Source organism: Plecotus auritus (genome assembly GCF_963455305.1).
Source record: "Plecotus auritus genome assembly, chromosome: X".
Taxonomy (NCBI): domain Eukaryota; kingdom Metazoa; phylum Chordata; class Mammalia; order Chiroptera; family Vespertilionidae; genus Plecotus; species Plecotus auritus.
The window spans coordinates 72,992,693-73,136,871 of NC_137784.1; the positions used below are offsets into that span (position 1 = coordinate 72,992,693).

Sequence of the window (144,179 nt, forward strand, 5' to 3'; positions counted from 1 at the left end):
CCTGATATCAGGCTGGGCTTGGCCTACAAAGCGGCATTTACCATGGTCTGAATTTCCAGGGCCTCAGGGTTAAAGGGAGTGTAGATTCGGTATGCCTCACATAGTCTCTCATAGAAAGCTGCTGGACTTTAATCAGGCTTCTGGAAAACTTCAGAGATTTTAGCCATATTGGTAGGCTTCTTGGCTCCAACCCTGACCCCCTGGAGGAAGGCCAGCCGATATCTCTCTAGCCTGGCCCTTCCATCTTCTGAGTTCGGGTTCCAATCAGGTTCCTCATCTGGGAAGGCCTTCCTAGCCCATCTGTCTGTGTCTAATGTCCCTGCCGGGGCCTGGGTCTGGAACCACTTCCGAACCTCTGATACTACTCTCATGCACTCCTCAGTGTTAAAGAATGTGAAAAGGAGCTGCTTGCAGTCCACCCAGGTGGGCTTCTGGGTCTGGAGAATCGTTTCTAGGAGGTCTACCATGGCCTGAGGTTTTTCAGAATAAGCTGGGGTGTGATGTTTCCAATTCAGGATGTCACTTGTGGTAAAGGGCTGATAATAATAGACTGGCCTTCCCTCCTGCAAGGTCCCATCTTCGCCAAGCACTTGGGCCCCCAAATCTTCCTGAGAGGCATCTGACGTGCCAGTTGTGGCTTGGGCCCTTGATAGGCTGAATGCAAGCACCGCCCAACTGGCTCTGGAGAGCCCGGTTGAGGAGAGAAGGAGGGGGGCGGTGTTTCTAGACTTTCCAGACCAGCCGGGGGAGCACTTGGTGCTGCCTGTGGCACATATGGAGGTGGTAAAACTGGCGGGACTTCCTCAAGGGGTCCTGGCAGAACAGGGGGTTGGGTTCCCTTCTGAGGGACCTGTTTCTTTTCTCCTGCCTGTTTCTCTTCTGCTTTCTCCTCTCCTGCCTGCTTTTCCTTAGCCTGCACCGGCCCCGCCTGCCTCTCCTTAGCATGCACCTGCCCTGCCTGCCTCTTCACTCCTGCTATTAAAACTTTACTCTGTCCCTTGTTACACATGCAGAACCGGACCCAAGGCGGCAAGGTTTGAGCAATTTCTAACCAGCTGTCTATGTAGGGATACTGATCTGAGTGTCCAGGATCTTTCGTGACTACATTCCAGACCGCCCCGACCAGTCCCTTATCTAAGAAGCCTTCTGAGGGCCAGCCGACCCCGAAGGTTGGCCATTCTAATTCACAGAATTTCCTCAGTGTTTTGGGGTTCATTTTAATACCATAGTCTCCATTGAAACCCTTTTCAAAAATTTTCAACATGCAATTGAGAACAGTGGGTTTGCTTTGTCCCGACCCCATGATGATGGTGGCGAGAGACAGACAAGGTAGGGGGTGACCTGTTTTCACAGATCCTCACTCAGATGCCCGCGTGGCTGTGTCCCTTGGGAGCTTAGATTTGTCTTAGCTAAGGTGCTCCCGTATAAACCCCGGGCCTGGTCACCTCCACGTGGGGGTGAGTCACCGTTATGCCATATGACAAATCGTGGAACCGCAGGTTGGGGCCCACTCGGACTCCATAACCAAGGTCGTGGAGCCACACAAAGGACAAGAGAGGGCAGGCCCTCTCCCTCCACACTCACACACTTTCACCAGACATTCACTCAGAGTTTAAAAACACAATCCACCCGATTCCTGATTCCTGACCAATTTAACTGATGAAGTCCTATGACTTCTGGGGAGGTGATCAAGCTGCCCCTTCCACTCACTGGAGTGGGCCTGACTGACTGGGGCCCCTACGTTGCCGATTCTGTCGACAGGTCCAGAAGTGTCTGTCCACTTTCTCCAGATGCCGGCCGGGTCCTAGGCTGAGTTCCGGAAGCGCCAGGAGTGCCCCGGTTCAATTCTGCTAAAATCAGCAGGGCGCGCCTTCCGGAGGCCTATCCCACACCCCTGGGCCCCAAGCCCTGTCCCCTCACTGGAGGCCAAAAAAGCCAAGTGCGGTTGGTTTCCCGGTATCAGGGAACCAGCTGTTGCAGAAGACCAAAGAAAACCAAGGATGCTTCTGAGAAAAAAGAAGGGACACTGTTTAATACACCAGCAGACTCAGGGAACAGCCTTCCAAATCTGAGTGAAGGAAAACACATGGGGCTTTCCTTTATATCTCCCTCCTGTGATCTTTGTCCCACAAACATGGATTATGCTTCCGGTCCTTTTCGTGGGCCTTGCAAGAAGGCCCCCAGGTGTTGGGGGTCTCCAGGCCATATCTGATGGTCTGGCCTGGCATCAGCGTTAATAATCCTCCCTCTGGGCAGTGCACTGTCCACAGCCCAATGGCCTCTGTAACTGGTTCTGCAAGACCAGAATCTGGGAAAGAGGTAGTGACTTAATTATAGGTTATCAGGAATGTACAGTGAGCTTGCTGGCTTGGATTCAGATCACTAGCCTCCAAATATCAGAGGGTTACATTGGAATTAGTCCTTTTAGCCTTCTCATTGCCAGCACAGAAGCGAAAAAAATAAATGCTCCTTCTCTTCTCAGAGTCAAAGCATTCCTCATAGTCAACAAGCCTTTGTTTGCATTTCAAGATGGGCAGGGGGGAGGGGAGCAGATTCATGATCCCAGTGATGACTACCGAAAAAATTATTTTAACAATTACCAAAACACAATCACAGCATCTTTTAAAATTTGTCCTCAATGCTCAATTTCACACTGACTTGGCTCCACTTCTTAAGATCCATTTGCTTTGTATATGAAGTTCAGGGAGCAGCAGTAGAGTTTTTCTTGGGGACTGTTTCCCCCAGCTGTTATAATGGAAATTCTCTCCTAGTCGCACACACTGACCCTCCTCCAACATTCACACACACTCCAGGAATTGGAAAGGGAAGCTTTTTTGTGTGTGAGGAAGGTGTCATTCACTGACAACCTTCTCTAACTTCATAGAAACAGCCACTCCTAAGCAGCCCCTTGCAAGATCTGAGTGACCTGGAGGGCTGGTTATTGGTTGCCCACATAATGATTCAAAGTTCTGCTAATTCTCAAAGGAATATGTGCAGAGAATTGCCCAAAGCTGTCAAAACTCCACTAAATACATTATTGATGGCAACTAAACATCATGCTTATAGGAATGCCCCCAAAATATCAGTCACCTAGAAATTCACCCATGATTGAACCTTATCCAAATGTCCTAGCCTATACGCGTCATGCTGGGCATAAGCTAAGCACTCTAGTCTTCCTGAGGAAATATTCTTTTTTCCCCCATGCACAGGCATATGTAAGAACCAGGTTTTACTTCCATTGCAGGGGGTAAGAGGGACTAGACATCTATTTACTCCTTAGTTGAAAAGGACAAGGAATTGTGTTGTTTTTTTTAGTTCCAAAATATTTAGCTGGATGACAATGAGAAGGCTAAAAAGGGCTAATTCCTATGTAACCCTGATATCTGGGGCTAGTGATCTGAATCCAAGCCAGCAAGCTCAGTGTACATTCTTGATAACCTATAATTAAGTCCCTCTCTCCTTCCCAGATTCTGGTCTTGCAGAACCTGTTACTGTGAACAGTGCACTGCCCCAGAGGGAGGGTTATTAATGCTGGCGCCAGGCCAGACCCTCAGATATGGCCTGGAGCTCCCCAACACCTGGGGGCCTTCTTGCAAGGCCTGCGAAAAGGACCAGAAGCATAATCCATATTTGCGGGACAAAGACCACAGGGAGATATAAAGGAAAGCCCCATGCATGTTTCTTCACTCAGATTTGGAAGGTTGTTCCCTGAGTCAACTGGTGTTTTAAACAGTGTCCCTCCTCTTCTTTGAAGCGTCCTTGGTTTTCTTTGGTCTTCTGCAACAACACCTTAGTTAATAACATCATTGTTAATTCATGCCATTTTAATAAGTCTTAAGCTGAATAGCCTTCTGATATGAACTTTCACAGGTTGGCTGCCATTTAAAATAGATGAAGATGGGTAAAAATCAACCTTAATATTATTTCTTCAAAAGTATGGATAAAACTAAATGTTTGGGGGGCATTTTTTACAAGCAATTTAGTGGATCTCATAGCATTATTATCATAGAAAGCTCTTTGTGTCTGCTTTCTCAATCAAATGTGTGCTGCCCTCCACCACAGGCCCTGAAAAATCGGCTCCATTTTATGGAACAGGAAAATATTGAAACAGTAGCAATAAATTCTTTTTCTATTTGGGTTGAGATAGGTCCTCCCTTCCCCCAACTGGTGGACGGAGTATGACATAACCTGCACCTGCGGCCTGGACATTCCTGAGCACCTAACCAGGCACCTTACATGGACTATACATTGAACCACCAATCAGCACCTGCCAAATACCCTAAGCCCTTGATTCCTAAGTACCTAAGTGCCTAATCATGTGCCTTATATGAAGCCACCATCAGCGCGTGCCGAGTACCCTAAGCCCCATCCCTTCCCATTCCTCCCCTCAAAAGGTGTGTTCCCCTCTGCACGTGTTGCTGTTCTCCCCTTGCGAGACAGCCCGGCAGGGTCCTCCTCTAAGAAAGCCTGTAGTCCTGGTTTTTCGGCCTCTCTCTCTCATTCTTTCAGGTTGCATTTCTGTGTCTCTCATCTGTAATAAGGATTTACCCACTAATATCTATTTTCATTGCCTATAGATTTCTTTCTTCAGCTACTCACCCACAGTAGTCAATCAAATGATATTTACAGTTCAACAATGCTAGAGTTCAAAAACAGTATTGTAATTTAGTGATTGGATGTGAAAAGAAAATCCACCCACCAGTTTTAAAAAGGTTTCAGTTAATGCTTTTAAGACACCTGAGTAATTTAATTTATATAGCTCTTACCCAGATACTCAATGTCTAATCATCCTAAGAAAATAATCATTGTTGTATACAAAATATATCCAAAAAGCGCTCATCTCAGTGCTATTTCTAATTTCATAATACTAAAAACAAGCTAAATGCCTCACAACAAGGCATTGGGATTAAAGAAATAAATGTGCAAAGCCATGATAGAATACTATTATGTGCATAAACACAAACACACAACTTATATAAATTCATGAATTGGGTCCCTCTGCATGCAAGAATTTTGAGTGACTTCTGTTTTGCTTTATATTTCCCCCCAAGCAACAGCCATTTATTTAGCTCAAAAATATGCAGGCCAACAATTTGGGTTGTTTTCAGAGGAGTGTTTCTTCAGATCTGGGTCAGGCTCAGCTAACTGATCTTTGCTGTGGCGCATGCGTTGTTTCTGTGATTGGGTGCTGGGTTGGCTGGTGACTGGTTAGTTGTCTGCTGGCTGGATGACTTCTGAGATGTAGTCTTGCATCTTCCAGTAGACCAGCCCAGACTCATTCACACATTGGTAATGTTCCAGGCTCAGCCAAGTATGTAAGCACCAACACTCAAGTGCGTTTCAAGCATTATTTTTCTTCCTCCTCCTTTCTTTTAAAAACATTTTTAATTGTGGTTAAAAAACACATAACATTTACCATCTTAACCATTTTTAAGTGTACAGTTCAGTAGCATCAACTGTATTTACATGGTTGTGCACAGATGTCTAGAACATTTTCATCTTGCAAAATAAACCTCCATTCTCATTGAACAACTCCCCCTCTCCCCACCTCCCAGCTCCTGGTAACCACAATTTTATTTTCTGTTTCTATGAATTTGACTACTTTAGATGTTTTGTGTAAGCGAAATCATACAATAGTTGTCTTTTTGTTACTGGATTATTTCACTTAAAATAACACCCTCAAGCTTCATCCATGTTGCAGCACATAGCATTCGAATCATATTCCATTATATGTATATACCACATTTTCTTTATTCATTCAAACACTGATAAATATGTGGGTTGCTTCCACCTCTTGGGTATTATGAATAAAGCTACAATCAACATGGGTGTGCAAATATCTCTTTGAGATCCTGCTTTCAATTCTTTTGCATATATACCCAGAAATGGGATTGCTGGATCATACGGTAATTCCATTTTTAATTTTTTGAGAAACTTTCATAATATTTTCCACAGCACTGCACCATTTTACATTCCTACTAATAGTGCACAAGGGTTCCAATTTCTCCACATTCTCACCACCATTTATTTCCTTTTTAAAAAATAGTGGCCATTCTAATGGGCATGAAGGGATATCTCACTATAGTTTTTGTCTATATTTCCCTGATGATCGGTGATATTGCACATCTTTTCACATGCTTGTTGGCCATTAGTGTATCTTCTATGGAGAAATGTCTATTCAGGTCCTTGCCTCTGCTTTTCTTTTTGTGGTTTTCCGTGTGTTTAATTTTCTGCAGTGAGTATTTGTTAACTTTGATATTGAAGAAGTTATTGGGAATAGTAATAAACAACATATCAAGCAAGTTGATGCAATAAACAGATGGGTCAATGTTGAGTGCCTAGTTGGGGTAGAATTAAACACTTAAAGAAGCAACTTTATTCCAAACTAAGGCCCCTCCATATTTTGTGAATCAAGTAGCTCGGGTAACATAAAGCAGGGCAGGCAGAGGATTAAATCAGTGAAGCTGAGCTGGCAATGTAGCCATGAAGCTGTCAGTAACAGCCTGTGCCCCAAACCCAGGAGGGTACTTGGCGATCTTGCACACAAAATCTTGGTCTGGATACTGCAAATGATTGTTCTCTTAGGGATTTTGATATTTAGAAGGAAACTTTATTATGTAATTAAGGTTTATGGCTTTTATCTAACCAATTCAGAAGCAGTAACTAGATAAATCATCAATAATTTTGAAATCTGGATTTAAGGAATGCTTGTTAAGCATTTTCAGGTCCAACTTGGTATAAAATAAAGATAAGCAAAGAAAAGCTTATAACAAGGTTTTAAATTTGAAATTCTAGTCAAAAATTTAAAGCGTGAGTTAAAAGATTGATGGCAATGAAGTGGATTTCCCAAAGGTCTGGACTGGTGACAAACTTGCTGGATGGAATTACTGCCCTGGAAGGAAATAATGGCCAATGATGGCATTTGAACCTCTTAATTAGGTATGTGAGCTGTGATGGTTATTTTCTTAGAGGACAGGCTAATATGAGAGCAGAGTGTTCTGAGCAGGTGTAAACATTCATTTTTCAGAAGCAAATGCAAACTGGACATCCAAGGCAATTATGGGAGATACTGGGGTTCAATGAGCCCACCATACATCTGAATAGTTGTATGCCTGCTTCTGAACTTTTTCTTTACTGAAAGCCTAAATAGCATGCATGTCTAAGACCCATACTCAGTCTTATTATACTACAAATCTCTTTCTGTAATGTCCCAACCCCTCACCCTCACTCAGTCCCATCTAAATTTCATGTTATTGTACCATTTCTATTTTCTTTCATATTCTAATACCTGACTGAAACTGCATTTTGGACCACATTATGTTGTCTCACCCACCTCCTCAACATTTCACTGTGTTCTTTCTTTTCAACCTGATAAGCAGTTTATGACTAGCTTATTATCTTCCATCTGTAAAATTTCTATCTCATTTTCAATTGTTCCCTGCTATTTTGACTACATCATGTTTGCTCCTATGTTTTGGATCAGCAACTTCGGTTTGGTATTATACTGTCCATCTGCTCACAACATTAATATTACCTGCCTCGTCCTCCTCCTGACTTATTTCCTCTGGGACAAGTCCATCTAATTATCCAGTCTTGTCTTTTGCTTTCTGTTCCACAATGCTCTTCTGCCTCCTAAGATCAGTGTACTATTTTCTTTCTTGAAAGATTAGGTTATGTGTTTTTTTCTAGCCACATAGCCTAGCTCTCCATTATTACGTGGTTCACCCTTGTCCTCACTCAGCCTCCCACCTCTAGTCACTGGTTATGGATCATAGTATTCTATTAGCTTCTGATGATTTTTTAACCTTATTCTCTGCTTTCTTCAGCTTATGTAAGGCAATATACACCTTAAGGATATTTTCTTTTTTAATAATCCATTTCTATAACTGTTCCTCACCTCGCCCCACCCCCGCCCCCATTCAGGTCTCTCTTCTCCTCTGATGAGTTCAATCTGCCATATGTTTATTTAGCACATTTTGACATCCAAAGCATTTAAGAAGCTAATTAATTCTTGGAGTACTCTTCTGGGACAAGCACCCAGACTATAGAGGTAGTTGACATTAAGGCTGGGAGCAAAGCCCAAGAATTTCTGTTTTCCAAATCACTGTTCAGACTGTTTTTCTTTCACTCTGTCTCTCCACAATTGAAATAGATACCATCAGGAATAAATTACTTGGATTTCACTTACAAGAAAGCTGCCAGAAATTGTGTGACCTTCCCAACACCCCTGATTTCTCTAATCAAACCCATGTTAGTTCTCTGTGAGCTGCTCAGGAACAGCTGGGAGTCAAACCACAGAATGAGACTAAAGCCTGCTGTCTGTTTTCCTTTCTGTTTCATCCAGAAAGACAGAATTATTCGCCCAATTTGTCATTACAACAAGTCACTTTCAAGAATACAGTGAGGATATCAAGTATGGGGGTAGATGTATTCTGGAAAGATGGAGGAAGACAAGAGGAAGAGGACTAAATCGCCTCATAGATTTGTGTTGCTGAGATTGACCAGGCTATTAGAAAGACACAGTGAGAGAAGAGAAAGAGCTCCCTTATCTCAACTCTTGCCAAAATCCCTTTTCTTTGTTCTTAAAAAAAAATGTTGAAAATATAGTCCTTTCAACCCTATGCTCATAAGCAATATGAGGCCATTTGGGATTTATAGTTTGGCTTTTAAGGAGCAAAAGGAGTTATTGTGTGCCAAATCCGAGTTTTATCTGGCTGTTATTATTATGTCACCAAGAATTAAGGAAGGGCTTTTGTAAAATGAGAAAAAATTACTAGCAATTAAATGACTTTCTTCTTTTTTCAGTTCAAATGCAAAAGGTAATTGTCTGATCATTGCATCTAAATTGTGGAGGCCATTGATGATCATCTATAATAATAAAAGCGTAATATGCTAATTAAACCGGAAGTCCTTCCGTCCTTCTGGACAAAGCCAGGGCTGCGAGGGAAGCCTGGGTCCCAGGTGCCAGAGGGAAGCCAGTGCCGGCAGCCAGGAGGGAAGGAAGGCCTACTCTTGCACGAATTTCATGCATCGGGCCTCTAATTAATAAATAAAACTGGAAGTGTAACTGCTCATTAAAGAAGCTAGCTCAGTCAACACTATCTTGATCAAGAAAAAAATACATCAAACAATCTTAAATGTATTGGACTCTTCTTAATTCCTGTTGCCTTGCATGTGATGGACATTGCTGTTCAATCTTAGCTGAAATACAGTAATGGTTGAAAGAAAAGCTAGGCTAATTGAAACTTTTCCTGTGCACAAATACCATTCATAGATGATTAGACTATTTCCCTTTGTGAGGTGAAGGACATACGGTGGTCCTTATAGAAAGATGCAGGGCCTGGCCAGTATGGCTCAGTGGTTGAGTGTTGACCCATGAACCAGGTGGTTGCCGGTTTGATTCCCAGTCAGGGCACATGCTCGGGTTGCAGGCTTGATCCCCAGTGGGGGTGTGTGCAGGAGGCAGCTGATTAGTGATGTTTCTCTCTCATTGATGTTTCCACCTCTCAATCACTCTCCCTTCTCTCTCTAAAAACTCAATAATTTATATGTATCCTACATAATAAAAGCCTAATATGCAAATTGTCCCCTCAACCAGGAGTTTGACCTGGAGTTTGACCGGGAGTTCGACCTGGGGCGGGGCTGGCAGTGGCAGGCAGCTGGGGGAAGAGAGGTGCTCTGGCCAGCTGCTGCTAAGGACCCTACCTGTGCACGAATTTCATGCACCGGGCCATATATATATATATATATGTGTGTGTGTGTGTGTGTGTGTGTGTGTGTGTGTGTGTGTATGCAAATGCAAATGAAAATTATTTTAAAAAAAGAAAGATGCAGGGATTAAGTGACTTGACAAAAATTACCTAGAAAAAGGTGAAGCTGGAAAGTAACATCAGAGAGCTTGTTCCTGACTACTTTCTTAGTCGGTTCAGGCTTCTCCAACAAAATACTACAGACTCAAGTGGCTTATAAACATCAGAAATTTATTTCTCACAGTTTTAGAAGCTGGAAAGTCCAAGATCAAGCTGCTGGCAGATTTGGTGCCTAGTGAGGGCATGCTCTCTGGTTCACAGATGGCACTTTCTGTGTTCTCACATGGTGAAAGGGGCAAAGGAGTTCCCTCAGGTCTCTTTTATAAGGACACTAACCACCTCTTAAAGGCCCCACCTCTTAATATAATCAGCTTGGGGGTCAGGATTTTAACCTATGAATTTTGAGACACAGACATTCAGACCATAGCAAATACTATATTATATCATCTCATTCTAGGTTCAGGCATGTGACAAGCCCCAGAGTTTTGTTTTAAAATTTTACTTCCTAATAAAACTTCCTTTGAAGCATACAATTTAATGGTTTTCTTTCTAGGACACACAAAAATGTTCCTAAGTAAAACAAACACACAGAACAACAACAACAACAAAATACAATATCATTTCAAATTTCCACGAATCCTTATGTATTCATCTCTTTCTCAAGGTTTAGATCTTCACATCTACTTGGTAATGATTATTGGAAAACAAGTGCAGTTTAAGAAATGCTACTCAATGTCCCTGGCTGGTTTTGGCCCAGTGGATAGAGCATCAGCTGCAGACTGAAGAGTCCCAGGTTCGATTCCAGTCAAGGGCATGTACCTTGGTTTCAGGCTCCTCCCCAGCCTGGGCCTTGGTCAGGGCTTGTGCATGAGGCAACCAATTTCTCTCATATCAATGTTTCTCTCTTTCCCTTTTTCTTCCACTCTCTCTAAAAATCAATGGAAAAATATCCTCCGGTGAGGATTAACAACAACAACAAAATGCTACTCAATGAAAGTATTACCTTGTTAGAAGACTGCTATTTGCAAATTCAGTAAGATAGTAATGATTCACTTATGGTTCACTATCTACCTAGATTGAATGAGTGTGTTCTATTTCCTATCCCCCTGGGGTGAGCTATAGAAGTCCCACTTTCTCCAACAATAACAATGCAAAAACAAAACAAAACAAATCAGCTTATTACAGTGATTAAGAAAGTAATGGCAGCTTCCACTGAATTCTGCATACCTGGAGCACAGCTTCCAAGGTGATGCTCTCATCTCCTCAGCCCTTTGCATTTCCATAACACTAGCATTCACTCATTTGGTCAACAATGCCATTTGTGTGTGTGTGTGTGTGTGTGTGTGTGTGTGTGTGTGTGTGTGTGTGTGTTTAATCACAAGTGAATTGTCATGGAAGTAAGAAATATGCAGAAAAGATAAAACAAAACAAAACAAACAAACAAACAAAAAACAGGAACCCAGAGATGTAAGCTTGCTTTTGTTTGGAGGATATTAACAAAACTGAATATGAGCTTTCAGTTTTTTATGACCTTGTAGGGTGTGTGTGTGGGTGGGGGGGGGGCAGGTTTGGAGGAAGGGAGATAAAAACTAGAGCTGATGAGGTAGGAAATCTATAATATCCCTATTCTCATATAAAACTATGATTCCAAACAGCTATGTCCCCAGTACAAAGGTGAACTGGAAATAGACTCATCCACTAAGGGAGTCTAAAGACTGCCTAGCTCAAAACTTGGTATTGACTGGTGGGGCAAAGATCTCCTCTGAAAATTATGTTTAAACTGGTCTTTTGTTGTTAGTGACTCCATGCAGGTTTTAGTGAGTCAGCTGCTTATCTGTATGGGAAAAGTACATTTTAATCCAATGGTCAATTGAAAATGGTCTCAAATTCTTTGAAACTTGTCATTCAGAGGTGGGTCTATTTCTCCCTCTATTGAAATTGGGTGGGCTGTGTGGCTTTTCTGAACAATAGAATATGATTGAATAATAGCATATGTGCCAGTTTCTGGGCTTGGGACTTAAAAAACTGGCAGTCTCCACTTCCTGTTTGGTGGAACACTTGCCCTGGAAGAAGCTAGACGACATGTAAGAAGTTTTGATTCCCTGAGACTGTCCTTCTATGAAGAAGCCAAGCCAGCCACCTGGAGAGACCATGTGAAGAGAGGATGTGAGATCAGCTCAGGCATCAGATGCATGAACAAGGAAGCCTTGGTTTACTCTAGAATAACTTCCATCTGACAGTAATTGTAAGAGGAACCCCAAGTGAGAACAACCCAAATGAACCTCAATCCCCAGAACCATGGGAGATAACAAGTTATTGTTTTATATTGTTTTAATCCCTTAAGTTTTGGGGTGATTTGTTACATAGCAATAGATAAAAACAGATACATATGTTATTCCATATACACAAAATCCTTTTCAGGTAGACTAAAGACTTAAATGTAAAAGATTAAAAAAACTATTTTTAAAGGCACTTTTAGGAGAATATTTTTATTCCTGCAGGGTAGGAAAGGAATGCTTAAAAAATACATGGAACCTGGCTGGCATGGCTCAGTGGTTGAGTGTCAACCTATGAACCAGGAGGTCAAGTTTCAATTCCTGGTCAGGGCACATGCCAGGGTTGCGGCTCAATCTCCAATGTGGGGCATGCAGAAGGCAGCTGATCAATGATTCTCTCTCATCATTGATGTTTCTATCTCCCTCTCCCTCTCCCTTCCTCTCTGAAAGCAATAAAAATATAAGTAGTATCTTATATTTCAATATTAAATGTATATATATTTTAAAGATGTGGGAGTAACATTATTAATATGGGCAAATCCAACCCAAAATGTGTTGGCCAAAATGTTTTGAAATGTAATTTATAATGCTGATATATTCCTTCATTTAAGAGTGCCTTCTTATCCTGCAACACAACCATCCAGTCATAATATTCAAGCATGAGGAACACAGCATCCCTTCTCATTGGATGTTCTACCCATTAGAAACAGTAGAAAGCTGAATTTGTGATTACTGCAAAGGTACCAGAGGCTTAGGCATGTATAGAGGGAACACTATGTGGATATTCTCAAAAGTAGAACAAATATTAAATTGGGGCTTATTTAGACCTAGACGTTTCCATTATAGGCTTACTAATTGCATTTCCACACTGAACTCAGTGTCCATTCTTTCACCTCTTGCACTCTAACCTCCAGCTCAACCTCAAGCACACACGTTTCATCAGAGTACCCCTTTATTTACCATTTCCAACAGATTGCTGAGAAGCAAATACAAAACCAACAAGTAGGCACCAATCTCAACAGTCAATGATAGATTGAGCAGAAAGACATAGAGAACCGGAAGAACTATTTCTGAATTGCGCATTTGTCATGAGAGCTGGAGAAAAAAAATGACTGGCTTCCTCTGATATATTTGTGTTGCCAGTAATGATAAATGAAGCATAGCTTCCATTATTCATTGTTTTAAGTGAAATTTGTTTACTACTACTACTTGACACTTATTTAACCCCTTTAAAAAGTGCTAATTTAATAGCCCTCAAAACCCATCAATAAAAACAGATGTCAATGTTATTGAACCCATCTCATAAGTGGAGAAACTTAGACTCCTACAGGCAGGCATTATTATATGGTGATAATATGATGGGGGGGGGGGGGCGGTTGGTGGAGATGTCACTCTAAATTTCTGTGTTTGAGCTGCTCCATTTACCTAAAATGACATTATAATTTTTGTCCAAAACTTTCCTTACCTCAACATGATGTAAGTTGTCAGGCAAATGTGAATTCAACACCACATCTTGTTGTGGGTCCATAAACATTCCGAAAACACATAGCTCTACACAGAAAAGAGACATAAAAATGAATGGAATTTGGAATTTTTATATTCTGATTAATAATAAACAAACCCTAAGAATCAAGTTCACTATTGGGTTTCTAGACCTGAAGGGGTTGGGGGTGACTAAGAGAGGGAGGGGGAGAAAACCTAATGAAATGAAGAGCTCTTAGCAAGACAAAGCCTAGTGGCAGCAGGTACCTTAGAGTGCACACAAAGCAAGGGTTAGCCATCTTTCTTTCCCTATTGCAACATATAAGATAGAGGATGCTGATGTCTAGTCACCTACTTTTGAATATGTCCAGAGTGGCATTTTCTGGGTGTGACCCTGCCCCTTTAGCTGCCACTCAAGAAAGCATTAATGGAATGTAGGTACTAAATGAAAATGATGTGATTAGAAAGATCACTTTGATTTCACTCTCTTTAACATAAAGGAAATCATACCCAACTATCAGAACTTTATCATTTTCATCAAATCACTTGAAACTTGCTTAACTCCTCATAGGATCCACACCAGTTCCACTCTTTCTCATCTGACAAATTCAACCACTTAATTTGTATGGCAGAAGTTTGAGGAAGGACTGGTCTCATTCTTTCAATCCCTCACATGCACCTGAGTCTGGTCCTGAAGGCAATCCTATCTAATAAAGAGGGAATATGCTAATTGACCATCACTCTGTCACAAAGATGGCTGCACCCACAGCTGAGGCCAAGTTCCCAAAAGGAGCCTTAACAAGCAATCAGGAGGGACCTGAGGCTACGCCCTCCCCACTCCCCCCCCCCCCCGTGGGGGCTTGACAGGGGACCTCAGGCCGCGCCCCCCGTCCTGGCATCAGGCTGGGGGACCTCAGGCCACACCTCCTGTCCTGGCACTGGGCCAGGGGACCTGAGGCTACTCCCCTTGCCCAGCAGGGCTTGACAAGGGTGGGACTGGCAGGGTCTGGATCTAGCCCAATGGAGGGGGGGGGCCCGGCAGGGTCTGGGTCTCACATAATTTTGAGGTGCATGTGGGTGGGCGGGGACTTGACTCTGGGTCCCGTGGTGAGCCCCAGACTCTGACAGGAGGAAGGTTTTCATATACGTTTTACTAAATTTCTGTCATCTAGGACACTTCTATTATAGAGAAAGGGCAAATAGCAATATTAAATTATTTCCTCTAATTAATCCCCTTTTAATGTGCATGAATTTTGTGCACTGGGTCACTAGTGTAATAATAAGTACTTCTGAAGGCACAGAGATGGGCGACCAGTTTATACAGGGTTGTTAGATTAAGATGCTGAGAAGGAATAAACACTGCTTTTTGACAGGTTCTTCATTCAGTAAAAGACCACAAAGAATGTGCTTTAATGACTGACTCTAGACAGACTTTCACTCATTGTACTGTTTTGTTCTATTCAACTGATGCTGTGCGTAGCTTTTCTGTTAGGCAACTGTGATCTATGAGTATGTATGTCATCAAAATCATTGAAAATGCAGTGAGCCTGGGAATTTCTTACATGTATACAATATGTCGTGGCATATGGAGAGTCTAGGTGGCCAGCAATTTGGATAGTGGCCACACTCACTAATCAGAGGATAGACTTCACATGTGCTTAGTTTGGAAGGTACTATTGATCCCGAAGTGACTTTTTCAATTAAACTCACATACACTTCACAATGGGTTTTCAAGTACTGTCAATGCATTAAAAGGTTAACTGAGGCTTAAACACTGTGCAATGGCTGAAAGCCAATGACTGAAACCTCATTGGCCAAGCCTGTTGCAACTAACAACCAATGGAACCATCTGTCCCCTTTAAAGTTGTTCAGTTCTGTAACGTTACTACATAAATTCAGCAAATATTATCACTTATATGAATGACAGCTATAATAATGATATTTCCCAGGCACTGTGCTAAGTCCTGAGGTAGGGCTATATTCCCCGTTTTACAAGTGAGGAGACTGACTAACAAGGATTAAAGTAAAAGCAGAAAAAACAGGGACTGAACTATGTTGTCTTGTGCTCTTAACTAAAATGAAATACTGCTTCCCCAGTGAACCTATTTGCTAAGCCAAGGGACTAAAAGTCTTGAGATTTTAATAATAAGTCAAATATTATCACTGGATAATATTAGCTGGATAACATGATCTGCTTTACCAAAAAGCCACTGGTATATTATAAAGTATTATAAATGATAGTTTGTTATTTCTAATTGTTTTAAACATCCTAGTTATGTGATTTGTGACTGGGCTGATCAGATCGAATAAAATGAAAAAAACAACAACAAACTTTTCAGTGCCGTACTAATACTTTCAAGATCACTGGCTGTGAGCTGCTGTAATTGGACTAGAATCAACGCCTAAACGTTTGACCAGTGCCTTCACTGAGCTTGTTCAGAGTTGGTAAATATTTCACATAGTTGTAAATGATCCTGAATGGTTTTTCTCATGTAGGCAGGACTCCTTGGTCCATTTGCAGAAATAGTCACTAATTTATAAATGGGTTAGTTTCAGCCTATGGCTAGCTAACTCATCTCCATACATAGAGGGAAACCGCTGATACAGGCCAAATACAGGGAAGGTGCATCCAATTTATAAATGGTCTAAGTTATATATTTCTAAAAAATTAGATGTCTTTTTACTATTTGCCATAATATATAGTAACAAGCTAACTGGTAACAAAATGTTTCCAAATGAATTCCTGAGTTTTGATGGCTATGTAGGGCTTATTTGTAATGAGCAGCAGTCATTTGCATGCAAATAATGTGTCAAAGCCCTTAAAACCAGTTCGATCCCTCCTAGGTGCAACATGCCCCTTCGCAATCTTGTTTACAGTATTACTTTGCTTAGCTAACCATTCATTCAGAGATAGTGCAATGGTAATTTGAACAGGAACTGGGCAGAAATTTAATCACAAATTCTGAATTACTGGGGCCCAAAATAATGAGGTCTTACTGTATAGTCATTTCTTGATTATCCACATCAATGAATGAGACACTGATAATTTTTAAATCATTTCTATTTTACCTCGTATATTATTTGGGGGAAAGTTACCTTCTCAATTAGATTTTGCTCAGGCTCCTGTTAAACTTAAATTTGCATTCCCTCAGCACTCATAAATGGGCAAAGAGAGAGTCAAGAAGCATATAATAGAGAGTTGTGAGGGATGAATCACTGAGCATGGCTAATCCACAGGTTGAGAATCAGCCTTATTAGAGATTTCTTCATTTCAGAAGATGTGTTCAGTAAACCTTCCCAAACAAATAGAAAATCTCAGTTCCTAATAATGAATTCTTAAGAAGAAGACTATATGGAGAGTCTGTAGTCAATCCCAGGGGAACTCAGTGAACCTGAACTGGGTCTGGAACCCAAGGTACACCTTGAGGCTTCAAGTTTCCATGAGATTTCTCAATGACAACTGAAACATCTGGAATGGTAGCTACAATAGGCAGATGGTAGAAAGATGCCTTCTAGCATATCCCAAATTATAGGTAAGTTATTTTTATTTAAAAACACTTACAGTTTAACTGGTGTACTTTAATGAGAGTTGGAATTGCACTGTAAAAGCATCATATTCTTCCCTTACCGGAGTAAAAATGAGACAGCCGATGGCCAGACTATGGCATATAAAGTGAGCAAGTGAAAGGAAATGCTTTGAAATCATTTGAGGGAGAAATGTTGATGTTACATACACCCTTTCCCCTTGTCTTGGATCTTTCTGGATGCTTTTCCATTTTGTCTAGGTTGCTATAAACTTTTTAAATTGGTTGAGATAAGGGGAAATGGAGAGTTGTTGATACATGATGGCAGGAGAAAAAGAAAAAAGCTTGATTCATGTGGGAAGCCGCCTATTGTCTTCACTAGCAGAGAGATGTGGACAAGGAGCCGGGAATGCTGGTGACCCTTGAGCCCTGGCAAAGGTCAGGGCTATGCACCCACTGTTTAGTCGAGACAATGGTAGCTGAAGCAACTTCCCCACCAGACAGTCATGTAAATCCTTACTGATAAGATAGTCTGCCTGTTACTGAAAATGGCCCGCCTAAGGGCTATAGGTGTGTCCCAAATTGAATAAAAGGATGGCAAGGCCTGAGCCCAGGTGGAGTCCTTCCTCTTGAGCTGGGCTCCCGCCTGGTCCCCCAATATTTCCAAATTATCATTTCTTGTCTCGTCTCTTTCATTTGTGTGCGGCCCCTCTTCCAGAGCCCGAACTCTGAACCACGTGGGACGTGGGTCATCACAGACACAGTTATTCTCTCTGTACCTCCAACACACATAGCACCGGGGACAGAAATAGTTGACCTCCAATATCTTTTCTCTCCATTTGTAAGAGAATTTTGAGTTTTAGCAGAACACATGCTTAATATTATATTTCCCAACCTCCCTTGTGCCTCAGTATGGCCACTAAGTTTTGGCCATTGGTGTATAAGTGGAAGTTTCCTATGTGACTTCTAAAAAGTGTCCTTATGGGAAAACAGTGCACTGTCCTTTGCCCTATTTTTTCTTTCTACTGTCTGGAAAGGTGACATGATAGCCAGAGTTTAAGCAATCACCTTTGGTCATAAGCGTGAGAGAAGCACCCTAGAGATAGATGATGGATCTAAAAGCTGGAAGGAGCCTATGTCCTGGTAAATTCACAGGACTGCCAACCCTGACCTGGATTGTCAAGCCTTAGATTGCTCACATGAGAGGATTAAATCTTGTGTGTTTAAGTCACTGTTAATTTGGATTTCCTGTCACTCACAGCTGTTCTTAATCCTAACTGATACAGCATTTAATCAAGTTCTTTCCTTATAGAGGGAATCTATTGCATGGGCAAAGGGCAGAGAAAGCCCTTAGGGGAGGAATTATTTGTTGGTGATTTAGTCGCCACCATGTCAAAGCAGCCCTATGCCTATGAACCAGCCCCTCGGCTGTGGAAATCACTGTGCCCTTAGCCTTGGTGTGACAGTAGCTTCATGCTGGCAACATTTTGCCTTTGTGTTTATCTTTTGTTGGTTTGCAACAACAGATGCCACTATTAATCCTCCCCACCTGTATACTAACTGCCTGAATGGTAGCTTAATAGAAATCTGTTCATTCTCTCATGATTGAGGTCAAGATGCGATGGAAGGAAGGCGGAGTAGATTCTCAGCAAGGCGATCTATGACTATGCCAGTGAGCCCAGGATGGCCCATTTCAGTAGCGCACGCAGGAAATAGCTTGTAATGGACATAGTTAAATTCCCCTTCTAACATCACCATTCTGGAAATGTTGAATTCTAAATTCAGGCTGTACACTATGGGTTAATGGGGTTGACAATTGACTGTGCTTAATGGTATTAAGGTAATGCATTTAAACATCAAAAGTTTACAACCCAAAATTGATCACCTTGGCCAATTTACACAAGAAGGATCAATATAATCAGCTCCCCCTCTTTAAATGTTAACAAATGCTTTAACACAACATGCCTGACCATGGGATGCAGATTAAAATTAGATACAGAATTAAGCTCCTTCCACACAGTAGAAGAGTCAATTTGAAAATCCTGATAATCAGCCAGAGCTGCCCACAAGGCTCGGCTTTACAGCATTTAAGAAGAAAGGAAGCTCGCTCCCCACAACCCTAATGATTTTTTAAAAAGTCAACAGTAGGAAACACAGGGGCAATAATAGGGTTTGGGATTTTTCAATAATGGTTGCCATTTAGTCCAGAGAAGGAAGAGCTTTGAGCTGTGCATGGTGGATCCCTGTGTCCACCCACAGGGAAATGCCTATAAAGGAGAAGAGAAAGATTTTCAATCCCCCTCCCAGCTCACATAACCAAGAGCAAGCTTGACCGCCCCTACCAAGAAAGCCCCCCTTTTACACACACACAGAGCAAATCACAACCATCCTCAGTACCACGCCTGCCTGTCAGATAGGCAGAACCCAAACTCAAGTGCAACTTCTGATGAAACGACACTGCCTACGCAAGAACTTTAACACAGGCCTGTCCTTCCAGTTGGCCCTCTGTATCTGCAGGTTCTGCATCTGCAGACTTAATCAACCTTGGATCAAAAATATTAGGAAAAATGTTATTTCATTGATAACATGTACTATGTAGCGAGGCCTGCGGTGGTTGCATATGTACAGAACATGTACACCCTTTTTTCTTGTCATTATTCCCAAAATAATATAGTATAAACTATTTACATAGCATCTACATTGTATAGTCATACGTTGCATTTCAGTCAATGAGGGACCACATATATGACAGTGGTCCCATAAGGTTATAATGGAGCTGAAAAATTCCTATTTCCCACTGAGGTCATAGCCATTATAACATTGTAGCACAATGTATTACTCAGATGTTTGTGGTGATGCTGGTGTAAACAAACCTGCTGCTCTGCCAGTCAGATAGAAGTGCAGCACACACAATTACAGTCGGAGGTCACACCATCTAGGTTTGTGTAAGAACACTCCATGTTAGTATCATGACAAAATTGCCTAATGGTGCATTTCTCAGAACATATCTTCACTGTTAAATATGCATGACGATATTAGGTATTGTAAGTAGTCTAGAGATGATTTAACTAACATATATGGGAGGATAAGCATCGGTCATATGCAAATATTACACCAATTTATATTAAGGGACTTAATTTTGCTATCCGAGGGGGTTTTCTGGAGCCACAGAAAAGGAAACATGACTATATTTCAAGGCAGCAGAGACTTGTGGCAAATTGCACAGTAGTGCCCTCTTCCCCTTCTTAAGCCTCTACCAGGAGCCAGTGCCTTACTGATCCTTCCTTCTCTCCTCATCCCACTCATGCTTTCTGTGAGTTGTGATGTTGTATACTGCATACAAATGAACTTACCCTCATTATATTCACATCTGAATATAGTACATTTTCTAGAAGCATTTACATTTTAAAGAGGGCCAAAGGCTAAAACCAAAGAATTTTTAATGGTGGCATTTCAAGTCACTGATTCTCAAGCTCAGCCAGCTTAACAATTGCCAGGGAGGTTTGCTCTAATTGCAGATTCCTGGGCCTCATCAACAGAGAATCTGACTCAATGGATCTGGGTTGGGGGAACCCAGAAATCTACTTTTTTCCCCCCCACAGGAGAACATCAACGTTTAATACCTGCGCATGGGGAATTCACTTAGGCATGAAAACTCCCCCCAAATAGACACTATTTGTTGTGTATGTCGGACATTTGGACAAAGAAGAATGGGGCATTAGATTTCAGGAGAGGATGGAGGGTTTCCACAAGTTGAGGAAGAGCTGCACACACGTGGCAGGAAAATCCCCGCTAGGCGACTCAGAAACAGTGGGACCTGGGGTATCTGGCTAACAGGCACCCACCTAAAGCCCTGTTCTACTTCCACACTTAATTCAGGTTAGGCGAAGGTGACATCCTCAGATCTCCCTGAAGCAGGTCTTTCTGAATCTCTTGGGCAGGAAAGGGGGGAAGAGTCAAAAGTTCTGAGTCTTTTGTTCCTTAATAAGCAGCTTAAATCAATATCCCAAAAGCAGCTTCACGGTGGCAAAACTTTGGTTCCTGTTAGTTGCATTCCAGTGTTAGAACTTACCACGTGAGAATGAAACAGTCCCAATTCTTGCTTCATCAGGGTCCCCCAATGGCAATTTAATAAATCCATGTAGGTAGCCCAAACCGCCGCCAGCTGTCTCCTGCAGGACTGTCCAAAGGTCCCGTAGTCCATGTTGACCCCAAGGCAGAAGCACCCCACTTCTCTTAAAATCCATTTTCCTCTCTCTGGGTAGCTTTTCTCTTCCCAGAATCTGGTCACCGATCCCTATGACTGTGGGATCATAGGGAAATCCTTCTTAGGCACGAATAGTACGTTTCTGAATTGTTTCACACGAGGCTGACATTTTCCTCCTCCTCATTTCTGTTGAAGAGCTGCACAAAATGAAAGGCTTTCATAGACAGAGGGGTGAGAAAGGAAGCTTACAGCGGAGAGTTAGGGGAGCAGGGGTCTCTAGGATGGACCTCCCCTTGTGCTAACGAGGAGATTCCAGGCTGACTGGCTACCTTTGCATTTCCGGGAGGGGCCGAAGCTGCAGTTAGTTTAGGTCTTATGTATTAGGTCTTGGTTTGGTGACGTGGGCTTAGCACAGGCGACTCCGTTGTGGGCCTACTTTCTCTGTTTTCACACTGCCCACAGGTGCAGTTCTGTTCTTTGGAACCACTAAGTCCTTGAATGAGTGATTTTGTTTTTCTGGAATAAGTTTCGTTCCATCCTACCAATTTAATATACTTCTCTGACTCCAGAAGTAAAGTGGGAGGGCCTGTTGTCACAATACAGGACAAGGATACGTCCCTGCCAAGTTCACAACCATATCAGTGAGAGCCTTACATTTTAAAGAGAAATTACACATCAGTCCTCCTCACTAAACCCTGTAAAAGGTAAGGAGTTAACTCCTTTGGAACAGTATATATAATAAAGAACACCAAATCTGTAAAATTCATATATAAATTTCCAATAAAACACATCCTTTCCTTTTTCTTTTGACACAACTCCCTTCCTCCAGTTTTAAATACCATCTCTTTTGCTCAAAAAATGGCAAGCAGGAAGATGAGATTTCCACAGCGATTTATTGTTCATTATTTTAACAACGTTTTCATGAAGACTGTTTATATATTGAGACATCCTCAAACACTGTCACCAAAATGCTTGTTGCTTTTCTTTTTTAAAAAAATAACACTGATGAACCAGTGGAAACAATTTCCATTCTTGGTGAAGCCTGTGGGTGTCAGTGGCACCTCCAATAAAAGTCCCATTGACAAATATTCTTGGCACAGTTCTCTCGCCAGTCATCTTGTAAAGTGCGTCCTGAAACTGGCTTCCATATCCAAGCATGTCCAGTTCCACTGCTTTGTAGTTCACGTTCATGTTGTGAAAAAGCTTCTTTGCCATGTTACAGTAGGAACAAGATGTCTTTGAGTAAATCACCACACAGTTAACAGAAACTAGTGACCCTGCACACGAATCCATGCGCGAGTAGCTCCCTGCCACTTGCCTCAGCTGGCTGCCCCACCCACTACTGCTTGTAGCTCTCCACCACACCTAGCTCGCTGCCATGCCCTCCTGTAGCTCTCCACCACACCTAGCTCGCTGCCACGCCCTCCTGTAGCTCTCTGCCACTTGTAGCTCACTGCCCTGCCCTCCTGATTGGTCGTTACATGACAACATCCCAACCAATTTGCATATTACCCTATTATAAGTATAGATGGATTCCTGGATCTGATTCATGGGAGCAGCTGCCTCAAAGTCGATGATGTGCTGTTCCCCATCCCTGAGGCCACCCCACTGAGCAGGCCCACCAAACCGCTCCTGCTTCAGGCAAGCCACATCCCCTGCAAAGATTGCGCGGCACCAGATCATGGTCTGAGAGCAGGGCTGCAGCAAACGGAGGGGACACAGGAAATTCAACCCCCAGAAATCTACTTTCTAAATGCACCCTTCCTTTAGGGGATTCCAAATAGCTGGCCCACAGACCATGCTGTTCTAGACGGTTGCCCATGCCTTTGGGCCATTCTGCAAAATATTAATACTTTAAAGAAAATTCTTAAAATGAATACTGTTTTTAGGTTTTGTCAAAATGAGCTTTCTTAATTTAGAACCAGGCCTAGTCCATCTGTTTAGCATTTGTTTCTGGATATAGTGACAAGGTTGGCTATCATCACCAGGCTTGTTCTGTTGAGCAGGTAGAAATCATTGTGGAGATATCTGGAGCTCTCAACATAACTATCACCCATGGTCACAGTCAGAGAGTCACTGAGTGGGGTTACTGAACCAGCTTCCTCTCCATCTCCCTGTGCCTTCCTGCTGGGGTAGGTGAGAAAGAGCAAAACCTTCTAAATGAGTCACAAAGATGGAAGGCAGATGGTTGCTGGGGATACTGGCAGTAATGAATGACAATTACCTTCTGGATTACAAAAGTCAAGGATACAAGGAATTCTAGACTACTGCAGTCCTTGCACCAATACCTGCATATATTTGCTCTCCTTCACAAGCCTTCTTCTGACTATAGCCTATATTTCCTTTCAGTTTCTCTTTTCAACAAACCACCACCATTTATTGCACATAAACATCAGGCCAGGAACTCTAATGTGCTTTACATCTATATGTACATATGTACATATTCCATTTCATCATCTCATGAACCTTGATAAAGTTAATTTGCATATCAGGACCCACAAATGGAGGCCACCTCAGTGGCCTGGTCCATGTCACAAATCTAAACCTAAGGCAGCCAGCACTTAAAGCAAACCCTTCACTGTCAAGGAAACCATCACCAATGACAATCCCCCAACTCAGCTTTAGAGGGCTTAGTTTACCAGAGGAAATAGGACCTGCTGGCCAAGCCTCCCCTGTTTTTGTGTTGCCTCTTCTGATGCTCTATAACACTCACTCTTATTCTCCCCATCAATGGGTTGCTTTCCCTCAAATAAAGGACATCAAACTTATCACAAAATTGTTTTCATTTTGTCACTTGACAACTCAAATGAGATGGGTACTATTTCATCTCCTTTTTCCAAATAGGAACGATGAGAAAAGAAAGGCAAGACAAGTTAGCCAAATACAAACCACGCTAAAATAGGAACTCTACGAGGGCAGAGGTTTTTTGTTTGTTTGTTTTTTCACAACTGTTACTAAGTAGTTTGAGCATCCAGAGCAACATTTGCAATGTAATAGTCAGCCAGTAAATGTTATATATACCAATAAGAAGTACCTATCTGTATTTTTGTCTGGGGTCAATTATTTACAGAAAACATAAATCTACTCAGGCTAGGTTAGGCAAAAGGGATTTGGGTTAAGAAATAGAGAAAAATCTCCCAGGCCCCATATGACAGGAAATACAGGCAGACCACGTGGGCACTAAAAAAAGTAGAGAAAGAGAGTCTGTTTCTGTTTCTTTGGGGCCTTGAGGTTTTTCAAATGAGCTACCTGTCTGCTCTCAGTTTCCTTTCTGCAGATAGAAGCTTCACCTCAAATTTTACAACTCCTCTTCCTTTGTCACATAAGTTTGCACATTAATTCGGTTTGCCATAATAGTAGCTCGGACTTCAACTTTACAGATGCCAGGTAAAACAGTTTCTCTTGCCAATTTTCATGGGCAATTGGACCAGGTTTCCATCTGGGGTCTTATTAGCTGTGATCAGAAGGTGGAGTCACATGAGCTACCCCTTCCATCTAGTGGCTATATTTCCTAAAGAAGTTACGCAGGCAAGGAGGGTCTGAGTGACATCTCTAGGCTAGGCAGGGAGCCAGAGACCCCGAGCGGTATTGGAAGAGCTCGGCTCTGTGCCAGGGGCAGCCAGGATAGAGGTCAGCGTGCTGTTTCTGTAAAGGGCCAGATGGTAAATATTTTAGTCTTTGAGGGCCAGACAATCTGTATGGGCAACTACTTAACTTTGTGATTGTAGGAAAAAAGCAGCCCTAGAGAGTAAATAAAAGAACGAGGGTGGCAATGTTCCAATACAATATAAAATACAAAAGGCAGCAGGCTGCCTTTGGCCTGAATGGTGTATTTTGAAGACCCCTCTCCTAGGACAAAGGCCCCACCAGGAAATATGACACCTGTTCGTATTCCCATCAAGCCAGCTTCCGGGTTGCTGGACTAATGCTATCTTGTTTTAGCTGATTTCTTCTCTTTTTTAGTGATGATGTGCCTACTTATTAAGATGCAGAACATCATGTTTAACAGGGATGCAAGTGCTTTGCTCAACTACCTTAAGGACCAAGTCATACTTGTCGGAACAGCTAAGTGGGAGGGAGTGATCGTGCCAGGGTGGTGCAATTAGCGAAGCTCAAAGGGCCATTTTCGTAGTAACCATTTGTGTGCTCCTCCTCCGCCCCCTCCCCCAACCCAGACCAGCGTCTTAACTGGGAAAGATTCCCGTGGGTGCTGCGTTCTCTCCCTCTACACAAGGTACCTTTTCCAAAGCCTCTTAATACAGCATGAAAAATAAAATAAGGGTCCAAAACAGGATGGGAATTGGAACCAATGTGTGTCATCATCGACTGCATGGATTATTTGTCAAGTTAGAAAGGCAGAGAGTTTTAAATGTAGTTTTATTTTAAAGAGTCCGTGTTTGTCGATGCAGCCCATGTGGCCAGGGCTAAGCTTGTAATAGCTTCGCAAGAGCTGTGAAGAAGCCCCAATTTCTCTCTGAAAGTGGTTTTGTCATACTGTAATATAAAAGGATAAGGGAGTAATCTGCCTGTGTGTGGCTGGGTGGATGCTGTTGCCTGCAGTTTATTATATTTAGGTAATGCTTAACTGCACACTTGATAGACATTACTTTTATGTTGTGGCTCCTGGACTGTTTTATGCTCCTTGGTCATTATGCTAAGAAATGAGACTCTCTTACTTTTCAAAGTTAGAGTCCCCTGCTCTTAGCCCATGTCCTAATAAAAGATTCTGACACTGTAACTATAAAGCTAAGCTCCCTCTTTCTCAGCTAAAAAGAGGATGAGTCTACAATGAACAGGCCTGGGGGCCTGAAAATGCATAGATTTGCCAGTAAGATAGCAAGGTACCCACTGAGCCAACACATTAATTAAGTGCTGTTAAACAGAGTTGTCCTCCAAGCTTGTGGCAATTGTGCAGCTGGGGGGAAGGCAGGGAGGAGGAGGCGATTCCTACAGCTGTGGTAAGCACTAGCAGACTAGCTCCTACTCATCTCTTCAAAGCCAAGGTTGGAGGGCTGTGCCACCCTCCTGCACCTGGCTTCTTCCTTAGGCAGTGAGAGTCTTGCTTGCTGGACTTCTCCCATCACCCCCACTCCCTTGACAATGAGCTGTGCTATGGGTAACTTAGCCCAAGAAAAGAAAGATTAGGGTAAGTGATAGAACCGGTCTTTCCAAGTCATAGCCAAAGCAATCACTGCAATCGGATTCTCACAAGTTATATGGGGCAGAATGACATTTTATGCACTAGAAGAACAGCTCCCTTAGTAAATTGACTTAAGGTTGCTTGCTCTTTGTTGTTTATTTTTTAATATATTTTATTGATTTTTTACAGAGAAGAAAGGAGAGGGAGAGTTAGAAACATTGATGAGAGAGAAACATCAATCAGCTGCCTCCCACACACTCCCTACTGGGTACGTGCCCGCAACCAAGGTACATGCCCTTGACCGGAATCGAACCTGGGACCCTTGAGTCCGCAGGCCAACGCTCTATCCACTGAGCCAAACTGGTTAGGGCTGCTCTTTGTTTTTAATAACCTCAAACTTACAGAAAAGCTGTGCTTACATTACAAATAACATTTTTTGCACTGAACCATTTAAGAGTAAGTTGATGCTCCACACACCCCATAATACTAGTGCAGTGCCTATTTCCTACAAATAAGCACATTCTCCTACATAACCACAATATTACCACCACCCAAATCAAGACATTCATTACTACCATCACTTCCTAATAGTCCATTCAGGTGTTGCCAGTTGTCCCAATAATGTCTCCTAGAGCAAGAGGATCCAGTTCAACATACAGTGTTTCATTTGCTTGTCATGACTCTTAACCCTTTTGAGTGGGCCAGTTCCTTAGTTTGACTTTGACTGTCTTGACCTTGCCACTTTCCTAGATTACAGGTTAGTTATTTTGTAGTCTCTCCCTCAATTTGGGTTGCTGATGTTTTGTCCTAATGCAGATTGTGTTTGAACCTTTAGCAGAAACATCACAAAAGTGATGCTGCATTCTTCCCATGCATCCTATCATGTGCCACGTGATTTCTATTTGTTCCATTATTGCTGTTGTTCATTTTGAGCATTTGATTAAATTAATGTCTTCCATGTATCTCTGTTGTAAATTTAATCTTTCTCCCCTTAGCACATTGTGAAATTTAAAAAAAATAATAATTTTAGCCCTAGCTGGTTTGGCTCAGTGGATAGAGCATCAGTTGTGGACCAAAGGGTCCCAGGTTTGATTCCCGTCAAGGGGACGTACCTTGGTTGCAGGCTCCTCCCCAGCCCAGATCCTGGTTGGGGTTCGTGCAGGAGGCAACCAATCAATGTGTTTGTTTCTCTCTATCTTTTCCTCTCTCTCTTCCACTCTCCCTAAAAAATCAATGGAAAAATATCCTTGGGTGAGGATAAAAATAAAATAAGTTTAGATTTACAGCAAATATATAGTATTGCAAGTCTCAGATATTCACCATTGACTTTCCCCTAATGTAAGCATCTTCGATGACTATATTAATATTTATGAGAAGGCACACTGAAGCCATGTAGAAATCCATTCCTTATCAAACTTTCAATGTATTCATTTTTAAAAATTATATCACAAGGGGCTCAGGACTTCCTTTTTTATTCAATGGATAATAATCCATTACTATTGCCCTGGCTGGTTTGGCTCAGTGTATAGAGCATCGGCCTGCGGACTGAAGGATCCCAGGTTCAATTCTGGTCAGGGACACACACCCAGGTTGCGGACTCAATCCCCAGTAGGGGGTGTGCAGGAGGCAGCCAATCAACGACTCTCTGTCATCATTGATGTTTCTATCTCTCTCTCCCTCTCCCTTCCTCTCTGAAATCAATAAAAATATATTTAAAAAAATAATAATCTATTACTATCAATACTACTTTTTTGTTGACTTTTATTGAAGTGAAATTCACATAACATAAATTTGACTATGTCAAAGTGAGCAATTCAGTGGCATTTGTACATTCACAATGTTGTGCAACCACCACCTCTCTCTAGTTCCAAAACATGTCCATGATCCCCAAATAAAGTCCTGTGTTATTTTTCATAGTGGCTGAACCATTTTACACCTTCAGCAGTAATATATGTGGGTTTTAATTTATCCGCATCCTCACCAACACTGGTTATTTTCTGTTGTTTTGATTCTAGCCATCCTAGTGGGTGTAAAGTGATATCTCATTAAGGTTTTGATTTGAATTTCCCTAATGACTGATGATATTGAGCACCTTCATGAGCGTGTTGACTATTTGAATATCTTCTATACAGAAATGTCTGTTAAAGACCTTTGCCCATTTTTACATCGAATTGCTTGTCTTTTTGGAGGTTGAGTTCTTTATATATTCTGTAAGAGAACTCTATGGGAGTTCTTTATATATTCTAGATAATAGACCCTTAGCAGAGATATGTTTTGTAAACATTTTCACCCTTTCTGTAGGTTGTATTTTGATTTTGATAATGTTCTTTGATACAAAAATATTTTAATTTTGATGTATTCCAACTTATCTGTGTTTTTTTTTCATGCTTTTGATTTTATATTTAAGAATCCATTATCAAAAACAATGTCATGGAGACCTTTGTGTTTATTTCTATGAGTTTTATATATTTAGTTCTTTATTTAGGTTGTTGATCCATTTGGGGTTCATTTTTTTATGTGTAGGTAGGGGTCCAACTTCATTCTTTTGCACATGGATATCCAATTGTCCCAGAATCATTTACTAAAAAGACTATCCCTTTCCCCATCAAATGGTCTTGGCACCTTTGTTGAAAATTAATAGGCCATAAAGATATGGTTTTACTGCTGGACTTCCAATTCTATTCAGTTAGTCTTTATACCTATTATAATGCCAGCACCACAGTATTTTGGTTACTGTACATTTGTAAATAATTTTTGAAATTGGGAAGTGTGAGTGCTACCACTTTGTGATCCTTTGGGGATTTGATAGGAAACATTCACTCCATAGATTACTTTGAGGAGTATAACCGTCTTAATAATATTAAGTTTTCCAATTCATGGACACGAGATGTATTTCCATTTATTTATGTCCTCTTTATTATCTTTCAACAATATTGTATTATTTTTAGTGTACAAGTCTTGCTTCCTATTGGTTAAATTTACTTATAGGTAGTTTATTCTTTTGGATATTATTGTAAATGTAAATGTTTTTATTAAATTCCTTTGGATTATTTATTACTCTTTTATTTTAAAAAACTGTTTTTAGTGAGTTGATCTGGTATACTGTGACATTGTTCAATTCTTTTATTAGCACTAGTTTGTTTGTGGGTTCATTGGTATTATCTACATAAAGGCTCATGTCATCTATAAATTCAATATTTATTTTGATGTTTAAATTGTCCCAGATTTGCCCAGTGGGAGACTCATTCAAACAGTAGACCTATCCTTTAGACACATCCTCATCATTCTTTGAACACCTCCTTACTTCCAGCTCAAGATATTCTATGATCACTTTGTATTTTCCCTACCTTAGCCCCCAAACCAGCTATTTCTCCCGAGTCATTGTTCCTTTTAGTGGAGAAGGGTATTGATGAATCAAGATCTGAATGGTAGATGTGGTCATTGTCACTGTTCCCAGGCCCTCTCCATAAATAGAACTAGGGAACATATGTATACTATATATACACATATACACACAGATGAATGTTTGTATTTCATTTTACTTATGTATATTGATAGTCATGACTTCACACCAAAACTAATTGCAATTCACCACCACAGGTTTCATTCTAGTTTTTTTCCTTTTCCATATCTTAACTTTTCTCAGAGAGTGAAAAATCTTGCTCCCATTATTCTTAACGTATTTACTTATTTGATAAATCCTTCAGCATGTACTAATTTCCCATTGTTGGTGTTCCGTCCTCCTCTGAGCCAATATTCTTAGCCCACTTGGGCTCTAAACTCCATGCTACACTGCTGTCACTGTCCCCAATGTGGATCCCTTCTACTTCTGCTTATGCTCTGGCAGAACTTACTAGACTGTCTCCCATGCAGGCTCAGGTTCTGACACTCCTCTCCAAGCTACTTCTTACTAAGCTGTCCCTCCACAGGGCAACCTCTCCACTCTGTTTTGCTCTGGTACTCCTTATTTGGTCACCCATATATGTGGATGTTCCCCTCATCTTGCTTTGCCTCCAACACCCTTCTCTAGACCCATCCCTCACCATATGGATGCCTACCTTGCTTGAACCCTTCTAATGAATTCAGGACCAAATAGTTCAAGAAGGAAAGGGAAAGAAAGTGGAAGAGGAAGTTTGTTTGTTTTGCTGAGGTAAAGAAGACTATCAGTTTAGATGCTCTTATTTTTTTTATTTAATAAATCTTTATTGTTCAGATTATTACAATTGTTCCTCTTTTTTCCCCCATAGCTCCCCTCCACCCGGTTCTCACCCCACCCTCTGCCCTTACCCACCCCCCCCGCCACTGTCCTCATCCATAGGTATATGATTTTGGTCCAATATCTCCCCCCACCCCCACACCCCCTTCCCCCCGAGAATTGTCAGTCCACTCCCTTTCTATGCCCCTGATTCTAATATATTCACCAGTTTATTCTGTTCATCAGATTTTTTATTCACTTGATTTTTAGATTCACTTGTTGATAGATATGTACTTGTTGTTCATAATTTTTATCTTTACATTTTTCTTCTTTTTCCTCTTCTTAAAGAATACCTTTCAGCATTTCATATGATACTGGTTTGGCAGTGATGAACTCCTTTAGCTTTTTCTTATCTATGAAGCTCTTTATCTGCCCTTCAATTCTGAATGATAGCTTTGCTGGGTAGAGTAATCTTGGTTGTAGGTTCTTGCTATTCATCACTGTTTTTTTTGTGTGTTTTTTTTTTTTTAATAAATCCTTATTCAGATTATTACAATTGTTTCTCCTTTTTCCCCCCATAGCTCCCCTCCACCAGGTTCCCACCCCACCTTCTGCCCTTACCCCCCCCACAGTCCTCATCCATGGGTGTATGATTTTTGTCCAGTCACTTCCTGAACACCCCCATACCCCTTTCCCCCTGAGAATTATCAGTCCACTCCCTTTCTATGCCCCTGATTCTATTATATTCACCAGATTATTCTGTTCCTCGGGTTTTTAATTCACTTGATTTTTAGGTTCACTTGTTGATAGATATGTATTTGTTGTTCATAATTGTTATCTTTACTTTTTTCTTCTTCCTCTTCTTTAAGAATACCTTTCAGCATTTCATATAAAACTGGTTTGGTGGTGATGAACTCCTTTAGCTTTTTCTTATCTGTGAAGCTCTCTATCTGCCCTTCAATTCTGAATGATAGCTTTGCTGGGTAGAGTAATCTTGGTTGTAGGTTCTTGCTATTCATCACATTGAAAATTTCTTGCCACTCCCATCTGGCCTGCATAGTTTCTGTTGAGAAATCAGCTGACAATCGTATGGGTGCTCCCTTGTAGGTAATTAACTGTTTTTCTCTTGCTGCTTTTAATATTCTCTCTTTGTCTTTTGCTCTTAGCATTTTAATTATGATGTGTCTTGGTGTGGTCCTCTTTGGATTCCTTTTGTTTGGGGTTCTGTGGGCTTCCTGGACTTGTAAGTCTATTTCTTTCACCAGGTGGGGGAAGTTTTTGGTCATTATTTCTTCAAATAGGTTTTCAGTATCTTGCTCTCTCTCTTCTTCTGGCACCCCCATAATTCTGATGTTGGTACGCTTGAAGTTGTCACAGAGTCTTCTTACACTATCTTCAACTTTTTGGATTTTTTTTTCTTTTTGCTTTTTCAGTTGACTGTTTTTGGCTTCTTTGTATTTCAATTCTTTGACTTGATTCTTGTGTTCCTCTAGTCTGTTGTTGGGTCTCTGTATAATATTTTTTATTTCAGTCAGTGTATGTTTAATTTCTAGTTGGTCCTTTTTCATATCTTCGAGGGTCTCGTTATATTTATCGGCCTTTTCTAGGATATTCTTGAAAAGCCTTATAACCGTGGTTTTGAATTCTATATCCAGTCATTTGTTTTCCTCCATTTCTTTCGTTTGTGATCTCTTTCTTTGATGCCGCATTTTCACTGCTTCCCTGAGTTGGTAGGGTAGATTTGTGTGCTAGGTTTCCTATATGGCCCAGTGGGTCTGCCTCCCCAGTTAACCTGAGGTGGACACTCTTGGTGCACCCCTTTGTGGACTGTGTGTACAGCCTTGTTGTAGTTAAGTCTTGATTGTTGGTATCACTGGGAGGAATTGACCTCCAGGCCAGGTGGCTGTAAGGATCAGCTGTGTCTATGCTGGGAGAAGTTCGGTGCTGGAGACAGCCATATAGGATTAGACTTGCCAAATTGCAATAGCCTCTGTGCTCAGCTTGGATGGGGTGGAGTCTCAGGGCGGAGCAGACAGTCTTGGCTTCCAGTCAGCCTTGCCCTTGCGCGCACATGCGCACCTTCAGACCTCTGCCTTCCCCGGCTGCCGAGTCTCCGCCCAAGAGTCTAGATTCCCCCCATAAGAGCGTGGGTCCCCAGGGGCTCGCCTGGAACTGGGGTTCAGTGCAGTCAGAACTGGGGCTCAGTGCAGTCAGGAGCTTCTGACTCCCTTCCACTAGGGAAAGCCTGTGGCAACCTCCGCAGCCTTTGTGCGCACTGGCATGCGCACGCCTGCAGACCTCTGCCTTCCCCGGCTCCCGAGTCTCTGCCCGAGAGTCCAGATTCCCCCCATAAGAGCACGGGTCCCCAGGGGCTCGCCTGGAACTGGGGTTCAGTGCAGTCAGGAGCTTCGGACTCCCTTCTTCTAGGGAAAGCCTGTGGCAACCTCTGCAGCCTTTGTGCACACTGGCACGCGCGCCTCCAGAACCCTGCCTGCCAGGGCTCCCCCGTGTCTCCCCCAGTTCTCCGAGTCTCCGGGTGCCTTTCTCTCTACCGGACAGTCCAGACTCCCCCTGTATGAGCCTGGGTCCACGGGGTTTCGCTCGGGACTGGGGTTCAGTGTAGTCAGAACTGGGGTTCAGTGCAGTCGGGGGCTTCCTTCCCCCTTCCGCCAGAGAAAGTCAGCCTGGCTCTCAGCCACCCTTCCTCTCTGCGCGCACAAAGACCCTTTGCCATACCTCCAATTCTCTGTGAGCTTTTCTCTTTCCTTCAATTTGTAGAATTTTCACTCAGCCAGCTTTCCTGTGGTTCTAGATGGTGTCCGTTTTGTCTTTTAGTTGTAGTTTTGAAATTGTTGTGCGAGGCAGCAGTTTAGTTGCTTACCTATGCTGCCATCTTGGTTTCCAAGGAGACTATTCATCACTTTGAATATTTCTTGCCACTCCCGTCTGGCCTGCATAGTTTCTGTTGAGAAATCAGCTGACAATCGTATGGGTGCTCCCTTGTAGGTAACTAACTGTTTTTCTCTTGCTGCTTTTAATATTCTCTCTTTGTCTTTTGCTCTTGGCATTTTAATTATGATGTGTCTTGGTGTGGTCCTCTTTGGATTTCTTTTGTTTGGGGTTCTCTGTACTTCCTGGACTTGTAAGTCTATTTCTTTCACCAGGTGGGGGAAGTTTTTGGTCATTATTTCTTCAAATAGGTTTTCAGTATCTTGCTCTCTCTCTTTTTCTGGCACCCCCATAATTTGGATGTTGGTATGCTTGAAGTTGTCCCAGAGGCTCCTTACACTGTCTTCATATTTTTGGATTCTTTTTTCTTTTTGCTTTTATGATTGGGTGTTTTTTGCTTCTTTGTATTTCAAATCTTTGACTTGATTCTTGCGATCCTCTAGTCTGTTGTTGGGTCTCTGTATATTATTTTTTATTTCAGTCAGTGTATGCTTAATTTCTAGTTGGTCCTTTTTCATATCTTCGAGGGTCTAGCTAAATTTATCAGCCTTTTCTAGAAAATTCTTGAAAACCTTATAACCATGGTTTTGAGCTCTATATCCAGTCGTTTGCTTTCCTCCATTTCTTTCATTTGTGACCTGTTTCTTTGTCTCCGCATTTTTGGCTGCTTCCCTGAGTTGATAGAGTGGCTTTGTGTGCTAGGTGTCCTATAGGGCCCAGTGGCTCAGCCTCCCCAGTTACCTGAGGTGGACACTCGTGGTGCACCCCTTTCTGGGCTGTGTGCACAGTCTTGTTGTAATTAAGCCTTGATTGTTGTTGGTATCCCTGGGAGGAATTGACCTCCAGGCCAATTGTTTGTGAGGATCAGCCATGTCTACGCTGGGAGAACTTGGAGACACCCTTATGAGACAAGACTTGCAAAAGCCTCTGTGCTCAGCTTGGATGGGGCAGAGTCTCAGAGAACAGACAGTAATGGCTTCCTGTCAGCCCTGCCCTAAGAGGCCCCCTGGGTCTCAGTGTCCCACGGTAATTGCTGCAAGCACCTCTGAGAGAAAGCCGCCCTCGAGTTTTACCCACTGCCAGACAGTCCAGTTTCTCCCCGAATGAGTCTGGGTCCCCAGAGTCTCACCCAGAACTGGAGTTCAGAGCATTCGGGAACTTTTTTCTCCCTCCCGATTGAGAAAGCCAGCCGCGCACTCAGTTGCCAGCCCTCTCCAAGTGCATGCCTCTGTACCTCTGCCTTCTGCAGCTCCTCTGAGTCTCAGTGTGCTTTTCTCTTTCCTTCTACTTGAAGAATTTCCACTCAGCCAGCCTTCCTGTGGTTCTGGATGATGTCCGTTTTGTCTTTTAGTTGTAGTTTTGAAATTGTTGTGCGAGCCAGCAGTTTAGGTGTTTACCTATGCCATGATCTTGGTTTCTCCTAGATGCTCTTATTTATAAATCTTTCTTTTATTGGCACAACCTAAGTTGGAAGTAGGGATGGGGCCTTTTAGTCCCATTTACTACCCAATATTGCCTTCCTTAGCATCTCTAACAAGGAGTTATCTACCTACTGCTTGAACACCTCATATCTACCATAATAGAAAAGAGTTACACTATATGAATATTTAACACAGGCATATTTCACTATAAGCACTCAGATCAGAAAGAAGAAAAAAAGGGGTTGCAGAGAAAGAAGGAGGAAAAGGAAGAGAGAAAGAAAAAGAGAGGGAGAGAGAGAAAACACCATGAAAACAGTGCTGTTGATTTTATTCTCCTTTGTACTCAATGGGTGCATGCCCTGGACTGAACATTCAGTCATCATAGCATTCCTATAAGGCAGCCACTATAAACCCAATTTTATATATGAGAAAATTGAGGCTTGAAGAGATCAGGTCATGCCCAAGTCACACAGCTAATATGTATGGCAGGGCTGGAATTCTAACTTGTCTGAATCAAAAGTTATGCATTCCTGCATCCAACTTTGTTTTTCCCTGACAATTAGAATGTTTTATCTGTTTATAGAATTGAAAATCTGTCTGCATAACGTTTTTCAACCCATTGGTCTTGGTTTCACCCCTCGGGGATGTAAAAAACAATTCTAATTGCTCTTCCACATGACAGCCCTTAAAATATTTGTAGACAGCTATCATATCCCCTGAGTTTTCTGCTCTCTAGGCTAGACATTTCTAGTTCCTTCAACCATTTCTCTTATGAGTGAGAAAATGCCTTTCCTATTGCTTGTTGCACTGCACTAATCTAAAGTAAGAAGGAGTCAATTCTTGCCCCAAACATATTCCATTGTATCCAGGGCAGAAGGAAAATTAGACATTTGTTTTTGAACTGAAATAGCAAACATGGAATTCAGTTTGCCTTCCACTGCAGATGCTTATAGATTCTGAGACATAAGTGCTACATTCTCTTTTTCACTTAGGTATTTTTATATATAAGGCCAAGCCATTGGTCCAGATCCCATTCTCCTTTATTTTTTAAAATATGTTTTTATTGATTTCTTAGGGAGAGAGGGAGAGTGAGAGTGAGAGGGGAGAGAGGGAGGGAGGGATGGAGAGAGAGAGACAGAAAGAGAGAGAAACATCGGTGTGAGAGAGGAACATCAATCAGTTGTCTCCTGTACACACCCTGACCTGGGACTGAGCCTGCAACCAGGAATCAAATCTGAGACCTTTTAGTGCATGGGACAACACTCAACCAAGTGAGCCACATTGGCCAGAGTTAGACCCCTTTCTTGTTTTGAGGAAAGTCCAGGAATTTCCATGATAGATTACCACCAACTATCTGTTGCTGAGAATGTGTACTATTATGACTAGCTCAATACATTTCAAAAATACCTGGGGTTCATATATCTGATAAAGGTCTAGTAGCCAGGCGTATAAAGAACCCTTACAACTGAACAACAAAGAGACAAACAACTCATTGAAAACATGGACAAAGAACTTGAGTAGAAAAGACATTTCTCCAGAGAAGATACACAAGTGGCCAATAAGCACATAAAAAGATACTCAACATCATTAGCCATTAGGGAAATGCAAACCAAAACCACAATGCAATACCACTTCACACTCACTAGGATGGCTAAAATAAAAAAGTGTTGGTGAGGATGTGGAAAAATTAGCACTATTTCTTTTCAGCTTCAGCTTTATTTATTTCTCTCGAACATCTTTTGAAACAAATAACAGCCTTGAATGACAGAAATGGGGAAAAACACTGTGTTTGCCAGGTAATTGCGTTTAGTGAGGTGAAATTCACATAACAAAAATTGAGCTTTTTAAAGTGTAAAATTAAGTTGCATTTTGTACATTCACAATGTTATACAACTATCACTTCCACTTAGTTCCAAAATATTTCCACATTGCTGGTAGAAATGTAAAATAGCCCAGCCATTATGGAAAACAGTTTGGCGGTTGCTCAAACATTAAACATGAAAATACCATATGACCCAGAAATTCCACTCCTAGGTATATACCCAAAGGAATTAAAAACAGGTGTCAAAGACTTGCACACAAATGTTCATAGCATCACTGTTGTCAATAGTCAAAAGATAGAAACAATCCCAATACCCATCAACAAATGAGTGTATAAACAGATACACCGTGCAATGGAGTATTGTGCAGATCTAAAATGTAATGAAGTGCTGACACATGCTACCATGAGGATAAACCTTGAAAACATTATACTAAGTGAAATAAGCCAGACACAAAAGACAACATGTTGCATGACTACATTTATATAAAACTGGAGGCCCAATGCATGAAATTCGTGCAAGAGTAGGCCTTCCTTCCCCCAGCCACCGGCACTGGCTTCCCTCTAGCACCGGGACTCAGGCTTCCCTTGCAGCCCCGGCTTCGTCTGGAAGGTTGTCTGGAAGGACGTCCGGTCTAGTTAGCATATTATGCTTTTATTATTATAGATATCCAGAATAGGTAAGTCCATAGTCAGAAAGCAGATTAGTGGTTGCTATGGGCTGGAGGGAGGTGTAATGGGGAATTACAGTTTAAAGGATAGAGAGTCTCCTTTTAGAGCAATGAAAATATTTTGGAACTAAGTGGAAGTGATAGTTGTATAACATTGTGAATGTACAAAATGCAACTTAATTTTACACTTTAAAATGCTCAATTTTTGTTATGTGAATTTCACCTCATTAAATGCAATTACCTGGCAAACACTGTTTCTCCCTATTTCTGTCATTCAAGGCTGTTATTTGTTTTGAAAGATGTTCGAAAGAAATAAATGAAGGTGAATCTGAAAAGAAATTGTGCTAGCTTAGGAATATGGCAACTGTACATTATCTGAGCCAGGGCATGTATTTCCTAGCCAGATTGTTCTGAAAATTATGCTCCTTAAGTAAAATGATGACAATTAGAATGAAATGGCCACAAACATCAGGCTTCGTGGAGGAGAATATTTATCCTTTAAATATATTGCTCTTAAGTCAGGGCATTTCTCCATTACGTACTATTCTGGATGGAACCAATCCTTATTTTCTGGAAGAAATCAATTTTAACTAGAACTACTGCATTTCAAATTTCCATGCAGTGCAAGACTAATTTAGTATTCATCAATATTTGCCATACGTACTTTCACTGGCAAGGTGTTTTCTTCCTGGATTCAATGGTCTATCGGAGAGTTGTGAAAGGGAAAAATTTCAAGCTCCCTCCAAAAGAGCCAGATTTTACTTCTGCTCCACATTCATTAAGTGAACATCACATACCTTTCATTGTTAATGAGCCAATTTCTCCAAGGGCTCCCACTCCTCCCTGAAACGGCATCCACTTACTGCAAGTGTGCCAGTTGGAATATTACAGCTCCCCTGTTCTGGGACCCTAGAGAAAATTAAAACACTTTCCTGGATCATCAAAGTTTTTCTCACATGTAGTTAGGAAAAACAATGAAAATATTTAGTAAAACTTACATGTACTATGTACATATGCTGAGTTGAACAGCTAAATCTAGATTGCTGTCTGGGGAGTTAGTGGAAAAGATAACTTTCTCGGAATGCTAAGGTTAGGGTAGGTAACTGCAAGTTCCTTTCTAAAGTATCAAAAAGAGCTCGGCCGGCGTGGCTCAGTGGTTGAGCATCAACCTATGAACCAGGAGGTCATGGTTTGATTCCTGGTCAGTGCACATGCCCGGGTTGGGGGCTCAATCCCCAGTGTGAGGGTGCAGGAGGCAACAGATCGGTGATTCTCTCATCATTGATGTTTCCATCTATCTATCATCTATCTATCTATCTCCCTTCCTCTCTGAAATCAATAAAAATATAAAGTATCAGGAAGAAACTTTTATTTTCTTCCTAAAGTTGGAAGGTTGCATGGGTATTATTTTAATTATTGCTCAGTATTACCTATAACAAAGCCACCATTTCATGCACAATTGCCACCATGTATGTTTCTGTAGACCTTCACCTTCCTCTGGTTATATAGGGCACATGCCATGGTACCCGACAAAGAGGGATGCCAATGAACTCCATGGGCAATCTGCTATCTGAATCAATCAGTTTGTAAGGGGCATATGAGTATCAGAAGAACTTACAGTAACTGTTAAGTCAGTTAGTAAATTAGCAGGATAAGCCATTATATTTAAATTGATTTTTCTCTTCTTCCTTTTCCTTCCCTTCAGTTGTCTATAAGCATATTTTTGTGATTATACATCACCATAGACTGACAATCATTGAGTAACAAAAACAATTTTACCACCAAATCTATCATCTGGCTCATTACTACCACATTACACATATGGGAGAAATGCATACAGAATGCACAAAGTAAAACGGTGTTGCTCTAAAAAAAGGGGGGGGGGGCAGATTTATTTTTATGAAAGGCTAGATTTCTTTTTAAGGGAAAAAATACAGCTAAGAATAATGCATGTTCTCATCTCCTTTGCTTCAAGGTTTTATCCTCAAATGTTTTTGTTTGCTTCCTTGTTTGTCAATGACCCTTAAGTGACTGTAGAATGGCACTAATATTGTTAGGATGGAGTTGCTACTGTGCTTCCCATCTATTATCTATTCATCATGCTTTCCCATCCTGCTATCTTGATAGAGAGATGGATAAACAGAATTCCACTAGAGGTCTGCTATTCTTCAAGATTACTGGTGCATTTCATATTCAAGCTCCCCTACTGTAGATTTTGAGGTTATGCTTCCTGTTCTAGTTACTATTGCTACAAATCATTTCAAACTGTAGAGGCTGGAAACATTGACAATCATGTCGTCTGAGAGTCAGAGAGGGTTCATCTGGGAGAGTCTGGCTTGGAGGCTCTCATGCAATTGCAATCAGACAGTGGCTGGAGCTGGAGAGTGGTGGGCTGAAGCAGAGGGGGCTGGCTGGCCAGGCCTCACTCTCTCTTCCTGCAATTTCAATGCTTCTCCGAAGGTTAGAGTTCTAGCAACAGGGGAAAGGGGGACATATGTAATGCTTTCAATAATAAAGAATTCTAGCATAGGATAGTTTGAGCTTCCTCTGAGTATGGCAGCCTTGAGGCTGCTGGACTGCTTATCGGGTATCTGAAAGCTTTAATAGTAATTATTCCAGTGTGAACCGGGAGGTCATGGTTTGATTCCTAGTCAGAGCACATGCCCGGGTTGTGGGCTCAATCCCCAGTGGAGGGTGTGCAGGAGGCAGCCGATCAATGATTCTCTCTCATCATTGATGTTTCTATCTCCCTCTCCCTTCCTCTCTGAAATCAATAAAAATATGCATTTCTTAAAGAGTGATTATTCCAGCAATCAAGGCAGAAGCTGCATCACCTTTTAAGACCTACCCTCATAAACCCTGCTTCATTATTTCTATTTCACTACTGATTGCAAGCAAGTCACAAAACCAGCCCGCTATAAGGAGGGAGGAATAGACTGTGCATCTTGAAGGAGGAGTGGAGACTTTCCAGAGAGCATGTGGGAGGGGAGCTATCACCATAGCCATCTTTGGAAAATACAATCTATCAAACCTCCTTTGATCACAGGTTTTCCTCCATTTTGCTCTTCTCTAAGTCTATAGTCAATTAAATGCTTCCCTTTTGTAATCCAAGGCAACATCACGATAAAATATTTACCAGGGTCTGTCATGCATATGGTGCTATGCCAGACGCTTTCTGCTTGACACAAAAAATATCGTGTTTTTTTCCCTCTAACAGATTATCTCTAAATGTAATGGAAACAGATAATAAATATCTTATTTGCCTTTTGGTCAAGTAAAAGAAAATGGGAAAGAGCAATAAAATAAATTGACATTCTTTTTTTTATCTGTTTTTATTTTATTTTTTAAATAATTTTTTACCACATTCTTAAAATCACACCCTAAAAGACCCTTCTCTTTAAGAAAGGGAATCTAAATGCATTTAATGAAATATTATGTTACTAGATTTTTCACTTAGGAATTAGGGAATACCATCAATAACATTGTCATAAATATGTATGGTGTTAGGTGGGTACTAGACTTATCAGGGTGATCACGTCATAAGTTATATAAATGTCTAATCACTACGTTGCACACCTGAAGTTAATATATCATATGCCAACTGTAATTGAAAAATAAAATCTATATTTTAAAAAATCAATAAAAAAGTAATGGGATACTAACTCGATGTAGCTTTAGAAAAACAAAGAGGGGGGAAAAGGAGACATATGTAATACTTTAAACAATAAAAAAAAAAACACACAGAGAGGAGGGTTATAACAAGTTTAAAGGAGTGTCTCAGAGAACTCATGAAAAGAAATGTAGCTGGACTTCCAGAAGAAACTAAAATGAGAACTCAGATATCATCTGAGATGTCTTTATTTTCCTCTGCAGTCCAGGTTTTGCTGCTGCTGCTTTTATCCGCACCATAGAAAACATGGCAACTGCCATGCTTAGGATTCCATGTTCTTGTCTAGCCACCCAGAAAGAAACCGGTTTCCTTGTCATCTTTATGTCCAAACTGGTTCAGCTCACTCTTGGTTCAACAACAAGCCTGACTAGGGGCGGCAGTTACAATATCTAATTCTGACAGCTTCAGCTACAATCTTATAGATCTAATGGACCAACCCTTCTAAAGGCATGCTGGTACTCGATGCAACAGATGTTAACTACACCAAGACTAAGGGCGAGTACAAAGCACTGATGCTGTGCATTGGCAGAGCAAGACACTGACAACCTAATACTATATAAAAGCTAGTCAAAGGCCTTATCAGGTCCAAACATCTTTCCCAATAATCTGTCAAAAATTTTTACTGTCTTCCTTCTCCCATCACCATAGTTATTTTGGAGGATAAAGGAAAGCCAGCTCAACATTTTTAGCCATGTCTGATCCTCAGATAGACTGGTTGACACATTGTGCGTCATGACCATAACAGTGGATTCAGGTGTCTTGACCTATTGCTATGTCATAGTCAGTTGTGAGATATCAAAAGTAATATGGTGGGTTAAAAAATTCTGAAGTTTAAAAGATTCATTTAAAGAGTAAAATAAAAGTAGAGCACATTCAAGGATAGCCCTATAATATGACCACCTCTTCTTCTTTGTACTCAAAATTGTTTTCTGGAGTAGGCAAGAATTACAGATTGCGCACAAGGAATTTCAGAAACCCTGATATGTTATGGGAGCTGTGTAAGTGTGTGGATGTTGTCAGACATAAGCATTGCAGTGGAGAGGAGGGTGGAAATCCCTGCATTAGGAACCCTGGGGAGCTTGAGCGAAGATACAGGACAAATCAATTTCAATTGGCTTGTGGGGGCTTAGGGAAATGTGATGAGAAGCCCTGGGTAAGCTCTAGGGGAGATGCAGTACTGAAAATGGGGAGAGAAGGCAGGGCATCAAAGATAAGCCGTACATATCTCATAATTTTGCCCCTGACATGCCCTGTTTGTTCAATCTCATTATCATATACTTGACATGTTTGTTTTTTTTTGCGGACAAACTTTCATATAATGAGATTCCACCTGTCTCATCAACAAGTTAATGAAAGCATTCAGGAGCCATACACACAAACCCACAAGCTCATCTCCAACACTTGGTAATCTGTAGAGTACTTTTAAAAAAATCATGATTCAGTACACGTGCCAAAGCCAAATTATCTCGAATTAGCAACCAAGAAAATAAATGTATAAGTAAATGGCAGAAAGGGATCACTATAGTCTATTTCTATAGGGAGGTGAACTAATAATTGGCCCCAAATGGGCTCTACGTTTCTGGAGAAGTATGTGTGATATTTTTTATCCTTCACAGTTCTAGTTTGCAGTGTTGCCCTTCAAGGCAATATTCACATTGTTAAAATGAAAGTGGAAAAAAAAATCTTGTGAATTCTCAATTTAGGTATGCTGCTACCAGGTGGTAGTAATATGGCACAGTGATATAGTGCAAGCAATAATGCACAAACTATAAACATGTGTTTAAAGAAAAGATTAGCATCTTATACAATGGAATACTATGCTGCTGTAAAAAAAAAAAAAAGAAAGAACTGCCCTGGCTGGTTTGGCTCAATGGATAGAGGGTCATCCTGCGGACTGAAGGGTCCCAGGATCGATTCTGGTCAAGGGCGCATGCCCGGGTTGCAGGCTCGATCCCCAGTAGGGTACATGCAAGAGGCAGCCAATCAATAGTTCTCTCTCATCACTGATATTTCTATCTCTCTCTCCCTCTTCTTTTCCTCTCTGAAATCAAAAAAATATATTTTTTAAAAAAGGAAGGAATTCTTACCATTTGCAACAGCATGGATGGACCTGGAGAGCATTATGCTAAGCAAAATAAGCCAGTCAGAGAAGGATCAGTAGCACATGATCTCACTCATTTGTGGAATATAATGAACAACATAAACTGATGAACAAAAACAAATCCAGAGACAGAGAAGCATCGATCAAACCGTCAAACCTCAGAGGGAAGGTAGAGGAGGGGGGGGCGGGGAGGGGAGACTTGGGGGGAAGAGATCAATCAAAGAACTTGTATGCATGTAGGCATAACCAATGAACATAGACAATGGGGCGGGGGTGAAGGCCTGGGCTGGGGGGCATGAGCAGGCTGGGAGAGGACAACAGGGTAAAGGGGGACATATGTAATGCTTTCAATAATAAAGAATTAAAAAAAAAAAAAGATTAGCGCCCTAGCTGGTTTGGCTCAGTGGATAGAGCATCGGACTGCAGACTGAAGGGTCCCTGGTCCAATTCCGGTCAAGGACACGTACCTCAGTTGCAGGCTCCTCCCAGGCTCCGGCCCTGGTCAGGGCACATGCAGGAGGCAACCACTTGATGTGTTTCTCTCACATCGCTATTTCTCTCTCTTTCCCTCTCTCTTCCACTCTCTCTAAAAATGAATGGAAAAATATCCTCAGGTGAAGATTTAAAAAAATAAAAAATAAAAAAGGGAAAAGATTAGCATACTACTCACATCCTCTATTTAAAAACAAAAGCGAAAAGAAAAACAAATAAATACAAAAAAAAACACAAAAAACACTTGTGACCCAAAAACTATGCTTAAGCCTCTACAGGGGTAATTTGCTTACAGCTTTTAAGATTTTCTTTTGTTTCAGTTGTCTTTTTAAAATATGTATGCCTCTGTACAATTTGGTATCAGTTTTACTAATCTTTAATTTTATGATATCATACTCAACTAGAGGCCCGGTGCACGAAATTCGTGCACGGGGGAGGGGGGGTGTCCCTCAGCCCAGCCTGCACCCTCTCCAATCTGGGACCCCTTGAGGGATGTCCGACTGCCCGTTTAAGCCCAATCCCGGTGGGATCGGGCCTAAACGGACAGTTGGACATCCCTCTCACAATCCAGGACTGCTGGCTCCCAACTGCTTGCCTGCCTGCCTTCCTGATTGCCCCTAACCACTTCTGCCTGCCAGCCTGATCACCCCCTAACCACTCCCCTGCCAGCCTGATTGATGCCTAACTGCTCCCCTGCCAGCCTGATTGCCCCTAACTGCCCTTCCCTGCAGGCCTGGTCACCCCTAACTGCCCTCCCCTGCAGGCCTGGTCCCCCCTAACTGCCCTCCCCTGCAGGCCTGGTCCCCCCCAACTGCTCTCCCCTGCAGGCCTGGGTCCCTCCCAACTGCCTTTACCTGCAGGCCTGGTCGCCCCCAACTTCCCTCCTCTGCTGGCTTGGTCACCCCTAACTGCCCTCCCCTGCAGGCTTGATTGCCCCCAACTGCCCTCCCTTGCAGGCCTGTTCCGTCCCAACTGCCCTCCCCTGCTGGCCATCTTGTGGTGGCCATCTTGTGTCCACATGGGGGCAGGATCTTTGACCACATGGGGGCAGCCATGTTGTGTGTTGGAGTGATGGTCAATCTGCATATTACTCTTTTATTAGATAGGATAGAGGCCTAGTGCACGGGAGGGGGCCAGCTGGTTTGCCCTGAAGGGTGTCCAGGATCAGGGTAGGGGTTCCCTTGGGGCGTGAGGCGGCCTGGGCGAGGGGCCTGTGGTCATTTGCAGGCTGGCCATGCCCCCCGGCAACCCAAGTGGAGGCCCTGGTATCTGGGGTTTATTTATCTTCTACAATTGAAACTTTGTAGCCTGGAGCAGAGCCAAGCCTTCTGCTTGCTCCAAGGCAGCAGCCATTTTTTTTTTTTTTTTGACTTATGTATCTTCTATAATTGAAACTTTGTAGCCTTAAGCGGAGGCCTGGGCCAGCCAGGGTGTGCGGGAAGCTTGGCTGCCTCCATCACCTGGGGCAACCCTAGCCTCCTGCTCTTTCCAGCTCCATGGCTGCCTCCATTTCTCTTTGGATTTATGTATCTTCTATCATTGAAACTTTGTAGCCTTGAGTGGAGGCCTAGGCCAGCAAGGGCAGGCAGAAAGCTTGGCTTCCTCCATTGCCTCGAAAACCCAAGCCTCCCTCCTGCTCTCTGTGGCTGTAGCCATCTTGGTTGGGTTTATTTGCATATTCACACCTGATTGGCTGGTGGGCGTGGCTTGTGGGTGTGGCAGCGTGATGGTTAATTTGCATATTGCTCTTTTATTATATAGGATTATAGCTTATAGTAAAAAAGCCAACCTACAAGTTCGGCCTTAACTGCCAGATATTTATACTGCAGGTCAAATGACTAGGGACTTCTCTCTCAGTGAAGACCTACTCTGTGTCTTTTTGTAGGTAGCCAATTCCCCTTGCCTGCCTGGTCTGAAATAAGTTCCCCCTGACTCTCCAGCTTATAAAAGCTTTACTTTTCTTCTCTAAATCTACCCAAGGAATAAGGAGAGAAATGCATCTTTTTATCTGAAGCAACAGCTTGTCTTCTCCACAGTGTTATTTACCGTAGTCCTCAATAACATTTACTAACACTTTCTCTCCCTCTCCCTCTTTTTTTTATAAAATATATTTTATTTATTTTTACAGAGAGGAAGGGAGAGGGACAGAGAGTTAGAAACATCAATGAGAGAGAAACATCAATCAGCTGCCTTCTGCACACTCCCCACTGGGTATGTGCCTGCAACCAAGGTATATGCCCTTGACCAGAATCGAACCTGGGACTCTTGAGTCCACAGGTTGATGCTCTATCCACTGAGCCAAACTGGCTAGGGCTCCCTCTCCCTCTTTTAGTGGGAAAAGAAGGTAGAATGTACCCATGATATATGATACATCCCAATTGGAGATAGCTTAAAAAGGTTATTTATATAGAATAAAGAGGGAATATGCTAATTGACCCTCACACTATCAAAGATGGAAGCGCCCACAGCCAATAAGGAGGGAATATGCTAATTGACTGCCCCACCCTCAAAGATGGCAGCGCTGCCTTCTTTTTTTATAACAGAACTCAGCCAAAGATATTCTGTCTGTTACTCATGATGCCTCTCGGGCACAGCCTTCTTCATGCTGCACAGCCCAGGCAGTGTACTTTCACTACAGCTTTCCATGATGGATAGCAGATGGTATAAAGGTTCCACAGAAGTTAATCAGGAGAATCAGAATCTTACTGTAATATACAGGGTGGGGCAAAAGTAGGTTTATAGTTGTGACTATGCAAAACACAGAGTTTATTCTTGTATTATTATTTCTTAATTATTGTAGTATTTTCCATAGGAACCACTGTAAACCTACTTTTACCATAGTCTGTATAGTAGCCCATTCAGGACTCTGGATTTGCTCCAAATGGGAAATTCCATTTGTGATGAATCAAATGTTTCTGGTTCGTTGGCTTACCTGTTTTCTTTCCTTCTTTCTTTCCTTCTTTCTTTCCTTCTTTCTTTCCTTCTTTCTTTCCTTCTTTCTTTCCTTCTTTCTTTCCTTCTTTCTTTCCTTCTTTCTTTCCTTCTTTCTTTCCTTCCTTCTTTCCTTCCTTCTTTCCTTCCTTCTTTCCTTCCTTCTTTCCTTCCTTCTTTCTTTCTTTCCTTCTTTCTTTCTTTCTTTCCTTCTTTCTTTCTTCCCTTCTTCCTTCTTCTTCTTCTTCTTCTTCTTCTTCTTCTTCTTCTTCTTCTTCTTCTTCTTCTTCTTCTTCTTCTTCTTCTTCTCGGGGGGGAGGGCGCATTTTTTGTGTATCTTGTACAAACAACTTATGCAAAATGAACCTCTTTCCTGACCAGTTCTCACTGTGTCATACAGCATGATAGTGAGATGTACATCAGTTTTGGTATTGATCTGAATACTGTGGACCATTCATAGAGTTTATCCCAAAGCAATGGCTTTTGCCACCTAAATACTTACGTGTTCTTCGGGGGTAGTTTTTGAAGAAATGATACTGCAGCAAAAAGAGAAAGTGTTCCATGACTTTCAGAGTGAGTCATTTAGCAGGTGAACGGGTATTACCTGGGCCTTACTATTGGAATTCTCTGTCTTCTGCGTTCTGACAACCAGACAAAAGCAAACTGAACCTTGAGAAAACCAACTGAGCAATTGCTGTGGAACTTCCTGCTTGAACTACAATTTTTTAGTCATCAACCTTTAGAAATCTTAGATCTTTGTTTTTGCTATAAAAAATATTTGAGCGTGGTATGTTATATCCAATTTGAAAGTATTTTTAATGTATCACAGATAGAACATATGCCTATCTGTTCCATTCTCATGAACTGCAATCTTTGAAGGCAACTTCAGGTATTTCTGAAAAGAAGATAAGCAATAGAATTCAAGAAATTAGTCTGCATTTATTTCAAAAAATGTACCCCTCACCATCCTCTACTACTACAGACTTCCAATATCCAAGTCTTGCTATGACTACCTAGAGGTGGGAATAAAATTGGACATATGCTTAAACTTTTGAAAGACTTTCTACATATCAGCTCACTTATGGGAACTACCATCTTCAGTAGGTCCACAAATATAACTCTCAAGTCACACCTGTTGTCGACTCTGACATAGCTAAATAGAAGAGCCAATGCATGCCAAGTGTACAAGGACTTGTGTTGGAAATGTTACTGTTTTTGTGAATTCTTTGAGTCTGATATGGACTAATAATTCTTTTGAAACCGGTATAGTAAATTACCCCTAGAGTTAGGAGAGCATTCATGATTGCTTTCCAAATAGTCCACTATTACTACAGATGTTCTTTAGACATTCCATGAAAAATAATTTACTTCAACTTGGGGTCAAAGCTTTACCTACTTGTTGTAAGACACTTTGGACAACATATGGTTGATTTCTGGAGCTCTTGATCAATACCAGATTCTCTCTTAGAAAATATTTGACAACTCAAATACAAGGTGTACCAGTTAATAATGCGGATGTTGTAATCAAAGAAAACACGATTAACTTCAAGAGAAACATAAAAAATGCTTTATTCAAAGTAATGTCTATCCCTAGCTACACATTTCCCCCATCTTTCAGGTAATTTGTGGATACCATCCCAATAGAACTTGTCTTGTTTTGAGGCAAACCATTCAGAGACCCCATTTTCCACTTCCTCGCATGTTTGGAAGTGCTTCTCAGAAAGTGTGTGTGCCATCAATCAGAACAAGTGATAATCTGAAGGAGCAAGGTCTGGTGAATATGGTGGGTGGGTTAATACTTCCAAGGCAAGATCTTTTAATGTGTCTTTAACTGGTTTTGAAGTGTGTGATGGTGTATTATCATGAAGCAAAATTACTTTGCCATGTCTTCTGGCCCATTCTGGTCGTTTTATGATCAAAGCGTGGTTCAAATTGACCTGGACGTTCTTTGTCTTTCACATTGAAATCATCACTTTTAAAGTGTTAAAACAGTGTTCACAAGTATCTTGAGATGGAGCATGTTCACCATAAGCTTCCCGAAGTATACAATAACTTTCAGCAGCACTTTTCTTCAAAATAATGAATTAAAACTTCCTGCAAATGCTCTTTATTTGGCATGAAATTCGATATTTTTAAGCGTAAAAATATCTATAAAGTTAAAACCTTCAGAAAATTTGACATATGAAGTTTTGAAGTTTGTTGTCAATACAACAAAATAGCATACATATCAAATCGCATATATATCAACACATGTGTAACTCCATCTGTTGAAAAAAAATCCGCATTATTAACCGGTACAGTAGTAGTTCATCTTTTTCACCTTGAATTATAGGTTGGTATGTAAGAAGATGGGGCTCAGCTTGGAGGTTAATTATACTCTTTACTGAAGCAATGAGCTAATATCCACAGAATCAAGGTATAGTGTCAAATAATACTGGACTCATTTGAATGTGTTATAATCTACCTTGAAGATCTAGCAAGTGGAGTTTATGAGAAAGGCATCAAACAGACCACTGTAGAATAAGAAAAACATTCCATAGCCTTAGGAACAAAAAGATTTGGAATTATAGAAGAGAAATAAGGGAAGATGCAAAGACATATTGGGCTCTTAACTGATTTATTCTTTCCACAGTCTGAAGTAGGCAAGAAAAATGATATTATCCACCATCATCATACCTAAGTGCTGGTGCAGTTCTTGAGAGTTACCAAGTAGAGCTTGTTGGTGACATTTTAAAAATTATCTCAGATAAATTAAAAGCGCTTACTTCAGAACAATGCAATTGGAGCAACTTTAGCATCTGTCATTGTTTTTCCCCTCCCAACCTAAGTTTTAATATATAAAGAGAAAAGCTCAGTGCAATATGAGAATCATTTAATTCTGTCTTAATTCTGTCCAGTATCATTTATGTACACAGAGGTTTGGGCCATCTTTTCTTACCCAAGAATTATTGCCTCACTGTGCACCATCACTATAAGAATGGGCTGGCAGAGTTACCAAGGCAGCATGGGATTTGCAGAAAATTTTCACACACACACACACACAAACACACACACACACGCACACAATGGCTTAGGGATTCAGGGAAGGAAGTGTTCCATATACTATTTGTACCAGAAAAATCGATGATGTTTCAAAAAAACACAAAAGAATGGCAAGTAGCATTTCAAATTAAAGATGGCAGATTTTTTTTAACTAGACTTTGATTTCTTGTACAAATTAAAGGGATATTTTAAAAAGCACAAGTCTATAATAAAAAGTAAACATGAAAGGTGATCAGAGCAGTAAAATTTGGAAGCTGGAAAGCTTATGGACAAGTAATCTACTTAAATCCCCCAAAAACTTAATCCTAAACTGACAAGGGGGAAAGAGAAACACTCTATTTACATTGTCAAATTTGCATTAAGAAACAATTAGATCTACCAAATCCCCCTTTCCTCTCAATGCACTGAAGATCCAGCCTTCCCATACCTTGACAGAAGATTGGGAATTTATTCTCTGTAGAGGGTAAACAGGGGCTCTAGGCAGGGGTGACCAGTCATAATGGAGGAAAACAAGAGTATTCCTTAAATATTGAGATTCCCAGTGCTCTCTCCCCATTCATCTTTCATAACATCATTATCTAGGCAGCAAATCTGAAGCATTTTCTTTGGTGAATATAACCAACATAAAAGAAGACCTAAAAATACTGAAATCAGGGGTTCCCCCAAAGAAATGACTCAGCAGGGATACCCTATAATGAAACATTCAGGCTCAGAACTTATAAATTGGCTTTTCAGTTTCTCATTCTTCAATATAAATAGATAACCAAGGGTGAGACCAAATGCTTGAGGAAAGTCTTTAATAGGAATGAGAGAGATCAAAACAATAAACAAACATATATATATAAAACAAAAGGAACTGGGGAGAAAGACTATGCAATGAGATATACAGCATAAAAAAATCCATGAAACAAAAACAAGTTTTACACTTACACACACACGCATACATCATTCAGAAAATAAGAAAAGTATCTCAGAAATTGCAAAATATAGCAGAAATAAAAACCCTCAAAAGAATAGAATGCTTTAAAGACAAAATCATTGGAAACCTTTCAGAATGTGGAGTAAAAAGACAAAGTGAGAGAAAAGAGTAATGAAATTACAGAATCAGTATAGGAAGTCCAACATTAGATTACTAAGGAGTTTCAGAAAAAGAACAGAGAAAATGTGAAGAAAGTCAAAGAAATAATTTTTTAAAATTCCTACCTCTAAAAGACAACAATATTTGGATTGAAAGGCCCCATTGCCAAAGCATATCACTACAAAATTTCAGGCTACCTGGGACAAAGAGAAGATCCTACAAGCTTTCAGAGAGAATGAACTGAACTAAGAATAGCAAAAAATTTCTCAGTTGCGATATTGGAAGCTAGAAGGCAATGGAACAAACCTTCAAAATGTTAAGAAAAAATTATTTTCAACCTAAAATACTACATCCAACCAAACCATTAATCAAATACAAGGGTAGAACAAACATATTTTCAAACTTGAAAATTCTAAAAAAAAAAAAAAATAAATTCCTCTTCACCCATGCATACTTTTCCAGAAAAAAAGTAGGGCATATCTTTCACCAAAATGGAGGAGAAAACCAAGAAGGGGAAGGCTGGTTATAAAAGTCACATGGGCTCCAACTAACAAGAGGCCAAGGGAATTCCCCGAATGGTGGTGACAGGCAGTCTGGGCACACTTCACTCTGGAGATTATAGATGTTGTTGCCAAGAAGATGAAATTGATAGAATATTTTATATGTCTGAATGTATTAAAAGAGATCTTTACATGACAAAGAATGTATACATAGAAAGCTAAGGGGAAAAAAGACAACAATTAACTATAAATGTTGATTTAATCAAATTCTGTAATTATTAGAGAAGGATGGAAAGATAGGAAAAGAGTATGCTTGTATGTTTGCATGAGATTGGGAATGATAATTGGGAATGTTGCATCTTATTTTCAGCAGTGAGATGTTAGTAGATTATGTAAAAGACTAAACAAAGGAACGATGTAATCATATTATTTAGACCTGCATTTTCAATGCAACAGGCACTATCCACATACAGGCATGGAGCTAGTTCAATTGAGGAACTGAATTTTTAAATTGATTTTATTTTAACTAATTAAAATGTAAAAATCTTATACTCAATTCAGTTGTTGAAAAGCTTTTAAGTGCCTCTAGAACAACTTGGGTGTGTGGATTTCCTTTATGAAACTATAGGGAATCTAAATACAGATCAAACATTTCTGATGAAAATTTAATTTCCAAATTGAGATGTGCTGTGAATGTTAACTACAGTCTAGATTTCAAAAGCTTTATATAAAAAAAGTAAATAACTTATTATCTTTTTAATATTGAGTATATTTTGAAATGATTGTCTTGGATGTATTGGGGTAAATGTAATATTTTACCATTATTTTACATTTTAAATATGGCTAATAGAACATTTACAATTCATATATGTGGTTCTCATTATATTTCTACTGGTCAACGCTAATTTAGACTGTCATTAAATATCAAAAGAACCACTAAAAATAGATGAGAGTTATTTCCAGTGAGCAAGATATAGGGTATGAAGAAGATAAAGAAATAACTGCTTTTCATGTTATTATAGAATCATATTAAGTAACTATTATTTTAATATAATAGAATTACATTGTATTATTTGACTTTTAATCTTTGTGCATATATAACCATGAATAAGAAATAAAAGAGTGGAAAACCAATGTCTTAGTATTTTCACAGCTTCACAGGATTACACTTATTTTTCTTTTCACTTTGTTATTCTTTGGAGATAGGGAACCATCAGAAATAATGTTTTCAAAAGAACAAAGATGCCAAGAAACTACCCAGTATTGACAGACCATGTGTCCACTCTGCCATCTCAGTGTGTGCATTTGCAAGCAAGCTGTGCTTTATGCAAGATTTTTTTCCCCCATAGGAATGGGTTGAGGCATAGAAACTAAAGATACAAAAAAACAAAAACAAAAACACAAAACACCCCAACATAATAAAAATTCAATTTTCTGAAGCATTCAAGCTGTATAAATAAACAAAACCCCATGACAGTATATTATTGAGGTATGAAACTTCCTTAATCATCTCTTCCAATTTACCCACAATCTACAATCCTTCTTTGGAAACTATAACATTGTCTTAAAAATCAACTATTGCTACTAATCAAGAAAGCAGCCAGCAACTTTGAGGCTCTGCCACTCCAGTGAAAAATAAGGTTGGGTTTGTGATGTTTCTGGTCAGCTTCAGTAGTGCAGTTATTAGAAATGATTTTCTTGATTTTTCTTCAGTCTTACTAGGCAGTAGTACTCCCAAGAGAGAGAGGTTACAATTTGCAGTTCAGCTAACAGGCACAGCAACGCGTTTGAAATAGCAGTCTCCTAGAGAATGTCAAGCATAGCCTGTAAAGGGGACCGAAAAAAATTCATGTGGGGAATGGAGGAAAACATAATAAAAAATCTCTCCTCTTTACTCTACCCTACTTACCAAACCCAGCTTGCCATTCAACAGTACTGTCATAATAAAGAGAAAAGACTTATCCTTAGCACTTATGTGTATATTTGCATTTGAAATAGATTTTATCTAAAAGCCATTTACATTTTTGTCATTATTTTAATATTTGACTTCTGTACATTCAAAGTGATTTTAGTACTTAAGGGGGACAAGAAAAATGTCAAGGTCCTAAAGGAAAGAAACAAGGAGATGGATGACTAAAAAGTCAGAATGGTAAAGATTATTCAAGCTGGAGAAAGAGATGACAGAGGGGCAACTGAACATCGGCCTTCAGAGAAGCAGTCAACTTGGGAACAGAGAACCTATTGGAGATTTCTGATCAGTGAAGATGACTAGCGTTTGGAATACTTTAATACAGAGGTTGTGAAATTTCCTTCTTTGACCCTCTTCAGCAATAGAATATGTGTTTTGTAGAGGATTTAATATGGCTTTTAAGAAGCTAGAGAAATTAATCATAGGGCCTTTCTTAAGGTATTTTCAGCCATTGGAGTCCCTAACCATTTCCCCATTTAAAACTACTTGTTGCCCTGACCGGTTTGGCTCAGCGGATAGAGCGTCGGCCTGAGGACTGAAGGGTCCCAGGTTCGATTCCGGTCAAGGACATGTACCTTGGTTGCGGGCACATCCCCAGTAGGGGGTGTGCAGGAGGCAGCTGATCGATGTTTATCTCTCATCGATGTTTCTAACTCTCTATCCCTCTCCCTTCCTCTCTGTAAAAAATCAATAAAATATATTTAAAAAAAAACAAACTACTTGTTGAATACCTATCATAGGCCAAACATTGTGCCAGGTGCTAGAGAGACATCAGTGAACACGAAAAACCATCCCCATGCCCCTGGAGCTTATTACATGGTCCCTCGATGTCTTATGAAGGAGTTAGGTGAGTAATCTCTAATATTCTTTCAGCTTTAAAATTCAAAAATAGATTGGCAAGGTCATTTCTTGCCAATGGCAGAGGGAGAAGCACAACCTGGAAAAAGCCAGTTCTGAGGCTAACCAATAGGTAGATTTTATTCATTGTAATTTCTTAATTTCTTGACTTTTTCATCCCCAAAAGTCCATTTTTAGAAACTTGGCCATTTAAATTTTTTTCATGTGTAACACTTAGATATCTAAAATAACTAACATTTCGAAGCACTTAATGATCATGGCTTTATCTCACAAACCTGGAAGTATGTGGCCCTTGGAAGTCACTGACAAATATTTCTCAAAACCACCTCATCAGTACTGGAATAACTGCATAAAGCAGGATTCTTACAGTTATGACAGATGCAAATTTCATCCTGGGAACTATATTCTCTTCAACCACCTGCTTCTATTTTGAAAAAGAAAAGATTATGTTTAAAGCAATTATTCAGAGACTGCACCCCTATGTCCATTGCAGCATTACTTACAATAGCCAAGACTTGGAGGCAACTTAAGTTTCCATTGATGGATGAATAGATAAAGAAAATGTTTACCCCCCCACACACACAAATATTATCCTATATAATAAAAGGCTAATATATAAATTGCCCCTACGGGTGGGAGTTTGAGCGACCTGGAAGTTAGACATGCGCTGACCACCAGGGGGTGGCACGGAACATGGTGGGCGTCAGCAACAGGGCAGGTGGCCAGGAGAAGGGAGGCTCCCCCCCCTGCCCTCCGGCCAGCAGCCACTAGGGACCCTACCTGTGCACAATTTTCATTCACTGGGCCTCTAGTTTATCTATAAGAACAAAGGAAAACTTGCCATTTGATGATGGACCTTGAGGGTATTATGCTAAGTGAAATAAGACAAAAAAGACAAACACCTTATGCTCTCATTTAAATGTGAAATATATATATAGCTCATAAATATAAATATAACAGAGGTAAAAGGGGGGAGTGGGTGAAACGGGTAAAGGTAATCAAAACGTACAAACTTCCAGTTATAATAAAAAGAAGTCCTGGGGATGTAATGTATGGCGTGGTGACTATAGTTAACAATACTTCATTGTACATTTGAAAGTTGCTGAAAAAGATCTTAAAAATTCTCACCACTAGAAAAAAATTTGTACCTATATGTTGTAATAAATGTGAACTAGACTTATTGTGGTGAACATTTCACAATATATACAAATACAAATCATTATGCGTTATACACCTGAAACATAATATTACATGTCAGTTAGATCTCAATTTAAAACACACAGCAGCAGCAGCAGTTCTTCAAAAGAATGAAGGCAGCAAACTTAACAATCAGTTTAACTTAGAACAAGCAGATGGGATGTGACCTGCTCAGAAGTGGGACAGGTCTCCATGACGTCATCTCTAAAGCAGTTTTCAGGGGGTTCAGGCCACCTTGACTGTCTGCTCTGATAAAGCTTGTTGTCACCGTTTCCTTCTTTCTCACTGAGAACAAAAAGTGAGAGCAATGCAGAACATATCCAGCCACTGAGAGTTTTTTAGGATACCTGAGAGAGAAGCCAAGATTCGCTGGTTCTATTCTGCACAGAATTCGTTGCATTCCAGATGGAGGCATTATAATGTAAGAAAGATGGGGTTGTGCCTCCGAGATATCCGCTTGCAGGAAATGTTCACTCAGTACAAACTGTTCTTTGGGTAAACAAATGCTATCCTGTCCTCCCCATCTCCCAAATTCCAAATGATCATAAAATTCAGTAAGTAACACTGTCACAAGTTTGCCTTCATCCTACACAGCATGAGAAACTGTGCGGAGAAACCAGTGTCCTAAGAGGTAGTCAAGGGACAGGGAACGCCATCTTCCTGGCACACAAGGCGCTCTAGGGCAGTGAGTGACAATGTGGTAGCTCAGGAGCCAAATTGCTTGGGTTCAATTCTCAGCTCTGCCACTTATTAGTGTGCAGTCTGATGTGCAGTCTGATGTGATGAGATCTTTAAAGAGGTGATTAAGATAAGATACCTAATCCCCTGGTGCCTTGGTGTCCTCATTTTTATTTTATTTTTTAATTTTTTTAAAAAAAATCCTCACCTGAGGATATGTTTTCATTGATTTGAGAGAAAGAGAGAGAGAGAGAAACACTGATGTGAGAAACATCTATCAGCTGCCTCCCATATATGCCCCTCCCCACAACTGGGATCAAACCCATAGCCTAGTTCTGTCCAGGAATTGAACCCACAACCTTTTGGTGTACAGGATGATGCTCCGACCAACTGAGCCACCTAGCCAGGGCTCAGTGTACTCATTTTGAAAACAAAAATAATAACAGTATGTGTTGGGCTGAATTGTGCACCCCCTCCAAATTCATATGTGAAGTCTCACCCCCAGTACCTCAGAATGTGACCTTTTTTAGAGATGAGATCTTTAAAGAGGTGATTAGGTTAAAATGAAGTCATTAGGGTGGGGCCCTAATCCAATATGGCTGAGGTTCTTACAAGAAGAGGAAGAAATGCTGGTGCACACGCAGAGGAGAGGCCCTGGGAAGAGGGTCTCTGCAATCCTAGGAAGAAGGCCTCAGAGAAAACCTTGAATTTGGACTTTCAGTCTCCAGAACTTCTAGAGAATTAATTTCTGTTATTTAAGCTACCTACCCTGTGGTATTTTATTATGGCAGCCCTAACAGAACTAATACATAGTGCTTATCTTTGTAAGAGTGCTGTGATCATTAAATTTGTTAATTCATATAAAATGCCCCAAATGAAGGCTGGCACATGGTTGACACTGTATATTAGCTATTAAGTGGAACAACAAAAGGGATGATCTTTGCCCGGTTGGCGTGGCTCAGTGGTTGAGCGTCGACCTATGAACCAGGAGGTCATGGTTCAGTTCCTGTTCAGGACACATGCCTGGGTTGTAGGCTCAATCCCCAGTGTGGGGTGTGCAGGAGGCAGCCAATCAATGATTCTGTCTCATCATTGATGTTTCTCTCTCCCTCTCCCTTCCTCTCTGAAATCAATAAAAATATATACTTAAAAAGAAAAAAGGGACAATCTTTGCTGTGCATAGTGTAGTTTAAAGCCATCAGCCCACTAGGACTGGAGTCAGCCTACTTGGGACAAGCAGTCAGGACTCTTCCTGTTCATTTTGCTGAAGACCTGGATGAAAGCAGACCTCAGATTCTGCCCTGAAGGGGATTCCAGATTCTGGGGGTCCTGAGAGGAATATTGTGACTGGCTCTCTGGTGCTCACAGATATTTGCACTAAGAAGTTTGCTTCTTTTGTCCCAGGGTTGTGAATCGTTCCTGTGAACATTGGTTTAACTTTATTATGCACCATCACAACCTATCAGTTTGTAATAACACAAGTTTTATAGATTCTATATATCAGACACCGTTGAATATAAAAACGTAATGATTTGAACACATGTGAATTAATTTTTTCTATTAGATTAAAAATGCACTGGGCTAAGCAAAAAATAGGCCACATTTTTACAGGACAGTATGCATTTTAATGAACTAGCACTGCTTATTATTCAGGAGCAAGTGATAGTGCACACTTTCATCTAACCTAATGAAGTTGCTTATACCTACTGCATTTAGTATTACTGATCCACTATAATGATACTTTCTTTGTAGCGACCATTAAAATAATTGCTTCATACCCCTCTAGAAGTCTTGGAATGGATAGCAAGCCCAATTCTGATTTGAACAGCATAATATGGTTGCCCGCCTCCAAATCTGCTGGGCCTTCAGCCTGCCAAACTACCTCAAGCCCAACATTGCTAGTAGAGCACTCTAACTGCAAACAGATAAACAGGGCAAGTTGTTGACACATTGAGTGACCCAATAGGATTCCACCTCTAAATCTCAGTTACCTTAACTAAAAAATAGACATGATAACCCCCACCCTATACAATTTAAGGGGTTGTTAATAAGGAGAAAGTGAAATTGATGGGGAAAATAAGACATTTTGGGGGGGCTAGCAATCTGAATCTGTGCCAGTAACCTAATGTACATTCTTGATAGCCTATACTTAAGTCACTGCCCCTTTCTCCACAATCTGGTCTGGCGGGACCTGTTTTCCTGATTGCCCCCCGATTTGCAAGGAGGCCATAAACAAAGTGTGTAACAGTTTAGCTACAGGGGAGGGCACTGACACCACCCAGAACAGGCATTTAGATGCAATCTAACTTCCCCATTCTAACGGACTCAGGAGGGGCTGTGGAAGCCACCACAAAAGCCTGGTAGTTAGGAAACAGATAGAAAACAAAGAAACTGAAGGGTGTAAAGAGAAAGCTTCCTCCATATTGGCTTCCTCAAGATTTGGAGAACTGACCCCCTGAGTCACTGTACTAGTACATGTGAAACATCTGAAAATAAATGGGGTTATCCTGGACCTCCAAGTAGTACTCCTATGTATTTTTCGGTCGCCTGGTAAATTCTGTATCAAAATCATGGGTAACCACACAGGAATCTTTGTTGGGCACTTGCTTACGTATTAAATTTGGTAATTCTCTGCCTACATCATCTCATTTCCATCCTCAAAATGACCATGGGGTAAATAGCATTATTAGACTATTGTATATGAGCCATGCTTTATAGAGGAATAAATTAATCCTTAAAGTAGTACACTACCTTGCCTGAGGTTCACACAGCGAGCCAACAGTGCAGCTCCAGGACCAGAATTCAATTCTCAACTCAAAGGTCACCTTCTCAGAGACCCTTCCTGACTCCTCTAATCTCAGGTAGTTAGCACCCTGCACAAGTCATTCTCTGTCATATCACCCATCATTCCATTTTATTTTCTTCATAGCACTCATCATCATCTAAAACTCATGCATGTATGCATAGCCCATGGACACAGACAATAGAGTGGTGAAGGTCTGGGAGGGGCAGGTGAGGGGTGGAGGGCGTCAATGGGAAAAACCAACAAACACAAACAAACAAAGGGGACATCTGTAATACTTTCAACAATAAAGATGAATTTTAAAAAATGAAACTCATATTCATTTGTTTTCTTCTTTGTCTCTCTTCCCCCAATGGAATGTAAACTCAATGAAGTAGAGACCTTGCCTGTCTTGTGTACCAATGTGAACAGTGCCTGGCCCCAAGCAGGATGAAATATTTGTTCAATGAATTGATACTTGCCTGGACATGAAGCTGCATGGTAGCCTGGAAAATCCTAGTTAACTGCAAAGTATTGCCATCATTACCTGAGCCTGGTTTGTTAATTACAGTAGCTGGGCCTTGGAAAACCCAGAGAATGTTTTAATTACTGAAAAGGGGTTGAATATCCTATTTCAGTAGAATTTTTCAGTCAAAAGCAAGAGGGCTCCGAAGAGAAGTGGTGAAAATAAATATTTGACTATAATTCAATTTTACCTCAGAAGGCCCTCTATTTTGTGAGAAACATGATTATGGGACCAATCATAACCTCTCTGAACCTCAGAAATTGCTTAATTAGGGGAAAAATACCTGCCCTGCCGAAGTTCACAGAATCAATGGGAAGATCAAATGAGATAATGCATACGAAAGTGCTTTGTAAAATTTTAAGTCCTGTGATACAAGGGTAAAGTGGTATTATGAAGTTAATTTGATCTACTTACATTTCCATTTCAAATGGCTAACATACAATTTATTTCCTGGAAAGTTTTTCCATAATAATGTAATTATGGAAACTTTCCAAATGGTATTGGCTTGTTACATCAAACTTGAAACTTCAGTCTTTGCAAAAAGTTACTTAACTGCGGTGGTTTTTATGTAGGGAACCTGAAAAGACTGAGGGGTGGATAATCTAGGTAGAAGGCAGACTTTTCATTGTACACTGTTTTGTACAGACTTTTGGGTTTTTTTATTAGCCATTTAGAAAATATCTTAAAGGAAACAAATGAAACAAAGAAGGAATGCAATTACATATGAGTGTGATCATAGTTATCTAAGCCAAGATACTCTCGATTTAAGGGAGGTACCAATTCCTACTCTGTGTTCTTGTCTGATTGCGTGTTCCATACTCACTGTTGCCCTGGTGGTTATAGCAGACATTTTGTACAGAGCTTCTTAGCTCAGAACTTTCCCTTCTCTGAAAAGGACCTTGGATATAAAGTAGAAATTCCTATCTCCTTCTTTCCAAAGTTGGATGTTTTAAGGATAAATGTTAAAACTGGCCTGGCCAGAGTGACTCGGTGGTTTAGTGTCGACCTATGAACTAGGAGTTCACAGTTCTATTCTCGGTGAGAATACATGACCTGGTTATGGGCTCCATCCCCAGTGTGGGGTGTGCAGAAGGCAGCCAATCGATGATTCTCTCTCATCATTGATGTTCCTCTCTCTCCCTTCCTCTCCCTTCCTCTCCCTTACTCTCTGAAATCAATGAAAAAAAGTATTTTTTAAGTGTGAAAATTGAGGACTGTTCTAGAAGGAAGATTTATGAAATGTACCTGACATTTTTCTCCAGCTACCTTGGTTCCTGGCTTCCTTGAGTTGGTTCTTCAATAATTTCAAGAAACATTCTAGTGACATTTCCATAAACCCACCACTTCACTGCCCACTATGTAAGGTAGCTTCAGGTAAATGGGAGTGAGACCCGGTATATTTTTTTAAATTTCCCAGGCGATCCCAATGTTAAAATTAAATACAAAATGAAGACCAGACATGAGAATTCCCTGAGCATACAAAACCATCTAAGTCACAAAAGCAAAACTAAACCTATCTTATTTCATAAACATAAGTGAAACTTCACTTAGGTTATTTCTTATAGTTCCTCTGACAATCACTAAAGAAATGTAAGTCATCTTCCTATAAATGGTATGAGATAATCACTTTTAACCAATCCCCCGCTGCCTGGAAACCTCCACTGTAATATCCAATTATTGTAAAGAATAAATAGCTTCCTTCCTCATTTTCACTTTATAAGCCATCTTATAATTTCATGCCCCCGAGCTACAGATCATTGTGAATTTGAAAGCTACCAATTCATGAACTGTTCTTCTATGCACAATAAACTCTTATTAAACATTATTTATTGATCTGGTGGTTTTAATTTAGCTATTTCTGTATGTTTTTTAAAAATTAATGGTTGTATTTTATAAAATATGTTTTTATTGATTTCAGAGAGGATGGGAAAGGGGATGGAGCCTGCAACCCAGGCATGTGTCCTGACCAGGAATCGAACCGTGATCTCATGGTTTATAGGTCGACACTCAACCACTGAGCCACGCCAGCCGGGCTATTTCTGGATTTTGGATACCAATATCCCCCAAGGCTGTGAGCAGCTACCTTACTCCAATGCTAGGCAAACTTTAATGTGCAGATGACTCACCTGAAGATCTTGGTAAACTGTACATTCTGATTCAGGGTTCAATAGTAGGCCCCAAGATGCTTCATTTCCAATAATTTCCCAGAATATGTCAATGTCACTGGTCTAGGGGTGACATTTGAGTAGCAAAGCTGTGTGTGGCTTCTGTTGCCTGAAACCAAAAGAACTTTAATATAGCACCTTTTCTCAGGTTGCAGCTTCATCCTGTAAGGTCTTCCCACTTTTACAGCTATTCAGATCCCACCCATATTCAAGGGCCTTGCCTAAGTCTTCCTTAAATCATTACAACCCCCTCTTTCCTTGGTGATGGCCCATGGGTCAAACAGCCTCCATTACATAATATGACATGAAGTTGTCTTGGATATAGTCCACTTACAAATATTGGCCCATATATAGTTATTTCCTGTGTAAATCTCATCTCTCCCCCAAGGAGTGTGTGTTTATGTTCCTTGAGATTTACACACACACACACACACACACACACACACACACACGTACACATTCATGTACATATATATATGTCTATATTACATATAATATAGTATATATCTTCAACCCACCATGACTTGGATTTCGATAGTGGGAACTTGGCAGGTATTTAATTAATACATGTTGAATTGAAGGCGTATGAAAAAAAAAAGAGTAACTGTCACCATTACTTGGCCAAAAAATAAATAAATAAATAATACAAGAGATCATAAGCAGAATGGAAGAATGACATAACATGGTGTGCAGCCCTGGGCCCCAGAGGATAGATACATTTACACAGTGAGGACAATGGTTCATTGCCTAGACAGTGGTCGGCAAACTGCGGCTCGCGAGCCGCCGCCGTTTGCCACTCTGTTGTTGACTAATGAGTTTGCTGACAACTGACCTAGACTATCTATTCCAATAATTACAGGCTGTTGTTCCTTGTGATTAAGCCCCTATCCCAGGGGTCGGCAAACTCATTAGTCAACAGCGGTAAACCGCGGCTCGCAAGCCGCAGTTTGCCGACCACTGGTCTAGGACATAAAGTTGGATCTGGCCAGATGTATGTTCAGGTCACATGTGCAGAGCCCCAGTGCTTTGCATAGCCCAGAGGTCTTTTTTTTTTTTAATCCTCACCCAAGGATATGTTTTTCGTTTATTCTAAAGAGAGAGGAAGGGAGAGAGGGAGAAAGAGAGAGAGAAGGAAAGAGGGGGAGAGAGAGAGAGAAACATCGATGTGAAAAAATATCAATTGGTTTGCCTCCCATACATGCCCTGCAATCTGGGTATGTGCCCTGACCATGCAAGATTGAACCCATAACCCTTCAGTGCATGGGACGACACTCTAACCAACTGAGCCACACCAGCCAGGGCTAGCCCAGATGTCTTTTGACAGAGGCAATGAACCAGCCAGTCTACTACACTCAGTTGTTCACTTCAAACCAAAGGACAAGTAGGATGAGAAGAAGGGAAATATCACAAAGTGCTAGAGCTGAAAGCTACCTCAAGATCAATTTTTAATACTTTATTATCATTTTTCTATTTTTAAAAAATAATTTTCTTATTTTTTCTATTATAGTTTACATCCACTATTATTTTGTATTAGTTTCAGCTGTTCAATATAGTGGTTAAACAATCATATACTTTACAAAGTGCTCCCCGTGATATTTCCAGTACCCACCTGGCGCCATACATAGTTATTACAGTACTAAAGGCCTGGTGCACAAAATTTGTGCACAGGTAGGGTCCCTAGGCCTGGTCAGTGATCAGGGCCTCCCTTCCCTGGCTGCTAGCTGCCAGCCGCCAGCCAGGGCCTTCCTTCATTCCGCACCACCCCCTGGTGGTCAGCACACATCATAGAAAGCGATAGAACTCTTGGTCTCCTGGTCGAAGTCCCGCAGGGACACTTTGCATATTAGCCTTTTTATATATAGAGATTATTTACAGTATTTCCTATGCTGTACTTTACATCTCCATAACTATTCTGTAACTATCAATTTAAATTCTTAATCCCTTCACTTCACCCAGTCCCCCAACCCACCTCCCCTCTGCCAACTATCAGTCTATTCAGAGGTCATCTTTTATCCAAACTTCTTATTTCAAGGACGAGGAAGCTGCGACTTGGGAATCCCCATGGTTAGAAATGAACAAATCTTGACTTAGAACTCAACTCTCCAATTTGCAGGACAATGCTGTTCCTGGGCATTTGTCAATCTGGTAAGAATTCTTAATCTATATAGGAACCTTCAGGTTCAGAGTCCCTCCTTTGTTAGGGCTGGGAAAAGCTGGCATCTTGTGAAAGATCCACAAAATGGCAGAGGTAGCTAGGTCTTGGGTGTGCAGCAGAGTGCAGCACAAATGAATGTGGTCAACCGCCTACTGCCCTCCTTCCCTTGACTCCAGTTCTCTTTGGTCTCAATGGAGTGCCATGACGTGAACAGGATTCAATTCCTCGTAACTCCTTTGCTAAGCTCTCTTTGGATATGAGTAGATTACAGATTTTCTCAATGATGACAGATTGGATAAATGAAAAATAAAACGAGCCAATTCCTCTTGAACGGTAAGGCCCTCGTCCCAGGGGTCCTCAAGTTTCTTCACAGCGTAAAGTGGGTGCTAACTAAAATGGATCTGGAAGCCTGAGGCTTCCTCAGGACTCAGAGCAGTCTCAGAACTGGTTCCACTTCCTTGTGAAGCAGGTAAAGGAAGCCCTTCCAGAAAGTCTTTCTGTTGTTAACAGTGAGGGGAACACACACAACTTTCGAACTATGGATTCATTTCTGCCTGTGGGGTAGAAATAATACCTGATGATTAAGAGATGGCCATCTTGCATTCTGTTTTCACAGGACAAAATAAAAGAGAAATTGAACAGAAGGACTCACAGAGAAATAAAATTTTGATTTTTCAAATAGCCATGAGTCAAATGATGAGGCCAACAGACTTTGTCTGCCTACCCTTTAATCTGTCTCTCATTTTTAAGGCATGTTGTTGTATTCTGCCTTTAACCCCACAATAAATAGCACCGATGCGTATCGACACAACAATGATTTTTGTGGAAAAACAAGAGTCATTGGGGTAAGCTAGCTTGATAGGAGTGGCAGTTGATTCAATTTCCCTAAAATTGGCACTGGCTCTCTTTCTTTAAAAACAGACAGGGAAAAAGATTCTGAATAAGTTAGTGTAAACAGTTTTGCTATAGTGTTGCATCACTTGAAAAAGATAGCACTCAGGTTTAAAACCCAGGGGAATCTTATACTCTGTCTTTATATATGGTTTTTCTAATTGATTTTTTTTAGAGAGAGAGAGGAAGGGAAAGAGAGAAAGAAACATTGATGTGAGAGAGAAACAGAGACCAGTTGCCTCCTGTATGTGCCCCAACCAGGTACTGAACCCACAACCTAGATATGTGCCCTAAGAACTGAACCCACAACCTTTTGATGTATAGGACGATGCTTCAACCAACCAAGCCACCTGGCCAGGGCATACTCTGTCTTTATAAAACAAAACAAAAGCAAACAAAACCCCTTGCTGTCCTCTGCAATGGTTATTTATGCAGTAAACACACTGTTGCCACAGTAGGGCTCTTTAGAGAATACTTAAACTCACTGGGTCATCTCTGTTTTGAAGCCACCTTGATTTAGTGCTGCATAGGGATGTAATTAAATGAATTTGAAACCCTAGTCTTAGGGGAGAAAATTAGGGCAGAATGTATTCCAAGAAGGGATTGCAGGCAGCTTCAGCTACCACTATGACACGGAAAAGAATCTAAAAATAAAAGTGGAGAGAAGGCTGTACTTTGCACTCAATAGCTCACAGCCTGCCTTGTCAGTCTAGTGTTTCTGCTGGCAAACTCGAGGAATTCTCTACCTTCAGATCAGAAAGTGCTTTGTAAAAAGCCTAATGCTAAGTTTCCACAGCTGAGAGAGGTTGTAAACTTGGCGCTATGTACGGGCCATGGGGTTTAAATCTTTTTTTCTGGCCTCCAGTGTCACTTATGCTCACACTCCTAACTCAAGTTTGGAATGTGTAAATGGAAGGAGAAAATCATTTCCACTGGAAAGGTCACTTTCACAAGTAAGCAAAACTCGAAATGTGTGGACATAGTAACAGTATAGTGATTAAGAATTCAGATTCTGTAATCCAGTAGACCTGAGTTCACATCCCCCGGCTGCTGTGTGCTGCTTGGAGTTGGCTTCCAGTTCAGTTCATGTCTAAGCCCCATGGAAAGCAGGGGCTGGGCTGTAAGTAAAACTGAAAGTGCCTTTTTGCTGAAAACCCTAACGTGACTGGCACAGCGCCTGCAGGTCCTACATCAGCAGGTCATTGCTATTAAGTGGCCTCACCTGTGCTTGCAGTTCTGGTGGCTGGGGAGATTCCAATTGGAGAAACGAGTCTTGACAGCTCTCTCCATTCTTTAAGGGCAGGGGCTGTCTAATTACCTTTTGTAGCCTTGGAGGTGCCTTACTACAGGTCTGGCTCATGGTGGGCACTCAAAAAGTGAATGAAGAGGGCATAGCATGCAAGGCAGAGAGCCAGGATACCCCAGGAAAGAGATGCGGGCTATGTTACCTATGTTTTCCAGACAACAACTGAGGGGTGTGGGGCAGAGTGATGGTGGGGAAATACTCTGGGAGGTCAAAACAGGATAAACCTGGAGATTAAAATGCAGTGGCATGCCCTGGCCGGTGGGGCTCAGTTGGTTGAGCATCTTCCCATGGACTGATTGAGAGGTGGCCTGTTGGATTCCCAGTAGGGGGTGTGCACGAGGCAGCCAATCGATGTTTCTCTCTCCATCTCCCTTCCTTGAAATGTATGGACATAGTAACAGTATAGTGATTTTATCTTGCTCTCTCTCTCTCTCATCAGTAAAAACATATCTTTTTAAAATGTAATGGCACAATGCCACTGGCTACTTACTTATGCATAAACTCATGATGCCTGTAAACTGGATCTGGATTTAATGCTCATGGGACAAAGTTCAATGTGTTACATGGAACATGAGGGAAAGACATGGGCCTTGCTGCGAGCCACTATCACCTTGGAGTATGTTTTCCCATCTGCCCCACTCTTCCCTCCTCATGCCTTTTCTTCAAGCCTGTGGAAGGCATTTCTCTCTGCACTGCTTCCTGGCAATGGGGAGAATAGCTTGGTGACTGACCTGCGGATGTCTCCCTGATCTGGAGTCTCTGGACTCCTCTGAGAAGGATAATTGTCTTTCAAAGGGCAGGCGCTGAAGCAATCTTGGCATGCCAGGATAGAATCAACAAGCACAGCCATTAAGGATGGGACTGTGCAGGAAAAGCAGGATTTCTTTAATGGTTTTGTGCACCTGCTAGCAACTGCTTATTCACCTGCTCATTGGTGTGTTGGCTGGTGTTTTTTTTTAAATGAGACTTTCACTAGGTGCTTTTGGCAAACGATGTACATAAGCTGTTTATTCTCTGCCTCCTGTGGACCCTCAGGCTCCCCTCAAATTATCCAGGCCTTTGCTGTTTCCTTTCTTATTTTTTTGCCACCTGGTGCCCTATCACGCCAATTTTTACTGAAATGGTTTTTATCTGCTAAATCGTGCCTGGCAGACTTACCTCTCCCAGCACAGCCATGACCGTTTGGGCAACGGACTGTAGGGCCACAGCCCTGGGCTTGAGGGCTCTGCACAGCCGCTGCGCACGTGCAGCTCGAGTGCTGCAGGGCATGCTGGGACAGCCTTTAGCATTCACAGCCTTGTGCAGTGGGCCCCTCATCTATTTCTCCCACATCCCACATGCAGACACCATAGTGTAGGGGTTAGGACACAGATTCTTGTGTCTGACTCTGACTCAAAATTCTACTTCTGTCCCTCATTACCTCTGAGACCTTGGGCTAGTAACTTAACTTTCCTCAGCCAAAGTTTCCCTTGTCGCCAGCATGGGAGAAAATAATAGTGTCTAGCACCTCAACTGTTGTGGGGATTAAATTAGATAATGCATGTAAAGCACTTGGCATGGCGGCTGGCAAACAAGAAGTACTCTACAAATGTTAACTCTCGTTTTAAAATGCACAAAAGTGTTTTTAGATCTTTCAGGATTTCATTTCTGTTGCTTCAACTCTGGGCTTCCCCATTTGGTTTTCTTGGCATAGGTTCCTGGCGGATAGGGCATTTCAGACAGAGGTTTGGGAGAAGTGAGACAAAGCTACAAGAGCCTACTTTGAGGCCTAAAATAAAATTAAAAAAAATAAAAAAATAAAAAAACAAGCTTGAGGCAGAACATTGGGGGATTAGGCTGCTTACAAGCTGGGAAATGATGGTCTCCGGGCTCTGCCAGCATCTCCTGGAGTCTGAGTGCTCTGCTCTGCCTAAGGCCTCCCCTGGCTGTTCAAGCATCTGCTTAGACTGTACTTGTTTGTCTAACTGCCAGATCCTGGGGCACTCAGTGCTTATGTTCATCTTGAAGCTGTTTCAGTATTTACTAGCTTAAAAAAATCGCAGGAATTTAAATATGGAAACCAACAGTAAAACAAGGGTAATGATCCAAAATAAGGCATGCAAAATCAGGAAGTATCAAACTTATAACTGTGTGCCCGAACAAATATTTAGAAGTTAAGGTAGCAATAGAAAATTCTACAGAATGAGTCAATTAACTTCGCCATGGGCAGCAAATTGTAATTTTTGACACATTTCTAGCATAGTTTTATGAGCAATATCAATACAATGCTTTTAAATGCAAAGTTTTGTGGAGAATGGGCAAATGTAGAACTATTTCCTTTCATGGGAGTGAACCAGAGGTTCCATTGGGTCACTGTTTCTGGAAAAATAAAAAATTAAGAATGGATGTTACACCCTGGCCAGTGTGGCTCAGTTGGTTGGGCATTATCCCATGTACCAAAGGGTGGTTAGTTCGATTCCTGGTCAGGGCACATGCTAGGGTTTTGGACTCAATCCCCAGTGAGGGGCATACGAAGACAACAATCTAACCAACTGACCTACCCAGCCAGAGCCAAAAAAGCAATGTTTTCAACATCTCCCAGTCTAAATATCTGTATTTTATAGACAAAGAAATGCAGTAAAGACAGGGGCAGTGATTTGCTCAAGGTCACAGAGCTGGTGCACAACAGGGCCCGGACTAGGATCCAGGTGCCCTAACTCCTCCCCATTCATCCCAAAATGGGAGATGCAATAGCCTCACCTGCCCAGACTCCTGCTTAGATCAGATCCAAACAAAGCATGATTTAATGGTTTTGATGCGCTTTAGAGAGTACTAAGCACACTGCAGTGTGGAAATGAATTCTATGGTATTTTGATCAAGTTGCCACTTTTGTTTTTCCACTAAGGATTTGCCTCTGGAAACCTCTCAAGGAGTTAAAACTCTCTACAGTTGTAATTTGTGTATGCATAAACAGGCAGTACAATTCAATAAAGGAGTGAAATATGTGATTAAGAGATATCTTGAAATCAATTGGGTATTGTCTTAGATTAGTATAAAGAAGGGTGTTTTTTGTTGGAGAGAGAGGCTTGTTTTCCTTAAGTCTTCTGATGCTTTATTAATTATGATAAGGACGGATAAAAATATTTTCCTCATAGGAATGTCACAGTCTTAGAAAATTCCAGCTTGCTCAACACTTGAGGATTTTAAGAATAGTACATACAATATTGAGATTCATTATTTTCTTCTCCTCATAATCTTAATATAAAGTCCAAGTCTAGTAATGACTATGTCACTGTGGTATTGCTAGAGTATTATTCTAGAAAAATCTCACAAACAAGATGCCTTGTGAAAGAAAGGAAAGAATAGAGGGTAGGCCCTTAGGAAATCAGACACATTTCCTAAGCCAAACAGGAGAGAGTAGTGGTTCTCAAACTTTAGCCTGGGCTAAAACACAGATTGCTGGGTCCCCTCCCAGAGATTCTGATCTAACAAGATTCCAGGTAATGTTGATGACACCACACTGTGAGAATCCCTTAGTGTAGGTAATTTTTTTAAGTAGTTCCCCTTCAGAGTCCCTAGCAGGGGTCCTCAAACATTTTAAACAGGGGGCCAGTTCACTGTCCCTCAGACCGTTGGAGGGCTGGACTATAGTTTAAAAAAAAAAACTATGAACAAATTCCTATGTGCACTGAGGGCCCGGGATGAGTCGGCTGCTAAGCAGGACAGGCAGCGGCACCCAGGGGGGCGGATAAATGTCCTCGGCGGGCCGCATGTGGCCCGCGGGCCGTAGTTTGAGGATCCCTGCGAGAATCATACACTTGTCTTTCCTTGTGTATAAAACACAGACATTTGGACTGGGTATTCTTTAAAACATATTGCTTTTTTGAAGTTCCTAGGTGGCCTGACGTCAAGATTTAAAGTGTTAGTCAAAACTGAGCTCTCTTTCCTGTAAATGGAGCTAATGCACACACAGGGCCAGGAGCCAAAAGAATGAGATCCCAGGGTGCAGTAAGCCCAGGCCCGTGATCTAGACCACAAACTCAAGCAGTGGGTTACAAGCAGGGACCACACTTTGAGAACAACTGTATAGACATACAGAGGCAAAGAGCTCCTCAGGGAGACCCTAGCCCAGCAAAGGACATGGGTAAGGAAACAGATGGTTATAAAACAGTGTGATAAGGTGATGCATTGGGCATATAACCTTTAGGTATGGAGGATACTATAAAGGTAGCATGAAAAAATAGGTACTGTTTTGAGTGTTTTTTATATATCACAGAATATGCCCTCTAAACCATGTTAAGTATTGTATATGGAAAAACTCATTTGATCTTCACAACAATCCTTAGCTAGGGTAGGCACTACTATCACCTTTTAGAGATGAAGAAACTGAGGCTTAGTGAGGTTAAGTAACATGTTCAAGCTAGTAAGGAACAGAGGTAGGTTTAGAATTGAATTCTAGTCCCGTGCTCTTAGTGGCCACATTCTCAGAAGAGTATGATCAACTATTTTGCATTGGAAGAGGGGTGGGAAGAGAAAGAGAAGAAGCAAATGAAGAGAGGGGAGGGAGAGGGAAGGAAAAAGGGAGGGAGGGTGATCAGGGAAGGGTTTCTAAAGATGACATCTGAGCTAGGTATTGATGAAAAATGAAATATAGGAAACATATTTAATACATCATACAGAACTAGACTCCCCGTGCATGAAATTTGTGAACTGGGAGTGGAGGTGTCCCTCAGCCTAGCCTGCACCCTCTCCAATCTGGGACCCCTCAGGGGATGTCTGACCAGCAGTCAGACATCCCTCTCACAATCCGGGACTGCTGGCTCCCAACTGCTCGCCTAGCTGCCTGCCTGATCACCCCCCGAACCGCTCCCCTGTCAGCCTGATTGATGCCTAACTGCTCCCCTTCTGGCCTGATCACCCCCAACTGCCCTCCCCTGACGGCCTGGACCCCCCATCTGCCCTCCGCTGCCAGTCATCTTGTGGTGGCCATCTTGTTCCCACATGGGGTGGCCCTCTTGTGTGAGGGCATGATAGTCAATTTGCATATTACCTCTTTATTATATAGGACTAGAGGCCCAGTGCATGAAATTCGTGCATGGGGCGGGGGGTTGTCCCTCAGCCCAGCCTGCACCCTCTACAATCTGGGACCCCTCGAGGGATGTCCGACTGCCTGTAGGATCGGGCCTAAACGGGCAGTCGGACATCCCTCTCACAATCCAGGACTGCTGGCTCCCAACTGCTCGCCTGCCTGCTTCCCTGATTGCTCCTAACTGCCAGCCTGATCACCCCCTAACCACTCCCCTGCCAGCTTGATTGATGCCTAACTGCTCCCCTGCCAGCCTGTTTGCCCCTAACTGCCCTCTCCTGCAGGCCTGGTCACCCCTAACTGCCCTCCCCTGCAGGCTTGATCGCCCTCAACTGCCCTCCCTTGCAGGCCTGGTCCCTCCCAACTACCCTCCCCTGCTGGCCATCTTGTGGTAGCCATCTTGTGTCCACATAGGGGCAGCCATCTTATGTGTTGGAGTGACGGTCAATTTGCATATTACTCTTTTATTAGATAGGACAGTGGCCTGGTGCACAGGTGGGGGCCAGCTGGTTTGCCCTGAAGGGTGTCCCAGATCAGGGTGGGGGTTCCCTTGGGGCGTGGGGCAGCCTGGGTGAGGGGCCTGTGGTGGTTTGCAGGCTGGCCACACACCCCGGCGACCCAAGCGGAGGCCCTGGTATCTGGGATTTATTTATCTTCTACAATTGAAACTTGGTAGCCTTGAGCAGAGGCCAGGGCAGGCCAGGAAGCTTGGCTTCCTCCATCGCTGGGGAAACCCAAGCCTCCTGCTTGCTCCCTGGCCATAGGGGGGCGGCCCTCAGCCTGGCCTGCACCCTCTCCAATCTGGGATTCCTCTCGCAATCCAGAACCACTGGCTCCTAAGCGCTCATTTTTGTTGGGATTTATTTATCTTCTATAATTGAAACTTTGTAGCCTTGAGTAGAGGCCAGGGCCAGCCAGAGTGGGCAGGAAGCTTGGCTTCCTCCATTGCCTGGGAAACCCAAGCCTCCTGCTTGCTCCGTGGCCACAGCCATCTTGGTTGGGTTAACTTGCATACTCGCTCCTGATTGGCTGGTGGGCGTGGCTTGTGGGCATAGCAGAGGTATGGTCAATTTGCATGTTTCTCTTTTATTAGTGTAGATGTTAGGGAGGAGAGGGGACATTCTAGATATGGGCTGTGATCACTGGGAAAATACTCTGTGTTTGGGGTTAGCAGGTGGAGAAGATAAGGGTGGAGATAATGAGGAAGAATAACCAAAGACATATATATAGTATATATATATTTTAGAGATGAAGGGAAAGGGTGAATCATTGATCAGCTGCCTCCTGCACACTCCACACTGGGGACAGAGCCTATAACCTGGGCATGTGCCCTGACTGGGAATTGAACCATGACCTCCTACTTCATAGGTCGATGCTCAAACACTGAGCCATGCTGGCCGGGCCTAAACAAAGACATTTTTAAAGGGCCAGTACAGCCTGGCAAGGCAAATGATTCCTTGGTGCCAAAGAAAATAGCACCAAAGTACCTGTGGCTGGGTAAGGCATTACTGAGATTGAATCTCTGGAGTCAGACAGACTAAATAAATTTGCATCTCTGCCACTAACAATGGGGCCTTGGTCAATTTCCCCAACCCTTTTGGCTGTTCATTCTTCATCTGTGATCAGGTCCTTGTCACAATACCTTCTTCATAGAACTGTGGCAATGCTTCAGTGAGGCAATACATATAAAATCTCTGAAATGCCTGGCATACCACAATTGCTTAATACATTGTAGTTGTAACTTTATAAAGCAACTAGTGGCCCAGTGCATGAAATTTGTGCATGGGGGTGGGGGGGTCCCTCAGCCTGGCCTGCACCCTCTCCAATCTGGGATCCCTCTCGCAATCCAGAACCACTGGTTCCTAAGCGCTCATCTGCCTGCCTGCCTGATGCCCCCAACTGATCCCCTGCCAGCCTGATGGCCCTAACTGCTCTCCCTTCCTTGTCTGATCCCCCTAACTGTCTATCTGCTCTCCCCTCCTGGTCTGATTCCCTTAACTGCCTATCTGCATTCCCCTCCTAGCCTAAACTCCCTAACTGCCTATGTGCTCTCTCTTCCTCTCCATGCCTTCAGACCCCAGAGCAGGAGTACTGACAGCTCTCTGCCAAGGCCACCACCCAGATCCTGATGACCCCCTCCAGGCTGGGCAGCGCCACGGGCCTGTGCAGGCTTCCGCCAGGGGGGGAGGGCCACTGCAGCCCATTCTGATGTGCCTCTCCCTGCCCCTGTCCCTGTCCACCAGCTCCTGTACACATGCACCTTTGACCGGTTGTGACTGGGACACTGTTAGGACCAATTAGCATATTACCTCTTTATATATATATGGATTGTTCCTAACTTACCATAGGCCCAGCATCATTCTAATGCAGTGGTTTGCAAAGTGTGGTTCCCTAGAGCAGTGGCATCAGAATCTTATGGGAACTTGTTAGAAATGCACAGTCTTGTGCCCCAGCCCAGACCTACTGAGTCAGAAACTCAAGGGCTGGGAGCCAGCACTATTTCAGCAATCCCACCCCCACCCCCCAGCCCCCAGTCCCCGCAGGTGACTGTGATGCACACAAAAGTTTGAGAACCACTTTTCTAAGCATTTCACATGAATTGACTTCATGTATTCCTCATATCAACCCAATGAGTTAGGTACTATCATCTCTATTTTATAGAAGAAGAAACTGAGGCACAGAAAGTTAGAGTAACTGTTTGAGGTCATATAACTACCGTGTTTCCCTGAAAATAAAACATCCTCCGAAAATAAGACCTACTTACAGGTTTCCTTCTGAGCGGAATATAAGGCATCCCCTGAAAATAAGGCCCCCAGGCTCTGTCTCAGAATGAAAATTAATTTACCGTAAACTGGTCGCCAGGGCCGCCCCGACTGGCGTCTAGCAACCAGTGACATTACGCGGAGTCCTGACGTCACTGCTGTGTGGAGGCAGAGCGGAGGTCGGAGTGAGCAGTGAGCACGGGGCGGGAGAGAGGAGGAGACTTTCGCAGATGCGTGTAGAAGAACAGGAGGATTAGAGCGGACGGGACGCGGCGAAGGTGGTGAGTGCTGGTCTGTCTCTGGTGACACTACCTGATGCTCGCGGCCGCCTTCATGATGACTGAAGGTTCTCAGTCAGTGGCAGACCCGGCTCCAGCCCAGATCCAGGCCCCAGCAAGCTCAGTGACAGTCCCCAGGCAGGCCCCAGGGGGTAAATGTCTGATAAAGGGGTAGGGGGGATGTCTGGTGAAGGTGTTCAGTGGCACAGGGGTGGGGGAGGGGGATCACTTAAAATGACACAGGAGGATCAGAGGGGGCAATCAAAATGACACATGAGGATCAAAAGGGGTTACTACAATGGTAATCCCCCCTCTGATTCTCCTGTGCCATTTTGATTCCCCCCTCTGATCCCCCCTGTGTCATTTTGAGTGATCCCCCTCCCCCCACCTTGATACCCCAATTCCTTTTTTTTACCCCTAGAAATGAGCGCAAAAAGAAAAAGCTACTCCGTGGAGTACAAGAAAGGAATCGTGGAAGACTCTTGGGGCCAAAATCTTACTGCTTTCTGCAAAGAGAAGATGTTGAGTATCCGATTGGTCCGAAAATGGCGAGCAGAGTATGGTAACCTCATTGAACAAATGGACAAGGGAAATGCTAAAAAGCGCAAGTGTGGATCAGGTCGGCAACCATTATTTTCCGAGCTGGAAGACCTGATCTGTGAATGGGTTGTTGACAGGAGAGCAAAGGCTTTGGTTGTGAAGAGGGCTCAGATTCAAGAATTTGCCCTTGCAATGGCACCACAGTTTGACATAGCCCCCGAAGATTTCAAAGCATCACAACACTGGCTGGATAATTTCCTTCAGCGAAGTGAACTGTCTTTAAGAAGATCTACAACATTGCTTAGGTTGGAAGATACTCAAGTTATTAAGCGAGCACTTGCATTCAAGTCCTTTATTGATGATGCTGACTTCTCTAAATACAATCTTTCCAACATGATTCCTATGGATGAAACTGCAGTGTTTATGGGCCAATCATCTCAAACAACAATTGAACAGCGGGGTGCCTCCTTAGCGTACGTTCCCTCCACTGCTTACGAAAGTGCACGTGTTTCCTGTATTTTGGCAATTCGTCTGGATGGCACTAAAATCCCACCTTTAATCATTTCTAAGGGCAAGAAGGAAAAGATTAAACGTGTTTTGGGCGTTTTTATTCTTGAAACTGAAAAAGCCTGGGCCACACAAGCAGTTATAAGGAAGTGGGTCGATTTAATGCTGCCGCTTGTTATGCGAGGGAGCCAAAGAGGTCTGCTAGTCTGGGATGCAGCCAGCACTCACCGCGCTAAAGACATGAAGACATTTCTTCACGAAAGAAAAATAGATCAGATAATGATTCCCGCAGGAATGACGGCCTATCTCCAGACTCTTGATATTGCAATAAACAAGCCATTCAAAGACAATTTGTGCATGGAAATTAATGACTACATTGAAAATAGGATGGAGAGAAATCAGCGTGGAAACTTTGTGAAACCTAAACTGCAAGAAGTTGTGACTTGGGTGAAGAATTCATGGGAGAAAATCACTGACAGTTGCATTGCAAATGCACTGCGAGCAGGCTACCTTGACAAGAAGTACTCATTTAAAGACAGTGCTATTGCTAAACATGAGAGATTTGGTCCACTGATTCTAAAAGAAATGGAGTCACAAGAAATTCACCAGGAAATTCAGGAATTGGATTGTTATGATGATGTTCCAGAAGATGATGACATGATTGTCATTGAATAAATGAGTAAATTCTTGATACTGTAGGATTCACAGTTTGTCTGGTTTGTGTTGACAACTACCGTACTACCGTACCTTATACAGGTAATAAATTTCCTTTATTTTCATTTAACAATAAATGTGTACCGTATTCTTCTTCATGGAAAAATAAGACATCCCCTGAAAATAAGACCTAGTGTGTCTTTGGGGACAAAAATTAATATAAGACACTGTCTTATTTTCGGGGAAACACGGTAGTAAAGTAGTGAAAACAGGATTTTGAACCCATTTTAAAAATTTCAAACATTTCTAAGGACTTGTCTTTGTATCTTTTCACTTCCTTCCCCTTGCTCATCATATCATAGGCTATTCCCATCTGGCCTCATGCCTTTAGCATCCTGCATTTAAAAAAGAAAATCACCACCTAGTGCTTTATCTACAGACTTTTGGACCCATGGCTCTCAACATCCATAATGCTTTGCATGGGGCTGGCCAGAGATGAAAGGGCAGGTATTGCACCAGCCATACCACGTGGATGGTTGATTCTCTGTATATCACTTGCTGAGGTAGAGAAGTCTGATATAGAAAACACTATTGTCTGCAGTGTCAACTTAGATGTCAAAAGACAGTGACTGTTTGGGGAACCATTAGACAAATTATTTTGACCTACTCTAATAATTTAAATAACTTTCATTTTATTTTTGCAAATAAAAAATGAATTTCATGACTTGATCACACCACTAAACCATCTTCGGGCAGAAAGTACAATCCCAAGTGACCTTAGGTGATCATACTTTTATCAATATGCTCTCAATCACCAAGCACATTAAGGTCTGAATAGCATGAACTGGTCTACAGCTTGAAATGGTAATGGTGCCTGTTCTCCTTTCCTTAGCAAGCATACCTTTCTTCTTTATTTCTTAGCCATTTGATGGCTTCTTTTCAGGACTGGCTAATATGTCATTAAAAAACACAGAGTAAGCACTTTGAGCCAGGCCCAGGATTCTGAAAATGTTGACCCCTACTAAAAGCTAGTTCCTCCTGAAAAAATTATAGCAAATACTTTACTAACTTTGACTACTAAATATTCAGATGGCAATCATGCCAGGTCTCTATACAAAGGGACAAGGGACAACCTAATGATCTTCAGAAAGTGGATATTTCCTCAAAGTATCTTGTTAATTATGACCTTCGTGGAGATAAATTTAAAATATAGACATGTGTAGGAAGATATCTGATATTGTCATAGGAGACAACAGAACTCCAAAGGAAGGTGGGAATTATGGTTATTAGAAAAGAGTTTCCAAAGAGTCACATTATATTCTAAAATTTATTTTTACCTTAAATAAATATTTCAAAATATTCTACAGTTGCCTCATGACAGATTTTTAGAGAGAAATGTGGTAGTCATTAGTTCTTATCACAAATAATTATTTTATTACGGTGAAATCCATGTAACATCAAAGTAACCATTTTGAAGTGAATAATTCAGTGGCATTTAGTACTTTAGACATTTCATGTTTTTATTGGCCTTTGTATATCCTCTTTGGAGAAATGTTTATTCAAGTCCTATGCCCATATTTTAATAGGTTTGTCTTTTGTGTTAAGTTTTAATAATTACTTATATATTCTGGATACTAGACTCTTATCAAATATATGATCTGCAAATAGTTCTTATTCTATAGGTAGTCTTTTAGTCATTAAAACTTTTATTCTCCTTTTCAATTATCTTATAGGACTACATTCATCATCACTCCATAGTTGTGAGAAAAAGTGATATGCATCACTGCTACATGAAATCTCTAGGAGCTAGTGTTCTATTTGACTCAGGTAATCCCAAATAAATTTCCAGCCATTGGTAACACTAGATCATGGCTTCTCTGTCAACTTGAGCCCTGGAATGAGGATGACATGAAAGAGTACACCAGTTGACCTTAGATGAACATGTACCATAAGCAAAAAATAAACTTTGGTTTTTTAAGTCATAAAGGTTTGGAGTTTTGTTGTTGGTACTGAGTATAACAGCCTTTCTTGACTAATTCAAAGGGTCAAAAGAAGTCATTAACTGACTTGTCATGGGTATGGCAGTTATTACAATGCATAATGCTCTATACAAATGAAAGCCTGGAGGAGGAAAAAAGAGGATTATGTCCAAACTGGGCAACCTGCCTTTGCGCTCTCTCTTCTCCTAGGTTTCTATACAATAACTGGTGGTATATAAGAAAACCTAAATTTGATTGTGCTATTATCTTGCTCAAAATCCTTTTGTGACTTCTCATTGCTCTAAAATCATTAACAAGGTTCCAAACCTTTAGCACAATCAATAAAGCTGTTCATGATGTCACCAATGCCGACCTCTTAAGCATAATCTCATGTCGTTATGCTATTTCATGAATTGTTTTTAGTAAATACAAATTTTTTCTAAAAAAAAAACACCCTTTCCATCCAAAATTCCAATCCCCCCCCCACCCCCATTGTTTCTACCTCAGGACCTTTGTGTTTGTGGTTTCCTTTCCTTGGGATGTTCTTCACCACTGCTCTCACCAACTCTCCATCTACCTTTCTACTGAGTCAACTTCAACTCATCATAGAGGTGTATGGATATTAGTATAATTTCTCAGGGAGAGCTTGCTTGATCCCTCACTCTGGTTTGAATATTGTTCATCTGTGCTCTCATAGCACCCAGTACTTTACCTAACCTATCACTCATTATATGATCACTAGTGGCCTGGTGCATGAATTTGTGCACATTAAAAGGAAATTAATTAGAAGACATATTTTAATATCGCTATTCGCCCTTTCTCTATAATAGAAGTGTCAACCAAATTCACGATCGACAATGACAGATTGAAACACACACGTGCGATTGGCGCCACTGAGAACTTTATATGTATCATGCATGCATGAGTCAATTTAGCCTTTTATAGATATAGAATAAACTTGCTTAATTAGGCCTGCTTTCTGATGTAGTTAACTTTTTCCAGCCCAGGGAAGCACCCAACTTCTCTTTCAGGTAATTGTCAGCAACACAGCAGTAAATATCAACATGAAGCAGATTATTATTGTAAATCACACAGGGAGAACAAAGGGTAAAATATTGAACTGCAGCAGTATTTGACTATATTCTGCACAGTGAGAAAACCTGAAGTCATTTTCAAGGTCCACCATTTCTAACTTCTTTTCAGTCAGGTCAAGTTGCTAAGCTTTCTAAATCTCTGTTTTCTGGCTAATGAAAAGGAAATAGGATTCCACCAAGTATCCTATCTACCTACTCCAGGACTTCTGTGAGGATCAAATGAGATGAGGCACTGGGAAAACACTTCAGAGACATTTGGTTAAAGTATAAATGTTTGCACCTGGCTATAAAGCAAGTTGTGTTCCTGGGCTGAAGAAACTGCAAGGAGGCTAGTTGCTAGGGATAGGAAGCTGGGTGTTGCTATGTGACATCATTACCCGGTGTGCCCACAGCCACTGTTTCCGGGCTGGGCTGGGCTGTGGGCCACATTTTACGCCATGGCAGCATGTGCTGCAATTTGGTGAAGTGTGCCTCTGGGGTGGTGGCAGGGCATGTGTCCCACTTGGGGGAAGCCTAGTGTTGCTTTGTGGGCACCAGGTCCGCGGTGCCGTTTCTCTGTGCATGTCACAGTAGCTCCTGGATTGAGCATCTGCCCCCTGTGGTCAGTGCGCGTCATAGCTACCAGTCAGACAGGCAGAGGGACACTTAGCATGTTAGCCTTTTATATATATACTAGTGACCCGGTGCACTTTAAAAGGGAATTAATTAGAGGAAATATTTTAATATTGCTATTTCCCCTTTCTCTATAATAGAAGTGTCAGAGATGAAAGAAAATTAGTAAAATGTATATAAAAATCTTCCTCCTCTCAGAGTCTGGGGCACACCACAGGAACCATAGTCAAGTCCCCATCAACCCACTTGCGCCTTGAAATTGCACGAGACCCAGACCCAGCCGACCCCACCCCCATCAAGCCCCACCAGGTGGGGGGGGTGCGGCCTGAGGTCCCCTGGCCCAGACCGGGGCAGGGGGCATGCCTTGAGGTCCCCATAAAGCCCTGCCAGGAGGGGGGTGCAGCCTCAGGTCCCATGGCCCAGCACTGGGGCAGGGGTTGCAGCCTGAGGTCCCCCGCCAAGCCTTGCCGAGCGGGGGGCTTGGCCTGAGGTCCCCCGTCAAGCTCCACTGGGTGGGGGACACGACCTGAGGTCCCCCGTCAAGCCCTGCCAGGGTGGGGGCATGGCCTGAGGGCCCTCAGCCTGGCACCGAGGCAGGGGGACGCGGCCTGAGGTCCCCCATCAAGCCCTGCATAAAGCGATTGGGGCAGTCACCAGCAGTGGATGCAAGTGGAGGCTGCTGCCCTGATTGCCCCTCAGGAGCAGGGGAAGGTGGAGAAGCCCTCAGGGGCAATCAGGGCCTGCAGCCGCTGACAGCGCCGAGTGATTGGGACCGGAGCTGGCTGTGGGCACAAGCAAGGCCAGCACTGGCAGTGGGTGTGAGTGACGGCCCTGGCACCGACAGCGGGTGTGAATGGGGCCGTCGCCGGCTGCAGGTGCAAGTGGGGGCTGCTGGCCCTGATCGCCCCTCAGGAGCAGGGGGAGGGGGAGAAGGCCTGAGGGGCAATCAGGGCCAGTAGCCGCCGCTCACAGCCACTGACAGTGCTGAGTGATTGGGGCTGGCACCGGGCGCCAGCAGCAGGCGCAAGCGGATGCTCCGGCACTGGCAGTGGGTGTTAGTGGGGGCCGGCGGTGGCAGCAGGTGCAAGCGCCGGGCAGGATTGTGGTGCACAGGAGCAAAGAATTTTCAGTAACCACCAGAAGCTTGCCCCAATGACAGTGACTGGCACCCCACCCTGCCTTGGTCTGGCACCCCCGCTCACCTGCTCCACCATCCCACCGTGGCCAATGCTGGCCATGTTCTGTGCTCTGCCTCCTGCTGCCAATGCCCGCCATGTTCCACGCACACCCCCCTGGTGGTCAGCGCACGTCATAGCGACTGGTTGTTCTGCAGTTTGGTCTATTTGCATAGTAGGGTTTTATATATATATAGATTATATTATAATGCATCTTATTACTTATGTCTTGCCCCAATAGAATATAAACTTCCTGATGGCATAAACCTTTATTGTATTATTCAACATTACACTTGTAGTGCATTGAACAGTGTGTAGCACATGGTAAAAAGAAGAATTACATTCATCTTTTAGCCTTATGTCTTTTGCAAATGAGTTAGAAACCAAGGTAGAACTAGGGCTCCATATTCAATCATAGAGATGACATTATGCTAGCTTTACTACCTTTCATGAATCAATCTTGTAGACCAGAATCACAATTTACCTTTGGTTCTAAGCATTTTTGAATTTATGAAAAGTGTGCATCTTTCTGAGTAATTGGACTTTGAGTTTTCTGATATTGAAAAGCTAGATTTTTTTTAACATGCCATTTGCAAGAAATAGAGCAGAGTTGCCTTATTCATCTGGGGCAGCTCAAGCATGCCTTAAGACCCTGAGCCCTTGTTGGACATTGAAATTGGGACTCAAACATTTTTTTGTTATTATATGTTTATTTCTAGTCTGCAGAGGCAAGATTTTTTAAAGGAAAGAAATGGGGAAAAATAGATACAGAGGCAAAGAAGCATTGAACAGACTGTCAAACTACAGCGGGAAGGCAGGGGAGGTTGGGTGGGGGGCTGTAAGATATCAACCGAAGGACTTGTATGCATGCATATAAGCATAACCAATGGATACAAGACACTGGGGGGGGGGGCAAGTAAAGGCATGTACTGGGGGGAAGGGGAGGCCAATGGGGGAAAGAAAAAAAAAGGAGAAAATTTTAATTTATTAAAAAAAAAAGACCCTGGGCCTTTTATGAATATGGCTATGACTACATATCAAGGATAGGATACAGTCTACCACATAGTCCTTATGTGTGCTTTTAACAGCAAATACATGATTCTAGTTTCATTTATTTTGGGTTTATTACTATTTCATTTACATCTTATATACACTGAGTGGCCAGATTATTATGATCTCTGAACACATAATAATCTGGCCACTCAGTGTATATCCTATATAATAAAAGGCTAATATGTGAGAGAGGAAGATGGTGGCTGGCAGGATGGAGGTGAGGGAGAGGAAGTGAGTGAGGGTATGAAAAGAGAGTGTGTGGATGTGTGTGGTGTGTGTGTGAGTGAGTAAGGGACAGTTAAATCTCTCAGGAGCAGCAGGGGCTGACAGACCAGGCTCTCTTTGACAAGGAGAGACTACCACCGCTGTGGGCACTCCCCGGACTGTGGAACTCCAGCACGGAGCCCACGCCACCTTGAAGGGGAGAACGGCCTTTTTTTAGAAACTCATCAACACCACCAACCAGACAGGCTTTGGAACTGCCCTGCAACCTAGCATCCACTCCAGCCAAAATCCTGCTGCCCCACCCACAGACCCACGGACCCTGGGACCTCCACCTCCAAAGGTGCACCACTTGGCAGCAGTAAGTGCAACCTCCCCCTCCCCAGCGGCAGAACTCCTGTCAAAACATTCGCGCGTTTCTAGCACGCACAGGCAGCCAGGGCACTCCACTCCCGTAGGCAGCGCCTGGGAGCCACGGGGAGCCGCCACGGGTATGATTTTGTACAGACAAAGGGGCGCGGCCCCACAGTAGAAATTCTGAACTCCTTCCTCCTGAATAACTGCCCACGGACACCCCAGCAGTGCAACTTCAGTGCCAGGGCCCCTCAGAGTGCATCAGAGCTCTGTACAGGCAAACTCACCGCCACAGATGCGAATTTCCAATGAGCAGGCACCCTGAGCCCATCTACCCACAGGGCGCTAGAGGGAGCCACTGTGAGCTCTCCCTGGGTATGATCTTGGACAAAGAGGTGCACACACCTGCCCGCCCCAGCAGTAGAAATTCTGAATTCACGCATCCTGGAGACCTGCCCACAGATGTCTCAATTATGCGGCTACACTGCCAGGGCCCTTCAGAGAGCTTCAGTGTGCCTTGCAGGCAAACGTACTGTGGGTGCCCCTGTGAGCCTCCACTGGGCGTGAGCGCCTATCCACCACAGGTACAGCAGCAAAACCTGAGTCTGCCCACCCCACAACTACAGAACTCTGGACACCATAGTCATGTCTTTCCAGAGTGCAGGCTCCCAGAACCCCATCACCCCAACAGACGGTTTCTGAGTGCCACTGTGAGTCCCTGCTGGGCACGTGTGATTTCAACTAAGGGTGCAAGACAGCAAAAATTGGGACACTCCCCTCCACAGCTGATGACTTCTAGATACCACAGTTGTGCCTCTCAAGCTCGCAGGCCTACATCAAGAGAACCCAAATAGCTCAAGTAGGGAGCTACACTAGATTACCAAGCCCAGGAGAACTGAGAGATTGCACCATCCCCAAAAGAACCTGGGTAGCAAAGCAATTGGATCTACAATTAAAACATCACAGGAAGACATGGGAAGACAAAAAAAGCAACCCCCAAAGGAAAGAAAAAGAGGAATCACCAGAAAGGGAGTTAAATGAAATTGAGACTAGCACCTTAACAGACAAGAATTCAGAGTAATGGTTGTAAGGATGTTTAAACGGCTGGATGACAAATACACACAACTCAATGAGAATTATAAGGAGCTGAATGAGAATGTTGCCAACATGAAAAAGAACCAAGAGGAGATGAAGAACAACATAGCTACAATAAAGAACACAATGGAAGGCTTAAACAGTAGACTAGAAGAGGCTGAGGACCGCATCAGCGAATTAGAAGACAGGGTAGGAAAAAACACACAAACACAGCAGCAACTGGAAAGAAGACTTAAAAACCAAGAGGAGAGCCTAAGGGAGCTTTGGGACAACACAAAACAAAACAACGTTCGCATAATAGGGGTACCAGAAGGAAAGGAAGAGAAGCAAGGAATAGAAAACCTGTTTGAAGAAATAATGACAGAAAACTTCCCTGATAATGGCAAGAAAAAAACCATGTAAGTCCAAGAAGCACAGAGAGTCCCAAACAAGATGAACCCTAAAAGACCGACACCAAGACACATCATAATTAAATTGGCAAACACCAACGACAAAGAAAGAATCTTAAAGGCTGCCAAAGAGAGACAGAAAGTTACCTACAAGGGTTCTCCTATTAGAATATCAACAGATTTCTCAACAGAAACACACCAGGCCAGAAGGGAATGCAATGAAATTTACAAAGTGATGCAAAGCAAGGGACTGAACCCAAGAATACTATACCCAGCAAGGCTATCATTCAAAATTGAAGGTGGAATCAGGAGCTTCACAGACAAAAAAGGACTAAGAGAGTTTATCACTACCAAGCCAGCAATGCAAGAAATGCTGAAGGGACTGCTGTAAAAAGAAGAAAGAGAAAGGCAAGAAGAAACACAAACATTAAGGAAAAATATGACAACAAACATGTACTTGTCAATAATAACATTAAACGACAATGGATTAAATGCACCAATCAAAAGACATAGGGTAGCTGAATGGATAAGAAAACATGACCCATATATTTGCTGTCTGCAAGAGACCCACCTCAGAACAGAGGATTCACACAGACTGAGAGTGAAGGGATGGAAAAAACATTTTCCAAAGCAAGTGGAAATGAGAAAAAAGCTGGGGTTGCAATACTTATATCTGATAAAATAGACCTCAAAGTAAAGGCCATAACGAGAGATAAGGAAGGCCACTACATAATACCAAAGGGAACAATTCAACAAGAAGATATAACTCTGGTAAACATATATGCACCCAATACAGGAGCACCCAAATACATAAAACAACTTCTGGAAAATATCAAGGGAGGGATTGATAGCAATACAGTCATAGGTAGGGGACTTTAATACCCCACTGACACCACTGGATAAATCAACCAAACAAAAAATCAGCAAAGAAACAGCAATCCTAAATGACACACTAGATCAGATGGAATTAATTGACATCTTTAGAACATTCCACCCCAAGATACAGAATATACATTCTTCTCCAGTGCATATGGAACATTTTCAAGGATAGACCACATATTAGGACACAGGCAAAGTCTCTTCAAATTCAAGAAGATAGAAATCATATCAAGCATCTTCTCAGATCACAATGGCATAAAACTAGAAATCAACTACAATAAAAACAATCCAAAAAAAATCAAAGAGTAGGAGACTAAATAGCATGCTATTAAACAATGACTGGGTTACCAGAGAGATCAAAGAAGAAATAAATAGCATCATGGCTACAAATGACAATGAAAACACAACAATCCAATATCTATGGGACACTGAGTAAGCAGTCTTGAGAGGGAAGTTCATAGCTCTACAAGCCTACTGCAAAAAACAAGAAACAATGGTAATAAATTATCTAACCCTACAACACAAAGAGTTAGAAAAGGAGCAACAAGAAAAGCCCACTGTAAGCAGAAGGAAGGAAATAATAAAGATCAGAGTGGAGATAAATGACATAGAGACCAAAGAAACAATACAAAAGATCAACAAAACCAAGAGCTGGTTCTCTGAAAGGATAAACAAGATTGATGAACCTCTAGCCAGGCTCACCAAGAAGCAAAGAGAGAGAACCCAAATAAACAAAATCAGAAATGAAAGAGGAGAAATAACAACAGACCCCACAGAAATACAAAGGATTGTTAAAAAAAATACTATGAACAACTCCATTCCAACAAACTAGATAACCTGAAGAAAATGGACATATTCCTAGAAAAAGACAACCTTCCAAAACTCAATCAGGAAGAATCTAAACATCTCAATAGGCCAATAACTATGGAAGAAAATGAAGCAGTCATTAAAACGCTTCCAGCAAATAAAAGCCCGGAGCCAGACAGCTACACAGGGGAGTTTTACCAAACATTCAAAGAAGAACTAAAACCTATCCTCCTCAGACTATTTCAAAAAATTCAAGAGGAAGGAACATTTCCAAGCTCCTTCTATGAAGCCAGCATCACCCTAATACCAAAACCAGATAAAGACAACACAATGAAAGAGAATTACAGGCCAATATCCCTCATGAACATAGATGCCAAAATCCTCAACAAAATTCTAGCAAATCGGATCCAGCAGTACATCAGAAAGATCATACACCATGACCAAGTAGGATTTATCCCAGGGATGCAAGGATGGTACAATATCCGCAAGTCAATAAAAGTGATACATCACATAAACAAATTGAGAGATAAAAACCACATTATCATATCAATTGATGCAGAAAAAGCATTTGACAAAATCCAACACCCTTTCTTGACAAAAACCATGAGCAAAGAGTGAATAGAGGGATCACACCTCAACATAATAAAAGCCTTATATGACAAACCCACAACCAACATCATACTCAATGGGCAAAAACTAAAACCATTTCCCCTAAGAACAGGAACAAGACAGGGATGCCCGCTTTCACCACTCCTGTTCAACATAGTACTGGAAGTACTAGCCATTGCAATTAGACAAGAAGAAGAAATAAAAGGCATCCAAATTGGAAAAGAAGAAGTAAAACTGTCCTTATTTGCAGATAACATGATACGGGACATAGAAAACCCTACAGACACCGTAAAAAATTATTAGATTTAATAAATTAATTCAGCAATGTAGCAGGATACAATATTAATGCCAAGAAATCTATGGCATTTCTATACACCAACAGTGAACTTACAGAAAGAGAGACTAAGAAAACAATCCCATTTATCATTGCACCAAAAAAATTAAGATACCTAGGAAAAAACCTAACTAAGGAGGTAAAAGACCTCTACTCAGAAAACTACAAGACATTGAAAAAAGAGATAGAGGAACACATAAATATATGGAAGAGCATACCGTGTTCATGGATTGGTAGAATGAACACCATTAAAATGTACTACCCAAAGCAATCTATAGATTCAATGCAATCCCCATTAAAATACCAACGGCATATCTCACAGACCTAGAAAGAACTCTCCAAAAATTCACCTGGAATAAAAAAAGACCCCGAATAGCCACAGCAATCCTGAGAAAGAAAAAAGTAGGAGGGAACTCAATACCAGATTTCAAGCTGTATTACAAAGCCACTGTTCTTAAAACAGCCTGGTACTGGCACAAGAACAGGCATATAGACCAATGGAATAGAATAGAGAACCCAGATATCGACCCAAACCACTATGCTCAATTAATATTTGACAAAGGAGGCATGAACATACAATGGAGTCAAGACAGTCTCTTCAATAAATGGTGTTGGGAAAATTGGACAGATACATGCAAAAAAAATGAAACTAGACCACCAACTTACACCATACACAAAAATAAACTCAAAATGGATAAAGGACTTAAACATAAGATGGGAAACCATAAAAATACTAGAAGAATCCACAGGCAGAGATATCTCAGACATATGCCGAAGCAATTTCTTCACTGATACCACTCCTAGGGCAATGGAAACTAAAGAGAAAATAAACAAATGGGACTACATCAAAATAAAAAGCTTTTGCACAGCAAAAGAAACCATCAACAAAACAACAAGAAAGCCCACTGTATGGGAGAGCATATTTGCAAATGTGATCACTGATAAAGGTTTAATCTTTAACATCTACAGAGAACTTATACAACTTAATAAAAGGAAAATAAATGATCCAATAAAAAATGGGCAGTGGACCTAAATAGAATATTTTCGAAAGAAGACAGAAGGAAGGCCAAGAGACATATGAAAACATGCTCAAAGTCACTAATTATCCGAGAAATGCAAATCAAAATGACAATGCGGTACCATCTCACACCTGTCAGAATGGCTATCATCAATAAATCAACAAAGGACAAGTGCTGGCGAGGATGTGGAGAAAAAGGAACCCTCGTGCACTGCTGGTGGGAATGCAGACTGGTGCAGCCACTGTGGAGAACAGTATGGAGTTTCCTCAAAAAAACTAAAAATGGAACTCCCATTTGACCCAGTAATCCCACTTCTAGGAATAAATCCCAAGAAACTAGAAACACCAATCATAAAGGATATAAGCACTCCTATGTTCATAGCAGCACAATTTACAATAGCTTAGATTTTGGAAACAGCCTAGGTGCCCGTCAGCAGATGACTGGATCAGAAAACTATGGTACATCTACACAATGGAATACTATGCTGCCATAAAAAAGAAGGAATTCTTACCATTTGCAGCAACCTGGATGGAACTGGAGAGCATTATGCTAGGTGAAATAAGCCAGTCAATGAAAGAAAAATACCACATGATCTCACTCATTTGTGTATAATAAAGAACATTATAAACTGATGAACAAAAAGATAGATACAGAGGCAGTAAAGCATCAAACATACTGTCAAATTACAGCGGGAAGGTTAAGGAGAGGTGGGGGAGATAAGAGATCAACCAAAGGACTTGTATGCATGCATATAAGCATAACCAATGGGCGCAAGACATTGGGGGGTGAGGGCATGTATGGGATTGGGGTGCGGGGGCGGGGGGCAATGGGAAGATATGTACACATGTAATACCTTAATAAAAAAATGGAAAAAAAGGCTAATATGCAAATTGTCCCCTAAACCAGGAGTTTGACCAGCAGGCAGGCCGGCCAACCACCCATGTCCCCGCCCCCTGGCCCGGCTGGCCGGACCCCACCCATGCACGAATTCATGCACTGGGCCTCTAATACACACACACACACACACACACACACACACACACACACACACACACACACTGAGTGGACAGATTATTATGCGTTCAGAGATCATAATAATCTGGCCACTCTGTATAAGAAAACACAAATAAGATGTAGGAAGTATTCTGAATTTTTTCCTCCATAAAACAATGAATTAGCTAAAACATTCAACCTTGCTTGATTGCCCATCTAGACTGTACTGTTTTTATTCCACATTCACAAGCATTTATTGAGCAGACTAGCAGTTTATCCTCTTCTAGGTGAGACATAGAAAGTAGTATAAAATATGGTCCTTATCTTCAGCAGGTTCACCATTTGGCAAAAGAAATCAGGTTCAACTTTCTAAGTAAATACTTTCATACCTTCTATCCACATAAGACCTGTAGCCATAAATATAGATAGACAAATCTGCTGTTACACTTAGTCTGGTAATATGAGTGATGGTTACATATGTATAGTTTAAGGATGTTAAGTCTGCTTAAGGAAACAGATATAAAAACCCATCTATTTAGAGACTCCTGCATAAAACAGACAATAAAGCAGCATGAACCTGGATGGATGTGTATACTTCCCAGTTCTCCACAGTGACTTACAACTGCTGATGATAGCACGGTATGAGGAATCTGTGAAGTGTGAGCCGCTCATCTTTGTCAATCTCATAGGTGTTACTATACACTCTAGTCCCACTCTCCCATCAATTATTTTCCAGACTATGGTTATTTGTCTGTATGCTTACCAAGTACAAGTAAAAAGGGGCAAAAAAAACCCATTCTATTCCTATTTATAGTGAGGATAGGTAATCTCAAGTCAATTCACCAAGTATAGCAACTCGCAGCAAGACAAGGCCTGGAAAAGGGCCCTCTGTATTGACCAAGTCAGAGGATGGCATATTTCTTTTCTATAAAGGGACACATAGTAAATATTTTTAGCTTTGGAAGCCATATGTAAATAAATGTGGTTGTGCTCAAATAATACTTGCAAACAAGGTGGTAGGCTGGCTTTGGCCCATTGACCATAGTTTGGAGAACCCCTGGTCCTAGGCAGGAGGGTATCATTCAATGGCAGTACCCAGCCTGTGAAGCTATAGAGTACATTGCTGCCTAAAGCCTGAGATATGTTCCAGAAACAAATATTTCTAAGACACTTGAGTCATCCTTACTCCATCCACAAAATTGGATTTAAGGTACAAAATCTATACAGGCCCCAACATCTTTAACACGGTTTGAATGGGTCAGGAAATCACATTTAAGATGAGAGTTGAAAACTAAGCAAAATTAAGCTAAGTAAAGAGGGTGGTAGAGTATTCGGACAGAGGAAACAGCATGTATAAAGATAAGGATTTGAGGAAGAAGGTGTCATCCATGGTAGACACTGTTCATTGCCTCCTCGACATTCATTTACCCTTTTCTTACTCTGAATGTGATTGCAATTTTTTTTTTCAGATGTCCAATCCAATCTCTGGATGGTCGGGATAAGCTGATTAGTTCAAGCTAATCAGTGGATGGCATGCCTTTGGTGACTATCCTATATAATAAAAGAGAAAAATGTAAATTGACCATACCTCCACTACGCTCACCAGCCAATTAGCAGGAGTATGCAAAATAACCCGCCATCTTTGGCAGGTTAATTTGCATACACAGGTGCCCAGCGGCCTGGGTCCCGGGAACATCCTTGGGGCGCTCCTAGCCTGTAGGCCCACGCATAGGCCCTGAGCAGCAGGGGTCCCAGAACACCCCGGGGCCTATGGGCGCAGGGCTGGGGGCTGGGCGGCACACCTGAGTTGTCGCCAAGCGACAAAGGCAGGCATCTGCCCTGCCAGGGCTGCTCTGGGCCAGTGGGCAGTGTGTGGAGGCACGGGGTTGCCGGTGGGCGGGGCGGGACTCCTGCTCACCCGCCCACCTGGAGAGCACTGCCCAAGGCGAGGAAGCCAGGAGCCCGGCTCCTGGCCTGTGGGCAGCATGCACAGGCCCGGAGACGCCTGCCTTTGTTGCCTTGGGCAGCGCACTCCGGTCGTGGGCAGCGCATGCAGGTGCAGAGTGGCCGGTGTGCAGCACCCGCAGGTGTCCCGCCCCGCCCAGGCTGCTCCGGGCCTGTGGGCAGCGTGCGTGGAGAGCCTCTGGGCGGAGGAGGCAGGCCGGCGGAGGATGGCCAGTACTCCCCACATGGCTGCTGTTGCAGCCGTGAGCTTGCCAGGTGGAGCCTGCGGGCTGAGCTGAAGTAGCTCCTGCAGGTCAGCAGTGCAGAGGAGTGGCTGCACAAGTCCCACCTCCTGGCCCAGAAGGTGCTCATCGCAGTGACAGCCACAGTGGCGGGCCAGATTGACGTCCTCCTGGCCTTGCCACGGGGGGTTGCGGATCTGTGCAGCCTCAGGCCTCGGGTGCGCACATCCTCTCCTCCCCACCTGGCGTGCGAACGTCCCCCAGCGTGCTGTCACCCACACGCACCTGCAACAGTCCCGGACCGTGGTGTGCGCAAGTTCACCCCCCCCCCCCTGCCCCCGCTCCTCCTCCACACTTCCATCAACCCCAGCATGCCTATGTCCCCCACAGGACGTGTGCACGTCCCCTCCGGCATGCTCACATCCTTTGGAGAGTGTCTGGGTGTTCTGGGTGCTGAGGGTGGGCACCTGTGAAATGACAGTGAGAGGGCCGAGTGGTGATGCCCTGTTCCCGCGGAGGCCAGTGCAGCTAGGAGAACCCCTCCGTGGGGCTAATGCAGGTGCTGAGGTGGGAGCAGGTGCGGACAGAAGACACACCTGGCAGCCCTCGCTGAGGTGCCTTTGGTCAGCGTTCAAGATCAGGAACCCAGAGGAAGTGAGGAGTTCCGTCCTCTCGGTGAAACGGTGGGATAGTCGGGGCGACTGCAGAGGAGGAATGTGCACTTTGGGTGCCGGCACCCATGAGCGAAGGCTGCCCTGACTGAGCCTCGCTTGCTTGGAGCCTAGCGCACTCCTGCGGGGCAGCGGGTGACAGGACTTGCTTTTCCAAGTTAATGAGAGAAAACATTGATTCTCCTGCTGCCAGCGAAGGTGGAAAGTGGAGTGGGGAGACATGCGGGGAGTGAGCGAGGTTCCCTGTCTGGGGGTTCCAAATCCGCCTTTGGTTCCTTTCACAGCTGACTAGAGATATACAGGGTGTACCCCCAAAATGTATACACACTTTGAATATCTACTAATTCCAATGGGTTTAAGCATGAAAAGAAAGAAACAACAATGGAGCTGTCTGTCATCTGTTAAAAGTGCGGGCACAAACCGGCAGTCAGAGTCTCGGATTGGAGAGGGTGCAGGCCCGACTGAGGGGTCCCCCTCCTTCCCCCCACCCCCATGCACGAATTTCGTGCACCGGGCCTCTAGTTACTAATATTTGTCCAGCAGATGCCACCTGACTTAGGTTAGAGCAATAAAACTTAAAGAAAAAGACCTAGTCCACGCTTCAAGGAGAGATTTTTCCTCCCTCTGTCCTGTTGGATATGATCAAAAAAAGTTTGTGGCCCTTATTTCCATTGGTAATCACAGAGGATAACCAGCCTTAACATGAAGCCAAACTGTGGAGAGCTTAGCACAGAACTGGAAGAAATGGAAGTGTTTCATAATAATAATTGAGCAACTATCGATTTCTATCATGTCTAGAGTCTGCCATACTTTTGGACCCCCAGTTTTGAGTTAACAAATTCCCTTATTACTTGTGCTACTTTGAGTTAGTGTTTTCTGTTACCTAGAGTCAAAAGTATGCTAACTATAGAGTATTTGGCAGGGTGAAAGAAATTCAGTATAACATGATCATGAAGTCAGAGAAGTAAGTAGGCAGAGGCAAAGTTGTGTGCTGGCAACAAACACGAAGTTCAGGGCTTCCATTCAAGAAGAGTTCTTCCACCCAACAGCAGAAAATAAGGGATAGAAAGACAAGGCATGCTTATGCCACTTAGAACTTCATTCTTACAAACACCATAGCTCTATCCATTTAGTACCTATGTATTGGAGTCAGTGTTTATTATGGTTTGATTAGCTCCATTTTCTCCACATATGTTCCACATCAGCAGTGTTATCTTTTTTTGGGATGGGTGAGCAAATACCTTTTAAGTACAGTAGGGAATATAGAGAATCATATTGGAGGGGTTGGTGCTGTTTAGGTGTCAGAGTCAAGTCCTAAAACACTTAAAAATATTCTGGAATGGGAAAATTGTAAAAAGATATGGAGAACAGATCCAGGAAATCCAAACTTTCCAATCACATGAAGAACAGATCAAGTAAATAAAAAACCACAGTTTAGAAGGAAAATTTGAATGCATATATGCATAGCCCATGGACACAGACAACAGTGTGGTAAACGCCTGGGAGGGACAGGTGTGGGGTGGAGGGGGTCAATGGGAAAAAAAAGGGAGGTGAAATCTGTAATACTTTCAACAATAAAGATAAATTAAAAATAAAGCTGCACTAAGTGACACATGGATCATTATTTTTAAAGGAAACTTTGAGCTAAAAAGGGTCAATATAATACAAAGTAAATGAGGCAAGCAAGACCAGACATTTCCTGGTTGGAATTTTTACAATTCAAAGTTTATAAGTAAGTCTTATGAACATTTAGCTATGTAAAACAATTTCTCTATTTTAAACTAAAATTGTGTGGGGAGAAAGGGAGAAATAAAACAACTTTTAAACACAAAGGTGAATTAAAAGATGTTTAATTTGTTCCAAATATCTAAACAAAAACAAGAAAAAAAAGAGAAAAATATAGTATATAAACCAAACAGCATGAAAATATAATATTAAAGCAAAAGGAGCTTATAAAAGATAAAGCAAATATAAATGAGTTAATTCCCCTAATAAGAGTTTCAGACTGAATTGACAAAAGAAAAACAGCTATTTGCAACTATGAGGTATCTAAAATAAAGTACCCTAAAAGTTAAAAATATTTTAAATGGGCAAAAATATAACAGAAAATGAAATAAAAGTATATAGGTGGCCCGTAGAATTCAATAAATGAGGCAAAGTCATTTTATGTTGATAAAATAGCATATGGTCAATGAAAATAAGAGGCCTGGGCCTTTATATAATAATAAATAATGTGGCCTGGACTGAGCTACCATTTTCACTTACATTAGCTAATTTAATGTTCAGAGCAACACTATGTAATAGACATGATTATTATTCTCATTTACAGATGAAACAGCTGAGCACAAAGAAGCTCAATAACTTGTTCAAGGTGCTCACTGTTGAGGACCTAACTGGGTTTGGACCCTGGTCTTTAAGACTTGAGAACCTCTAAGATACTATGTTAGTGTATAGGAAAGGTTAATCCTTGCATTATCTGCATCGGAATGTTTACTCAAAATGCAAACTCTTGGCATCACCTCAGATATATTCTAGAGCTCTGAAATTTGCATTTTAACAAGTACTCCAGTTCATTCTTATGCATGCTAAAATTTGAGAACCACTATACTACATGTGCTGCCTCCAAGAAAATGAGAGAAACACAGCTGAAGTGGAAATCTTTAATCCGCCCTTTCTATCTTAGAGAGATTAAATAGAAAAAAAACAATAACAAATGACAAATATTAATCAAGCTGTCAGAACAAAGGTAAAACACTACAGAAAATCTGTATTACTTCCACATATCGCTTGTACAATTACAAAACTGATCACACAGATTCTAAAAGAAAACAAATTTCAAAAAGCAGAGGTAATAAAGGCCACATGAGTTGATCACAATGTGCTAAAACTAAAATTTAACAATAATTTAAAGAAAATAACACAGCTAGTTATAATTTTTAAAATAACTTTCCTAAATAGCTACTTAAGTAACAAAGAAAACCTAAAGCTGCACTTATAGAACTACTAGAGGCCTGGTGCATGAAAATTCATGCACTGGAGGGGGGTCCCTCAGCCTGGCCTGCCCCCTCAGTCCCGGAGCCCTCAGGGGTGGGAGGCGGCCTGGTGATCAGGGGAAGGCGATGCCCTATCACACCTCTGCTGCCGCCACTGTCAGCAGTGTCAGACTCAGCCGGCCCTGGTTACCTGACCCTCGGGCAGCCCTGGGCAGCTGGGAAGCCACCATCTGAGGCTTGCCTGCACCTTGGGTGTTAGCTGGGCAGCCGCCATCCAAGGCTTTCCTGTGCCTTGGGTGAGCCCTCAGAGGCTGGGGGACTGAGGGGACTGGGGGACTCTGGAGGCAGGTGCGCAGAGCAGCCGGGCCCACCTGGAGGCGGGTCTGGCCTTGCAGTGCGCCTGCCGCCCTGGTGGGGCTGAGGGGACTGGGTGTCGCCATCTTTGAGGGCGGGGAAGTCAATTAGCACATTCCCTCCTTATTGGCTGTGGGTGCCGCCATCTTTGCGATGGCATGAGGGTCAATTAGCATATTCCCTCTTTATTAGATAGGATACTGAGGATAATATATGTAAAAATTTATGAGTCCATCCACCAAAATGTCTAAAATGAGGAAGACAGAAAATAGGTGTTGACAAGTATATAGAGCAAGTAGAACTCTTACTCATAGGTGGTGGGAATGAAATGGGTACAATCACCTCCTAAAATGGCTTGGCAGTATCTACTTAAGCTAACAATATACCCTATGACACAGCAATTCCTCTCCTAGTTTAATAACCAACAAACAAGTATTCATAGGCTCACCAGCCCTCAAATGGAAACTCCCTAAATACCCAATGTAGAATGGACAAATTGTGGCATACTCACACAACTGAATTATCTATAGTAGGAGAAAGAACAATTTACAAACATATGAAACAATATAGATGAATCTTATATAATGTTGCATGAAAGAAACCAGATACAAATGCATATCCTATATAATAAAGAGGTAATATGCAAATTGACCATCACTCCAACACACAAGATGGCCAACCCCATGTGGACACAAGATGGCCACCACAAGATGGCCAGCAGGGGAGGGCAGTTAAGGGTGACCAGGCCTGCAGGGGAGGGCAGTTAGGCATGACCAGGCCTGCAGGGGAGGGCAGTTAGGCATGACCAGGCCTACAGGGGGGGGCAGTTAGGGGCGACCAGGCCTGCAGGGGAGGGCAGTTAAGGGCAATTGGGCCAGCAGGGGAGCAGTTAAGCATCAATCAGGCTGGCAGGGAGTGGTTAGGGGGTGATCAGGCTGGCAGGCAGAAGTGGTTAGGGGCAATCAGGCAGGTAGGCAGGCAGGCAGGTGAGCGGTTAGGAGCCAGCAGTCCTGGATTGTGAGAGGGATGTCCCAGATTGGAGAGGGTGCAGGCTGGGCTGAGGGACACACCCCCGTGCATAAATTTTGTGCACTGGGCCTCTAATATTCTATATAATCTTCCTATATAATAAAAGCCTAATATGCTAAGTGTCCAGTAGTCTGGTCATCCGTTCAACCAATCAAAGCGTAATATGCTAATGATATGCTAAGGCACTCAACCGCTCACTATGACGTGCACTGACCACAAGGGGGCAGATGCTCCAACCAGTAGGTTAGCTTGCTGCTGGGATCCGGCTGATTGGGACTGAGTGAGATGGGCCAGACATGCCCTGGAGCCCTCCCGCGGTCCCTCCCAGCTGGCCAACCTCCTGCATCCCTCCTTAGACCTGATCCTGCACTGGTGGGGTCCCTCAGCCTGGCCTATGCTGGGACCCCTGGGGGGATGTTGGAGAGCCGGTTTCGGCCCAATCCCACAGGCCAGGCTGAGGGACCCCACTGGTGTACGAATTTGTGCACAGGGCCTCTAGTATTTTCATAATGTACAAAACATTCAAAACTAATCTATGCTTTTTGACCCAGTGATCCCACTTCTGGAAATACATCCTAAGAATCCCAAAATACCAATAAAAAATATATATATTCACCCTATGTTCACAGCAGCATTATTTACAATAGCTAAGATCTGGAAACAGCCCAAGTGCCCATCAGCAGATGATTGGATTTAAAAGCTGTGGTACATTTATACAATGGAATACTTTGCAGCTGTAAAAAAGAAGGATCTCTTACTCTTTGAGACAGCATAGAGCAGTGGTTCTCAACCTTGCTAATGCCGCGACCCTTTAATACAGTTCCTCATGTTGTGGTGACCCCCAACCATAAAATTATTTTTGTTGCTACTTCATAACTGTAATTTTGCTACTGTTAACAAATCATCATGTAAATATCTGTGTTTTCCGATGGTCACAACCCACAGGTTGAGAACCGCTAGCAGGGTCGCCTAAGACCATCGGAAAACACAGATATTTACATTACGATTTGTTAACAGTAGCAAAATTACAGTTATGAAGTAGCAACAAAAATAATTTTATGGTTGGGGGTCACCACAACATGAGGAACTGTATTAAAGGGTCACGGCATTAGAAAGATTGAGAACCACTGGCATAGAGGGACCTGGGGAGTATTTTGCTAAGTGAAATAAGACAGAGAAAGACAAATATCACATGATCCCACTTATTTGTGGAATCTAATGACCAAAAAAACTGACAAACAAAATATGTTCAGAGGCATGAATACATGAAATAGATTGACTAATCTTAGAGGGGTGTGGATGGGGGGAGGAATAAATTAACCAAAGAACATATATGCATAGCCCATGGACACAGACAATAGTGTGGCGAAGGCCTGGGGAGGGGAGGGGCTGGGTCAAGAAGGGTAAAAGGGTGGTGGTGGAAATGGGGGACATCTGTAATACTGTTAACAATAAATGAATACATACAGACATACATACATAAAAATAAAATGTCTTTGAGCTGCCAAAAAAACACCAAAAAAAACACAAAACTAATCTATGCTATTTATAAGTCAGGCTAGAGGTTACTTTGGTGGTAGTGACTGGAGTTATCATGAGGGGGCTGGAGTGCTGGTAATGTTTCTTGATCTGGAAGCTGATGACACAAGTGTGTTGATAAATAGAAAACCATTTCATAGTTGACAGGGTGGGGATGGAGACGGGGAGACAGAAGGACAGTGTCATGTCTACATTTCAGAAGAATCATTCTACTAGCTATCTCAGAGCAGAATGGAGTATAGCAAAACTAGAAAGACATTTGTTATGTAGATTATTCTATCCAGAGATGATGGTGACATGAACCCAAGCAGGACTGGTGAAGAAGAAGAGAGCATGCACAAGTCAAATTGTCAAGTGTTCTCCAAGTCCTTATTGAAAAAATGAATATGATTATTTCAGAATTGTCCCCCTAAAATATTTCATGGAATAATTCTACTTCTAGTAATTTATCTTAAGGTCAATTAGAATTACACACAAAGATATATGTAGAAGATATTCATAAACAGTGTGAATTAGGTTTTTCAAAATATTAAATATAACCTACAGGTCCAACAGTAGAGAAGAGGCTAAATAAATTACAGTAGAGCCCTAAAGTCAAATAATATTTAGCATAAAAAATCATGTTTTTTTAAAAAAACATTTAATGATCTAGAAAAATTCTCAAAATATAAGTACAGTAGAAGGAAAGCAAGATATAATTTTGTATGTTCCCAATGGCAGAAAAATATTTTTAAATCTACACAAAAACATTTGTGTGGTAGGCACCACAATAATGCACTCTCACCTCCAAAGATGTCCATGCCCTAATTTCCCAAACCTGTGAATAAGTTACCTTATGTGGCAAAAGGAACTTTGCACATGTAGTTATCTTTAAGGACCTTGAGATGAGGATAGTGGCCTTGATGTATTCACAAGGGTCCTTAAAAGCAGAGAATCTTTCCATTGGTATTTTTAAAAATATGTTTCCACTGGTTTCATAAAGGAAGGGAGAGGGGGAGAGAGAGAGAGAGAGAGAGAGAGAAACATCAGTGATGAGAGAGAATCATCGATTATCTATCAGCTGCCTCCTGCATGCCCCCTACTGGGGATCAAGCCACAACCCGGGCATGTGCCCTGACCAGGAAATGAATCGTAACCTCTTTGGTTCATAGGTCGATGCTCAACCACTGAGCCACAGCAGCCGGGCTTTCCATTGGTATTTGAAGGAAGATATATCTATGAAAGAAAAGCACAAAGAGATGCAACTTTGCTGGCTTTGAAGATGGAGGAATGAGGCCATTAGCCAAGAATGGGGGTGCCCTCTACAAGCTTGAAAAGGAAAGGAAATAAAATCTCACTTAGAGCCTCCAGAAAGGAAAGCAGCCCTGGCAACATCTTGATTTTAGCCCAGTAAGGCTTGCATTGGCCTTTGACCCACAAATTTGTGTTGTTTTAAGCCACTAAGTTTGTGGTAACTTGTTAGGGCCTCAAATAGAGAACAGCTCAGTGTGCAAGAAAATAACACCAAGAAGAGTGTAATTACAGTGATTGTCCCCAGGCAGTGGAATTACAGGTGATTCTTACTATCATGACCATGTTTTTTTGTAGTTTCTAACTCAGCTATAATAGAAGCAAGGGGAGAGAGAGAATAGTTAGTTTTCTTTCATTTTGTGTATAAAACCTTATGTATATTTGATTATTTCCTTAAGATTTCTTAAAGTGGAATGAGTGAGTCAAAGGCTACAAATGTTTTTAAGGGCCATGAAATTCAATGCAAATCCCCTCCAGAAAGGTTGTACCAATTTCTACTCCAACCCAATATTTCTCTTCACTAAAACTTTGGGTGAATTAGTTCTGCCAGTTCTTTCACTCACTTGATGAACCCCAAGTAAGTAAATTAAACAACACAAAAATATAGAGCCAGGAAAAAGGAAGCAAAATTGAAATACAAATACTCAATTTCACATTACTTTGTAACATGTATTTGGGGCCACTTCATCCTACAGAGCACGCTAAGGGGTGATTCTTAAGCCACTCAAGGTTGAGACTCCAGTGTAATATTACTTATTTTCTCACCACTTTGTTGAAATCTAGAAGGGCCAGCCGCTTCTTCAAGCTTGCAGAATAGTCTCTTTCTGAAACATCCAGGAGTTCCCATCCTTTCAAAAAGCCATTACTTTGGACTATAACCTCCCTTCTAACTTTTTTTCTTCCTTCCTGACATCTTACCTCTCTCCCAGAGTTTCTCTCTGCAACAGGTTTCCAATACCAGTCCTTAAGCACCTGAACTTTCACTCCGTACTGCTGGGGGCAGGGGCACCATTCTTCAGATGATTCCAGTCAAGACACTCAGGCTGGCAAATAACTTTAAAGTTGAGATTTAAGAACAAAACTTTTGAAATAGAAACAAAATATATGTGATTCTCATTTGCTGCACTGTGTTCCTAAGAATGATCATAAACTGAATTAAAATTTTCAGAGGAACAATTATTATTGAAGTTTAGTAACTTCACTAAGGAACCAATAGCAAAAAAAGTGATAGCTTTAAGCAGTGATACATAATATTCATGCCCTCAACATATTTTGGAGAGCATGTATTATTGTTAATTATCATGTTTAAAAATTCGGCTATCACTAATCACTATCCCATCTAAATCAAAGTTTGGAAAAAATACAATGTATATCCCACATTGTATATAGTAAATATAGTAAATTACTATCTTTTTCTTGGCTTCTTACAATTTAGAAGACACATGTGGGAATGGTTTAGAAGATAACCCAGCTGTCTTTTAAAAAGCCATCCAAGCAATTTCCAACTGATGTCTTCTTTTTTCTTGATAAATCTCCCAGCACTAAGCAGTGACATTTAAAATCATTCCTCTGACCTTAGAACTACTCTCAAAGTACTAAGTACTCAACAAATGTTTGTTGTTGTTGATGATGATATTTTTCAGACCAAAAAACATTTTCAAATCAAAGTAAGGGCTGACCCACCATTTTTCCCCTTCACCCTCTCCTACCTCCCTCAGTTTATTTAAAGGTACAAATGGAACTAGCCAAACATTGAGTGAAGTAATGTCACCAGCAAGCACTAAGTGCTGTTAAGGCACTTTTTTAAGCAACCTTCACTGCCACAGTGGTATGCACAGCTCTATTCAATGTGATGGTTTCAGTATGACTACTCTGCTGTAAAAGATTTGAGCAGGCACCTGGGTATCCTTTGCCCTCGATCCTCTCTCAATCTCAATCCAAAAGAACATCCTTTTTCTTTTTTTTTCTTTTTTCAATAGGCTTTTATTGATTTTTGGAGAGAGAGGGAGAGGGAGATAGAAACATTGATGAAACATCGATTGGCTGCCTCCTGCACGCCCCCCATTGGGGATTGGGCCCAAAACCTGGGCATGTACCCTAACTGGGAATCTAACCATGACCTCCTGGTTCATAGGTTGATGCTCAACCACTGAGCAACACTGGCTGGGCTAGAATCTCCTTTTTTCTCACAGCATTTCTTTCTGTTTTATGAAATACAAGCTAGCTTTCCCTCTTTAAACTTTTTTTTCTTGTTGCCCATTCAATTGCCCTTACCTATTTAAATGTCAGAAATAAGCCCTTCTCATTCAATTCCACTCTTTTCAGGACTATCAATAATGGTCCAATTCCATTTCATCCACACACTTCTTTTTTTTTTAATTTCTTTATTGATTACGGTGTTACATATGTGTCTTTATTCCCCCACTACCCCCCCTATACTTCCCCCTCATGCCCTCACCCCCCTGTGGTCTGTGACCACTGGTTAGGCTTATATGCATGCATACAAGTCCTTTGGTTGATCTCTCCCCCTTACCCCCATCCTCCCCTACCTTCCCTCTGAGGTTTAATGGTCTGATCGAAGTTTCTCTGTCTCTTGATCTATTTTTGTTCATCAGTTTATGTTATTATATTCCATGAATGAGTGAGATCATGTGATATTTATCTTTCTCTGCCTGGCTTATTTCACTTAGCATAATGCTCTCCAGTTCCAACCATGCTGTTGCAAATGGTAAGAACTCCTTTTTTACCACAGCATAGTATTCCACTGCATCCACACACTTCTTACATCTTCTATGTCTTCTCTCCTCTAGCTTATTCTCCTTAGCTATTAAGCAAGATCAGGTATTCCCATATCCTAAAAAACAAAATACCAAAACACACTTTCTCAACTCTGTGACTTTTTTAAAGGCACTTCTTCTTAAGCTAGCACTTACTATGTTCCAGAATGTTTATCAAACTCAACTGTTTGTATGATTTATTTAATTTCATCCTCACCTCTACTTTATGAGGTAGGTAATACTACTATACTCAATAGACAGACAAAACTGAAGCTCCTGAGTTTAAGCAACTTGTCTCAAATCATGCAAGTATTTAGTGGTGAAGCTGGGTCTTAAATACATAACAGTCTGATTCCAAAGCCTAAGACAGTGGTCAGCAAACTGCGGCTCGTGAGCCACATGCGACTCTTTGGCCCCTTGAGTGTGGCTCTTCCACAAAATACCACAGCCTGGGCGAGTCTATTTTGAAGAAGTGGCATTAGAAGAAGTTTAAGTTTAAAAAATTTGCCTCTCCAAAGAAATTTCAATCGTTGTACTGTTGATATTTGGCTCTGTTGACTAATGAGTTTGCCGACCACTGGCCTAAGATTTTAACCACTGCACTGGGCTTTCTCTCCTATTTCTCTCTTTCTCTTTATGTTTGTCTGTCATCCCCTCCCTCTCTCAACCTGCTTCCCTTCTTATCTTCCTCTCCCTCTGTTTCTTGATTTAAATATATTTTTATTGATTTCAGAGATGAAGGGAGAGGGAGAAAGAGATAGAAACATCAATTATGAGAGAGAATCATTGATCAGCTGCCTCCTGCACACCCCATACTGGGGATTGAGCCCATAACCTGGGCATATGCCCTGACTGGGGATCAAACCATGACCATAGGTCAATGCTCAACCACCAAGCCACAGTGACCAGGCCCTCCCTTTCTTTTATTATCCTTTTTCTCAGAAGGATATTCACAGTCTCTATGCTTTCCTACCTCACTCATTTACCATCTGGCAATGATTTCCCCTTACACAACTGCATTATAACTAGTCTATCAAGTAAATAGAGAGGTTGTCCTTTTTTTCCAGTCTCATCTTCTATCTTTCTACAGCATTTGACACAGAGGATCCTATCATTGTTTTTTGTATCCCTTTTCTTCTTGACCACAGTAACACTGCACAATCCGAGTTCTAATGTGACTTCTCCAAAAATTCAGTTGTTCATTCATTCCTTCATCTATTCACTCACCCAATAAATATTTATTGGATATTCATCATGTGTTAGGCCTTGTTCTATGCTTTGGGAATACCACCAGGAACCCAACAAAGTTCCTGCCCTTACCGGGCTTACATTTTGGTGGATGATGAGAGGCAATATATTTTTAAAAAAGAAAAATATATATAACATGTTATTACCAAAAAAGAGGTAAATCTGGGGAAACGGCATTTAGGCAGAGGAACAGCAGAAAGAAAGGCTTCGAGGTAGGAACAGCATGGAAGCCATTGTTGCACAGCATAATGAGCAGGAAAGAGGTAGGTATGCCGGCAGAGAGTTAGACATGGGCCAAGTCATGTAGGGCTCTATAGAACATGTAAGGACATTGGCTTTTGCTTGGGTTAAGATAGGAAGTCATAGGAGGATTTGAACAAAATAGTAACATGATATGACTTTTATTTTAAATAACCACTTTGCTGTGTTGACAATAGACTACAGGAGAACAAAGATAGAAGCAGGAAGACTAAGTAAAAGACTATTGCAGTAATCTCTGTGAGAGACGACTTTGATTTGAAGAAGCATGGTAACAGCAGAGGTTGTGATATGTGAAGGAATTTGGGATATACACTGAGTGGCCAGATTATTATGATCTCTGAATGCATAATAATCTGGCCACTCAGTGTATATCCTATATAATAAAAGGCTAATATGCCAATTGTCCCCTCGACCAGGAGTTTGACCAGCAGGCAGGCCGGCCAACCGCCCATGTCCCCTCCCCCTGGCCAGGCTGGCTGGACCCCACCCATGCATGAATTCATGCACCAGGCCTCTGAGTGGCCAGATTATTATGCATTCAGAGATCATAATAATCTGGCCACTCAGTGTATTTTGAAGGTATACCTAATAAGAGGTACTAACAGACCAACTTTGGGGTATGAGACAAGGAGAAAAGTCAAGAGTTATTGGAGATCCGCCCTGGTCTATGTAGCTCAGTTGGTTGGAGGGTCATTCCTTACATGAAAAGGTGGCGGGTTTGATTCTGGATCAGGGCACATACCCATGATGCGGGTTTGATCCCCAGTTGGGGCTCATGTGGGAGGCAGCTGATGGATGTTTCTCTCACATCGATGTTTTCTCTTTTTCTCCCTTTCTCTCTGTAAAATAATTTTTTTTTTAAAAAAAGTGTTATTATTGCCCTAGCCGGTTTTTCTCAGTGGATAGAGCTTTGGCCTGTGGACTGAAGGGTCCGGGGTTTGATTCTGGTCAAGGGCACAGGCCCGGGTTACTTGCTCGATCCCCAATAGGAGGCATGCAGGAGGCAGCCAATCAATGATTCTCTCTCATCATTGATGTTTCTCTCCCTCTCCCTTCCTCTCTGCAATAAATAAAGATATACTTTAAAATTTTTAAAAACTGTTATTGGAGATCCAAGTGCTGTGGAAATGAAAAAGTATACATGTAATAAATATAAAATTACAAATGAAAATGAGGTGTGAAGGTAAAATTTTTATTTTTATGTTTAATGAGTGTGGCCTTCCTCCAAGATGGTCCCAGATGTCTTGACTGAAGTGTCATAAGAGATCCTGAATTAGAACCACTCAGCTAAGCCATTCCTGAATTCCTGACCCACAGAAACTTGTGTGAGGTAATACATGGTTATTATTTTAAGACACTAAGTTTTTGGCTAATTTGTTTTGCCGGAGAGATATGTAATACCGCTTTTTGGTGCCAGGAATGGAGTGCTACCATAATAAAACTCTAAAATATAGAGAAGCTTTGGAACTAGGTAATGAGCAGAAACTAGAAGGATATTGAGGAGATGTTAGAGAAAACCTAAAGAACATTAACAAGACTGTTAGTAGAATCCTGATGGGATTTAAGGAAGCTGCAGATGGTTTAAAAGAAAGTGAGAAAATGTTATTGGAAACTGAAGAAAAGAGGATCCTTGTTATATAGGGGTTGAAAGTTTAACAACACTGTCACCTGTGCTAATAGGGAAAGTAGGAAATATATGCAGGGAACTGGGTGATCTAGCTATAGAGATTTTTAGGCAGGGTGTTGAGGTTGCCTCCTAATGTCTTCTTGCTGTTGATAATAAAATGTGGCAAGAGAATGCTAAGTTTAAGAAAGGACCAGGGTACCTCCCAGTTTTTAACAAAAAGGAGCCAGACTTAAAATTCAAAAGTTGCTGGGAGAGTAAATCTTTTATTTATTATTTTTATTTATTTCAGAGAGAGGGAGAGGGAGAGAGAGATAGAAACATCAATGATGAGAGAGAATCACTGATTGGCTGCCTACTGCTTGCCCCATCCCCCTGGGGATCAAGCCCACAACCCAGGCATGTGCCCTTGACCAGAATCAAAACTGGGACCCTTCAGTCCACAGGCCGATGCTCTATCCACTGAGCCAAATTGGCCAGGTAGAGAGAGTAAATCTTAAAAGTTCTCATCATAAGAAAAAAAAATGGGAGAAACCAAGATGGCAGCATAGGTAAACACCTGAACTTGCTGCCTCACACAACAACTTCAAAACTACAACTAAAAGACAAAACGGACATCATCTAGAATCACAGGAAGACTGGCTGAGTGGAAATTCTACAACTAGAAGGAAAGAGAAAAGCACACTGAGACTCAAAAGAGGTGCAGAAGGCAGAGGTACGGAGGCGTTAGCGCGGAGAGGGCTGGCAACTGAGTACGTGGCTGGCTTTTTCAAGCTGGAGGGAGACACAAGCTCCCGACTGCTCTGAACTCCAGTTCTGGGCAAGACTCTGGGGACCCAGACTCATATGGGGAGAAACTGGACTGCCTGTAAGTGGGTGGAACTCGAGGGAGGCTTTCTCTCAGAGGTGCTTGCAGCGATTACCGAGGGACACTGAGACCCAGGGGCCTCTTAGGGCAGGGCTGACGGGAAGCCATTGCTGTTTGCACCGCCCTGAAACTCTGCCCCACCCAAGCTGTGTGCAGAGGCTTTTGCATATGAATGGCCTGGTCCCTTGAATTCTAAACTTACCTATCAAACTGCAGCTGAGAAAGAGAGACTCAGAACATCCAAAAGAAGGCCCAAGGCCCCACAACAGCTTGCATTGCTTCACAGCTGGGCCTCATCTGGACACCTCCAAAACCCAAACAAAGAAGAGGAATCTGCAGATCTCTCTGTAGCTCCTGCTGGGCTAAATTAGCACCTCCTTGGAGATCCAAGAGCCAGTGTACCCAGGGGTCAGAGTAGGACCATCCAGATTACAACTCCTCAGATCCATAAGGGACACACTCAGGGGGCAGACTCAGTGAGCACCAAAGCCCCACTTAAGCAAGTCTTGCCTCATAAGGGTGTCTCTAGCACAGAAGTTCTCCCAACATAGACACAGCTGATCCTCACAGCCAATTGGCCTGGAGGTCAATTCCTCCCAGTGATACCAACAACAATCAAGGCTTAACTACAACAAGACTGTGTACACAGCCCTCAAAGGGGTGCACCAAGAGTGTCCACCTCAGGTAACTGGGGATGCTGAGCCACTGGGCCCTATAGGACAACTAGCACACAAAGCCACTCTATCAACTCAGGGAAGCAGTCAAAATGTGGAGACAATGAAACAGGTCACAAATGAAAGAAATGGAGGAAAGCAAACGACTGCATATGGAGTTCAAAACCATGGTTATAAGATTTTTCAAGAATTTTCTAGAAAAGTCCAATAAATTTAGCGAGACCCTTGAGGATATGAAAAAGGACCAACTAGAAATTAAGCATACACTGACTGAAATAAAAAATAATATACAGAGATCCAACAGCAGACTAGAGGATCGTAAGAATCAAGTCAAAGATTTGAAATGCAAAGAAGCAAAAAACACCCAACCAGAAAAGCAAAAAAGAAAAAAGAATCCAAAAATATGAATACAGTGTAAGGAGCCTCTGGAATGACTTCAAGCATACCAACATCCGAATTATTGGGGTGCCAGAAGAAGAGAGAGAGCAAGATATTGAAAACCTACTTGAAGAAATAATGACAGAAAACTTACCCCACCTGGTGAAAGAAGTAGACTTACAAGTCCAGGAAGTGCAGAGAACCCCAAACAAAAGGAATCCAAAGAGGACCACACCAAGACACATCATAATTAAAATGCCCAAGGGCAAAAGACAAAGAGAGAATCTTAAAAGCAGCAAGAGAAAAACAGTTACCTACAAGGGAGCACCCATACAATTGGCAAGAAATATTCAAAGTGATAAATAGCAAGAACCTACAACCAAGATTACTCTACTCAGTAAGCTATCATTCAGAATTGAAGGGCAGATAAAGAGCTTCACAGATAAAATCTAAAGGAGTTCATCACCGCCAAACCAGTATTATATGAAATGCTGAAAGGTATTCTTTAAGAAGAGGAAGAAGAAGAAAAAGGTAAAGATAAAAATTATGAACAACAAAGTGATAGCAAATACATATCTATCAACAAGTGAATCTAAAAATCAAGTGAATAAAAAATCTGATGAACAGAATAAACTGGTGAATATAATAGAATCAGGGGCATAGAAAGGGAGTGCACTGACAATCCTTGGGGGGAAAGGGGTGTGGGTGGTGCGGGAAGAGACTGGACAAAAATCGTACACCTATGGATGAGGACGGGGGGGGGGGGAAGGCGGGGAGGGTAAGGGCAGAGGGTGGGGTGGGAACCGAGTGGAGGGGAGCTATGGGGGGAAAAAAAGAGGAACAACTGTAATAATCTGAACAATAAAGATTAAAAGAAAGAAAGAAAGAGAGAGAGAAAGAAAGAAAGAAAGAAAGGAAGGAAGGAAGGAAGGAGTGAAGGAAGGAAGGAAGGAAGGAAGGAAAAAAGGAAGGAAGGAAGGAAGAAAGAAAGGCAACTTCTGTGGAGCACAATAAAGCGAAGCACCATAAAAAAAAAAAAGAAAAAAAAATGTCACTATGTGAGGTGATTGATGTTAACCAAACTTATCGTAACCATTTCACAATATATACATATATGAAATCATTATGTTGTACACCTTGGATTTATATAATGTTATATGTCAATTCTATCTCAAAAAAACATAAATAAAATGTATATCTCAATAAAACAAGAAATATTAAAAAAACAGTAGCCAGTCTGCAGGTTCTGAGAATTCTCAACATCTCCAGATGGCAGACATTGCTAAACTTGAGGGATCGCTCAGGGGCAAGGATCAAATCCTGTTCACTGTCAAAAAAACGGGATATAAAGACAGAGATCAGACTGTTTCTGTAAAATTAAGACCTCAAAAAATGCAACACAGTGCTTCACAGGTCCATTTAGTTCAGGGAGTTCAGGGGTCCTCAAGCTTTTTAAACAGGGGGCCAGTTCACTGTCCCTCAGACTGTTGGAGGGCCAGACTATAGTTTAAAAAAAAAAAAAAACTATTGCCAAAACCGGTTTGGCTCAGTGGATAGAGCGTCAGCCTGCGGACTGAAAAGTCCCAGGTTCGATTCCGGTCAAGGGCACGTAACTTGGTTGCGGGCACATCCCCAGTAGGAGGTGTGCAGGAGGCAGCTGATCGATGTTTCTCTCTCATCAATGTTTCTAACTCTCTATCCCTCTTCCTTCCTCTCTGTAAAAAAATCAATAAAATGTATTTTAAAAAAAAAAACAACTATAAACAAATTCCTATGCGCACTGCGGGGGACGAGTCGGCTGCTAAGCAGGACAGGCAGCGGCACCCAGCGGACCGGATAAATGTCCTCGGCAGGCCGCATGTGGCCCGAGGGCCGTAGTTTGAGGACCCCTGAAATTTTAGCTAAACAATAAGGCTTTTAAGAAGCTTAGGAGTGATGCTCCTCATCAGTTTCAGCCACAGCCCAAGTTAGAAAACTGCTTATCTCAAGATTTTATCTAATGGAGTGAACCCCCAATAAGATTCATAGTATATTCACACAGTTTTTAAAAGAATTATATTGGAAAAAATACTGCTAGCTTGTATTGAAAAGGACAGAAAAGTACAACATGAAAAGAGGACTTTGAATCCCCAAACTTCTCCAGATGGGAAACAGGTTGAGAAAACTATGCAACTTCAAACAGGGACTCAGATGGTTGAACCAAGAGCACAGGAGGCAGAGCCAAGGATCACGCAGAATAATTCCTGGGCAGGAGGAAGATTTGAAACTAATCAAGAAACTTCCATTTGCCTAGCTAATTTTCAGAATTTCTTGGGACTAGGGTGCCTCCCAGTTTTTTTCCCCTCTTGAGCGAGATGCCTACAATGGTTATAATAGCTATGCCTTTCCCTCTATTGCATATTGGGCATGTGGAGAGCAGGTAGGTTATCTCTTTAGTTGACAGGTCTTTGTATCAAGAAGAACCTTTCTTCCTCGTGCACTGCTGGTGGGAATGCAGACTGGTGGGAATGCATACTGAGAAAACAGTATGGCGTTTCCTCAAAAAATTAAAAATGGAACTGCCATTTGACCCAGTAATCCCACTTCTAGGAATATATCCCAAGAAATCAGAAACACCAATCAGAAAGGATATATGCACCCCTATGTTCATAGCAGCACAATTTACAATAGCTAAGATTTGGAAACAGCCTAAGTGCCCATCAGCAGATGAGTGAATTAGAAACCTGTGGTACATCTACACAATGAAATACTATGCCACTATAAAAAAGAAGGAATTTTTAACATTTGCAACAACATGGATGGAACTGGAGAGCATTATGCTAAGCGAAATAAGCCAGTCGGAGAAAGATAAATATCACTCTTATGTGGGATATAATGATCAATGTAATTTGATGAACAAAAATAGATCCAGAGACAAATGGCAGGGAATGGGGGGAGGGGGGCGCATTAGAGAGCAACCAAAGGACTTGTATGCATGCATATTAGCACAACCAATAGACACAGACACTAGGGTGGTGGGGGCTTGTCCAGGGTGGGAATGGTTGCGGGGGGCTGAATCTTTCGTGGCCAGAGGGAAGACTGTGGTAGCAAGCCTTCAAGACTACCTTTAATGATTCTTGCTTCCTGATATTTATGACCTTGAGTAGTCCCTTCACACACTAACAGGCCTGAGCTTTGTAATCAGTAGAATAGTGCCAAAATGATGGTATGTGACTCCTGAAGCTAAATGATCAAACAAAAACAACAACATAAAACAACTTTGTGGCATTTATCTTGCTCTTTCTTGAATCACTTACCACTCTAGGGGAGGTCAGCTATCATGTTGTAAGAAACCAAATTAAGAGGTCCATGTGGGGAGAAACTGAGGCTTCCCATCATCAGCTAGCATAGTTGGTTTTGAGCCATCTGGAAATAGATCCTCCAGCCTCAGTCAAGCCTTGGCATGCATGCTGCCCCAGACGACATCTTAACTGCAGCCTCCTGAAAGACCCTGAATGAGAACCTCCAAGTTAAGACACTTCTGAATTCTTGACTCACAGATGTGAAATAATACGTGTTATTATTTAAGTTTTTGGATAATTTGTTATACAACAATAGAGGGTAACAGTTGTTATGGGATGAGAAAAGGTATCACAATAAATCATTTACTTTTTTAAAAGGTGACAAATATCACAAACATGACACAAATCCAGGAAAATAACATTATACTCATTAAATAAACTGCCTGGTACACTGCTATACTATCTTTTTGCCTATAGTTTTTTTTTGTTTATTTGTTTGTTTTACCACCTTCTCAATATATTATTGGTAATGTCATATATAGTTGATGGATTTGTCAAATTTGAGTAAATTCTATTAAGTTTATTTAATTTATGAGTTGTAAGACTTCAGAGTATTTCAAATTTTCTTGTACAGTGACTAATATTAAATACTATTTGAATTGATGACACTCATTAACCACTTTGGCGTCAATGTGCTCATGGTAGTGGCATTATTATTAGTTTTATGTTACCTTCATCAGTGTCAGTATTTTGTATCAAATCAGCAAAAATTTTAAATCTTCCCTTGATACATCATATGATTCACTTTTCTTCACTATTTGGACTCTTAAACAATCCAAGAGCCTACTCATTGCTTCTATTCAAAATTTATATCTTTCTCTTAATGAATTACTGCTTTTGGCATAACCTGGAAAAAATGTTTCAATTCACTTCTCTCAATGTCAGGATAATTTCTATTGATTCAATCACTAATCTTTATCACTTTGGCTTTATATTTCATTAATTTTTTACCTGAATTTTCTCTCTCTGCTTTAATAAATAAATTTAAAGATGACAAAAGGAGTACCTTTCATAGTCAGCCAAGTCAGGAGTCTGTACATTTTCATTTGTTTTAAAGAACCTTTCCAAAGAATCTTTTTCAAATTTGCTTCTTAACATCAGAATAATTTATATCTTACTTCATAAATTTTATAAAACCATATAGGAATACATATCTGCTCTTAGGGTCTTAGCAGGACACATGAAAGGAAGGAGACCTGGAGACTTTATTACCTACACAGTAAGTCAGCCTCTGGTTCTAAGAAGCTGCATGAACAGTGATGTCCTTCACTGAGATCAAGAAGAGTGTGGCAGGCTTGGGAGAAAACCAGGAGTTCCTTTTTAACATGTTCAATGTGAGATATCTAGGTAGGGTGACCATATAATTTCTTATACAAACTACTAGTAGCCCTGCGCACGAATCTGTGCGCCAGTAGCTCTCTGCGGAGCCTGGCCACTCCATATCTGCTGCCCAGAGGCTCTCCATGGCACAGAGAACCATCCGTGGCCACGCACGGAACACTTGCCTCGTCGCCATGGCAACAAAGCAAGCATTCCGCCAGGCCGCTCACGCTGCCTGCTCTCAGCGGCCATCCCCCCCCCCCCCCCGCCCCGGGGCTGGAGGACTCCAGCGGGGCTGAGATGACTGGGTGCTGCCATCTTGTGGCTATGGGTGCCACCATCTTTGTGACAGAGTGACGGTTAATTTGCATATTACCCTTTTATTATATAAGATTACACTTTTGAGTGAGAAAGAGAATACTATTTATAAACAATGGGTATAAATCAGACTGTCCCAGACAAATGCTGAGTCATCCTATCTAAGGAACATCCAAGTAGATATACAGAATGGGGCAAAAGTAGGCTTACAGTTGTGAATACGCAAAACACAGTTTATTCTTCTATTACTATTAATTATTGTATTATTTTCCATACTAACAACTATAAACCTACCATTGCCCCACCCTGTATTGAGTAAAGAATTGTTTATAGAAACTTAGGAGTTCAGAAGAGAATTTCTGACTCAGAGGTGTAAATGTGTGTGAAGTGCATTAGTATTTAAATGCTATTTAATATCATGAAACTAAATAAAATTACTGAGAGAGAAATGTAGCTGGAGAAGAGGAAAACACTGAGATCTGAACTCTTGAATACTCAACATTTTAGAGGTCAGGAAAATGAGGACTAATCAGGTAAGAGAGCCAGAGAGATAGGAGAACCAAAAGCATGGTGCTCACAAGCCATGTAAACAAAGGGTTTCAAGAAGTGTGTGATCAGTTGGAGCAAATGCTGCTAAATAGAACAATGAGAACTCAGAATGACTTTTGGATAGAGCCAGCGACATAATTTTCTGGGTCCAGTGAAAAAATGAAAATGTGGGGCCCCTTTTTTAAAAGTTATTAAGAATTTCAGGATGGCAACAGCAGAGCATTAAGCCAAGCACTGGGCTCTTCTAAGCACGTGGACCAGTGCTGTTCCATAGGTTGCATGCCATAAAACTGGCCCTGTCTTTGGATCTTACAATGGCGGGGGGAGCGGGGGCGGCATTGGTGACAATTACTGGAGCAGTTTTGGTAGAGTTGTTAGGACAAAAACCTAACTGGATTGGTTTCTAGAGAGAATTCAAGGAGAGGAAGTCTGGATATCAAGGTAGATAACTATCTGAAGGTTTTCTTTTTTTTCTTTTTTTCCTTTCCCTTCTTAAATTTTAGCAGAGATATGGGGTGGTGAATGGAGGGAGTGCTGAGATCAAGGGCATGTTTGTTTAAGATGAAAGAATAACAGAATATTTCTGTGCTGATTACAATGATCCATTAGAGGGGGAAATTTTGATGGTGCAGAACAGCTGGGCATTTATGAGAGTGATGTCCTTGAGGAGGTGACAGGGGATGAGATTCAGGACACACATGAAGGGGTGGACAGGTCTTCCATTTTAACAGGAGGAAAGACAGAATATCTGTTATAAGGTATAGAGATATTAGGAGACTTGGAGGTGGGGCTGTGACTAAATTCTCTTCTGATTGCTTCCATTTTCCAGACCATCAGTTGAGAGTGAGGCATGAGTGAGGTTTGTTGGAGGTTTGGGGAATGAGAAGGTGCATTTTGTTTACTGTTGTGAAATCTACATTACCACATTATCTACTACATATTAGGCATAACTACCCATGAAAAGTCATCAAATTCTCTTCTTTATATTCTCAGGATATCTCTTGATTGTGTCCCTTTCTTTGCATCTCACACTAACCACCCTGTTTTAGGCATGCAGCTTTCCTTGCCTAACTGGTCTCCCATCTTTAGTTTTCCTTCTGCCAAACTATCTCCCAATCCTATATAATAAAAGCCTAATATGCTAAGGGTCTGGTCGTCCAGTCATCCGTTCAACCAATCAACGTGTAATATGCTAATGAGATGCTAAGGCTGCTCAACCACTCACTATGACGTGCACTGACCACCAGGGGCAGATGCTCTGACCCGTAGGTTAGCTTGCTGTTGGGGTCTGGCTGATCAGGACTGAGAGAGATGGGCCAGACACACCCTGGAGCCCTCCTGTGGTCCCTCCCCGGCTGGCCAACCTCCCGCATCCCTCCCCGGCCCCGGCCCCAGCCCCAATCATGCACCAGTGGGGTCCCTCGACCTGGCCTGCACCTTCTCACAATCCAGGACTCCTCTGGGGATGTTGGAGAGCTGATTTCAGCCTGATCCCACAGGCCAGGCTGAGGGACCCCACCTGTGCATGAATTCATGCACCGGGCCTCTAGTAAGGTAATAATATGCCTGTGTTCCTCAATACCAGACTGTTGAGTGAATTCATAAACAAATAAATGACTATACAAACATTAAAATTTGACAATTATAAACACAACTAGTGGCCTGATGCACAAAATTTGTGCACGGGGGGGAGGGGGGTGTCTCTCAGCCCGGCCTGCATCCTCTCCAATCTGAGACCCCTGTGGGATCGGGCCTAAACTGGCCATTGGACAACCCCCTCACAATCTGGGACTGCTGGCTCCTAACCACTCACCTGTCTGCCTGCTTGATCACCCCTAACCACTCTACCTGCCGGCCTGCTCACCCCCAACTGCCCCCCCTGCCAGCCTGATCACCCCCAACTGCCTTCCCCTCCTGGCCTGATCACCCCTAACCACCTCTGCCTTGGCCCAGCCACCATGGCTTTGTCTGGAAGGACTTCTGGAAGGTCTCATGGTCTAATTAGCATATTACCCTTTTATTAATATAGATAGGATATGACATAGTGCCATAACTATAACATATGTATCAGTATTACTCTCTGAGAATACATACTTCATGTAATAGGAAGGCATCTAATATATTACATTGTATATGTTGTAAGTAGTAGGAAATACTGTATTCATAGCAATAATATACACCCTGTGACTTCCCTTCCTGATTTGGGAATGGTTCCCCAGTTCTTTGAACGTTTCCTGGCCCCTAATGTATTTTTTTTTTTTTTTGTCATTCAGAGTAACTTTATTTACTGTTTATTGCACATGAGTTGAGGTCTTTAATTTCTAACCACCAAATATTCAAAGGACTATTTTTTCCATGAAGTTTAACATTAATATCAGTGAATTCATGTATTCATGTGTTTTTATTATAAACATCTGAATTATTCACATTGTCATAGATCCTGAACTCATAAGCGTGGACCATGCACAGGCTGGCAGCAAGCCAGGAAGCCACTCTGCAAGCAAACAGATACTCTGCATAAGGAGAAAAGTCATAGCACAACATTTAATGTCCAACCTGAGTCACCTCAGAATGATACATATATTGACTTCTTAATTCATATAGTATCGGGAACTCAACTGCTTGGTTGGTGATGGGGTTGACCTGGTTTCAGGAGGATTATTCCTGAAATAATTAAGGAAAGGGGGGCTCAATCTTTTCTTGGTTGCTTGCTCCTCCCCAGCACCTTCATCTTTCTTCTCATCCTCAGCTTCTTGGGCATCTTCTCCTTCACCTTCACCTCCTTCTTCTTCCTCCTTTGCATCTTCAAATTCTTCCTTGGCACCTTCTTCCTCTTCCTCTCCTTCCTCTTCCTCAGCCACTTCCTTCTCCTCCTCCTCCTCTTCAGCTTCTCCTTCAGAGGGGAGTTCATCCTTAGCTTCCTCGGCTTTTGCAGCCTTAATGGCTCCTCCACCTCGATCTGCTCCTCCTGGACGTGGCTGGTGTATTAAGAAGGGAAGGAGCGAGCGGACATCAAGTAGGAGCTAGTCTGTAAACCACCGTAGGCAGATCGACCAAAGACCTGGGAACTCTGGGAGTAGCCGCTGGCTATGCTTCCCATGCTGGTGAAACTGAGCTGGGTCTCCTCACCTTCCAAGAGTTTCCTGTAAGCTGCAATGTCAATGTCCAAAGCCACATTGAGGAGGTCCTGGTATTCTTTTAAATATCATGCCATTTCACTCTTTGTGGTTCTCAACTCATTTTCTAATTTGTTGATTGTGTCTTGCACAGCACTAACATCGGAGTTCCGCTTATCCTCCAGCTCTCGCAGCTGCTTTCCCAGAGCTTAGTTCATGCCCCGGCATGCTTTGATCTCCAGGGTCTTGGCCTTGAGCAGGCGGCGGCTTTCAGACACCTCCTCCTTGGCGGCGCGCACCCCATAGGTGTTCTTGGCATTGCTCTTGGTCAGCATGGTGAAGCAGCTCTTGTACCATTCTTCTGCATTCTGCATGTTCTTGGCAGCCAGCTTCTTGTACTGGGCACGGATGTCCTTGAGCGAGGCAGAGAGGTCGGACTTGGAGAACATGTCCATCTCCACGGAGATCTGAGCGTACTGGATCTGTGCCTGCAGCTCGGGGATCTCCTCTTCATGCACCTTCTTCAGAAAGGTGATTTAGTCCATCAGGCTGTCGATGTGCTTTTCAAGCTCAGCGCCAACGAGAGCTGACTCATCTGCACCTTTGCGCGCCTCCATCAGCCAGCCCTCTGCATCATCATGGTTCAGCACCTCTTCCTGGTAGCATGCCTGCAGGTTGCTCCCAGTCCCTTCCAAGCCCTGGTATCCGCTAACTGCCCACTGCCCTCTCCTCACCAGGGATGGGGCGCAGTGGGCCGGGACACAGGCACCCCATTTTCATTAAAATGTTCAACCCCGGCCTGTTCCACCGGTATCCACAGGCGGCCCAGGGGCAGACAGTGATCCCGGAAACCCTGGCCACCCCCACCTACCCAGGTCCCTGATGGCGGCCTGGACCCCTCGGTGGTGTCAGGCGCAGCCCGCCAGGCCTGCCCGTTTACCAATCGCGGCCTGGACCCCTCCAGGCCTGCCCAACCCCGATGGCTGCCTGGACCCCACGGGTGGCGTCAGGCGCTGCCCGCCCGGCCTGTCCATTTACCAATGGCGGCCTGGACCCCATGGTGGCATCAGGCACTGCCCACCAGGCCTGCCTGACCCAGATGGCTGCCTGGACCCCACAGACAGCATCAGGCGCAGCCCCCCCCCCCCCGCCCCCGCCTGTCCGTCCCTGATAGCGGTCTGGACCCCGCAGGTGGCGTCAGGTGCTGCTCCCCACCACCCCACCTGCCCAGTTACTGATCATGGCCTCAACCCAGTGGGCGGCGTCAGGCGCAGCCCGCCTGGCCTGCCCGGTCCCCCATGGTGGACTGGACCCCACAGGGGGCGTCAAGCACTGCCAGCCTGGTCCCCGATGGTGGCCTGGATCCCACAGGCGGTTTCTGGTGCAGCCTGCCCCTCCTGAATATGCAAATTTACCCTCCATCTTTGTTGGCTTAATTTGCATATCACTCCTGATGGGCTGTGGGCATAGCGGAGGTATGGTCAATTAGCATTTTTCTCTTTTATTAGTGTAGATGGCTATCTTTACAGAAGAAACTAAATGTAATCTGAAATGGAATGTTTCAAGCTTGGATTTACAGAACTCTCAAGTATGAGGGTCACGTACCCTAACAGAGAAAGAGAGAGCAATAGAGTATTAAAAGTAAAATTCTTTCACTCTTGCCCTTATATCAGAGTAACTTTTGTTTTGTCTCTAGAAAAATAAAAATAAGTGAACTTATGTTACTTGCCTGAAAATAAATGGAAATTTTTAACTTTAAGACTTTAAAAAATGTGTATTTGTTTTCTAATAGAAAAGCAAATATATGCTCATTATAGGATATTTGAGAAATAAAGTATAAAAGATCAAATAAAAACACCACCAGAGATACTCATTAACATGAATGTTTCTTTTTTATAAAAGTTATAAAACATATTAGTTATATGTTTTAATTAAGTTCATACTGTTACTATTGTAATTAGATAGTTATTAATAGTAGGAAGGGATCAAAGGAGAGGCCAGACATTATAAGCATGGCCATCTGGGCAACTTCACCAGGAAGCTACAATTTCACACTCCCCAAGAATGTGCTGCGCCAGCACGGCCAAGGGTGAACCTGTGTGGGGGCGGCTCAAAGGCTTAGAAAAGACAGACAAGCAAATGAAAGCTGGGTCTCAATGGGACGCTACTTCTCTGAAAGACAGCAACCGCACCCACAAGCCGTGTCTTTATTTTATAGCCAGATTTCCACGAGGCAAATTAAGGGCGTGGTCAAGATGTTTACAACATTCTCATGGGTTTCGAGCCTCCTGAACTACATGCACCTGAACTCTATCAAGCCTACATTACTCAGGCACATGGGGCCACGTGTTCGGTCCATAGGTTCACGCTTACAACTACAGCTGTTGGCTATAATTGTGCTGGGAGGGCCCTGCCCTCCAAGCTGGGACTTGCACGTGGCCATGAGAGGACTGTGCCCTCTCATCAGTCCGAGGCTTGAACCTGTCCAAACTCTGTAGCCGCTCTCCACACAGGAAACCACCAGTCTATTCCCTGCAGATCACTGGGGTAAGGTGGCCACCAAAGGGAGATGGGCACATGTGCAGTGAAGTAGGGGTGATGAAGGGATAGTGACTGTCAGTCTAGTCTGGAAATAAAGATAATTGGCTAGGGGGTGCAGAGCCACTGCAAATGCATGAAATCCTGAAGGCTTAATTGGTCATGCTCCTAGTTAAAATCCCCCAGATAAAGAAATTCTTGCTCTCTGGTTCGTCTCTTGTGCTCCTGGTTTTGCTCCTGCTTCCTTGCATTTGCCCATCTTCCTAGAAGCTGCATGGCACACAGCTATGCAGACTACACACACAATGGACTGATGGACTGCAGCTGGGAACACAAGCTATGCTAGCCTGATGCTGGACTGGACTATGTAAATACAGGATGACAACTTTGGGCAACGGCTTTAATCCTAGCTCTGCTAAGGACACAGCTACATTTCTTCCATGGTGAGATGGAGGGAAAGGGGATCTTGGAATCACATGGGTTTAATTCCACACAAATGAATGCCACTCATTCTCAACCAGTGGGGGCATGGAGAACTCACCGTTGATAACAATACTCTTCTTCCAGTTTTGTATTCTGTTATTTTTATTCAGTTATATTATTTTTAAAATCTGTTATTAAATTTTCTTCTAAAGCATTTGTTATAATGGCTGCAGCACATTTCTATCATACAGGCATTCATAATTTAAGCACTTCTTTACAGTTGGTCATTCATGTTAAGACTTTCTTTTTAGATAAGCTAAAAATATCAGGAGACAAAAGTACAGTCATGGCCTGGCCAGTGTGGATCAGTGGTTGAGCATTGGCCTATAAACCAGGAGGTCACGGTTTGATTCCCAGTCAGAGCACATATCCAGTTGTAGGCTAATCCCCAGTAGGGGCGTGCAGGAGGCAGCCAATTAATGGTTCTCATCATTGATGTTTTTCTCTCTCTCCCTCTCCCTTCCTCTCTGAAATCAATAAAACTATATATTTTTTAAAAAGTACAGTCATGATAATTATCTTTCCATCAAATGATGATTTCATGAGTTCAGAGGAATGGAATTAAGTTGATAGTTTTCAGCCTTTTTTTTTTCTCCTTGATCTTTGTCACATCATCTTATATCTTATATCTAAAATAAAGTTTATACCCTTCCTTCTGAAAAATAATTCCAGGGAAGCAGTCTACATTTTTAAAAAGCATCTGAGCTCTGAAGCAAACAGTTTTGCTACTCTCCTTTTTAGTCTTCTTTTAATCCTTTAAGATAACACAGCAGGGACAAAACACTTGAAATAAAAATACCGGTATAAAAGCTACACAATCTTTTTTAGATAGCATTGCCACATCACTTTTTAAATCGGACTCTACTTGTAGTTTACATTTTGTTATAACTGAATTTATTAAGATCACATGAAGATGGAAGTAATGTGGGAGCTAAGAATAGATATCTCCTAATTTCTGACTTTCTTATTCCTATTTGCAAGTGATTTGAAAATCCCAAAATTAGAGAATAAAAAACACACAACTTTTATTACAGAGGTTCTGAATTCCCAGAACACCTGTTTTAAAGGCATGCTGCTCTGTTGATGAATCACCAAAGCTTTATAAAACGATTCATCATTAATCATTATAAAAAACAGGCTTAACAATTCAAAAGCTCAAAATAATACTATTTTATTAGCTTCACATTTATTAAAACTGTAGTACTTTGACTATGCCTGGAAACAAAGAAAATTCAAAAAGTTTACTCCTGGAAATGACAGACCTTTCCATTCTTTCAATGCTCTATTTAGCGAGATCCATCAAGGTGACATTTAGTAGCAGAGGGAAAACTTGGTAAATGGCTTTCTTTTCCCCTAAAGGGGAATAGGTCTTTTGTTCTTGTTCCTGTATAGAGCATATACTTACCTCCATACAGAACACTGTGTTGTTGTACATCAAGTATGACAATGTAGGTTCTTAAAATTTCCTGTCACCTAGGATCTGTTTTGAAGTATTCCATGTCTCCATGTCTGAGTCACAGATAAGAAAACTGAGGCCAGCATGGTTCATTAGAGAGATCAAGGTCACATCTGTGCTCAAACAAAGCTTTCAGGAGAACTAACAGCCCCTGGGTTTTCAATCTGTTGCTAAACCAGCCAGTGATTGTGTTATCCAGGCATAAGTATACTGCAATTCTGCTCTTCCACACCTGCCTGGGACTCTTTCTAATCAGTGTCAGACCAGCAGTTTTAATGCTAGTGCCCCCAGATTGGCATATGTCTTTACTTATGTGCCTTAGCAGCATGCTCTCTTCAGGGGAAGCTGTACACTGTGATGAATACATGGAATTCTATGAACATTGTACCCACTTTAGAGCAGCTTCACATTTAATGGGGCAAATAAGCTCTTTCAGCCTCAGTTGTCTCCTATTTCCAGTGGGTACATCTAAGTATCTATGTCTGAGGATCTTTATAGTATTTAATGTGTTAACTTATGTATGACACTTAGCACACCTTGCACTTAATAAGCACTTTATGTTTGCTCTACAGGGATGTGCACACGACTGTGCTGGCAAAGTCTTAGATTGCAGATCCATCCTTTTTGTTATTGTTCCGTCAACAAATTTATGAAGGTTGTTTGGTTGTTTTCTATTATGTGAGTAAATGAAGCACTTAATTCTAGGATTAACATGATAGAAGACTGCTAAACGTAGTTATTTTCCAGAAGCCTAAATAACATTGTAATTTTTTTTAAAAAAATGACTTCAAAGTTTCCCCAGGAAAAACAGTAATGGGCAGAATTTCTTTCTCATGCCTCTGTTTCATTAAGCATGAAACTAGAAACATAAGAAATGCTAAGAGAAATCACCCACTCATTTTATTGAAGCTCCCTCTCCCCTCCCCCCAGGATGGCATTAATTGCTTCTTGAATAGTTCCAGTGATTGCTTTTAAAATTGTGACTTTATGTTTCTAAAAGCATTTTTTATATCTCTGACTGGAAAGGATATGAGGTTATACAAAATTTACACTTGTTCTTTAGCTTAAAACATGTGCTCTGCACAGAACAGACTAATACACTGAAACAAATAACAGGTCCTGAATCAGAGAGAACTCAACCACTTTATCACTGCACCTTGCTGTTAGCTGCCTTGGACCCTGGGTAATTTCTCTTAAGGGAAAAAAATGTTGGAGCTGCAAGACATAGGATTAATTACTTTAACCTACTTCTGTTTACAAATGTACAATTCCCATGGATTAGTCTCAACCCCACTGCTTCTGAAGAACATAACAGCATAATTTAGGCTCACCCACTAAGGTCCTGTCCTCATTACTGCAAACTAGACCAAGAACTATCCCTTCCCTGATGATGGCATATTCCTGGCCATTTTGGTAATGTTTTAAGACCATATTAAGACAGTTTTTCATTAATTACAAAAAAAAAAAAACCCAAACCCTTTATTATTATTTCAAATTTTAGACCAATCGGATCATATCAAACTCTTTGGTGGAAAGAAACCCTAGAATGTATACAGGCATGCCTAGTTTTATTGTTCTTCACTTTAATATGCTCTTCAGATTTTGCATTTTTTACCAATTAGAGGTTTGTGGCAACCCTGCATTAAGCAAGTATATTGGTGCCATTTTTGTAACAGTGTTTGCTCACTTTGTGTCTTGTGTTAAATTTGGTAAGTGTTATAATATTTTCAAACTTTTTCATTGTTATTATGGTGATCTGTGATCAGTGATCTTCAATATTATCATTGTAATTGTTTTGGGGCTCCACAAATGGCACCCATATAAATTGACAAACTCACCTGGCCGGCATGGCTCAGTGATTGAGTGTTGACCTATGAACCAGGAGGTCACAGTTTCTTTCCTGGTCGGGGCACATGTCCAGGTTGTGGGCTTGATCCCCAGTGTGGGGCATGCAGAAGCAGCCAATTGATGATTCCCTCTCATCATTGATGTTTCTTTCTCTCTCTCCCTTCTCCTTTCCTCTCTGAAATAAAAAATATATATATATATTTTTAAGAAATGAATAAAATGGCAAACTCAATTGATAAATGTGTGTGAGTTCTGACTGCTTCATTGACTTGTGGTTCCCCATCTCTCTCCCTCTCCTCAGGCCTTCCTGTTCCCTAAGACACAATAATATTGAAATTAGGCTAATTAATAATCCTACCATGAACTCTAAGTGTTCAAGGGAAAGGAAGAGGTGCATGTCTCTTCAAAAGCTAAATCAAAAGCTAAAAAATAATGAACTTTAGTGAGGAAGGCATGTCGATAGCTGAGATAGGGCAAAAGCTAGACCCCTTGCACCAAACATTTAACCCAGTTGTGAATGCAAAGGAAACATTCTTGAGGAAAATTAAAATTGCTACCCCAGGGAGCACATATGATAAGAGAGAGCAAAGCAGCCTTATTGCTGATATGGAGAAAGTTTTAGTGGTCTGGATAGAAGATCAAACCTGCTACCACTTTCTCTTCAAGCCAAAACAAAATCCAGAGCAAAGTCCTAACTCTTCAATTCTATGAAGGCTGAGAGAAGTGAGGAAGTTGCAGAAGAAAAGTTTGAAGCTAGAAGAGGTTAGTTCAGTGGTTGGCAAACTCATTGGTCAACAGAGCCGCAATTTGCCGACCACTGGGTTAGTTCATAAGCTTTAAGGAAAGAATGGTTTATTCCCTTAAAAGAATATAATGTCAAAGTGCAAGGTGAAGCAGTAAGTGCTAATGTAGAAGCTATAGCCAGTTATCCAAAAGATCTAGCTAAGATAAGGAAGATGGGTACACTAAACAACAGATTTTCATTGTAGATGAAACAGCCTTAGAAAATATGCCATCTAAAACTTTCATAGCTATAGAGGACAAAGCAATGCCTGGCTTCAGAGCTTTAAGGGACAGGCTGATGCTCCTGTTACAGACTAATGCAGCTGATGACTTTAAGTTGAAGGCAATCCTCATTTACCATCCTAAAAACCTTAGGGCCCTTAAGAATTATGCTAAAAAAAATTATGCTAAATTTACTCTGCTTGTGCTTTATAAATAGAACAACAAAGCCTGGATGACAGCACATCTGTGTATAACATGTTTTATGGAATATTATAAACCCACTGTTGAGAACTACTGCTCAGAAAAAAAAAATCTTTCAAAATATTACTGCTCATTGACAATTTACCTGGTCACCCAAGAGCTCTGATGGAGATGTACAACGAAATTAATGTTATTTTCATGCCTGCAAACATAACATCTATTCTTCAGCCCATGGATCAAGGAGTAATTTCAACTTTCAAGTCTTATTATTTAAGAAATACATTTCCTAATGTTATACCTACCATAGATAGTGATTTTTCTGATGGATCTGGACAAACTCAATTGAAAACCATCTGGAAAGGATTCACCATTTTAGATGCCATTGAGAACATTTATGATTCATGAGAAAAGCTCAGACTATCAACATTAACAGGAGTTTGGAAGAAGCTGATTCCAAAGCTCATGGATGATGTTGGGGAATCAAGACTTCAGTGGAGAAAGTAACTGCAGATATGGTGAAAATAGCAAGAGAACTAAAATTAAAAGTGGAGCCTGAAGATGTGACTGAATTGCTATAATCTTATGATAAAACTGTAATGGGTGAGGAGTTGCTTCTTATGGATGAGCAAAGAAAGTAGTTTCTTGAGATGGAGTCTACTGGTAAAGATGCTGTGAAGATTACTGAAATGACAACAAAGAACTTAGAATATTACATAAACTTAGTTGATAATACAGTGGCAGGGCTTGGGAGAATTGACTCTAATTTTGAAAGAATTTCTACCGTGGGTAAAATGTGATAAAATATCATCACATGCTACACAGAAATTGTTTGTGAAAGGAAGAGTCAATCGATGCAGCAAACTTCATTGTTGTGATGAAGAAAATAAGACATTTTGGGGGGTGGGGGTATAGCAGCCTGTTAATCAGTATCCCTAATGCACATTCTTGTTAGCCTATAATCAAGTCACTGCCCCTTCCTTAATTATCTTGTCTTGCAAGACCTGTTTACCTAAATACTCCCATTTTACAGAGGCTGTAAACCATAAACCATACACAACCCCCGGAGGGGTTATCAGCGCTGGCACCAGGCCAGGCCTTTGGGTGTGGTCTCAGGGCCCCCATCCCAACACACGGGGCTTTTTGCAAAGCCCATGAAAGTCCCGGAAGTCTGATCCATATTTGGGGGACAAAGAAACCAAAGGGTATAAAGAGAAAGCTTCTTCATATTGGCTTGCTCAGGATTTGGAAACAGGCTCCCCTGAGTCACAGTACTAGTAAATCTGAAAATAAATGTTTTTTTTCTGTATCTCTGACTACTCCTGTGTGTATTTTCCAGTAAATTCTGTAACAGTTGTCCTATCTTAAGAAATTGCCACAGCCATCTAACCTTTAACAACCACCACCCTAATCAGTCAGCTGCCATAAACATCAAGGCAAGACCCTCCACAGTGTAAAGGTTATGACTTGCTGAAGGCTCAGATGATGGTTAACATTTTTTAGCAATAAAGTAATTTAAATTAAGGATATATATATATATATATATATATATATTAAAGTATTTTAAATTAAGGATATATAGACTAAAGTATTTTAAATTAAGGATATATACACTGTAATATTCATCCCATTTATTGCAGCTGTCTGGAACCAAACCTGCAATACCTTTGAGGTGTTGCAAAAGACCAAAGAAAACCAAGGACTCTTCTGAGAAAAAAAGAAGGGACACTTTAATACACCAGCGGATTCAGGGAACAGCCTTCCAAATCTGAGTGAAGGAACACGCATGGGGCTTTCCTTTCTATCTCCCTCCCTGTGATCTTTGTCCCACAAACATGGATTATGCCTCAGGTCCTTTTCGCGGGCCTTGCAAGAAGGCCCCCAGGTGTTGGGGATCTCCAGGCCATATCTGATGGTCTGGCCTGGCGCCAGCGTTAATAAGCCTCCCTCCGGGGCAGTGCACTGTTCACAGTAACAGGTTCTGCAAGACCAGAATCTGGGAAGGAGAGAGGGACTTAATTATAGGTTATCAGGAATGTACACTGAACTTGCTGGCTTGAATTCAGATCACTAGCCCTGAATATCAGGGTTATATTGGAATTAGCCCTTTTTAGCCTTCTCATTCCACGCCCCCCTCCTTGTCCCACAAGCTTCTCTTAGCCTTGTGGTACAACGACTATGGGATGTTATGTGTTATGGTGAACATGGCCGACAACTGCTCTTAACTGTTTCCAGCTGGAAAGGGGCGATGACAAAGGGGTTAGCATCCTGTGAGGGGTTTGTAGGGAATTCTGAAGTTTAAAGGCATTCCCGTCCAGTTTGTAGGCAGGCAGAGGCAAGCAGCAGTTCCACACACGTAGAATGATCCTGCAGGGGAGCACCAGGTGGTGTTTTCAGGCTTGAGGGTAGGGTTGCATAGTTCATCTGGGAGGCAACCTGTTGGATGTTGGCCCTGGGTACTGCTGAAACAAATAGGAGCAACATTAATTAGCTGCACATTGGCTGTGACAGGTCCTATCATTTTTTCCATCCAATACAATTTCCCGCCCCCACCACATGCATTTGGTAGTGGAGTCATAACATGCCACAGGCTGATAAGTATAGCTAACAAACATCTGGCTTGATGGGGCTTTCCGATAGGCTACCCGGTCTAACATATTTGGGTAGTGAGTTTCTAAGCAAGGACACATGGCAGTGGTCCCTATGGGAGGCAAGTATGTGCTAGCTAATATTATTTGTGGGAGCATGTTATTCTCTCTATTTCTGTTCAGTGGGGGTCCACAGCAGTGAACTGCTAGGACAAAGAGCAGTATTATGGCTATTCCTGCAAGGCAGATGTAGCCAAGGATGGCATGACAAGGTGCAGTCCAGCAATCCATGATGAGGCCTTTGTTTCCTTGCTGTGTGGGAAGCAGTAATTTTATGGTGCTTCTGTGTCCCAGCAAGGGCAGATGAGTTCTCCTCCTGGTGCTAGTCTCGGGTTCTGGCGGCACTCATAAAAAGACAAAATTAGAATTATTAGAAAGATAAAACCAATGATTATCCAGAAATACCAGAGCATATTACCTTTAGGAGGAGATAAGAAAAAGAGATTAGTGTTAGGGAGAATTCAGCAGGGCATTTCAGAATACCTTGGAACAGGTTGATCGGCCAGATCCGCTATCTTCTTGAGAGTGATCCTCAGGGGGTGTTTCTGGTCAGAGGTCACCTTCCACTCTGGCTGGGCATCACTCGGCTGGTGGGCTGCCTTCACCTAGGAGTGGTGGATCCAGGTATTCAGTCCTGCAACCTTGAGAGCTGTGGGGGTGGTTAATATGACTGGATAGGGTCCCTTCCAGATAGGCATGAGGGGCTCCCTTTTCCAGTCCTTTACCCAAACCTGGTCTCCAGGTTTATAAGGATGTACGGCTGTTCCTAGAGAGATGGGTAGTCAGTCAGTAACCCATCTGTGTACCTCAAAGACAGTTTTTCCAAGTCCTTGTAGTTGTTTCTGGATTTCTAAGTTTCCTATTTCCCCCAAATCTCCCTTTGGCCGAATTAAGGGAGGGGGTCTACCATATAGAATTTCAAAGGGAGAGAAACCTACCCTGGCCCTCGGGGCACAGCGTACCCGCAGGAGTACAAGAGGCAAGATATCTGTTCATCTGCGGCTGGGTCCCCTCCTGGAGCTGCGGGCTTGGATGCGGAGTCTGCGCCATCTTGATCCGGAAAGTGGAGCTTATCTGAAGCCTGAGAATCCACAACTGCGGCACCCCAGGAACAGCTGCGAGCCCCAGAACAACGCTCCCCAACTGGCGCAAGCACACGGGTTCAGAGAAGCTCTACACTCCACCACGGAAAGGTCAGATTTCGCCTGGGATAAGGTGAGGTCTCTGGTCCCGGCGGGAGAGAGGAACGCGCGCTTTGCGGGAGCTGGAGGACCAGGGAAGTCTGTGCCTAGAAAAATCCGTGGCTGTAGGGGCTGGCGTGATCTGTGACTGTGGAAAGGGGTCCTCAGAGCTGCTAAGAGAAGGGCACTCTAAAAAGCAACCCATTTTGATCTGAAGTGCAGGGACACCCTAAGAATTTCAGGCAGTCCAGACTTACGCGCAGCCCGTGCGCTCCCTGGGTGCCTGGGCTTACTCGCAGTCCCGGAGTTCGCACACTTGGGCTTTTTCCTCTTCAAATCCTTGCTTCTGATTACTAAGCCCAATACATAGGATCACCCAGTTGGGGACACCCTGGGAGACTGCAGGGGAAGGTTGTTTTTCTGGAACCTGGGGATCGGAGCGGGGAGTGACCATCAGAGAGTCAGCTCTGAGGCAGACCACTCCCACAGGCCCGTGGCGAGTCCCACAGGGAAAGAAGGCTCTAACACTGCCTAGAGAGGCCATAGATAGACCCGGAAGTCAATCCAGAAACACTGCCACCCAGGGGCTGAATCACAAATTGACTCTTGTGTAATCAAAAATAAAGGAATACGAGAAATTAAGACACACCGCCTGCTTAAAATCCGGACTGGCTTACAACACCGAAGAGCAGTGGATCGCAGGGAACTGCAATACTGTCTGGACTGAGAAACAGGCGTGCCAAACAGAAAAACAGAGGAAGTGAATGACCTTCACTACTCCACATTTTATTTTTACCTTTTATTTTTTTTATTTTTTTATTTTTTTTTAATTTTCATTTTTTGCATCTTTTAATCAAGAAACTTTTTTTTCTTTTTTCATCACTTGATTTTACCTTTTTAATGATTACATTTTTATTTTCAATCCGTATTATTACTACTGCTATTTTATCTTTTTTTTTTTTTTTAAAGTGTCATTTTATTTTCTCTTCATTTTATTTTGGGATTAGGGTTCTACATTCTATTTTTTATCTTTCCTTTAGCATCGTTTTACTCTATCTCAACTCTACCTTTAGGCCATCACTCTCTTCCTAACCTCCCCCTTTTCAGTGTCCTGTTTGTCTTACCCTTTTACTGCTTTAGATTTTCCCTATTCTTTCTGTTTACCCCTTGTTAAAATTTCACCCTACTTACATATCTAATCTCCAATCCCCTGCTCCAAGTCCACATACACCTCTCCCTTCGCTGTCTGAGTTATCCATAAACTTGTCCTTATCTCTGTCCTTTTGTTGTTGTTTGCTTGAATGTAGATTATATCCAATTTTTATGCTTTTTTTGTGAGATTGTTTTGCTTATTCTTCTTTTGTTTATTTTTTTGTTTGTTTTGTGCTTCAGCTTTCCCTTGCCTCACTCCATATTAGTTGGTATTGTAGTTTGTACTAATCCCCAGGCACTTGTTGCTGGCATTTGCTGGGATTAGTGATTGTTCTATTGGAGTTTTATCCCCAATATATATAGTCTGTTCCCCTTTCTCTCTTAGTCAATTTCTTGTCTCTCTTACTTTTTTTTCTCTTTACTTTCCCTTTTCCCAATTTCATTTTCACACTCCTTTTTTCTTTTTTTCTTTCTTTCTTTGTTTTTTCCTCTTCTTCTTTCTCTCCTATCACCTAATTTGCCTTTCTCTGGTGGTCACCTTTATTGGAGGTTATTAATATCGTGAATACATTCCTGTTCAGTGCCTTGTGAGTTGTACCTGGTAGTGCTGTATTTTGTGCCTTTAAATCAACCCAGGAGAGAGAGAACTACATAACCAGACACCCAGAGAAGAGAGACCATGGGGAGACAAAGAAGCAGCCCGCATATGAAAGAAAAGCAGGCATCACCAGAAAAGGAAGTAAGCGAAATGGAGGCAAGCAACCTTCCAGAAAAAGAATTCAGAGAAATGGTCATAAGGTGGCTGAAAAGAATGGAAGACAAATTCGACAATTTGAGCAAGAACCAAGAGGAAATGAAGAAGAACCAAGAAGAAATGAAAAATGACATCGCTGCTGTAAAGAACTCAATAGAAAGCATCAAGAGTAGACTAGAAGAAGCAGAGGACCGCATCAGTGAGCTAGAAGACAAGATGGAAAAAAATACCCAAGAAAAGCAACTTCTAGAAAAAAAAATTAAAAGGCAGGAGGAGAGTCTAAGGGAACTTTGGGACAACACGAAACAAAACAACATCCGCATAATAGGGGTTCCAGAAGGAAAGGAAGCTGAGCAAGGAATAGAAAACCTCTTTGAAGAAATAATGACAGAAAATTTCCCAGATATAGGGAAGAAAAAACCCACACAAATCCAAGAAGCTCACAGAGTCCCAAGCAAAATGAACCCCAAAAGACCGACGCCAAGGCACATTATAATTAAATTGGCAAACACCAACGACAAAGTAAGAATCTTAAAAGCAGCAAGAGTGAGACAGAAAGTTACATACAAAGGAACCCCCATCAGACTAGCAACTGATTTCTCAACAGAAACTCATCAGGCCAGAAGGGAATGGAATGAAATATACAAAGTCATGCAAAGGAAGGGGCTGAATCCAAGAATACTGTACCCAGCAAGGCTGTCAATCAAAATTGAAGGTGAAATCAGGAGCTTCACAGACAAAAAAGGACTAAGGGAATTTATTACCACCAAACCAGCAATGCAAGAAATGCTAAAGGGTCTACTGTAAAAAAAAAAAAGAAAGAAAGAAAGAAAGAAAGAAACAGGAAGCGAAGAAGTAACACAGGGGTAAAGAATAGGAATGGCGACAAATAAGTACCTATCAATAATAACTTTAAATGTAAATGGATTAAATGCCCCAATCAAAAGACATAGGGTAACAGATTGGATAAGAAAACACGACCCATATATCTGCTGTCTACAAGAAACCCACCTCAGAAAAAAAGACGCACACAGACTGAGGGTGAAGGGATGGAAAAAGGTTTTCCAGGCAAATGGAACTGAAAAAAAAGCTGGGGTAGCAATACTTATTTCTGACAAATTAGATCTCAAACTGAAGGACATAACAAGAGATAAGGAAGGCCATTTCATAATACTAAAGGGAGCAATCCAACAAGAAGAAATAACTCTGGTAAACATATATGCACCCAATACAGGAGCACCCAAATACATAAAAAAACTCCTGGAGGATATCAAGGGAGACATTGACAGCAATACAATCATAGTAGGAGACTTTAATACCCCACTATCACCATTGGACAAATCCTCTAAACAAAACATCAGCAAAGAAACATCAATCCTAAATGACTCACTAGACCAGATGGAATTAATTGACATCTTCAGAACATTTCACCCCAAAGCCACAGAATATACATTTTTCTCAAGCGCACATGGGTCATTTTCAAAGATAGACCATATGTTGGGACATAGGCAAAGTCTCTTCAAATTCAAGAAGATAGAAATCATATCAAGCATCTTCTCAGACCACAGTGGCATAAAACTGGAAATCAACTACAATAAAAACAACCCAAAGAAATCAAACACATGGAGACTAAACAGCATGCTATTAAACCATGACTGGGTTACCAGAGAGATCAAAGAAGAAATAAAAAACATCATGACAACAAATGACAATGAAAACACTACAATCCAAAATCTATGGGACACAGCGAAAGCAGTCTTGAGAGGGAAGTTCATAGCTCTACAAGCCTACTGCAAAAAACAAGAAACAGGGGTAATAAATTACCTAACCCAACAACTCAAAGAGTTAGAAAAAGAGCAACAAGAAAAGCCCAGTGTAAGCAGAAGGAAGGAAATAATAAAGATCAGAGCACAGATAAACGACATAGAGACCAAAGAAACAATACAAAAGATCAACAAAACCAAGAGCTGGTTCTCTGAAAGGATAAACAAGATTGATGAACCTCTAGCCAGGCTCACCAAGAAGCAAAGGGAGAGGACCCAAATAAACAAGATCAGAAATGAAAGAGGTGAAATAACAACAGATCCCGCCGAAATACAAAGGATTGTTAAAAAATACTATGAACAACTCTATTCCAACAAACTGGACAACCTGGAGGAAATGGACATATTCCTAGAAAAATATAACCTTCCAAAACTCAATCAGGAAGAATCTAAACAGCTCAACATGCCAGTAACTATGGAAGAAATTGAAGCAGTCATCAAAGAGATTCCGGCAAACAAAAGCCCGGGGCCAGACGGCTTCACAGGAGAGTTCTACCAAACATTTAAGGAAGAACTAAAACCTATCCTCCTCAGACTATTCCAAAAAATTCAAGAGGAAGGAACACTTCCAAGCTCCTTCTATGAAGCCAGCATCACCCTAATACCAAAACCAGATAAAGACAACACAATGAAAGAGAATTACAGGCCAATATCCCTCATGAATGTAGATGCCAAAATCCTCAACAAAATTCTAGCAAATCGGATCCAGCAGTACATCAGAAAGATCATACACCATGACCAAGTAGGGTTTATCCCAGGAATGCAAGGATGGTTCAATATCCGCAAATCAATAAATGTGATACATCACATAAACAAATTGAGAGATAAAAATCACATAGTCATATCAATTGATGCAGAAAAAGCATTTGACAAAATCCAACACCCTTTCTTGATAAAAACTCTCAACAAGGTGGGAATAGAAGGATCATACCTCAACATCATAAAAGCTATATATGATAAACCCACAGCTAACATCATACTCAATGGGCAAAAACTAAAACCATTTCCCCTAAGAACAGGAACAAGACAGGGATGCCCACTCTCACCACTCCTGTTTGACATAGTACTGGAAGTATTAGCCACTGCAATTAGACAAGAAGAAGAAATAAAAGGCATCCAAATCGGAAAAGAAGAAGTAAAGCTGTCCTTATTTGCAGATGACATGATATTGTACATAAAAAACCCGAAAGACTCCATCAAAAAACTAACAGACTTAATAAATGAATTCGGCAATGTAGCAGGATACAAAATTAACGCCAAGAAATCTATGGCATTTCTATACACCAACAGTGAACTTACAGAAAGAGAGACTAAAAAAGCAATCCCATTTTCCATCGCACCAAAAAAATTAAGATACTTAGGAATAAACCTAACCAAGGAGGTAAAAGACCTATATGCGGAAAACTACAGGACACTGAAAAAAGAGATAGAGGAAGATGTAAACAGATGGAAGAACATACCATGTTCATGGATTGGTAGAATCAACATCATTAAAATGTCCATACTACCCAAAGCAATCTACAGATTCAATGCACTCCCCATTAAAATACCAACGGCGTATTTCACAGACCTAGAAAGAACTCTCCAAAAATTCATCTGGAATAAAAAAAGACCCCGAATAGCCACAGCAATCCTGAGAAAGAAGAATAAAGTAGGAGGGATCTCAATACCAGATTTCAAGCTGTATTACAAAGCCACTGTCCTCAAAACAGCCTGGTACTGGCACAAGAACAGACATATAGATCAATGGAACAGAATAGAGAATCCAGATATCGACCCAAACCACTATGCGCAATTAATATTTGACAAAGGAGGCATGAACATACAATGGAGTCAAGACAGTCTCTTCAATAAATGGTGTTGGGAAAATTGGACAGATGCATGCAAAAAAATGAAACTAGATCACCAACTTACACCATACACAAAAATAAACTCAAAATGGGTACAGGACTTAAACATAAGACGGGAAACCATAAAAATACTAGAGGAATCCACAGGCAGCAAAATCTCAGACATATGCCAAAAGAACTTTTTCAGTGATACTGCCCCTAGGGCAATGGAAGCCAAACAGAAAATAAACAAATGGGACTACATCAAAATAAAAAGCTTTTGCACAGCAAAAGAAACCATCAACAAAACAACAAGAAACCCCACTGTATGGGAGAACATATTTGCAAATGGTATCACTGATAAAGGTTTAATTTCCAACATCTACAGGCAGCTTATACAACTTAATAAAAGGAAGATAAATGATCCAATAAAAAAATGGGCAACGGACCTAAATAGAAGCTTTTCGAAAGAAGACAGAAGGAAGGCCAAGAGACACATGAAAACATGCTCAAAGTCACTAATTATCCGAGAGATGCAAATCAAAACAACAATGCGATACCATCTCACACCTGTCAGAATGGCTATCATCAACAAATCAACAAACGACAAGTGTTGGCGAGGATGCGGAGAAAAAGGAACCCTCGTGCACTGCTGGTGGGAATGCAGACTGGTGCAGCCACTGTGGAGAACAGTATGGAGTTTCCTCAAAAAACTGAAAATGGAACTCCCATTTGACCCAGTAATCCCACTCCTAGGAATATATCCTAAGAAACCAGAAACACCAATCAGAAAGGATATATGCACCCCTATGTTCATAGCAGCACAATTTACAATAGCTAAGATTTGGAAACAGCCTAGGTGCCCATCAGCAGATGACTGGATCAGAAAACTATGGTACATCTACACAATGGAATACTATGCTGCCGTAAAAAAGAAGGAATTACTACCATTTGTAGGCACTTGGATGGAATTAGAGAACATTATGCTAAGTGAAATAAGCCAGTCAATGAAAGAAAAATACCACATGATCCCACTCATTTGGGGATAATGAAAAACATTATAAACTGATGAACAAAAAGATAGTTACAGAGGCAGTAAAGCATCAAACAGACTGTCAAATTACAGTGGTAAGGTTAGGGAGAGGTGGGGGAAATAAGAGATCAACTGAAGGACTTATATGCATGTATATAAGAGTAACCAACGGATGCAAAACATTGGGGGGTGAGGGCATGTATGGGAGTGGGGTGGGGGTGGGGGGCAATGGTAAGATATGTACACATATAATACCTTAATAAAAATTTGAAAGAAAAAAAAAGTTTTACAAAATATCATACTTTAAAAATATAAAAAAAAAAAAAAAAAAAAAAGATATCTGTTCATGGTAAGGTTGTCTCTTGGCATAGCTTAGCCATAGCCTGCTTTAGAGTCCGGTTCATGCATTCTACTTTCCCTGAATTCTGAGGCCTGTAGGCTGTATGTAGGTTCCATTTAATTCCTAAAGCCTTAGCTACCAGTTGTACTATTTCTGCTACAAAGGCTGGGCCATTATCCGACCCTATGATCAGAGGCATTCCATACCATGGAATTATATCCTTCAGCAATGCCTTAGTGACTTCTCTTGCCTTTTCCGTGCAAGTGGGATATGCCTCGACCCAGCCTGAAAAGGTGCAAACAAAAACTAGCAGGTATTTATTTCCTCTGCTAGGCCCTATTTCTGTAAAATCTACTTCTAAGTCCTCAAAAGGAGATTGCCCACAGCGCTGAACTACTATTGGTCCCACAGGACCCTGTTTGGCATTGTTCTGAGCACAGAGGAGACAATGTTGAGAGACTGAGGCACACAAGGAGGGAAGACGGGCGATTAGGTAGTATCTGCCTAACAAAGCTTCTAGGGCAGTCTTCCCTAAATGAGTGAGTTCATGCTGCTGGAGGACTACCTTATGGGCTACTGTTCTGGGACATAGACCCTATGATCTGGGAGTATCCACCAGACTTCCTTTGTTCTCTTGCCCCCTTCTTGCTGGGCCCATTCCTCTTCCTGAGGAGTGTACTTTGGAGGTTCAGGTAATTCGGGGGCCAACATGATACCTGACGATGCCACTTGTTCTTTAGCAGCCAGCTTGGCTGCGGCATCAGCACGTTGGTTTCTTTCTGACACCGAGTCTTTCCCTTTCTGGTGACCTTTGCAATGGCTGATGGCTATTTCCTTGGGCTCCCAGACTGCTTCTAGTAACTTTAAAATCTCATTCTGATTTTTTATTCCTTTTCCTCCAGCCGTCAAGAGCCCCCTTTCCTTATATATGGCCCCATGGATATGCAGGGTAGCAAAGTCATAGCGTGAGTCAGTGTAGATGTTGGCACGTTTATCTTTACTGAGTTCTAAGGCTCTGGCGAGGGCCCAAAGTTCTGCCCTCTGCGCTGACCATCCTTCAGGCAGGGCCTGTGCCTCTATTGTCTCAAAGTTTGATACCACTGCATATCGAGCTCGTCTTTTTCCTTCATCTAAGAAGCTGCTGCCATCTGTGAACAATACCAAGTCCGGGTTTGGCAGGGGCCTATCCTTTAGGTCTGGCCGGCTAGAGTAAACCTCCTCTAGGACTTCCAGGCAATCATGCTCAGGGGGCCCCTCAGCAACGGGTAGAAAGGTGGCAGGATTAAGAGTTCTCACTGCTTCTAATCGTACCTGCGAGTTCTCACTTAACAGGCCTTGATATTGAGTCATTCAAGCATGAGTCAGTCAGTGCTGCCCCCTTGCTTCCACCAGGGTGACAACAGCATGAGGTACTTTTACATTTAAGTTTTGTCCAAAGGTAAGCTTATCTGCTTCTTTGACTGATAATGCCGTGGCTGCAAGGGCCCTGAGACTTGAGGGCCACCCGGAGGCTACTGGGTCAGTCTGCTTGGAGAGATAGGCTACTGGTCTTTGCCAGGCTCCAAACTCCTGGGTTAGAACTCCTAGGGCTACCCCACTGTTCTCGTGAACAAAAAGATTGAAGTCTCGTGTCACATCTGGTAGTCCTAGTGCTGGGGCCTCAGTGAGCTTTGCCTTTATGGTGATGAAGGCTTTCTCCTGTTCGGGACCCCAGTTGATGGGTGCCTTCTCTTCCCCTTTTAAAGCTTCATCGGGAGGCTCAGCCAGGTCTGAAAACCCTGGGATCCAAATTCAACAGAACCCTGTCGCTCCCAGGAATTCCCGAATCTGCCGCCAGTTGCTAGGGACTGGGATGGCACATACTGCCTGCTTTCTTTCAGTCCCTAGCCTTCGTTTCCCATGGGTGATCTGAAAGCCTAGATACTTGACTTCTTTCTGACAAATCTTAGACACCCGATAACCTGTTTCAGTTAATAGTCTCAGGAGGGCTCGTGTTCGTGTTCCCTCCCAGCACTGAGCTCCTGTGGAGCTGGCCAGTAGGAGGTCATCTACATATTGGAGTAGAACACACCCCAAGTCCTGTCCTGGGAACTTAGATCAGATGCTAGTGCTCCACTAAAAAGAGTAGGGGAGTTCTTGAACCCCTGTGGCAGTCTGGTCCAGGTGAACTGCTCCTTGGCCCCTGTAGTTGGGTTTTCCCATTCAAAAGCAAAAAGAGGCTGGCTGGAAGGAGCTAATCTAAGGCAGAAAAAGGCATCTTTCAGATCTAGGCATGTAAACCATTCCGCCTCTGATAGGGTGAGTCCCAGAAGAGTGTAGGGGTTCGGCAGTGCTGAATGCAGGGTTATAACAGCCTCATTAACAGCCCGTAGATCCTGGACAGGGCGGTAGTTATTAGTCCCAGGCTTTTTGACAGGCAAGAGAGGCGTGTTCCATGGAGACCTGCATCGTTTAACAAGTCCCCACTGAAGCAGCCGGTCTAAGTGGACCTGGATTCCTAGGAGTGCTGCTCTCGGAATTGGCTATTGGCAGATTTTTAACAGGCTGTGCCCCAGGCTTTAAGTCTATCAGCACCGGGGCCTGGTCCTTAGCCAGGCCTGGAGGATTTCCTTCAGCCCAGACCAGCGGGAATTCTTTTTCTAATTCAGGTTCTAATGGTGAGGCCTTTGTTTGGGGGGTATAAAGTCTCCATTCTTCCTCCCTTCGCACTGCTAGGGACAGGATCATAGGGGAGGTCTCCTCACTTAGGCGAAGCTGTGCTGAGCCATTTGGAGCAAAAGTGATTTCTGCACCCATTTTGGCTAAAAGGTCTCTACCCATTAGAGGCACTGGACAGTCTGGCAAGTACAGGAATTCATGAATTACTTGATAACCACCAAGTTGGCATCGGTGAAGGTGACAGAATGGTCTACTGGTCTGACCCCCAGTAGCTCCAATAATGGTGACCTCCTTTCCCGAGAGAGGCGCTACTTTCTGTGTGACTACTGAGTGCTCAGCTCCTGTATCAACCATGAAGTCCACAGTCTGGCCCCTGATTTTCATTCTGACCGTGGGCTCGTGGGGGCCTAGCTGAAAAGAGCCCGGTCTGTCCTAATCGGAATCAGCCATTGCTAGCCCAATGAGATCTGCTTCAGGTGGCTCTGGTTGATAGCGACTAGACAGAAAAGGGGGTCCAGTTTTCTTGCTGTGTCATTTGGAACATTCATTCTTCCAGTGTCCTGTCTCCTTAAAATAGGCACACTGGTCTCATCTCAGGCTCGCTCTTCCTTTTCCCCCTGATCTGTATTCTTGCTTCCCTTTCTGATCTGTCTGGGAGCCTGAGCCTCTAAAAGCTGCTGCTATTATATTGGCCCTTCCTTGTATTCTCTTTTCTTCCTCCCTCCTTGCCACACTGTCTCGGTTGATGAAAACCTTGTTGGCTATCTCCAGCAGTTCGGTGGCATTTTTTCCTGGAAACCCTTCCAGCTTCTGTAATTTTCTCCTGATATCAGGCTGGGCTTGGCCTACAAAGCGGCATTTACCATGGTCTGAATTTCCAGGGCCTCAGGGTTAAAGGGAGTGTAGATTCGGTATGCCTCACATAGTCTCTCATAGAAAGCTGCTGGACTTTAATCAGGCTTCTGGAAAACTTCAGAGATTTTAGCCATATTGGTAGGCTTCTTGGCTCCAACCCTGACCCCCTGGAGGAAGGCCAGCCGATATCTCTCTAGCCTGGCCCTTCCATCTTCTGAGTTCGGGTTCCAATCAGGTTCCTCATCTGGGAAGGCCTTCCTAGCCCATCTGTCTGTATCTAATGTCCCTGCCGGGGCCTGGGTCTGGAGCCACTTCCGAGCCTCTGTTACTACTCTCATGCACTCCTCAGTGTTAAAGAATGTGAAAAGGAGCTGCTTGCAGTCCACCCAGGTGGGCTTCTGGGTCTGGAAAATCGTTTCTAGGAGGTCTACCATGGCCTGAGGTTTTTCAGAATAAGCTGGGGTGTGATGTTTCCAATTCAGGATGTCACTTGTGGTAAAGGGCTGATAATAATAGACTGGCCTTCCCTCCTACAAGGTCCCATCTTCGCCAAGCACTTGGGCCCCCGAATCTTCCTGAGAGGCATCTGACGTGCCGGTTGTGGCTTGGGCCCTTGATCGGCTGAACGCAAGCGCTGCCCAACTGGCTCTGGAGAGCCCGGTTGAGGAAAGACGGAGGGGGTTGGTGTTTCTAGACTTTCCAGACCAGCGGGGGGAGCAATTGGTGCTGCCTGTGGCACATATGGAGGTGGTAAAACTGGCAGGACTTCCTCAAGGGGTCCTGGCAGAACAGGGGGTTGGGTTCCCTTCTGAGGGACCTGTTTCTTTTCTCCTGCCTGCTTCTCTTCTGCTTTCTCCTATCCTGCCTGCTTTTCCTTAGCATGCACCTGCCCTGCCTGCCTCTTTACTCCTGCTATTAAAACTTTACTCTGTCCCTTGTTACACATGCAGAACCGGACCCAAGGCGGCAAGGTTTGAGCAAATTCTAACCAGCTGTCTATGTAGGGAAACTAATCTGAGTGTCCAGGATCTTTCGTGACTACATTCCAGACCGCCCCGACCAGTCCTTTATCTAAGGAGCCTTCCGAGGGCCAGCTGACCCCGAAGGCTGGCCATTCTAATTCACAGAATTTCCTCAGTGTTTTGGGGTTCATTTTAATACCATAGTCTCCATTGAAACCCTTTTCAAAAATTTTCAACATGCAATTGAGAACAGTGGGTTTGCTTTGTCCCGACCCCATGATGATGGTGGCGAGAGACAGACAAGGTAGGGGGTGACCTGTTTTCACAGATCCTCACTCAGATGCCCGCGTGGCCGTGTCCCTTGGGAGCTTAGATTTGTCTTAGCTAAGGTGCTCCCGTATAAACCCCGGGCCTGGTCACCTCCATGTGGGGGTGAGTCACCGTTATGCCATATGACAAATCGTGGAACCGCAGGTTGGGGCCCACTCGGACTCCATAACCAAGGTCGTGGAGCCACACAAAGGACAAGAGAGGGCAGGCCCTCTCCCTCCACACTCACACACTTTCACCAGACATTCACTCAGAGTTTAAAAACACAATCCACCCGATTCCTGATTCCTGACCAATTTAACTGATGAAGTCCTATGACTTCTGGGGAGGTGATCAAGCTGCCCCTTCCACTCACTGGAGTGGGCCTGACTGACTGGGGCCCCTACGTTGCCGATTCTGTCGACAGGTCCAGAAGTGTCCGTCCACTTTCTCCAGATGCCAGCCGGGTCCTAGGCTGAGTTCCGGAAGCGCCAGGAGTGCCCCGGTTCAATTCTGCTAAAATCAGCAGGGCGCGCCTTCCGGAGGCCTATCCCGCACCCCCGGGCCCCAAGCCCTGTCCCCTCACTGGAGGCCAAAAATGCCAAGTGCGGTTGGTTTCCCGGTATCAGGGAAGCAGCTGTTGCAGAAGACCAAAGAAAACCAAGGATGCTTCTGAGAAAAAAGAAGGGACACTGTTTAATACACCAGCGGACTCAGGGAACAGCCTTCCAAATCTGAGTGAAGGAACACGCATGGGGCTTTCCTTTATATCTCCCTCCTGTGATCTTTGTCCCACAAACATGGATTATGCTTCCGGTCCTTTTCGAGGGCCTTGCAAGAAGGCTCCCAGGTGTTGGGGGTTTCCAGGCCATATCTGATGGTCTGGCCTGGCGCCAGCCTTAATAACCCTCCCTCTGGGGCAGTGCACTGTTCACAGTAACAGGTTCTGCAAGACCAGAATCTGGGAAGGAGAGAGGGACTTAATTATAGGTTATCAAGAATGTACACTGAGCTTGCTGGCTTGGATTCAGATCACTAGCCCCGAATATCAGGGTTACATTGGAATTATTCCTTTTTAGCCTTCTCAGAGGTACATCTTTAGCTACTGAAGATATAAAGTAGTGACTGCATAAGATGACAAGAAAAATTCCGTAACCAAGAATATCAATTGTCTTTTCATTTTACATAAAGTATGTGTTTACTCCCTTTGCCTAAAAAACAATCAGGATCAGCAGAATCTAGATTTTATTGTGTTCATTGGAAAATGCTTATCTCACTGAAAAACTTGAGGAGAATGTATAGAAAAATAAAATTCAAGAAAAGATTCAGGAAAAGAGTGGGTCTGTGAATTTGAAGTCCTAAGGCTTTACCAAAATGAAGGACTCTATTCCGCCCTAAAATATGCAATTATTAAGTGATAGAATTTGCTTCAAGTTCCACTCTCCATACAAACTTTTCAGGACCTTTTGCCAAAGTCTCAAATTGCTTCAGGTATAATTAATTTCTTTTGTTTGGATGATTACCCATTATTAAAATGTAAATCCCCTGGGGGATTAAACTTAAAGAAGCCTTTTGTTCCTAGGTATATTAGGTTACTAGGCACTTCCCAGCAGGGAGGTGATTGGAGTTTAGAAAGAAGATGGAAGGACACACAAAGGGTAGAGGAAGTGGTCATTGTAAGGAATGCAATGAAGGCTTTGGAAGGTGCTAAAAACAAACTGAGAAATTGAATAGTGAAAGGTTTTTCTTCCTGCAGGCAGCTGGAGGCCAAGAAGAAAAGGTCTAACTTTACAGCAGAAACCAAATATTTCCAAAGAACATGTGCACTTTGTTTTGGGGGTAGGGTGCAGACTGACCTAGCAGCCTTGGACTGGGCAGCCTTGGGAGCTGCGTTTAAAATAAACAAGATTAGTGTGTGTGCATATGTTGAGTGTGGGGGTGGGGTCTGAGTTCCTTAAGGAGTAGCTGAAGAGTTTTCCATTTCTGGAGATGTGGTTAGTAGCTTAAAACTTTTTTGAGGCCAGAGCATTATAATGTTGATTTGTGGCTCTCCATGCCTTGTGCATTGTATGCTAGTGTCAAAAAACAAAATTTAACTGAGTAAATTTTGAAGATCTTATTGGCTTTATTTAACAATTCACTAACTGGGTAACCTCCCATCTAGCAACAGAAAGGGCACTCCTAGGAGCTGTACAAAATGGAATACTTTGATAGGCAGAAGGAGGTGGGGCAAGGAAGTCATTCTAGCAAAGAATGGATTGTTTCAGGCAAGGTCACCTGGGATAAAGCAGGGGTCTATCAGGCAGATAACCTCACTAGTGCTGACCAGGTAATTCCAGATTGACTGATTAAAGTTACATTCCTGGGAGAGGCTGAAACTGAAATTAGGTTAAGTATTAAGTCTTGCTTTGCTGACATAGGGCTTAGTGTTATGCCCAGATTTCGTGATTCCCAAAGACCACGAGGGAGCCGAGTCCGATGCAAAAGCAAAGAGCCTTTTAATCGAGCTAGCTCGAGCTCAGTCCCACACACACACCCACCTGCACAGCAGCGAGGTGGAGAGAGAGAGTCAGCCCCCAAACGCGCTGATTTATAGGGGGCCTGGGAGAGGTAGGAGGGGTGAGGTAGTGTGGCCTCCACTGATTGGTCGGGATCAGGTTGCACATGGGGGCAGGGTGCGGCTTACCTTCCCCTTGCATTTCTATTGGCTAATTCAAAAGTGTGGGTTGGGCTCTTGGAGAGGTTCTAGGGCGGGAACCTGACTCCACGAGGTGGAAGATATGGAACAAAGGGAACATGGAGTCGGTCTCTCCCCGCCCTTTCATTAGCACAAGTGACTTCATTGCGGGCCTCTTCCTTCCTTCCTTCCTTCCTTCCTTCCTTCCTTCCTTCCTTCCTTCCTTCCTTCCTTCCTTCCGTTCTCCCTTCCTTTCTTTCTTTCTTTCTTTCTTTCTTTCTTTCTTTCTTTCTTTCTTTCTTTCTTTCTTTCTTTCTTTCTTTCTTTCTTTCTTCCTTTCCTTTTTAACACTAGTATGGGAAAGTGCTACCAACTGTAACCCAGATATTCAATGACTTGCTAACTTCCAACTGTGTAGAAGGCAGGTCTCAGACTTACAACCTGCAAATGTTCCCCCAGTTATTTCTGAGTCCCCAGAGGAGTGCTTCACATGAACCTACAAAACAGTCTGTCAGTTGCTTTCATCAGTGGGGTCTTCTATATTCTTCCTCTCTGACCCTATTTGTTTGTATCTACTGTGCTTAAAATATTCCGGTGGAACCTCACTGCTGTTATAGACCATAATGGTGAAGGGGAACAGAAAATGCCACCCCAAAACATGCCTTGTTGGCATAAAGATTATTTTTATCTGATTATTTTTGACAAACATCAGAAAAATAATCTCTGAAACCAGAGTGGAAGTTACCCTTTTGTAAGGGACATTTACATTTATAAAGGAAATCTCTATTTGTAATTGTCTCTCTCCATTCCTGGAAGAAAATGTTATCAATGGAGAAGGCACTGACTTAAATCTGCATAATAACCTTAGCCTTGTTTACTGTGCGTTTCCTGGTCACATTGGGAAGGCTAAAAAGGGCTAATTCCAATGTAACCCTGATATTTGGGGCTAGTGATCTGAATCCAAGCCAGCAAGCTCAGTGTACATTCTTGATAACCTATAATTAAGTCCTGCTCTCCTTCCCAGATTTTTGTCTTGCAGAACCTGTTACTGTGAACAGTGCACTGCCCCGGAGGGAGGGTTATTAACGCTAGCGCCAGGCCAGACCATCAGATATGGCCTGGAGCTCCCCAACACCTGGGGGCCTTCTTGCAAGGCCTGCGAAAAGGACCGGAAGCATAATCCATGTTTGTGGGACAAAGATCACAGGGAGGGAGATATAAAGGAAAGCCCCATGTGTTTTCCTTCACTCAGATTTGGAAGGCTGTTCCCTGAGTCCGCTGGCGTATTAAACAGTGTCCCTCCTTTTTTTCACAGAAGCATCCTTGGTTTTCTTTGGTCTTCTGCAACAACATCCCATAACTGACCCCCCGCCAACCCCCTGCCACACACACACACACACACACACACACACACACACACGCACCCCATATCATTCTTTTGTCTTTAGCTGAAGATGGTATTTTAAGGTTGTGGCTTGGGCCACCTCTGGGTGTTTATTCATTTCTCCCTGGGTATCTCCCATGTATAAATGAGGTAGACATGTTAACTTGTTTTTCTCTTGTTAATCTGCCCTTTCTTCTCTGGAATCTTGACAAGGAATCAAAAATAGAGTGAAAATTTCTTTTTCTCCCCTACAAAGATAAGCCATCCTGTATGTCTAAGACGTTGTCTCTGGGTAGCAGCATTGTATTTTGTTTCTCAGCTTCTCCCTCTAACCCACTCTATATATAGTAGCACTCAGTCTGAAGGACTCAGTGTACATGGAGCTCATTCCATCCCCTTCGGCCTTCACTCTAGTCTCCCCTGACCCCCTCCCTCAATCAAAACTTTTTCTTTTTGTAACAGAACAACCAAGGGGTCTGGGCTGCCTGTCACTATTTGAGCCAGTTAAGCAGAGACAGAGTTGAATCATATATGAGCATTTATTCCAATAATGCCGGCAGTCTGGGAGAGCAGCAGGTCATCCACAAAAATCTGCTCTGCACCCCACCATAACCCAGCTGCTTATATTGGGTAGAAGGACAAAGATTGCATGGGAAAGTAGGAATTACAGGCATGGGGAGGTAGGCATGGGATCATCATTACAGTTACAGATCATGTGGGCTGGGGAGGGGGGGTTGTTTACAGAGGGCAGGCACCTCTGGGTGCCCCAAACCAGATTACAGGCAATAGGGCCTGCAGGTTGTAAAGAGTGGGTGCCTCCAGGACTAGATTGCTTCAGCCACAAGGTTGTAAATATTTCCATAATGGTAGGCAGTTCTCAGTGAAAGGAATTGGGGGGGGGTGAAATAGGCAGGTTTAACAAATTTTTAAAAATTAAGGGGTCCATGGAAAAAACACAGGGCTACAGAGTTGCAAAGTGTACATTTCCATAAGACAAAAGAGCTGGGAGTAGCAAAACGTACACATTTACAAAATAAAGAGAAGGAGGAAGAAAAGCCCAGAGATTTTAGAAATAAGGCGAGCCCCCCCCAAGTCAGTGGTTCTGGTAGAATACAAAATACTCAGGAGCCAGGCAGCAAGGCAAACATATTTACTTCTACATAGAAGGGTGCACACACATGGTCTGGAAGCATGTGCACACCAAGCAGGTGGGCTGCTTGGGTTTATAATCCCTTACACATGTGACCTGTCCTTTGCTCTTGATTGGAGCTCAGGTGCACAGTCTTTCACGATTGGCTAATTCAAAGGGAGGGGTTGGCTTTTGCTGTTTCAAGATGGCAGCCCCCAGGAGAGCTGCAAGCCATGTGCCCAAAATGGTGGCTGTCTAAACTGTTCTTTGACAGAAAAGATGACTTGTTTATTCTCACAATTCCCCCCTTTTCTTTATTTAAACTCTTTTCTTCAAACTCGGCTGACATCCATTGACTTTCCTGCTCTGCAGTGTCTAGGAGGAGACTAATTTGCTGTTTGGTCAATGCTGTTTCAATTAATCCTTGGATAAGACATGGGATGATGTGACATCCCATCACTGTAGCTCCTAAACAAAGGGGTGAAGTGGACACCACTGCTCTTGTGCAGTGGTCGGCAAACTGCGGCTTGCGAGCCACATGCGGCTCAAGAGCCGCGGTTTGCTGCTCTGTTAACTAATGAGTTTGCTGACCACTGGGATAGGGGCTTAATCACAAGGAACAACAACAGCCTGTAATTATTGGAATCGAGAGTCTAGGTCAGTTGTTGGCAAACTCATTAGTCAACAGAGCAGCAAACTGAGGCTCGCAAGCCGCATGTGGCTCGCAAGCTGCAGTTTGCCGACCACTGCTCTAGTGCATCAGAGAAAGGACCTCGATCCCAGGCTCCAGCTCACTCGTCACTAAAACTGCCAGTGCCTTAGACTCAGTGATGGTCTCCTGTGTTGTCAGGGATGAATGCACAGCACTGGCCCCAACATTACATATCTTCCTCCTTCTTCTGCCTGTTCTCCCAGGGCACCCTGCTGCTGGCATCTAGCTGTTCACTATCCCTTTAACTGCGTCTCAAGTGTAGTTAACGAGCCTTTGCTGGTTCTAGAAAATATAACTAATCCACCACATTCTTGTTCACAGTGGGCCACCAACACAGGACAGACTCAAACCCTGCATCAATCTGATTTCTAGCCTTAAACTCCTTGGCACTCCTCCTGGAACCCCAATGTGTGTA

General features: G+C 42.4%; 1 pseudogene across 1 annotated transcript; it reads right to left on the reverse strand.

Annotated features, from left to right (window-relative positions):
- Positions 1-22,258: 22,258 nt before the first annotated feature.
- Positions 22,259-115,849, reverse strand: LOC308240164 (neurofilament light polypeptide-like; annotated as a pseudogene). The gene is made up of 4 exons: positions 115,829-115,849; positions 114,318-115,458; positions 22,780-22,906; positions 22,259-22,575 (listed from the first exon to the last, which is right to left on the reverse strand). The product of its transcript is annotated as a neurofilament light polypeptide-like (transcript).
- Between the last annotated feature and the right edge of the window lie 28,330 nt (positions 115,850-144,179).